This window comes from Lagenorhynchus albirostris, chromosome 20 (assembly GCF_949774975.1).
Source record: "Lagenorhynchus albirostris chromosome 20, mLagAlb1.1, whole genome shotgun sequence".
In the NCBI taxonomy this organism is placed as follows: Eukaryota; Metazoa; Chordata; class Mammalia; order Artiodactyla; family Delphinidae; genus Lagenorhynchus; species Lagenorhynchus albirostris.
This window is the reverse complement of record NC_083114.1, coordinates 20,161,455-20,303,737: the sequence shown is the minus strand read 5'-3', so window position 1 is coordinate 20,303,737 and position 142,283 is coordinate 20,161,455. Positions and strand designations below refer to the sequence as shown.

Genomic DNA, 142,283 nt, shown 5'->3' with positions numbered 1-142,283 from the left:
AATTTGTTTGACAGAGACTATCACAAAGAAACCTCGAGAGAAGGATTCTCTTGTCCTTTTCCTTGTCATTTGGAGCAGAAAAGCTCAAATTGGGAACAAACATAGAAACATCGTCTCCCTTTACCAAGTTGAAGTTGTTGGACTTTGTATTCTTTGTTGAGTTATGAGAAAAAGGTCTGGGAATCATAAGAACATACTTGGTCACTGTATGACTTCAGAAGAGTCCTTCCTCCTCTCTGGGCCTCAGTTTTCCCATCTCTAAAATGATTAATTAAATTTAGAAAATCTCTCTGGTCTCTTCTAGCCCCTGACATTCTTGTTTTGGTTTTTGGTTTTTTCCCGCTTGTGAGTCTTCTCGACCACCTTCCTCTTGGGGGGCAGGATCTGTCCATGGTTCTGAAGACCTTGGGGCCAGTGAGAATTGCCTATCTGGCCCAATTAGTTGTAATTTTTTCCACTCATCAGTCGTCGAGTTTTGTGCACACATATGGAAAGCACAATAATCAGATCTAAGGGTGACATAGTCAAAGTACAAGGTTCAAACCTTGCCTACAAGCAGCTTGTGTAAGCCAGTGTATACTTACAACCAGATCAGGGCTGAAGGAGCTTAGAGGACATTTACTCCAATCCTCTCACTTTATAGTGATGTCCACCACCTGGTTGCATTGGTTCGGAAGGTGTCTGGTTCCTGAAAGGACTGAAAGCGCCACACCCATTTTCCTAAATATTCACATGTGTATGGAGGAAGGGGTCGTGGAGAGGAGCTATGGGGACATGGAGAAGAAAAGGAACAGATTATTTACTTAAATGGCTCTTTCTTCCCCCCATTGGATGAGTGTGGGTGCTCTATTCCATGGTGTGCCAATGATTCTTTTATCAATGACTAGTATCCATGGCCTTACAATTTCCCCCCAAAATCTTAAGAACATGAGAATTGGCCTCAGAAAGCCCACTTTTCTCTCTAGTCCTGGCTTTAGAGCATGGTTAGAATTTGAGCTTCAGAAATCTGAAGTTCAAAGGGCCTTTGCCTTTTTGGGTTTCTGAGGACGTGTTCAAAGTCTCATTGTATATCTGAGAAGAGTGAGGCACAGAAGAGAGGACAGAAGAGAATCCCTCTCCCCATTCATTGAGGCTTCATCATGCTTTGGGTGTTTTACTTCTATTATTTCATTGAGTCCTCATGAGAATCCTCTGAAGAGGGATGTTGTTATCATGCATTTTACAGATGTGGAAGCAGAAGTCGAGAGAGATTAAATACCTGGTGCAAACTCACCAGCTAGCAAGTGGTAGATTATAGTTTCCAGTTTAGAACCCATACTTCTTCCACTCCAAAATGAATGACAAGTCCATGGGTAAGAGCAGAAGGGACCTGAAAGAATCCCTTAGGGAGTTCTTTCAAATCACCCATTTTTTCCCATTGTAGCCCTGTCTAGGTTGTAGCAGGTAAAATACCAGATTTCCTCATACAGTGAGTCCATCCTTCTCCCTTGTCTGGAGAGTGGAGCTGAGGTGGGGCTTCTCCCTCTTTATCCTTGCCCTCCAGATCTCAAATATGCCTCTTGGGAGAGTTCTTTTGGTCACACTAAGTGGCTTTGCAAAATTTGAAATGTTCAAACAACCCACTCTGCTCTACAAGGGCTGTTTGGTGGCTCCCTAGAATACTAAATCTTCAGGTGGAGAGGCGTCCTGCTGGGACCAACTTTACTCACCCAGTAGCTCCTGCTGATGCCATTCTCTCTCCACTTCTCACCTCTGCATCGTGGGTAAGGACTGTGTGAGAGGCAATGCTGTGTTAGGGGGAGGAGTCCTCAATGTGCCCAAGGGAAAACACTTTCTTGGAAATGTGATAGAATTGTCAACATTACTTGAAACAGATTGCGTCAATTGTGATACACAAGTTACAATTCTGTTTACTCTACAGCAGTGTAAAAATTGCTAAAATGTCATCAAGAGAGGAAATAAAAGCAACGGAAGATTGGACAGGAGTCACCAGAATCCTGGGGTTAGGGAGAAACAATCAGGACCAAGTGTTACAAGCATGAGTCAGCACCAGGGATAGAGACAGAGCTTGTTACCTGCCCTCCTCCCATTGCTCTTTGTTCAATGATGCTGTACCTATGGCTAGGGTCAGGTCCTCCAACTGGCAGGCCTTCTTTTCTTGACCTGTTTATCTGACCCCTGCCCTCCCTTTGCCTTAGCCTGGGCATCTCCTGGGGCCGTGAACAGCTGACACTACCCTCGCACACTTAGAGGATGAACTTGCTACTTTCAAAGCTCAGACCTCCAACACAGAGGGCATCTGGGCTGCTCAGGCCTCCTCCCTACAGGGTAGGTGACCTTCTTCTTTGATGGAGGAGCAGGTGGGTTGGTTTGGCTCTAGCAAGAATTTTTCATGTGACAGGTGGCCTAGAGTGATTAGGCAGGAACCCTCTCCCTTCTCCCACATTCAGGAAACTCTGGCTTCAGGGTAAGAGGAGAAAATTAAAACTAAGGTTTAGTATGGAATTAGGGCCATAAAAGCACAGGCTACAGCAATGCAACAGCTACAACCATAAACCTAGAGCCCATTCAATCATAGAATAGGTGTTTTTACACATTAAGTAGGAGCATTTATGTACAGGTAACAGAGAATAACTCCTGATCTTCTGTTTGTAGCAATAATTGGACCTTTCTGGAGTTTCTGTGGTTGTTTAATTATGGTGAATGGACAAAGAGGTTGGGAATGGGGAAGGTCAGGGCAGATAGAACTGTGGCTAAGGTTGAATTTCATGACCAAGGAAGCAAAATGTTGTCAAAGTCAATTTGTCCGTGTTTCTGCCTCCAGGAAGGATGAGCCTAATGTCCAGGTCAGATTGGTGGTGCTCACTTTAGGATTTAGGAAGCAGGATATATATTTTTAACATCTTTATTGGTGTATAATTGCTTTACAATGGTGCGTTAGTTTCTGCTGTATAACAACGTGAATCAGCTATATGTATACATATATCCCCATATCCCCTCCCTCTTGAGCCTTCCTCCCACCCTCCCTATCCCACCCCTCTAGATGGTCACAAAGCACCCAGCTGATCTCCCTGTGCTATGCTGCTGCTTCCCACTAGCTGTCTATTTCACATTTGGTAGTGTATATATGTCAATGAGGAAGCAGGATATTTTGAACTATTCCTTGGGGTTTCCTTCCCCATCCCCTCAAATCTTGATTCAATGAGTCATGGTCACTGTCAGCATCAGGAACTCTGGGTTGGTCTTTGATCTTAGGCTCCTCTCTTCCCATCTGCTTTAGCCTTTAGTCTTTTAAGGTCTCCTATGATCTGTCCAGGTCATAAGGCAGATGTGGATTTGTGCAGTAAGGCTCCTGCTGCTTCCTAAGTTCTAAAAAAGGCAAAGAGGTGCAGTTGACAGCTCTCCAGAAATAATTCTAACAACTAATGACACATTCTAACCTCTAAACAAAAATTCACTCAAAAATTGAGCTACTATGGTATGCTAGGCTCTGAACACAAGCGGTATAAAGTGAATCCCTTCCTTCAAACAGTTCCCAATCTGGAGTTGTAAAGGTAACTTTAAACTTTATGAGGTGTTCCACTTGGGTGTACTCAAAGGCCTATAGTATGGGGCTTCCCTGGTGGTGCAGTGGTTGAGAGTCCACCTGCCGATGCAGGGGACACGGGTTCGTGCCCCGGTTCGGGAAGATCCCACATGGCCTCTGAGCCTGCGCGTCCGGAGCCTGTGCTCCACAATGGGAGAGGCTGCAACAGTGAGAGGCCCTCGTACCGCAAAAAAAAAAAAAAAAAAAAAAAAAAAAAAAAAAAAAGCCCTATAGTATGAACAAGTTGGAAAGGATTGTCAGCTTCATTTTATAGAGAAGGCACTTGGACCTTGGAGAGATTGTCTTAGGTGGTAGAGCTGGGACCACAACTCAGGTCTCCTGACTCCAAGGCAGAGCCCTTTGGCTCTACCACACTTGAAGCTCTAACTCAACCTAACCAGAATTCTTATTGCTGCACGTGACTCTCCTTTCTTCATATTTGAGAGGATCCACAAGGGGAGAGCCCTACATGCTTTGAGGTTACCAGGGCTTAACTTATATTTCCTGAGTAATAGCAATAGCTGGCATTTATTAAACACCACTTGCAAACATTGTTCTAAACGCTTCACATATATTAACTCACAACAGCTCTCTGAGGTAGGTACTATTATTATCTTCACTTTGCAGAAGTTGAGGCACAGGGATGATAACTGACTTACCCTAAGTCCCATAGCTGGCAAATGGCAGACAAGGCAGCCTGCTCCAAAGTCTGTACTCTAACCACTACCCCACACTGTCTCTCCTGTGGAAAGAACACTGGAGATTTAGGCTCAAGCTCTCATCTACATTTACTTACAGTGTGACTTTGGATGAGTCACTTAATCCCCCTGGGACTCAGTTTCCTTCATTGACAAATAATAACAGTAACTCACATTTACATGGTACTTTGCAGTTTACAAAGCACTTTGGCAAGCATCGACTCACTTGATCCTCACGAATATCAGTGAAGATGACAATCTTGATTTTATACATGAGAAAACTCAGGGCTCCAGGGTCTGGCCAAGGTCATATAGCTAGTACATACTGGAGTAAGACTTGGAACCCAGGCCTTTGTGGTTTCCTTAACTTGGAATATGTAGGTCTTGGACCAAATGTGCTCTAAGCATCCTGCCAGCCCAGATCTTCTCTGTGCTGGGAAATTAAGAATCTGGGATTGTCTTAGTCAGTTCGGGCTGCTACAACAGATTACCATAGACTGGGTGGCTTACGAGCAACAGAATTTTTTTTTTTAACATCTTTATTGGAGTATAATTATTTTACAATGGTGTGTTAGTTTCTGCTTTATAACGAAGTGAATCAGTTATACATATACATATATCCCCATATCTCTTCTCTCTTGCGTCTCCCTCCCTCCCACCCTCCCTATCCCACCCCTCTAGGTGGTCACAAAGCACCGAGCTGATCTCCCTGTGCTATGCGATTGCTTCCCACTAGCTATCTATTTTACATTTGGTAGTGTATATATGTCCATGCCTCTCTCTCACTTTGTCCCAGCTTACCCTTCCCCCTCCCCGTATCCTCAAGTGCATTCTCTAGTAGGTCTGCGTCTTTATTGCTGTCCTACCCCTAAGTTCTTCATAACCAATTTTTTCGTTTGTTTTTTAGATTCCATATATATGTGTTAGCATACGGTATTTGTTTTGCTCTTTCTGACTTACTTCACTCTGTATGACAGACTCTAGGTCCATCCACCTCACTACAAATAACTCAATTTCGTTTCCTTTTATGGCTGAGTAATATTCCATTGTATATATGTGCCACATCTTCTTTATCCATTCATCTGTTGATGGACACTTAGGTTGGTTGCTTCCATGTCCTTGCTATTGTAAATAGAGCTGCAGTGAACATTGTGGTACATGACTCTTTTTGAATTATGGTTTTCTCAGGGTATATGCCCAGTAGTGGGATTGCTGGGTTGTATAGTAGCTCAATTTTTAGTTTATTGAGGAACCTCCATACTGTTCTCCATAGTGGCTGTATCATTTTACGTTCCCACCAACAGTGGAAAAGGGTTCCCTTTTCTCCACACCCTCTCCAGCATTTATTGTTTGTAGACTTTTTGATGATGGCCATTCTGACCAGTGTGAGATGATATCTCATTGTAGTTTTGATTTGCATTTCTCTAATGATTAATGATGTCAAGCATTCTTTCATGTGTTTGTTGGTAATCTGTATATCTTATTTGGAAATGTCTATTTAGGTCTTCTGCCCCTTTTTGGATTGGCTTGTTTGTTTTTTTGATATAGAGCTGCATGAGCTACTTGTAAATTTTGGAGATTAATCCTTTGTCAGTTGCTTCATTTGCAAATATTTTCTCCCATTCTGAGGGTTGTCTTTTGGTCTTGTTTATGGTTCCCTTTGCTGTGCAAAAGCTTTTAAGTTTCATTAGATCCCATTTGTTTATTTTTATTTCCATTTCTCTAGGAGGTGGGTCAAAAAGGATCTTGCTTGTGATTTATGTCATAGAGTGTTCTGCCTATGTTTTCTTCTATGAGTTAGAGAGTGTCTGGCCTTACATTTAGGTCTTTAATCCATTTTGAGTTTATTTTTGTGTATGGTGTTAGGGAGTGTTCTAATTTCATACTTTTACATGTACCTGTCCAGTTTTCCCAGCACCACTTATTGAAGAGGCTGTCTTTTCTCCACTGTATATTCTTGCATAGGTGACCATATGTGTGTGGGTTTATCTCTGGGCTTTCTATCCTGTTCCATTGATCTATATTTCTGTTTTTGTGCCAGTACCATACTGTCTTGATTACTGTAGCTTTGTAGTATAGTCTGAAGTCAGGGAGCCTGATTCCTCCAGCTCCATTTTTCGTTCTCAAGATTGCTTTGGCTGTTCAGGGTCTTTTGTGTTTCCATACAAATTGTGAAATTTTTTGTTCTAGTTCTGTGAAAAATGCCAGTGGTAGTTTGATAGGGATTGCATTGAATCTGTAGATTGCTTTGGGTAGTATAGTCATTTTCACAATGTTGATTCTCCCAATCCAAGAACATAGTGTATCTCTCCATCTGTTTGTATCATCTTTAATTTCTTTCATCAGTGTCATAATTTTCTGCATACAGGTCTTTTGTCTCCTTAGGTAGGTTTATTCCTAGATATTTAATTCTTTTTGAGCAACAGAAATTTATTTCTTACAGTTCTGGATGCTGGAATTCCTAGGATGGGGTGCCAGCATGGTTGGATCTTGGCAAGAACCCTCTTCTAGGTTGTACACTGCCTACTTCTCCTTGTATCCTCACATGGTAGAAAGATGGGGAGAGAGATCTCTGGGGTCTCTTTTATAAGGGCACTAATCCCATTCATGAGGGTTCCACCTTCATGATTCAATTACCTTCAGAAGGTCCCACATCCTAATACCATCACATTGGGGGATAGGATTTCAACATATGAATTTGGAAGGAGGAACATATATTCAGTCCATAACAGGGATAATAGTGAGCTCTTAGTCTGGGGCCAGCTGAGGCTGGTGGTAGATAGCATCTAATTTGTACACTGCACTCAACTGGGCATATGAAGCTGTCCTTTGCAATCTCTCAGCAATCTCAAGGCTCAGAGGGGACCTCCCACAGACCATCCTCCTAACAGTAGCTGGCTTTAGGAAGCAGCCATGAAACCACCTCTTGACCAACAGTCTCTTCCCCAGCCTGAGCAGCCCTGTCTTCCTTGCCCTTTCTTCTTTTTCAGGGATCAACCTGAGGATGGCCAAGAAGCATGTCTGAACTGAGGCTCTGTGCCCAGAGAGGCAAAGGGATAAAGGGCAAAAATATAAAATAAAGATTATGCAAAAGAATTACCCTGCATATTTCTCCCATCTCCCTCATCTCTCCGTGTAAATTACCCTATTATTCTGCTGCCTTAGGACTCCTGGTCACCCTTATTTCTTCTTTTGAGCTAAAGTCATTCATGCAGTAAATTAGTTCTTTGCTTTGAAATAGCTCTGATTGTAGCAGTTTCTGCTACCACCAGCAGCAACACCACGTCCCCCGGACAGTTTCCAAAAAAAAATAATAATAATAATAATAACGGGAAAAGAAAGAAAGAAAGAAAAAAACCCTCAACAACTCTCGCTTCCTCCCACTCTATTCACCCACATGCAGGGAGAGACATGGGGTGGCCATTTCCTGGGAACTGCTTTCTTATAAAGGCAAATAAATGCATGCTGGGAGGGACTGCAGATGAAACCTATCCTAGTAACAACTCAGGTTGGGACAGGGAGAATTATAGTCATCAAGGCTAAGGGTCAACAGCCTGAAAACTTCTACTCTGTTCTCCCTCCTCAAAAACCAAGTCTTGGCTCACCATGGGTTACTAGGGAAGCAGTATAACACAGAGGTTAAGAACCCAGGTTTTGGAGTGAGTCCTGGGTCCTGCCACTTTTTAGCTGTGTGACCTTGTGGAAGTGTCTTAGACCTGAATATTTGTTTCCTTACCTCTGACATATCTCACTCCAGACTTATGCATCCAGTTCCCTACTCAGTAACTCTTCTTAGACATCTAACAGGCAAACCAACCTTAACATGACCCAATACAAACTCTTGATCTTCCCCCTTCCAAATCTGCTCCTCCTACAGTCTCCCTCTCTCTGTGAATGTCAACTCCATTGATCCTTTGCTCAGGCTTAAGTCCTCAGTGCCATCCGTGACTCTGCCCCTTCTCTCACACTCTAATTCCACACTGTCTGTACATCCTATTGACATTATTTACAGAAATGTAAATTACTTCTTACCACATCCACTGCTACATCCTGGGTCAAGCCACCATTGTACCTTACCTGGTAATTTCAATAGCCTCCTAACTGGTTTCCACACTTCCCTCATTGTCTCCAAAGTGGTTCTTTAAAAACATAAGTCAGTTCACATCTTGCCCCTTCAAAACCTTCCAATGGCTTTCTGTCTTACTTAGAGTAAAAGCCAAGTACCTACACAATCTGCACCCCGCCCCCAATATGGCTATGATTATAGTTCATCCATGTTGTAGCATGTATCAGAACTTCATCCTTTTTATGGCTGAACAATATTCCATTGTGTGTGTATACCACATTTTGCTTATCCATTTACCCTGTTGTTTGGGTTGTTTCCACCTTTTGGCTACTGCAATGAACATTGGCATACAAGTATCCGAATCCTTGTTTTCAGTTCTTTTGGGTATACACCTAGGAGTGGAATTGCTGGGTCATACAGAAATCTATGTTTAAATTTTGGTTTTTCAACCATAAAACTGTTTTCCAGAGTCTGTACCATTTTACATTTCTACCAGAAATGCATGAGAATTCTAATCTCTCCAAATCCTCACTTGTTAATTTCCATTTATTATTATTAATACCATCTTTGTAGATATGAAGTGATACCTCATTGAGGCTCTTATAAACATTTCCCTAGTGGCTAATGATGTTGAACATTTTTTCATGTGCTTATTGGCCATTTGTATATATTCCTTGGAGAAAGTCTATTCAAGTCCTTTTTCCATTTTTGAGATTGGGTTGTTTGTCTTTTTTTTGAGGGTAGGAATTCTTTATATATTCTGGATATTTAGCCCTTAACAAATGATTTGCAAATAATTTCTGCCATTCTGTAGGTTGTCTTTTCAATTTCTTGATAATGCCTTTGATGCACAAAATTTTTAATTTTGATGAAGTCCAATTTATCTGTATTTTCCTTTAGTTATTTGTGCTTTTGGTGTCAAATCTATGAATCCATTGCCAAATTCAACGTTATAAAGATTTTCCTCTATGTTTTTCTAAGATATTTATGGTTTTAGTTCTTGTATTTAAGTCATAATTCCATTTTGAGTTAATATTTGTATTTGCTGTGAGGTAGGGTCCAACTTCATTCTTTTGCATGTGGAAACCCAGTTGTCCTAGAACCATATGGTGAAAAAAGTGTCCCTTCCCCATTGAATGGACTTGGCACTCTTTTTTTGTTGGGTTTTTTTTTTTTTTTTGCGGTACGCGGGCCTCTCACTGTTGTGGCCTCTCCCGTTGCGGAGCACAGGCTCCGGACGTGCAGGCTCAGTGGTCATGGCTCACAGGCCTAGCCACTCCGCGGCATGTGGGATCTTCCCGGACCGGGGCACAAACCCGCATCCCCTGCATTGGCAGGCGGACTCTCAACCACTGCGCCACCAGGGAAGCCCCCAACTTTTTTTTTTTTTTAACTAAAGTCCTTGCCTCTGACTTTTCTGGAAAGGTCAGGGGTGGACCTCCTAGGCCTGTCAGTTCTCACTCCCTACTTCAAAACGTCTTGTGCTTTCTTTCCTCCTTCCCTCCTACCTTAAAGGAAGAATTGCCCCTGATTTTTCCCAGCCAAACTCTCCTCTTATGTGTCTGACTCCAAACCCATGTTGTAAACTATCTCCTTCCCTTTCAGGGTCCCCACATCCCAGCACAACTCTTTTCTTGATCCTTCCCTCTTTCTGTATTATGGCCCACACTGCTGTCCAGCCCACGGTCCCTTGAGGCATCTCCAGTCTCAGCTCTGGATCTGAGAGTCCTTAGTATCAGAATGACTTATTAGTGTAGAACATGGCATGGCTTTTCACTCGCTGGTATTTCTCTCATGCTTTCCCTTCCTACAGGTATGTTTCCCCCAGTCTTCCTGGAGAACATCTACTCAGTTCGTGAGTAACTTCTTCCTTGAAGCCTGGTGAAATCAATCACTTCCTTGTTCTGCAGCTACTTGGACAGATATTGTGTATAAAAGCATCTGTTATGCTTGTTGCATGCATTTGGGATGTCTTTACTTCCCCCACTGATACTACAAGGTCCTTGGAGGGCAGGAACCATATGTGTTCATATTTTTTTCCTATTTTTTTCTTGATTTATTTTTCTCCTTTTCATTTTGGCATAAACATTCTTTTTTTTTAATCTGCAAAAATACTCAACAAAATACTAGCAATCCGAATCTAACAATACATTAAAAGGATCATACACCATGATCAAGTGGGATTTATCCCAGGGATGCAAGGATTTTTCAATATCCGCAAATCAATCAGTGTGATACTCCACACAACAAATTGAAGAATACAAACCATAGGAGCATCTCAATAGATGCAGAAAAGCTTTTGACAAAATTCAGCACCATTTATGATAAAAACTCTCCAGAAAGTGGGCATAGAGGGAACATACCTCAACATAATAAAGGTCGTATACGACAAACCTACTGTCAACCACACAATGGTGAAAAGCTGAAAACACTTCCTCTAAGATCAGGAACATGTCTATTCATATTTATATTCTTAGTGCCTAATGCACTGTAGGTGCTCAAGATATGTCTGTCAACTGAATATGGAACATTTGCATTGTATGAAGATCGGGGTTTCCACGTGGAACCACTCACCCTTTTCCCCATCAGTCCCTTCTCTTGTTCTGTCAGTCCCCCTCTCTTCCCTACAAGTGTGGAGCCACTGTGAGTCCTTGCTCTTCTTTAGTTACCAACTTTGCTCTGCTGCCTCTTCCTTCAGGCTGCCCCCTTTCCTTTTTCTTCCTTTCGGTCTCTCTTGTCTCCACTAAATTTTGAAGCAGCATTGCCTACTCATGAACCACTATCTCTAAATTGATCCCTTGGCCTTAACAAGTACTAAGCACTGGGGAGACAACCAGAGCAGAGGACGAGGATGAGAGACGATGATGGTGAGGGTGATGGTAGCACACGGCTATTGGGTACTTGCTCTGTGCTAGGTTCTATCCCAAACACTTTATTTCTATTTTATTTATTTATTTATTTATTTGCGGTACGCGGGCCTCTCGCTGTTGTGGCCTCTCCCGTTGCGGAGCACAGGCTCTGGACGCGCAGGCTTAGCGGCCATGGCTCACGGGCCCAGCCGCTCTGCGGCATGTGGGATCCTCCCAGACTGCGGCACGAACCCGTGTCCCCTGCATCGGCAGGCGGACTCTCAACCACTGTGCCACCAGGGAAGCCCCCAAACACTTTAGATGCGACATGGAATTCAATCCTCACAATAACCCTATGAGGTGAGCACTATTATTAGCCTCATTTTACTGATGAGGAAATTAAGACACAGAGAGATTAAGAAATTTGCCCACGATCACACAATAAGCGGAAGATCAGGAGCCGGTCGTCTTGGCTGAGTCCAATCCAAACAGCTGGGAGCTCCCATTCCTTTGTAGGTTTCCTAATTACAGAATACTAATAATAACCACTTATCAGGTATTCACTATGGGCTAGGTACTGTACTAAGCACTTTAGATACATTGCTTTGCTTTAATCCCTTCCAGAAAATCTTATAAATCTGGTATTGTGCCTCACATTTCACAGGTGAGGAAATAGAGGTTCAGAGGAAGTTAACTTGTTTAAGGTCACACAGCAAGTAAGATGCAGAGCTGGGACCTGAGCCCAGGTCTGTCTGACTCCAAAGTACACACTTGTGACCACAATATTCTTCTGCCTCTGCTATCACAGGATATCAGAATTGAAAGAGCCGCCCTCAGAAGCTTCCAGGCTCAGTCTCCTCCTTGATGGGGAAGTCGTCCTGAGAGTCTCTGATGGAGGATCTTCCCAGCCCAGTTTGAATGCTTTCAGGGTTGGGGAGCTCACTCCCTCCTGGGGCAGCCCATCTGTGGTTGGACAGTGCTGATTGCCAGAGAACTGTGTTCTTCTAAGGAGCCCAAGAAGTCAGCTTCCCTCAGTTCCCCCAGCCAGTGCCCTCTAGAATTGCCTATATCCCCTGCCCACCCCCCATCCCTCTCAGGACAGATCCTGTGTTCCTCCAGCTTTGCCTGCGGAAAAATGGAGTCAAATCCTCTGGCCAGAGAGTGGCTGACCTGCCCAAGGTTGTGCAGTAGGGGTGGGGAGCCGGGGAAGTCACAGGTATCCCCGGGATGTACAAATGTTCTGGGTCTTTTATCTTAAGTGGTTTCTGATCTGTCTGGCTGAGTGATTGCCTGGAGCCACCCCGTTTAACATTCATGTAGATTCTGGGCTGGGCTGTTACAGGAGTAAATCACCCGTGCCTGCCTTCACCCCCCACCCAATCCCCAGCCCCCCAAGACAAGTGGCTCCCTGGTCTCCACGGCAACAGGCCCATCTGTTTTCACGGCTTCCCAGGCCAGAAGAAGTTCATTCAGTCCCAACTCTGCTAAGTTCTGGGCAGTGTGGGAAGAAGCAGGAGAAGGAGGGGGACAAGCGGGGCGGGGGGGGGGGGCTAGCGTGAGCCTGTGCAGTCCTTCTGATCCCGTTTAGAACAAGGCAGCCTGTCAGAGCTGGACGAGCCCTCAGTGGCCCACCGGCCCAACACTCAAATGTTATATGTGGGAAACCGGCTTCAGAGAGGAAAATTGGTAGTCCACAGTATATCAGTGACAGAGATGGGTCTAGTGGGCAACCAATAAACATTTCTTCAATGAATGAATCATAGAATCCTAAAGAGTTAGAGGCAGCCAACAGATTATGCCCAAATTCCCATCTAGTGCATGAAAATGTCTGGAAATCATACTCTACAACAGATGGTCATCCAAACTCTACTTGGGTGCTTGAACTGTGCTAAATCACTATCTGAGCTGCTTCCATTGCTGGGCACTTTGAATGTAGAAAACTCTTTTATACACTGAGTGTAAGCCTGATCCCCTGCAAATTTACCCATTGGTTCAGGTTCTGCCCTTTGGAGCCACAGAGATTCCAGTCCTTTACATGTATTGTCTTGTGTGACTAGCGCTGGGGTAGGTCTGAGAAACCATGATTCCCCATCTGACAGGGGTCTGGAGGGGTGAAGTAATTGACAAGAGCCAGGTTAAGAGCCCGGGTGTCCCAGTCCTTGGGTTGGGTGGGGGGCAGTTGTCTCTTATCTCCTCTGGGTGCTTTCCATTCTCCTCCCATTTGGGAGACAGGGGCTGGCCCAGCCCTTTTCTTGTCTGTACCATCTGGGGAGTTAGTTCCTGAGAAGACTCTTTTGCCTGACCTGCCCCTCCCCGCCCAGACCTATTGTCTCTGTAAGGCAAGAAAGCAGTTCCTCTGCTCAACTTCAGGCCCAAGCTTTGTGGGTGGGTGAAGATGGTGCCAGGCCCTGTCTCCCCAACCCAGCCATTGCCCCCCAGCTCCTCCATCACTCCTAGAACAGCCCTCATGATCCTAAATGGTGTGAAGGCTGGAGAAGTGAGGAAGGGTCAGAGTGTCTCTCATCTCCCTGCTGGTAGAGACTCTGCTCTTTCCCCTCCTCAGTGCCCCTTAGTGCCTTGTATTTCCTGCAAGAAGCTCCAGATGGGGGAGGGTCTGTGGGGTGGGCTTTTGGCACAGTGTCAAAAGGGTGGTGGCCTTGGCACAGAGGGCCAGAAGAATAAGGAGTAGTTGGGGCAGGATGCAGAATTAGGGCTGGGAAGGAGGCACTAGATGGTGACCATTTTACTTCTTTCTTCCCACCTGTCTTAAATTCCACCCCTCACTTCTTACAATTAGTCTGAGAAGCCCAGAACAGTAACAGACCATCCTTCCTAGGCCTCAAAATAAACAGACTGCCATTGGATGGATGGACACTTGGATTCCCTCTGCTTTAACTGGGAGCTTACTTTCTACTACAGGGACTGTGGTTTAGCCAGTCAGTGCGGGTACGCAAATGAGAGAATCCTGAGTAGCCTTTTCCCTGGCCATTCATCAGCTGAGCTACAACCTTGCCTCTCTGATTGGTCCATCAGAAGACTGGGCTTGGGTGGTCAAGCTCAGTTAATTTCTTTAATGGTCCAGTGGACAGGGGAGAGAACAAAAGCGTAAATCATTAGAAGAACACACACATGCTTTCAGTTCACTGGAATGCATTGCATCAAAATTTTGCAACATGTTTGACTTCAAAGAATATTAATAATTAGTGACTTCTGGACTTCCCTGGTGGCGCAGTGGTTAAGAATCCCCCTGCCAATGCAGGGGACACGGGTTCAAGCCCTGGTCCGGGAAGATCCCACATGCTGTGGAGCAACTAAGCCCGTGCGCCACAACTACTGAGCCTGCGCTCTAGAGCCCGTGAGCCACAACTATGGAGTCCGCGGCGCCACAACTCCTGAAGCCCATGTGCCTAGAGCCCGTGCTCCGCAACAAGAGAAGCCACCGCAATGAGAAGCCTGCTCACCGCAACGAAGAGTACCCCTGCTCGCCGCAGCGAGAGAGAGCCCGCGCGCAGCAACGAAGACCCAACGCAGCCAAAAATAAATAAATAATATAAATAAATTAAAAAAAAAAATAGTGACTTTTGCTAGTTGGAGGATGTGAGGGTTTGGAGAGGGTTGAGAAGGGCAGACCAGGACGAACATGGGATGGCTAGGGTAGCTACCTCCTTCCCTCTCTCCCCCTACCAGTTACACTTCACATTATATTTTGTCTCATTTTTGATGGTGTCATACCCCTTTCCTTTGCGCCCTCCTCAGATGTGTTAACCCCGAGCTCTTCAACATTTAGCACCAAGGCGTCTGGGCATGCCTGGAGCAGGGTTCTGTGTGCACAGACCAGACATGAAGATGGATTGTTCCCCGCAATAAATATCGACTGATTCATAAATCTGGTTGCCAGATTCGATCAAAGCCGCTGTCGTATAATCCAAGAGTGGGAAGATGCCAGCTAATTCTGTGCTGGGCTGGCTGATTCCCAGTGGAAGATGTTGCATAAATGTCAGTGTGTCTCAGCTCTGTGCAACTTGGGGGCTGTGTGAGGGGTTGGGGAGAACAGATCCTTCCAGCTGAGAAGGCAGTGACAAAGACTAGAGTGAACCAAGGGTCAGAAGGTTCCTCAGGGCAGGACTGTGGCCCCTTCTCCCTGACCGTCTCCACGACCCCCCCCCCAGCTTGAACCTGTCTCTACAGAAACCACAGTCGGGCTGAGCATCTGGACGAAAAGCAAAATCAGCCAGCCCGTCACCCAGATGTTTCTAAATACCTAGAGCTTTGTACAGAGAAAAAACACCCTGACAATGAGGATTTTTCACTTTTCATCCAGATGTTGGATGTCAGGTAAATACAGCCTTGGGGGCTCTTCATTGCTCTTTCCTAGAACTTCCTTACTGACTCAGGTACCACAGCCCCTGTGGGGAATTTACTAGAAGGGAAAAGGCAGTTGTTCTTGCTGGCACATACCCTTTGGGTGCCGTTGGTCTGTGGCTGCCTGTTGACTATGAATATGTTTTTCTAAAAACTTCTCTCTCATCTCTCTCTCTCTCTCTCTCTCTCTCTCTCTCACACACACACACACACACACACACACACACACACACACACACACACACACACACACACACACACACACACACACACACCCCTTAGTGTTGGTCTAGACCCTCCTGGTTGAATAGAAGCAGATGCTGCAGTGGAGAGAAACGTGAGGCTGTAATTACATGATAATTGGGACCACACGGTGGAAATTTCCTCCCTGCCCTGGCTGGCCTCCCACTGCCCTCACTCACACACTCATTCACAGTTGGGTGGTCTTACAGGTGCCTGGATGTGACCAGCGGTTGGTGTTTGCCAATTCCAAACATCCACCCAGACTGTGGCCCAGGTGATGCCCGTTTCTGCCTTTGGAAAGTTTAAGACCTCATTCAAGGATGATGCATGTACGCGCAAGGCGCTGTTGGAAACTCCAGGAAGAGAGCAAAACAGACAAAATCCCTGCCCTCACAAAGCTTATGTGGGACAGACAGACAAATACATGCATCCATCAGGACAAAATATATTATACTAGACAGCCAGAGGTATTAAGTAGAAAAGGTAAGAACGTGGGGTTAGGCAACGGTGAGCTGACTTGCAATTCTAGGGAAGAGATGAGTCAACCATGTGAGGTCTGGAGGAGGTGCAGGCAGAGGGACCTGCAATTGCAAAGGCTCCGGGGCAGGACTGTGCCTGGGGTATTTCAGGAATAGTGAGGTGGCAGATGTGGCTGGGGAAGAGCAAGGACCGAGGACAGAATAGGGCATGAGGTCACTGAGGTCACAGGTCATACAGGGCCCTGACGGTCATCTCAAGACCGTGGGCTTTTACTTGGGTGAGCACCAATCCCACGGAGAGTCCTCCTAAGACCCAAGCTCTAAGGAGAGAGCAGCTTCATTTTTCTACTGCCGGAGCCTTCTCCTTCTCCCCCTCCTCCATCAGTGCAGGACTTTCTGGAATGGGGGCGGGTCCTTCCACGGCCCTGGCACAACTCGCTTCCATCTAAGTCTACTTTGATGCCACCCACCCCCATGGTCCAGGGCCACACCCCTGTTCAGGTACAGGTGTACAGGTATCTTAGCCTTGGAATGGCCTTGGAATGGCTGGCCTGTCCATACAGGCAGGGTCAGCCTCCAGGGGAAGAAAAGAAAGGCCTGATCCCAGGTGAGTGTCTGATCCACTGATGCTGCCGGCTGGGGTCCACCCTGGTTGGCAACAAGGTCAGCCGTCTGCTGATTTGCATGGCCCCAGGCACTCATGACAGACAGCATTTTTTTTTTTTAATTAGTGGATGGAATGGTCCCTCAGTACTACTCTGATCCTCTGCACCTGGCTCCTTCCAGCCTGTAGGACTTCAAAAAATCTAATCTGAGGGGCGTAATGGGAAGAGTGTGGGCTCTGGAGCCAGACAGCTTCTGATCCCAGATCTACCTTCTATCTGCTGTGTGACCTTGAACAAGTTGCTGGGTTCCTCTGAGCCTCAGTTTCCTCATCTGTAGAGTGGGCGTAGTGGAATGGTGGCGGCCTCGTGGGATTGTTGGGAAGGCTGGATGTGACCGTGTGGGTGCAAAGGGCCTGGCACCTAGCAAGCCCGCAGTGAACCTTGAGCTCTATGATGACAGCAGCCAGAACAAAGGGTAGATCCTAGGATCCCAGCCTCACCTGGAGTGTCAGGGAAGCAATACTGGGATCCCAGCCTCACCTGGAGTGTCAGGGAAGCAGAGGCACCAGGGCCACTATTCCTTAGTGCCCGATGCCCTGCTTGGGGGCCAGGGGCCTCTGGAGGCAGCTGTGTTCTAGCGCTGCCCACCAGGCCCAGCCGCCAGCTCTGTGGTCACACAGCGATTGTCCTCATAATTGTTCTGGGCTGTGCTGGAGCTGGTTTGGCTTCTGCCTTCTCTCAGGTGATGCTCGTTGATCTAATTCCCTCCTGTTTTTCTCTTTAAGCACATAGTTGCTGCAAGTTAGAAAAAATGACCATCTGCAGCAGAGTGAAAATAGAGCAGTCCAGAGGAGGGGCATCAGGAGACCTGGGTCCTCAGCCCACCTGTGCCCTGTGACCTTGGGCGGGTTGCCTCTCCTCCTGGGTCTGAGCAATCATTTCTGTAAAAGCAAGAGCTCTGCCCAGAGGATCAGGGGGTCCCTCTGGCTGGGAAAAAAAAATCTATTCTGAGGATCAAAAAATAAATAAATCAAACCCCAGTTCTAGTGTCAAAGTTGAAAGCCTCTCATCTGTGAAAAGAGGATTTAAATTACCCTGTGTTTAAAAAAGGAGAGGGGAAAAATTTAATGGGGCTTAGAATGGAAAGTCCAAGTCAGACCCTGCTCTACAGACAAAGGGGGTGAAGGAGGGTGGGATTATTATCTTCAGCAACTGAGCATTTTGACTGTGAGCTCTACTTTAAAAGGTTTTGCAGGTGTGGGAGGGGGTGGAAGAGTAACCCGCACCTGAGAGTTTCAGATTAGGTGTTCAGAAGGCGGGGGACGTGGGCCCCAGAATGGGAAACTTGGGAAGATGGGGGCCTCAGGGGGAGTCTGGCCGAATAGGTCAGGTCTGAAGGTGTGGGGTTAGCTTGGAGGCTGGGCTGGCAAGGAGACATTTTCTCAGGCTGGAGGGGGAGTCAGCTTGGCTGCGGAAAAGCCAGGCAGATGGTTTTTTTCAGTGAGTTAGCCTCACTGTCCTGATTGGGTCTCCAGAATATGCAATTGCTTTTCCCCTATTCAGTTTGTTTGAACATCAGTGCAGGGTAAGGGGTAAGCACGTGTGCCTGGGCAAACTGCGGCTGGGCAGGACCAAATCCGTGTGCGCTGGGGAAGGGCCCAGATAAACCAGGAATGAATCATTGGAAGAGGCCATAGGGGGAGAGGTGGGGTAGGGGCCCATCCCAAGATGTTGCGGGTAGGGGCTTTACTCAGCTGGAGGACTGGAGAAATCAAATAACTTGCTCTGGACCACAAAGGACAGAGATCTGTGGGCAGGGTGTTCAGGAGGAGGGACAGCAAGAGCAAAGGCTGGCAGGTATAGGTCTGTTTGAGGATCAAGAAGTGGCCCAATGTCAACTGTTGTTCTAAGCTCACTGCCGGCTCTTAGAGACCCTGAGCCCTTAGACAGGACAGTCCTATGTCCAAAGAACTCTATCCCTTGTCGGCACAGCTGATTGGACCAGACGTAGAGCCCTGACCTATGCTGAGTCAATCAGAGCCCTGCTCCTGGGAATTTGAACCCTGAGAACTAGTCAGATGGATGGTGGTGAACAGGTGAGTGGACAGGAAGCTCATCCCGGAAGCGGGAATTTGTGCCAGCCCACATTATGGGGCTATGGGTAGGCGGAGGAAGCCGGCGTGCTTGAGGAGCAGAAGGGAGCAGAGAGAAGCCTGGGGCCCCAGGAGGTGTCCTGTGTGCTTCCCTTAAACTCCCTTGAGTGAGTATGGTTGCTTTATGTTCGTGGCCATCAACAATCCCTGCATGGAGACCCCTGGCTTGCTGTAGGATGAGGTGTGTATGCTGGGAGGTGCCAGGTGTCAGAAAATGAGCCTGAAGAGTTTGGGGCCAGGCTGGGCAGGGTTTAGAATGCTGGGCTGTGAGACCACAGATTACGTGTGTGTGTGTGTGTGTATGTGTGTGTATGAGAGAGAGAGAGAGAGAGAGAGAGCGCAAGAGAGAGAGAGCGAGAGAGAGAGAGCGAGAGAGAGAGAGAGAGAGAGAGAGAGAGAGAGAGACTGAAGTTTCTGAGCAGCCCTGGCAGCCCCAGTGTAGTGGAAGGGAAGTCCCTGAAGTTTAGGCCCTGAGTGTCCCCAGACAGAGAGCCTCAAGGGCCAGGGGGCAGCTCAGACAGCCTTGCTGAGTGCTCCCTGCAGGGCCCGAGCCCAGATCACATGCATGAAGGGGGCACTTTCGGTCTGATTCCCTAGCAAACCACCTGCTTCCAGTATGGTCAGTCTCAGGTAATTGACCGCCCCCCCGCCAAGCACACACCCAGTGGTCACCAGCCATCCACAGGTTCATCCCTGCCCAGCCCACAAAAAATAAGACCCTTCTCCAGTCTCCAGCATGGTGGCCTCAAAGGAGCTCAGGATTTGGATTCTGACAAATCTGAGTTCAAATTGCGGCTCACACTTACAGTGGTGTGACTTTGAGCAAGCCCCTTAACCTCTCTTAGCCTCCCAGGGCCCTCATCTATAAATCATGTTCGATGTACTTCTTCCTAGAGTTGCCATGAGGATTAAACGATATGGTGAATGTAAGAGGTCAGCGTACGCCTGGCACCTTGTACATATTCAGAGAACTTCCTTCCCTCCCTCCCCCTTCCTCCTCCAAGGGGGTAGGTCTGGTCAGGCGGACGCAGCTCTCATTGCTGCGTTGTGAGGTCCAAGAGCGTAGGACCCTAGTCCATCACGTTCACTCTCCCATCCCACGGAAACAGGAGGGCCTGCCTTTTGCATCTGGCAGAGCTGGCTTTCGTCCTGGTCAGTGCTGGCTCTGTGGCCCCAGGCAAGTTCACTAGGAGCCTCTGTTGCCTCAGCCCGGATATTAGGCTTCCACTTTCCAGCTGCTGAGAATGAGTGATGCTGTGTATTCAAGGCCAAGCCCAGTGGCTTGGATCTGTGCTCCACAGAAGGGGTTTAACTGGAATCGCAGTAGCAGCCCCTGGCTGCAAGCACCCAGGTGGCTCTGGTCTGCAGCTTAGAGCTGCGGCAGCCTCTGGCCTCCCTCCTCTGTCCTCCGTAGGGTGACAGGTGGGAGGGGGACCTGATAGCCCAAGTGGGAGAAGAGCCTGCCCCGGAGAAGATCAGATGGCCCTGAGCAGCCTGCCCGGCCCACTCTCCAGCACCTGCCCCTCTTCTGGGAAAGAAAAGATCCAAAACAAACCTTGCTGTCATTAAGCAATTAAGTGGAAATCAAATAAGCCCAAGAAAAGCCAATTAATAAAGGAGCAACAAAAACTAACAGAATCATGGGGGCTGCGGGAAATACTGAGAAAACACAAACAGGGCCAGATGCTGGAGGCTGTTGGGAGAGGGCTGGGCTCTGGGCTGTGGCATCTGAATGCAGAGGAAGCCCTGCAGACCCCTGAAGATGCTCTGACAGGGAGGATGCTCTAGTCTGATGCGGGAGACAGAGGCTAGCCCGCGGGAGCTCCCGGACTTATGGAGGAGACATGGCCTCTGCCCTGGAAGTTGGGGATTTCAGTTTATTAAGCTGCTGTTATATTTCAGCGCTTGTGCTATGTATTCTTACACAATATTAATTCTTGAAAAGTTCTTACTCTCAACTTGACCATCTCATTTGATGTAAAATCCAAAGTGCCCCCTATGGCCCACCAGGCCCTAATTACTGTGACCCCCATTGCCTCTCCAAAGTCCTCACAACTTGCTTCCTTTCACTACCCTGGTGTCCTTGCCACTCCTCACTCTCCAGGCACACTCCTGCCTCAGGACCTTTGCATGTACTGTTCACATCTGCCTGGAATGTCCTTCTCTTGATATGCATTCACAGGCCTTGATCCATCCACTCACTTCATTCAGATCAACTGTCACCTCTTCAGAGAGGCTTTTCTTGACCATTTTTCCTAAAATAAACTCTCACCCCACCCTTCAGTCCTTTTACCCTTCCCCTGCTTATTTTCCTCCATAACAATTATTCCTGCCACCTGACATTTAATATATTGATTTGGTTCTTTTCTATCTCTCTCCCACTAGGAAGTAAGTTCCATGAGAGGAAGTCCTTGCTTTATCCCCTGAACTTAGACTCATTGTATAGTAGGTGGTCCATGCATAGTTGTTGAATGAATGAGATAGCTGAATCACAGAGAGGTTAAGTCACTTACTTAGGGTCATCCCAGCATTGAGGGGCGGAACAATTTGTGAGCTGAGACCTCCTTACTCTCCAGCCCATGCCCTTTCGCCCTCAGTACGCTGCTTCCCTGGCTTCCATGGCTGTTGGCATAATGTGGTAGGCAGACAATGGCCTCTCAGAGACGTCCTAATCCCTGGAACCTGTGAATATGTTAGGTTACATGGCAAAGGAGAATTAAGGTTGCAGGTGGAATTAAGATTGTTAATCAGCTGACCTTAAGGTAAGCAGAGTGTTGTATTGGGTTGGCCAAAAAGATCATTTGGGTTTTCCCATAAGATGTTACAGAAAACCCAAATCAACTTTTTGGCCAACCCAATATTATCCAGGCGGGCCCAAAATAATCACAAGGGTCCTTAAATATGGAAGAAGGCAGAAGAGGCAGAGAGGATGTGATGGCAAAAGCAAGGTTGGAACAATGCAGTGTGAGGGGCCACTAGCCAAGGAATAGTGGGCCACCTCTAGAAGCTGGAAAAGGCGAGGGAACAGAGTCTCCTCTAGAGCCTTCAGAAGGAACACAGCCCTGCTGACACCTTGATCTTAGCCCAGCAAGACTCAATTCACACTTCTGGCCTCCAGAACTGTAGAGTAATAAATATGTTTAAGCCACCAAGCTTGTGGTGCTGTGTTATTGCAGCAGTAGGAAAAAAAAAACATACAATGATCTCAGGGTGGGAGCCCAGCCATAGGACAGAGACAGAAATGTTGGTTGAACCTGGGACAGCACAGTACACAGACCTTCAGTAAACCTGACACCCTTTGGGTTTGGGGAAGGCAGCTGGGAGAAGGGGCTGCCTGTGGACTGGGGTAGAGGGGAGGCCCAGCAGGAGGACATCTCAAGCCTACATTCTTGACGATGTTCCCCCTGCCAGGACTTGGGTGGGGTAGGACCTGGCTGGATGGAGAGGTTTTTTCCAGAGCACCATGAAGACACGCCACTGACCCACAGTCCCTGTGTTAGGGCAGGGCACTTTGTCCTCGTCCCATCCCCTCCATGCCTGCCTTTGGCTCACAAGTAAGCACACACATGCCCCCAGGGGTACCAAGCTGTAATGGACCTTTGACTCTGGCCTGAGTGAGGCCTGGGGGATGGGCACTGTGTAAGGAAAGGGCCTGGGCTGCAGAGAGAGGCCAGCAAGGAAGGCAGGTGAGGGCAGCAAGGACAAACCCTTGGATCACTGCGAAAGTCACTCCCCAGTCTGGGACTCAATGCCTTGTTCACAGACATTAAACCTCCCCAGTTTGCCCCTCGGAGATTACCGGGCTGGAAGGGGGGACCTGACATGAAGGCACTGGGTAGGAAGCAAGAGGCAAAATCACGTACTGATCCCTCCAAAAGGTGAGGTGACCACACAAGGACTCAGGTCCTGGACGCAGCAGACAGACCTCAGCCCTGCTCCCACTGGCTGGGCATCCTGGGGCAATGCAGCCTGAGCCCAGCTTCCTTTGCCTCACCTAAGAAATGGGGATGGTAATTCAGGTCCACCTGCAATTCAGGAAGCCAACAGTGTCGGAAAACTGAGTTTTGTTTCAAAACTCATTTGGTGAAAAATTTGACCTGATGTGAGGCTGTAACCAGAGAGTTACCACGCGATTAGCCGCAGATGCATGTCTCTGATTATGGGGTGCATGCCTGGAGGCATCATGAAATAAACAGAACATGCACTGAAGTACTTTTCAAAAATCTGGTTCCACGGATTCTGGAAAATGGATTTGAACCTGCAGCAACTACTCTGTGGGGCAGAAATGAAGCAGTCCTTTCGTGGCTCCTGGGACTCAGTGGGCCCTCAATAAATGCCCAGATGACCCCTGTAAGGAGGCGGTAGTATTCTCATTTTACACATCAGAAAATAGAGGCTCAGAAAGGTTAAGTAACTTTCTCAGGGTCACCCAGCAGCTAAATGGCAGAGCTGCAGTCCTACAAAATTTACGATCTTAGACACTATGTAAGACACTCAATTATGTTGCCTATTGTCAGGTGACTTGTTTTTCCCAGAGTCAACCCAGAATGAGTTCTAGCCAGTGACTTGTGCACTGCCCACCCCCATTGTCCCTTGCCTCTGCTGGATACAGGACTCAGGGAAAGTCTGGATGGAGTCCTGGGCTCCTCTTCCTTGTCAATTTGATGCAGGTGGAGTTTGGGAAACCACAGCTACCGCATCCCTGGGTGACTGTGGCCTTGTGCCGAGAGCTGTTAAGTACCAGCACTGGGAAAGGAGCTGCCATCCAGTAGCTTCTCCTCCTGTGGCCATGCTTACCAAGGCCTCCAGACATCAGAAGGGCAGGCTCCTGCTTCGTCACAGCTAGTGGGAGGGTGCAGCCTCCCTCTTTGTTATCTGGAACTTGTGTGGGCTCTACGTTTATGGAGTCAGGGAACTGTGGGGTCAGAGAGGGCTGAATGGAGGTGCCTCAGCACCAACAGACCACCTTGGGCCATGTGAGCCCCATCCCGTGACGCCAGGGTCCCGGCTCTCCGGCACAGCTAGGCCACTATGTGTAGCATGAATGGGGAGCTTGATGGCAGTGGGCAGTTCAAAGAGCCAGAGCAGCCCACACATGGATCACCACTGAGGAGCAAGGGGAGAGAAGGGTGTCTTGTACCCAGCAACACCCAGAGTGCCCCCAGAGTGCCCCTGGGTCCAGCCCCGGAGACTGAATTGGGACCAGAAGGGATTGCAAATAAGCTGGGTGATGCAATCAGGATCTAGGAGCATCTCTGTTGATTGGAGCTTCATCTGACAAGATGAAGCTTAACAGGGACAAAGAGGACATCATGTTGTGGGGTCCCAAGAGCCGAGGCTGGGCCAGCGGAAGTGACAAAGACCTGGGGGTTTAGCAAGTAGTCAGCTGATGCCAGGCAGCAGTGATTCTTTTTTTTTTAATTGACGTATAGTTGATTTACACTGTTGTGCTAATTTCTGCTGTACAGCAAAGTGACTCAGTTATACACATATATACATTCTTTTTTAATATTCTTTTCCATCATGGTTTGTCTTAGGAGACTGGATATAGTTCCCTATGCTATACAGTAGAACCTTGTTGTTTATCCATTCTATATGTAATAGTTTGCATCTGCTCATCCCAAACTCCCAGTCCATCCTTCTCCCTCTCCACCTCCCCCTTGGCAACCACAAGTCTGTTCTCTACGTCTGTGAGTCTGTTTCTGTTTTGTAGATAGGTTCATTTGTGCCATATTTTAGATTCCACATATAAGTGATATCATACAGCACTTGTCTTTCTCTTTCTGACTTACTTCACTTAGTATGATAATCTCTAGTTGCATCCATGTTGCTGCAAATGACATTATTTTGTTCTTTTTTTTTTTTTTTTTTGCGGTTTGCGGGCCTCTCACTGTTGTGGCCTCTCCTTTTGCGAAGCACAGGCTCCGGACGCGCAGTCTCAGTGACCATGGCTCACAGGCCCGGCCGCTCCGCGGCATATGGGATCCTCCCGGACCGGGGCATGAACCCGTATCCTCTGCATCGGCAGACGGACTCTAAACCACTGTGCCACCAGGGAAGCCCTATTTTGTTCTTTTTGATGGCAAGTTGTATTCCATTGTGTGTGTGTGTGTGTGTGTGTGTGTGTGTGTGTCTGTATCACATCTTCTTTATCCATTCACCTGTCAATGACATTAGGTTGTTTCCATGTCTTGGCTATTGTGAATAGTGTTACTATTCATAGGGGTGCATGTTATCTTTTTGAATTATAATTTGGCCAGGTATATGCCCAGGATTGGGATTGCTGGATCATATGGCAGTTTTATTTTTATGAGGAACCTCCATACTGTTCTCCATAGTGGCTCAGGCAGCAGTAATCCTTTTTTAGGGGCTGGCAGGGAGAGGTACATATACCCAAGCAGCTAACTTCTCCTGGGCTCTGTTCATACACAACAGCAGCCAAAATAAGGGGCAAGCTTGTTTTTCTCTGGGCAAGTCCAGTTCCGAGTGAAGATTTAGGAAGGATATTGACAAGGTGGGCCAGTCCAGAGGTAGGCACAGGTGGGGCCTTGGAACCTATTTGAAAGGAGGGCCTGGGACTGACACTAGACATTGAGATTTAGAGTCAGGGATAGGAACTCCCTCTCTGAGACGTCACCCAGTCTGTTTTTAGGCAGGGGGGAAACCTCAGGTCTAAAGGCTGGAGGGCATGGAAAACCATGAGGGACTCAGGCTAGAAACAAAGAAGAACTTTCTAAATCCATAGGAATACCAGTGCTAAGGTTTCACCTCCCTCTTGGGCTTCCCTGGTGGCTCAGTGGTTGAGAGTCCGTCTGCCGATGCAGGGGACACGGGTTCGTGCCCCGGTCTGGGAAGATCCCACATGCCATGGAGCGCCTAGGCCTGTGAGCCATGGGTGCTGAGCCTGTGCGTCCGGAGCCTGTGCTCTGCAACGGGAGAGGCCACAACAGTGAGAGGCCCACGTACTGCTAAAAAAAAAAAAAGAATAAGATGCTTTCCATGTGTAGGTGGGCTGACTCAGCGTGGGTCATTGGCCGAGATGTGGCTCTCCCGTGCCCAGGGTGTGGCTATGAGCTGGCACTAAGCCAGGAAGAGAGGAACATAGTGGGGAAGGGGGTGAAGAGCCAGGGACCTGCTCCAGACCGGCAGCCTCAGCTGGCTCCCAGGCCCGGAGGGGAGGAGGCGGGCAGGGGACTAGCAGGCACACACTCCCTATTAATTACCCCTCAGCCTAATTAGTCTTCCAGCCTCCCCTCCCACTGCTAGGAAAAGGCCTTTGTTTGCTGTCTGCATGTTTACCAAGCAAATGGCTTTTAAAAGTTTTCATAGACACAGAGAACCCATTTAGGAGGCTGGGTGGATAAAATTATTTATAGAGTTTAATGGTTATTGTTCTCATGCCTTTAGGAAATCAGGAGCCATGTGGGTGGTGGGTCTGGGGGGGCCAGGATGTCTCTGCCGGCTGCACCTCCTCCTGCTGCCATCCCTCCTCCTCTACCTCTCTTCCGGACAGTCCTCTTGCTTCTGTCCTTTCTCTGCTTCTGTCTCTTCTGCACCTTTTCTGTTTTCCTTTTGAAATTACCCTTTAGCTCACTCTGTGTCTCCCCTCCTCCCTTCCCTTCTTCCTCTCTCTCTCTCTAGCTGTTAGATTCCCTGTTTTCTCACTGCCTGTCTTCCTCAAGGTCTATATTTGGATTTGTAGGTGTATCTCTGTCTTTCTCTCTGTGTGTTCTCTGTCTTGGTGAATCTCTCTGGCTCTCTGTCTTTTTCTCCGTTTCTGTCTGTGTAAGTCTCTATCTCTGTCTCTCACTGTCTCTTCTCCATCTCTCTCTTTCTGTCATTTATCTCCCCCATCTCTTGGTCTCTGTCCCTGGCTTTTTCCCTCTCTCTTCATCTCTCCACCTACATCCTGTGTACTTTGTCCAGACAACCGCATGGGCCCCAGGCATTGGTGGGCAGTTCCTTTCCATAAGAGCCTTTCACACGTGTCTCCGAGTGGCTGGTGGGTTGGGTTCCTGAGTGTCCTGGGCCCACTGCCTCCGCTGGGGCGGGTCCTCTCATGGGTCAATTTGTGTGGGGTCCTGAGGGTGGGACCCTCTTCTTCTCCCACAAGGACAAGGCCCAGAGTGAAAGTGCCTGCCGCCCAAGGTCACGCAGGGGTGGAGGAGAGCAGAGAGGTGAGACTGGGAGCCAGTGCACCCTTCAGGCTGAGACCATGGGACAGAGGGTAGGTCATAAGGGGGGTGTAAGGGACTCCCAAGGGTCAAGGATTCCAGAGGAAGGCCTTGGGAACTGGGTAGAACTTTGAAGTTCCTCTGAGATCAGGTCCACTGAGGCCCACCCCAAGCAGGTCTCTAGCGACATTCCCTCCAGCCTCTGGTACAGACCTTCGGGGATAGGAAACTCCCTACCTGTTAGACAGTTGTGCCCAAGGAAGCATCTTCTCTACGGGGAGTCCCTCCTGGCTGCGTCTGTGTGAGGAAGGTCTGGAAGTGGAGAGGTGACAGGCCCCTAACTCTGGCAGCACCTAGTCTGATGGGGAAAATGTGGACTCCACCTGTGCAGTGTGTGTGGAGTCCTGGAAAGCTGTCTTTGGAGCGTGGAGACAGACATGCTGGCACTGGTCCTGATTAATGTACTACTGTGTGCCCTGGGCTAGTCACTTTGCCCTGAGGGCCCTGGTTTCTTCTTCTGGAAAATGGGATTGGCGATAACACACCTACATCTCAGGGTTGACAGCAATATGACATGGTGATGGAGAGCCCAAGCTTAGGGTACGGGTGGCTAATATGAATTAGCCCTGTGTCCTAATTCACATTCTCCCTAATTCTTAGCTGTGTGGTCTTGTGCAAGTTACTTGACCTCTCTGAGCCAGTTTCTTTCTCTATAAAATGGTGATAAAAAACAGTCCCTTATACCACTGATTTGTTGTGATAACAATTCAATGAGGTGCTGCATGACTAATGCTTTGCTTGCACAAGTGACTGAACCTCTCTGTGCCTCAGTTTTCTCATCTGTAAAATGGGGATGATAATACTACTCACCTCCAATGGTGGTTGTGAGGACTAAATGAAATAGCACATGTTAAGCATTCAGACCAGTGTCTGGTACAGAGCAAGCACCACATGAGAATCACCTATTGTAATTAGCACAGTGCTTAGCCCATAACAGGGTATGATCTCATCCCTATGGACTCCGACAACCTCCTCCTACTCCCCTCCTTGAGCCCCAACATGTCCACCACGGGTGGCGGGGAGAGAGTGGGGCGGGGAAGTGGGACTGTCCTCTCCTGGGAAGATCTGGCTCCACTCTCCTGTTCATCCATCCAACCATCTTGCAGTCGAGCCTCCAAGAGCTCTTTAACGAGCCTCCAAGGGGACTTTCAGATCATCTGCTTCCCAGGAGAGACCCGCTTGCATCTCGCAGCAGGGTGGTGCCCATAGCAGGAGGTGGAGGCCGTGTGGGAAAGCATCCTGAGCAGAGTGGCAGGTGGAGGGGTCTCCGCCTCCACACTCCCTGGCGGGGTTGCCTGGAGCTCTCAGCCTCGGTGCCAGGAGCAGCCTGCTGCCTACATGGCCCCGTTAACTACACCAAGGTAGGCACAGCAAACTGGGCGCAGGACTCCTGGGATTTTGGTGGCTGGGCCTTTGCGACCAGTATGATCCTTCGGCCCCATTGACTCATTAAATGGCCCTGTCCTTTTTCCTTCTGGGGAATTGATGAGGTGAATCCAAATTGCGGTGTGTGGGATCCCCAGTCCTTGCTTTCTGGCTTCGTACTTGAACTTAGATTTAGAGACATTTTGAACCTCCTTAACATCTGGATTTCAATTTGCCAGTTTATAGGATGGAATTAACAATGCTGACCCCACTTAGCCTTTTAAGGGGGTATTAATAATTAATAAAGACAATGATCGCAGCCGGCATTTATTCAGAACTTACTGTGCACTCGGCCCTGTGCTGAGACTTCTCAGCGTGGTCCTAGTTCACGTTCACAGCCTCATGAAGTAGGGGCTCTTATGGTCGTATCCTTGGTGTGGGAAAACTGACAGGGGACACCTCAGCATAAGGCCACTCAGAGAGTAACAGGTGTATGATGCGCTGCCCGCTGCTCTTTTCACTGACCCACACTGGGGCTTTAAAGACCCAGAGGTTTTGGTGAGGAAAAGGTGCCCATTTCCTCCCTGGGGAAGGAGGCCCCAGTGTAAGGAAGTCTCCCTTGGGGGAGGGAGTGGCCGTTGAGGCAGATCAGCTGCCCAGGAGTCTGGGAGCCTTGCATCCCATGGGAGGATTTTTGGGCCAGGCTTGCTGGGCGGCTGGGGGTGGAAACATAGGGCTTCTCTGGTTCCTTAGGGCCCCATCTGAAGGCAGGGTCAGTTGGGAGATGAGTGACAGCAGGGCCGAGGCCTAGGGAAGGTGAGAGAGACCAGAAGGGGGAACCCTCCTGGTTGACTCTATTCTCAGAGCACCTGGCACATAGTAGGTGCTCATTTAATGCTGCTTGAATGAAGGTCTGACCGAGGAGCCCAGCAAAAGATCTTGTACCCCCTCTTTCCAGAGCCCTCCTCTGTGAGCCCCATGGTCTGGGCATGACTGGGAAGAAGGCCCCTTTCTGCTCGGGTGGGAGCACTGAAGCCTTTCCAGGCTTCTGTTAGCAAAAAGTTAGTTAGTGAAAAGAATCACTAGGACCCCTCCCTCCTCCCCCCTCCCCCCCATGCCCGACGACAAGGGAACAAGTAGCTGGGAGCAGCAGTACTGGGGCCAGTCAGACATTTGGGGTCACACTCTCGCCACCAGGGGCACACTGTCCCTAAACCCCCACCATCCTAGTTTCCAGATACCAAGCTGGCCGCAGGAGTATTAAAGGATAATTTATTTTGAAAAAGTACCAACATGACTCTCATACCGAAACAAAATGAACATGTGTCAAAGATTGTATTTAACTCATTAATTAGCTAGGGACCCCATGAGATGTTACAACCTGTTCAAAGGAGAATTCAAATTATCTCATGTATAGAGTCAAAGAAGGCGTCCTGAAATGAATTCACACATAGTTGTGAAAACTGGCAAATCTAGTCTGTATCCACAGAACAACAATCAACGGCATTCCTCTGAACACAATTTGCATTTCTATGGGCAAGAATTATTTGCATTATTATCAGTTGGGATGTGAATGACAGCAAGGCAAGGGTTTAGGGAAAGAGCTGAGAAAAGGGGCCCAGCATTTGCATGTCTGCATGGGCAGCCTCCGGGCTCCGGCTCGGCTGGTCCAGGGTATCACCTGCAGGGACTGTGAACTGCACACCTGTGCCCAACCCAGAAGCGGGCTGAATCGAGCGGGCTATCTGACACCTGCCTTTTTTTTTTTTTACTTTTTATTTTCTAATTTCTTTTTTTTTTACATCTTTATTGGAGTATAATTGCTCTACAATGGTGTGTTACTTTCTGCTTTATAACAAAGTAAATCAGTTATACATATACATATGTCCCCATATCTCTTCCCTCTTGCATCTCTCTCCCTCCCACCCTCCCTATCCCACCCCTCTAGGTGGTCACATAGCACCGAGCTGATCTCCCTGTGCTATGCGATTGCTTCCCACTAGCTATCTATTTTACGTATGGTAGTGTATATATGTCCATGCCACTCTCTCACTTTGTCACAGCTTACCCTTCCCCCTCCCCATATCCTCAAGTCCATGCTCTATCTAGTAGGTCTGTGTCTTTATTCCCATTTTACCCCTAGGTTCTTCATGATCTTTTTTTTTTTTTCTTAGATTCCATATATATGTGTTTACCTGTTGGTGAGCAGTTCGTGACCTGAGCACTCTACGTGGAATAGTAAAATGATTTGTGCAACGGCACCCCTGGCTGAGGAAGGTGCCCTCTGCATCACAGACAAAGCACACTAGAGGTGATGCAGGCAGCGAATGGAAGGCTGGATGTAGGAGAAGATGGAGAGAGGAGGAGCCCTGGGTGACAGGAGGTTGGGAGCCTCCTCATCAGGCGGGTGGGGGTGGGGAAGGAAGGAAGGAAGGGAAGGCTTTCAGGGGCTGAGGGAGAAGAGGAGGGAAAGGGAGAGAAGAGGGGAGAATCAGAGAGGTAGCTTGACATGGGAGCAAAGTCCCAGCCTGGAGACCCGGGGCTGGGGTCCCACCCTCAGCTCTGGCTGCCTGGCCTTGGGGGTGGAGCCCTTCCGGGCCTCAGCTTCTTTCTGGTTAAGGGGGGAGGATGACACAAGAGAACCTGCATGGCACCATTAATTCTGACTTCTCTTGGGTCTGGCCACACTCAAGAGCTTGGTGCAGACCTGTCATGCACCTCTGGGCCTCTGTGCCTTTGAACATGTTGTTCCCTTTGCTTGGAAAGCCTTTCCTTCCTTGCCTGCCTAGCGAAGTCCTATCCATCCACCAAGGCCCGTTGCTGTTGGAACATCACCTCCCTTTAGCATTCAAGACTGTCCCAGGCGCTATGGAATGCTCCTTATCCCTCAGCTGCGGTGTTATAAGTAGCTTATCTTCACAAGCAAGGGACTTAAAGTCAGACAGACTGGGTCTAAACTCTGGCTCTGCCACCTCTTAGATAGCCTCTAAGTGTTCAAATCTCTAAAATGACGTTGGGACCATTTCACTCAAGTAATGGCACCCACCTTCACAGTGCTGTGATGTTCCCAGGGGACATACTTGTAAATCTCTCAGCCCTGTCCCTGGAACCTGGGATGTGCTCAAAAAATGTTGGCTGTTACTATACACCTGTGAGATAGCACATCGTTCTCGGATCACTGGGGTCAGTTCTGTCCAGATGCCTCATCGAGCAGGGCTGTGTCTTACTTCCCTGTGTGTCACCCCTGCCTAGCGCAGCACCTGGACCTTAGCAGGCTGGCAGTGAATCCCCACTGGATGTAATGACTTTGGATGACATAAGTGGAGGGACAGGGAAGGACTGATAGAAGGAGAGAGACTTAACCGGGCCAGGTGTGGAGGTCTGAGCTGCCAGGGATGGCGATAATTAGCTTAGGAGGGAGGGGAAGGGCCCAGCTAAGGCTGGCTGCTGGTAGGAGAGCTGGCATCTGGTTGGGAGCCTATCTCTCAGGACAAGAACCCCCCGGACTTCCTCCAGGACACAGAAACTCTCCCGGGATGTCTCCGAGGATGGCTGGAGATTGGAGTTATGTGAGATTCAAGCCTCGGCTTTCTCTAAGGGCCAAGAAAAGACACTTACCGGTTATCCCAGGCTGCTGCTGCTAGGAGATGCTCTCTCCCTTCTCCTGGAGATGGGGATGTGGGCCAGGAGGGGAAAGAGCACTATATTCATCCTGTCCTAGTGCTGCCTCAGAGAACTGAGGCACAGAGAAGGGCAGCAACTTGGTTAAGGTCACACAGCAAGTGGACCCACAGGTAAAATGCATCCTCTTGCGTGGTCTCATTTCACAATCACAGAGTCGTGGCAGGTAGGGAGGCCAGAGCTTATTCTTTCCATGTTACAGATGAGAAACTGGACCTGGAGAAGGGATACACAAGCCCAGGTTAAAGAATGAATCAGCGTTGGAGCAGTGAACTCAAGATCAAGACCCTCGCCCTGCCTTCTCTGTCTGGGCTGGGGGCTGCCCTCTCACACCCACAGTGGGGTGAGGAGCCCGGGCAGGGGCTTTGTTCCAGGATAGCTTGTAGTCAAGTTTGGGAGCCTGGAGCCTGGTGATGGGATGGACAGGGACCTTACCCTCGGGGCTCAGGAAGGGTCACCTCAGCTTGCGGCGGCTGGCTTGGCAAGGTCCTGGACCCCCAGCCTGCTCTGGAAACGGAGGGACCAGGGGCTGCCAGGCTAGTTGGCAGCATGGCGGCCACTCCGGGAATGGAGAGAAGGTGGGATTTGGGAAGCGGCGTTGGTTGGTGCTCCAGCAGCCTGGACCTGCCCCTGGCAGTGCCCTCCTTGATGCCAGCTGCTCTGGGCCTGTCCTACCACTACACAGGGTCCACCCTGGTGGCTGACTCCAAGCCCGGATGCTGCCAAGAGAAGCCGCCTCTTCGCTACCCTTAGCCACATGCAGATCGGAACCAATCCAACGAATCACTCTGTGGGCCTCATCACAGTGAGGGGCCAGTGTGCCCCTCACTCCCCGTTCTAGCTGCCTATCTGATCTGTCTGGCCTGGATGCAGAGGCTATAAGGCCAGGTGAGGGTGGTCAACTCCAATTTTAAGAGGGTCCTGGACCTCTAAGCAAAGGGGGGAGGCATGGGGGGTGTGCAGGGACTAATATTTACTCAGCATCTATCTGTGCCATAGACTTAATTAATCCTCAGAAAAACTCTGCAAAGTAATTATCATTATTCCCATTGTACAGACCAGGAAACTGAGGCTCAGAGACAATAATTCACCTGGGCAACATTATAGAGCTTCTGGGTGGTGGAACCAGGTCTCAAATGCAGCCATGAAGCACATCACTCTCTCCACTCCCCCACCCCTCAGTGGTGGGAGGTGCAGAGGTAGAGACAAATGACCCCCAAAACATGACACGTGCAATTAGAGAAGTGTGAGGAAGGTGCCCTGGGAACTCAGGGGAAGGGGTTGAAAATTCACATAGGAGAAACCAGGGAAGTTTTTGCAGAGAGGAAGCATTTGGAGCCGGGCTTCGGTGAATGAGCAGGGCCTTCTGTAGGTGGAAGAAAGAGCCAGAAGGGCTTCTCGGGCAGAGGGGGCAGCCGGAACAAAGACTTGAGTGTCTGTCTAGAAAGTTTGGGCTAGATTCTGTAGGTTTTATCCCTCGTGGATGTGACTATTTGATTATCTCCTACCAATTTGTAAGCTCCATGAGGGCAGAGGGGACATCTGTTATTTACATTTTCTCCATTATCACCCTAAATCTTAGCACACTGAGGGCGTACAACAGATGTTCAAGAAGTATTTGTCGGTCGAATGAGCAGTGCCTGTTTTAGCTCGGCACCTCAGGACCCCTTGCTTTGCCCCTCCCTTCATGGGTCTCCAGCACACCCTGAACTTGCCACCTTTGAACTTGCCTCCTCTGTAAGGGATTTCTCCGCTGGCCCTCAGACAGCTGGAGCATCCTTTCCGAGGAAGCCCTGAGGCTGAGTCCCACCTGCCAGGCCAGGCTCCTGAAATATAGGAGGTGGAGGCTCCCCTGCAGCCCTGGCCTCCGTTCTCACTCCCTCCTCGGCCAGCCCATGCCTACCAGCTGCAAGGCCCAGGGCAAGAGTGCAAAGGAAGCCCACATACCACACGTTTAAATACCAAAACATCATTGATTCAGCTATTAGACTGGCAAATAAAATACGTTTTAGCCCCCTCCCCAGGCAAATACACCTTTATAATGACAAAACTGAAAAGAATATATAGAGCTATGGTGGGAAATCCCAGAATGTTTATTTATTACCGTGCATGTATGTCCTGGTGTCCCATTGGTGGGGGCCGATGTCTGGATGAGAAATAAAATAAAGACACATAACAGAAGCCAGATGGAAAAGCGATAATGTGTGATTCTGATGATGTGAAGTTCAAGAACAGGCAAAATGAACCTATGATGATAGAAATCAGAAAATCAGTTGCCCCTGGGATTGAAAGGATTGTGAAGGACCTGAGTGGGCTGATGAAGTTGTTTTATGTCTAGATTAGGGGGCTGGTAGTACAGGTGTTTACACTGATCCAAACTCATCCAACTGTATTCTTAAAATGAGGGCATTTCACTGTATGTAAATTATACCTCAAATACAGCCATAAAAGACTTGATAACATCAGAACCATGAGAAAATTACAACAAATCAGTGTTAAAATCACGTAAAAAAAGATGTGCATCATGCTTAAATTATCACATATTTACTCCCTAAAATTTATCTTTTTTGCCATTATGTCAGCAAAATCACCAGTTTTGTTGTTATAATCAGGATTTTCATATAATTTGCATTCTCTTGACAGTAGTGATCTCAAGCAGCCCTATCTGATAGAAATACATGAGTCACATATAGAATCTAGTCCACGTTTTAAAATGCAAAAATAAGCAGGTGAAATTCATTTAAATAATATATTTATTCAATCCAAGATGTCCAAACTGTTATTTAAACAGGTAAACAATATAAAGTGTTATTAATGACATACTTTATGTTCCTTTTTTTCATATAAAGTCTCCAGAATTTTGTGTGCATTTTACACTTACAGCACATTTCTATTCAAACTGGCCACATTTCAAGTGCTCAATTGTCATATGTAGAGAATGGATACTCTATTGGACAGCTCAGCTAAAGAATTAAAAAATAAAATGCAATTTTATTCAAAGTGTACAAAATTTGAAAATATTTTCATTAAGCATTTAAGTTCAAATGATAGTAAAATATTTAAAAACTAACCCTTTTTCATATATCTTTCATCAAAGTATTAAAAATGATCTATTAAAATTAAAAGGTGCAATTCCTATTGTAATTAAGGAATATAAAAATTAATAAAAATTATTTAACTAACCTGAAATGTTTAAAATATTTTGAAAAGTTATTTAAGTATTATTAAATATTTTTATTAAAAAAATTGTTCACAACTCTAGTGTTAAAAGTACAAGTTTTTGTTGATGTAATGAATCAGTGTCATGCATTTTACATCTAGACCTACATTTATACCATATGATTAATATGAATTGTTGAATGTAGCAAAATGTTCCTTAGCTGCTCTGTCAACTAGAGCCAACACTACAAATAATAACTTGAGAATTGTGAGTACTTCCAGAACCGTTAATTGGAACAGTCAGACAGCTAGAAAAGGACACTTGGCATTGCTTGGAAATGATACTTTGTTTTTTAAGAATCTTTTGCATTCATGCTATCTGAGAGCAAGGATTTGAAAAGCTAATTAACTCATCTTACCCAAGTGCTTCTGCGGCTCTTATGTGCCCCGTGTTCTCCATTCCATCCAGTGGAGCCATTTGTCAGCAGCAGGAGGTCCCAGAAACATTCTCAGCATTCTGACTCTGTTGTCTTTTTATTCAGCAAACCCAGAGCAAAAGATGTGGAGACCCATTTCCCTGGAGCCTGAACAGTGTTAATCGTGAGAGCAGGGGTTTAGGATTAGGGGCTATACGTGCCAGCGCTGAACATAACAATCCTGAGTGACAAGAGGTGCCCACGTGTTCTTTAAGGGTGTGTGTGTGTGTGTGTGTGTGTGTGTGTGATACTTGAGTTCCAGCAGACAGCTGCCTGGTTTTGTAAATAAAGTTGTATTGCTGCACAGCTGTGCCCACTTGTTCAGGTATTGTCTATGGCTGCTCTTGGGCTAAAAGATCAGAGTTGTTTTAACAGAGATCAGATCATACAGCCTGAAAGCCTGAAATATTTGCTACCTGCTGCTTTAAGACATTTGCCAACTGAGGGCAGGATCTTGCCTGGGTCTGAGTGGTGCCCCTCCTTGGGGCCTGTTGAGCTGAGACCTTGGGTGCCATGGGGATTCCATCTAGACTGCAGCAGAGCTGCAGTTGCAAGCTCCTCAAAGGAGGAGATCTAGGGGCGTAGGAAGGTCCCCCAAAGCAGGTCCTCTAAGTTAAATTCTGAGGGCTTCAGTTGTTTCTTGTAGTGTTTGCTGTTCCCATAGTGTTTGAGATAATTTGGGATAATATTCTCTCAACAGTGAGTCCGGAGTAAGCAAGTGGTTGGAGCAGACTGAGAGAATGGTCCTCTTCCCTTCCTCCCTTCTGCCAGCCCCTCCTCATCCTTTGTAAGAATAGCCATGAGGGAATTTCCCACAATCCTCTCAAGGAGCAGAGCTGGCACTAAGCTCTCTTTTCTGGCCCCAGTGTCCTGGACAGAGGTGGTAACTGCCAAGAGATCTTGGTGAGCTGGGGACCTTGTCTGCCTGGGCGAGCCTGAGTGTATGCCAGTGTGGCCGGAGATGGAGGGTAAGTAGATAGAGGGCAGAGTGTGGGCATGGCGGTGCCCACCCTTATTGCCTCACTGGTCACAGTGGCATTTTGTTGGATTCTGCACCTGTCACTTCTACTAGGTGCATCATTCTTGGTCAGCCCCTTTGTGGCTACACAGTGCTGGGCACTTGGTGGACCCACCATCAGGAGATGCGGTCTGCCAGGTTGGCATGTGCTCTTTGCCAGGCACAGGTCGGAGTTGCACACATGAATGCAAACGGTCCATGCCCTCAAGTAGCTCACCCCCACGCCCAGGAGAGGCAGAGAGGCTGGCAGCTGGAGCCCTCACTCTGAGGAACAAGTGTATGATGCCTCAAGCAAGCGCTCACTCTGATGGTTCCAAGCAGGGCACCATAATTCAGCTTGGAGGGATCCGGACGCTTCAGCAAAGAGGTGACAAATTGAGCTACTTGTTGAACAAAAGCGTGAACAGATGAGAACGAGAGCCTAATGCTGGGGCTGTGAACTTTAAAAATGTGAGAAGGGATTGCTTCTGAAGTTTTAAATGGAATTCATTTAAAATGTCCCTTGGCTGAAAGGGGGACAGGAGGAGAGGGCTGGAGGGAGATGGCTGCTGAGAACAGGAGGACCAAGGCCAAGGGGATGGAGCCTCCTGTCCAGGCTCTCACCCAGCATCCCTGCCCTCAACTGCTGGCCCAGGAACTCCTTGCTGCTGATGAGCTGTCGCAGTTCGAGGACAAATCTCTTTTAATTTTGTTCTTCGGAGGAGGGGAGGGCCAGCGTTGGAGCGAGGGACTGGCTCCGTGAGTAATGGTCCTGCCAGCTCCACTAACACCCCAGGTGAGGGATGAGCGAGAAACGCTCCCTCCCCTAACCTTTCCTGGGGCTTGCAGCCAGGGGACAGGGACTGCTCTGCCTGGGCGCACGGAAGCGGTGCACCTCAAAGGGCTGAAGCTGGGGTCCTTAGGAACCATCTTACAAGGGCTTCTGAAGTAGTCTCCTTGGAGTTTTAAGGGGGAGTCCATGGGAGGGTCCTTAGGGGTTCACCACCCCCACTGAGTAGTGTGTGAAATTTTGTATAAGTAGAAAAGTAGTGGGGGGAGGGTGCGTGGTTTTCATCAGCTTCTCTAAATTGTCCGCACCCCCAACCCGGAGCTAAGATCTCCTGGATTCTTCCCTCTTGCTTAACAGATGGGGAGGGGAGGGACTCATCCAATGCCACATGGCAGACCTGTGGATCCTGGGGGCTCGGTTGGGCTGTCACCTCCCTACTGTCTCTATGGTCCAAGGCCCGGCTAAGAGGGGCACTGAATGAGAGAACCCAGGTCTCCCGGCCCTCCCTTGCACGCTTTTTCTCCTGGTGAAAGTCTGGGAGATAAGAGATGGGGGCAAGACCAGGAGGTTTAAGCAAAGTCTGGTGTATGTAGCTGCGTGGATGAGCTGCCCTCCCCGCTTCCCCAGGGGATCCTCGCGGTGGGGAGGGGGCGTGCACATACAAGGAGGCAGGTCAGAAGCATCTGCAAGGACCTCTCACCTGGGGCAGCCTAAGCCTTAACTCTGCAACACCCCCTCCACCTGCAGCAAAGGACACCTACATAGGGCAGGGAGAGGGGAGGAGGGCAGCATCCCTGAGGGGCAGCACGATGATCAGATACAGATTAGAGGTGATTCTGAAGCCAAAGGCTGCAGTGGGGAGAGCTGGGCAGAGAGGCTGGGTAGGAGGGTGTCGTAGTGGTCCTGGTAGAAACAAGGGAGTGGGAAAATAGAAAGAGCACTGGAGTTGGCCCTGTCCCTGCTGGTGACAAAGGAGCCAGCAGGGCCTCCCGATGGGGCTGAGAACTTTAAAAATGTAGAAAGGGATTGCTTCTGAAGGTTCAGAATCAATCTAGCCCCAGTCCCTGCTTTGACTTCGTGTCACCGTGGGCAAGACTTGTGTTTGTGTTGGTCTCAGTTTTCCCATCTATTAAATGGAATAGAACATTTGGAACCCATCTGTTAAATGAAATAATTATAGTTGCAGCCCGTCTTAGCAAGTGAGGCCTAGAGACAGGAGAGTGGGCATGAAAGCACTTTGGTGCCGAGAACAGATGTAGGGATCGTTGACGAGGACTTGAGAAAAGGTGGTACAGGAAGAAATGATGAGTTCTGGGGAGAGGAGGAAGGGGTGGGGCAGGCCAGGAGAAGGAAGGGTCAACCCCACTCGAAGTGTCTAGGTGTTTTCCTGGAAGCACAATATACTTGACAAGAGCATTTGATAGAACCTGCCAAGGGGTGGCCTCTGACCTGGGAGGGAAATGGTGAACTTTGGTTTTACGAGTGTTCTAGCTGAGTCCTTGATTACCCTGGAATGCAGGTAACTCACTACAGGGAAAGCTGGGAGGATTAAGGCTCAGAAATGATATGGCTGTGCGTGGCAGAGGTAGATACAAGTTATTTGGAGACCTAAAGCCTACCTAAGATAACTACTGAGCACTGAGAGATAAAGCTGGGAGGATCTGGGAAGCCTCCCTGGAGTGGGTGACTTGTGAGCTGGTCATGGGTAGGATCCCGAGAGTAACACGGGGAAAGGAGCAGCCCAACACCGGAAGGCAGGGCTTCAGGAACGTGGGGGACCCCAGCCATTTCCCCTTGGGTTATGAAATGGAATCATGGTCCATCTAACTTTTGGTTCTTGAAGGCGTGTGTGACTCCACCAAGGGTCCCACCCCGTAGGGCCACGCTCAGGAGTCCTCCCAGCCTTGGGCACCCAAGGAAATGAATCCCGGCACTTCCTCCCGGCCTTGAGCCCCCGCGGGAGGCCTGCTGAGCTAGGCTCGGCTCCAGGCAGCTCTCCGTGAGGCTCGCCTGTTTACCACTTCGCTGCAGAGCAGATGGATGACACAGAGGCTGCATTTTTCTCCCCTCGCTGCAGGAAAATGAATCTCACCAAGTGTTGCCGACACCATCCTACCAGGTTCCGCATCCATCGTGGACCGGGGCTGCTGACAGAGCACAGGCCCATCCCTCAGCCCGGCTCCGAGCCCAGGAGAGAGCGTGGAGACGAGATGAACATTTCACATCCTTCTTTCCTCGGTGCCTCACCTCCTCTCCCCCAGATCCAACCACTCCGCCGAGCGGCCCCTGCAACACCCCCGGCCTAGGTCTTAACGGCACTTGGAAGCAGATGCTCCCTGACAGAGAGAAGATGGGGTTGTGATCAGGGGAGAGGTGGCGAGAAGGCATTGGATTTAGACCTGACAACCGACACAGTCTGAAAGCATGATGAGGGGCAGTCATTTCACCAAAATACCTGAAGGTCAAGTCTGCCTGAGAGTGAGGCAGCTGGGAAGATGGGACGGTGGTCGGGAGAATTAGATTCGAATCCCAGCTCCTTTATCAATGTACTCTAGGAATCTGGGCAAATCATTCCATTGCTCTGGGTCTTGTTTTCTTCCAAAATTGGAATGGATTCCTTCCAGTGCTGGTAATGGGTCATGTGCTGGGAATTTAAAGACATGCTGGTAATATTCCAACATCTGTTGAGCACTTACTATTGCCTTAAGACTGTGTGGAAAAGATCATCGATCTTCACATGAACCTTGGGAAGAGGCCCACTTCAGCCCCATTTTACAGATTGAGTAACTGAGATACTGATTTGAAATAACTTGCAAGAAGTAAATGGCCGAACCAAGATTCAAGCCCACCCTGTTAATTCCAAAGTCCTTTCTTCTTACTAAATGATATGACTATCCCAGGGCAAAGAGACTTGGGGGTCCGGACCTTAGGGAATCTAGAGGAATAAATAATTGAAAGGAGGGATTTGAGAACCTCAAGAGAGCTGTTTGGGAAAGCATTTCCATTCCTGGCCTCAGTTGACACCTAGCGTAGCTCCATCGCTCATCGGGCCCCAGTCCTTCCTCATCCCTCTGCATCATAGCCGTCTTTCCAAAACCCAGTCTCCCTGGACCACTCTGTAGAAGTCTCCAGTGATGCACGTTGACCTTGGGATACAGTCCAAAGTCTTATTGGGCCATGTCTGCCTTCCCAGTCTGCTCACGAGCTCAGGGGGAGAACACTGGTGTATTTCCAAAATCCCCAGGCCCTTCTCTTGTTTCTGAGTCTTTGCTAGATTCTGAGTTTTCTCCCTTTACCAGCACAAGTTCTCCTTCTGTTGTTTCCAGAAGAAAGTTTTGAGCTTCCTAATACCTTTTCTATCTATTTGGCCAGTTGGACTTTGTTCCTTCCCATTCTTCCATCCTACCCCCCGGGGAAACAATCCAGGTGAGACAGTAGAACCTCTTTTCACAGGAGACTGAGTCACAGGTAGGGGTGAGCCTGAACAGTCGAAGGTAGGGTTCTTCCAATCTGGTCTTTGAAGATTGCTCCTGTCATGCCTGCCTAGTGGCTGTGGGTTTGGGTGGGCCAGGAAATGTGGGAGTTGCCCACTGTGTAGGTTGGGGACCAGCTGGGGCTGCCTTCCAGCCTCCGTGGGTCCCCAGTGGAGAAGAATCAAAGTTGTTGCCCTTTCCTCCCCGTCTAGCAGACGGCCCCAGAGTATAGAGCATCCCAAAGAGAATCACGTGCCAATTCGTTTCCATTTAATCTGGGAATCCTTTGTAGGCCAGTTGGGGCTGGAGATTTGGTCCCATTTTATTTTGGTTGTGACCTCTACTCCCTGTTGAGATGAGTGGCTTCATTGACTGTAGAAATGCCCCCTTTAGGTGTGACCTGGGGAGAGTTTTCTGCTGGGACCCTACAGGGAGAAGGAGGGGTTGCGTAGGGCCTGGAGTGATGACTTACACTCTTCCCCATACCTACCTCAAGTTCATGTACCATTTCAACAGGTCGTGGACTCCCTGAGCCCATCCACAAACCCCCAGCTAACAAGCCTGCTCTCAGGCTTGAATTCAGACCCCAGACCTGGTCCACCTCCCCTGAGCCGGGCCCTCCCTTCTCAGCGCCCCTTCTCCCCTGTGAGTTCCCCACCCTGCTCGCCCCACCCTTGCTGGGATCCTTGCTCCTTGTTGTTGCTGGTGGGCCCTCCGTACCTGGGAGTACCCTCAGCTGCCTCCTACACCCAGGGCCACCCCAGGGTCAAGCTGCCCCTGGATGAAGCTGGGATGCTGGATTGGAGGCTGGGAGGACGCCCGGAGCTTGTTACATTGGGTTACATTTCCACACTGGGAAGGAGACTTTCCTGGTGGCGGACCCTGGTCTGAGACAGAGCCTCATTAGACCACCTTGCTCCCTCTATCTGGGTGTCACGTGCAATAATTTATTTAATCCTCACGAGAACCCTCTGAAGTACGAGCTGTTGAATCCCCATTTCATAGGCAGGGAACTGAATCAGGGTGGAGTCAGTTCCACTGCCTTCCATGCTAGGCCAGCTTGGCTAGGGTGACCCCCAAGTCACCCGGGGTGCCCTTTCCTCCCAGCCAGCCTCAGCAGGGCTCTCTCCATCCACAGGTGTTTTAATAATCTCTCCAGGATCTCTGTCCCTTTCCTCCCAGAAATCTTCTTGGCTTCCATGCAGAGAATGTCAGCCCAGGAACCAGGGCACACCCTCTGAATGAGGGCTTCTGGTTCTACCTCACCAGGCACGGGCCCAGAATAAATCATTTCATTAGAGTTAATAACATAGTCCCTTTAACTGCAAAGTGTTTCCAAATAGAAGGCCCTCCAGTCTGCTTTAATGAACAGATAAGAATCTTTGTAATTAACTCAGCGATGGCTTGCATGTGAATGGGTATTCTTCAGAGTGCTGTGAGACTATTTGGTTATTGTTTTAGGTATGGGATAAATGTGCTCCTGACCCCTCCCTCCTTCCAACAAGCTTCTGTACAAACCACCACCCCTGGGAGTGTGTGTGTGTGTGTGTGTGTTTGTGAGGGGCATGCCCCTGCTTGTGCACATCTGTGAGGTTGGCAGGCGTGTGAACGAGTAGGGATGCTCGGAGAGAGTGCATTTGTGATGCGTGCTCTGTGTGCGTACGGAGTGTGTGCACACGTGCTCTACGTGCCCCGCCCACAAGAGCCCAGTTCCTCATCTTCTAACAAAGGCAGCACTTTAATTGCTGGATGCATCTGGTGCTTTGTTGTGTCTGTTCCTGAAGCAAGGTTTGCTGGGGCGGAGGGTCACCCCGTGGCTCTGGCGTCACTGGAGATTTCCTCGAGATATTGCAGCTGCTGGAGTGTTCTTTCCTTGCCTCTTTTCCTCTCTTCCCTCCCTGAGGGATGTGGTCCTTGCCCGGTGGGCTAGCCACAGTCCAGCTCCCCTCCCCTGGGCCTGCCCCTTCCCTTGATAGAGAGCCATCTCACAGGGGATCTGGAATCTGGAACGGAGCCCAGAGGGGGCAGGGAACAGATTGTGGAAGAAGGACCCCGTGGGCAAGTGTGTGTGAGGGAGGAGGCCCTGGAACAGCATCCCAGCTTCTGTCAATGCTGATGAATTGCATCCCATCAGGGGAGGGGTGGGCTTCACTCTCTGTGCCCCTTGGAGGGGCGGACTGTGTGCATCGAGGTGGCTGTAGGGTGTACACGATAAGAAGGGGCAGAGAAAGGGGAGGCATGAAGGACCCTTCACCTGCTACCTCCCACCAACGGCATCCCTCCACCCTCCCCCCTCCCTGACATGCCTGGGGTGGGGGTCTGCAGGTGGAGTCCATTTCAGGGCCAGGGCTGGGCTGCTGGCTTCGGTACAGAGTAGGAGCACAGGGGTCCACTCCCAGAACACTGCTCATTTTTCCTTTGCTCCCAATCAGCTGTCCTAACTGGCAGGACCCCTCCTGATGGGAGAATCTACAGGAAGCAGCCCCAGAGCCCCTGCCCCAGTACAAGTCATAGGAGACCTGTTGGGAGCTTTTGCAATGGAGGAGGAAGAAAGTCATTCCAGAACTGCAGAAGGTTGGGAGGGAAAGGGCACCCCCAGCCCTTCTGTGAAGCCCAAAGAGGGCTGGGGGGCTGCCTGAGGTCACACAGGAAGATGGCAGCAGAACTGGGGCTCAAGCCCTTCTGACCTTGTTTTTCTTGAGAGCCCCATTGTGGCCTGCCCCATGGGGCTGGGAACTCCGCCAGGGGCCGAGGCCCCGTCTGTGCCCCAGGAAAGTCCTGGCAGGCACTTTGAGTTCTGTGTTTGAATCCACTTGATAGATGGGCTCACAGTTGGCCTCTGGATGGGGGCACAGAGGGTCAGTCCGGGGAGGGTCCTCAGATAGCATCTAGTCCAGACCCTTCTTCTCACAGAGGAGGGCCAGAGACTTGTGCAAGGTCACACTGCAGCTGCGGGGGAGCCAGGGGACTGGAAGCCAAGCAGCTCTCTTCTAAGCAGCCCAGGGCTTCTCCAGGGTCACCTGAGGGAGGGTCCCTTCCCCCGCTTCCCACGCCCACTCCTCTTAGCCAGGCCCCTGTGGGGCTCCATCCCCCAGCCACCGGGGTAAATCCACCCCACCTCCTTACCCTTAACTGTTTGTGTCTGAATTCCTGGCCATCTGATGGACCCTTCTGAATGTCTCCCCTCAACCCACCTACAGCCCTGGTCCAGGCTGCCTTTCTGGATTAACTTCCCAGGTTCCACATTTATTTTACTTCTTTTGCTCTGTGGGCTAAGTGCATACCTAGGCTACTTTGCACTTATTAGCACCTGTTCGTATGTTTCACTGAATGCATGGTGGCATTTCTTTGGGTGTGTCATTCTCCCCCCCTCAGACTGGAAGCTGCTATGGGACAGGGCCCAGTCCTCTTCCATCAGACTGGGAGCTCCCTGTGGGCAGAGGATCCACAAGCTGAACTTTCAAGCTCTGTCTTAGCTGCTGCTTCTCTGGCAGACACAGGGATGGTTACCGTTCCCATCCCCCCATGCTCCTTCCCTATGGACACCCCCCCCGCAATCTGGCAAAGTCCAAACTCACAGGAGCAGCTACCTGTGGCAGCATCAAGTAGAGGACGGCAGAGCTGGCAAAGCTTGGAGAACCGCTGAGGACGTTGAAACTGTTACCCGCCTCCTGCCCACAGCATCTCTAAGAGGGTGGAGGGTGGAGGGTGGAAGGTATAAACTAGCAGGGCTAGGCAGTGCCCTGGGCTTCACACCTGCAGACCTGAAAACCATTAAGACTGAAGGCACTGAGGGGGCCATCTGGCCCTGGATTCTAGTTGAGGGTCCTGGCTTGTTCTAGACATGGGCAGTGCCAGGCTCATGGCCACACAACTAGTCAATGGCAGAGAGAGAACCCCCACCAAGGCCCTGGACTCCCAGCCCAGTGCGCTTGACACTGTCAGAATCATTCTCTGAACTCCCGGTCCCCACAGAGGAGGGCAGTGTGGGGTAGAGGGAAGACAGGAGACTTGAGCCAATGTAACCTGGGTATGAATCCTGGTGCTGCTATTTGTTTGCTGTGTGACATGAGACAAGTTACATAACTTCTGAGCCTCAGTTTTGTCATCTGTAAAATGGATATAATGATAGCACCTACCTTATTTGGTTATTGTGAAGACTCAATGGAATGATGGATATAAAATGGTTAGCGTGGAGTGAGCTCTCAGGAAATGTTAGTGATGGCTATTTAATCCTCCTGATTCCCCTGTGCTTGGCACTCTGACTGATCTATGATAAGGATTTAATAAACACTCACTGTGCTACCGTAGCCGGGGTGGGGGCCTAAGGGATGGCCTCAGCTTCCCAGTTTCTCTTGCTTATACTCCAGAGGCTGAAGGGACAGCCAGTATCCCAAGGGAAACAGCAGGTGCAACTCACACCCACTTCCCTGTGTGTGCTGCCCGCTCTCCTAACAAGCCCAGCTCAACACCTTGCTCAGGAAAGCCCTGCTGGTTCTCTGCTCCAAAGGTGACCAAGAGAGGGTTGGATGGTTGTCTGTTGTGACAGTCAGCTGGGGGTGGAGCTTCTAGTAGGGGAGGGAGAGTGTTCCCTCTAAAAATGGGAGAGAGGCCGTAGCGCTTACTGTGTTCCATCTGCCCCCCAACACTATCCATGGTCTATACCTTAAATGGGGGTCCCACAGCCTTGCCCCCATCACTTGAGCACATCAAATCCTTAGAGGCCCCTCTGTATGCCCCTCGCACCTTCCGGTCTCTCCAACATCATTTCCCTTCCGTTGCCAACATCATCAGTTGCTTCAGGATGTAGCAGAAAGAGGGTAGGTTTGTAGCTGCCCGGAGGTTACTTCTAAGCTGGAGACCCTGGGCAGATTACCATCACTCTCTGTGTGCCTGTCTCCTCATCTATAAAATAGGAGTTAGTAGTTCCTATATCCCTGGACTTTTGTGCAGTATAGGTGCTAAAACAGCACAGCCCCTTCAGAGAGGTCAGTGAATACTGTCTAGTAGCGGTGACTTCCATGTTTATACAAATGAAGAAATGAGAGCCCAGAGCTGGTTTTGTGTTGGCTGAAGGTCACACAGCAAATGCACCATCAGACCCCAGGGGTCCCTGCCAACCTGTCTTAAGAAGTTTTATCCCTTTAAATGAGAGTTTCCTTTCCTGGCCCATATACTGTATTTCCCAGGTTCTCAGCTTGGCTCCAAGTCTCTCCCTTTCTCCCTGAAGCCTTCTCTTAAGGGGGGCACAGTGCCTGGCACATAGTAGGTGCTTGTCAATATTTGTTGAAGACAGGTTTGTAGGCATGTCCTGGGTGGCGTGGGGGTGAAGCGGGGAGCCGAGCCGAGCACTGACCTCGGGCAGGGGACAGGCTCAGGGTGGCTTCTCCACACCCCCCAGCTGTTGGAGAAATCTCATTTTGCCAGCAAGCTGATTCATGGGCCTGGTTCCCTGGCGCTCCCTGCGCAGCTCTCTGTCAGTAACTATTCTTTACAAGGTCCCTTGATTCGGTTTTGGGGTTGAATACAAATTTTTAAAGAGGAGTTCAGCGCCAGGGCCATTCCAGGGGCTGTTAACTTAATGTCCCGCCTCGTTGCCTCCAAGCTTCCTGCCTCTTGAACCGCGTGAGGGTCAGGTCTCGCCATTTCTAGCAATTGCTTCTGAGTTCTTGCCTTCGGACAGGGGGTGAGGAATGAAGAGAAAGGGACACAAATTACAAGCCAGGGTGGCAGGCAGAGCTCTGGCCCTGCTGCTAGGTTTGCTGTGTGACTATCAACGAACCGCTCCCCTTCTCGGGGTCCTCGTTTCCCCATTTGTGAAAGCATGGATGCTGACAACCACCATGAGGCCGGCTTCTGTGGTCTCCCCTGGAGCAGCGTGTTCTCTGAGGTTCATTTGGGAAGGAGATCTCAGTGTCAGCAGCATCTGATGTCCTCCCCTCATTCCCATGTGGGATAATGCACTTGGCAAATCCTGCAGTGAATGCTACTGTGTCCACCAGCTCTCTGTTGCCACTGTCCTTCTGCTGCAGCATCCTCCTAACTGGTCCCCTTGCCCCTCGCACCCTTCTTTCCTTCACCCAGCAAGAGGGAAATGATCTGAACCTCAAGTCAATCCTGATTCCCCATCCATTTTGAACCCACCATATTCCCTCCGGCCTCCTCTCTTCGGCGTATACATTTTATGTGTTTCTCTATCATCAGGGACCCAAAGCCCAGGCACGGGGAAAGCGTGTGCAGAGACAAGGCAGCAAAAGCAAGCCCCATGGTGTCAAGTATGCAGCTTCTGGGCCTCCTCACCCACTATTCTCCCTTCCTGGAATGTCCTTGGCCTTGGCCTCAGCACACTCAGTTTGAGTATGCCTCCCCCTCCCTTCTTTGTGCCCCACCAACCCAGGGCAAAGCTCTATCATCAACCATCCCAGGCGAACATGGCGAGCCGCTATGTCCATCTTCCCCCTCGGGGTTGGGCGACAAGCCCACGGTCTTGCCTCCTCTTTTCCCGGCAGGAGCTGGCACATGGTAGGAGCTTCATGCATTGAATAAATGAATTGCATCCACTTTCCAGCTTTCATACCAGCACCCCTCCTGTGCACACACACCCAAGCTGGGATGTTCATCCTTCCTTGACACACACCTGTGTCCTCCTCATCTCTCTCTGGAACACTGTGCAGGTAAGTGGTGAGGTGGCAGAATATGGAAAATCCCCAAATGAGGGATAACAGGGAAGCCATTGATAGTTTGCGTCTGAACTTGAGTTAGCAAATATTTGTTGAGCATTTGCCAATTCTGGGCACCACGGGTGATGAAAAGTGACTCAGGGCCCCCCTGCCCACCCCCTAGGACCCTCTAGGAAGGCACCGTCAGGGCACATTTGAACAGCAGGTACCTGATATCCTGGACACTCCAGGAGAGGCCTCACGCTCTGCTTCCTTGCCGCTGAGCTACACTTGTTCTCTGTTGCCAACACATCTTGGGCAGAGCTGGCCAATCTCAAGTCTTTCTTTCAGGCCCACATCTTACCTGAACATTAAGACCTGGATGCAACAAACTCCATTTATTAAGCATCTCTGTGTGCCAGGGTCTGTGCCGGGGACTTTGTCCGCTTCTGGGCACCGCACACAGCACTTTACAGACACGATCTCATCTAATTCTCACGACAGCCCCGGGGCTGCCCTGATTGGTTGAGCAGAGGATCGTGACAGGCAGGCTTCCTTCTGTGTGTGGGGGCAACAGCTATTTGGGGCAGGTGCCAACACAGCACTAGTCCTGCCCCTGGCCCCTTCTGGGGCAGATGCTGGTTGCTGTAGCTACCTGTCCAGGGCACTGGAGGCTGGCCAGGCAGCCTTGGCCGAGCTCTTCCTCCCCCACCCCAGGTCTCCTGTGGTCCCTGGGGCTGCTACCTGTGCTGGGGAGAGGTCTCCCAGGGCCATGGGAGGCCATGAGGGGCGAGGGGCCAGCCCATGGCCCACCGAGCAGGGAGGAGCCCCCCAACAGCCATTGCTCTTTCCTGCCTGGCTTTCTGACTTGGAGACCCCCAGACTGTCTCCATCAATCCCTGGAGAAGAGAGGCCTCCCTGGGAGGTGGTGATGGTGACGAGGAGGGATGCCCTCTGAGAGGTGCACTGAGGCAGAGGAGGAAACTGGAGTGAGCTCAGATGTGCATACAACCCTCTCGCCTCTCTCCTTCTTTTTCTGTACCCTCCTACCCTTCTCCTAGAGGAGACATCTCTTTAGAAGGGCACATTTCTGGGTCAGCAAGTCCTCTATCCCCAGAGGTGAGCATCCCCCCAGCACCACAGGGTTTAAAGGGACCTGGATGTTGGAGGAGGAGCAGGACCTCAGGTGGCTCAGCCGTGTTTCCGTCTCATGTCATTTAGCGTGACCTCCATATGTGTGTGTGTGTGTGTGTGTGTGTGTGTGTGTGTGTGTGTGTGTGTGTGCATGCACGCGCCTGCACGCAAGGAAGAGACACAGAGCCAGCCACCATGTACTGCCTGTTCTCCGGGAGCTGCTGCTGCCCCCATTCCCAGTCTGGTTGCCTCCATTTACTTAAGAAAAATCTGACACAGTGGTGGGTAGAACCCGAGAGAGGGGTGGCTGTGGGATGGGGTAGGGGAGCCGTGGGCTCCCTTTTGCCTTGCTTGTCCCAGGGTCCTTCCCAGCACTGCCTGGCGCCCTCTCCCCTTCCCACCGGATTCCGCCTAGCAGCGGGGCGGGTGGCTGCCCCTGCAGAGAGGAAGGAGTGCTCAGCAGAGCAGGAGGGACGGCTAAGGCGTAGTGCTGACCTTGCTGAGGGGTGGGCGTGGGGCACCCAGGGCTCCCGGGCACCTGGACCACAGTGCTCTGGGGTGGACCGAGGACTCCTCCCCCTTGAGGGCCTGCCCACAGCCCTTGGGGGCACAGGATGGAGTCCTGAGATCTCAGAGAGGCGCCTGGCTTGGCCCCAGACCCCTCTGGAGAGTCAGCTCCCAGGTCCTGGGAAGGGAGTGCGGGGCACCCAGAAGCCAGCAGATGCTACAAATATCCCCTGCCCCCCAAATGTTCTGTCCACAGCAAGATCCTTGGCAGGGCAGACAGCCGCCGCCTCCCCACCCTGCAGGCCAGAAATCCCTGAATAGCGGTTTGAGAAAAGTCTTTGTGCAGCTTGTGACACAAGACGCCCCCAGAGCCCCCCACACAGGGGGAAGCAGGGGACGTGGGGGGATGGGGCGGGGCATTGTGTGGACCCTTGGCGCAAGCTCGGCCTCCTTGCCCCTGTCTTGGGGCAGGGGTCTAAGACAGGAGGAGGGTTGGAAAGGGTAGAACGAAGGCTGGGATTGCTCTCCTCTTAGCAAGCTCCAGGGGGAAGGCCCCTCCACCTCTGGGGGCGGAGGATGGTAGGGTGCGAGGCAAGGAGGTGGCCGTCCGGGAGGAGCAAAGCTGCCGGGGCCGGAGCATAAGATCCACTTCAGCCGGCCCGTGTAAATTGTGAGCTGGGTCCCGGCTCTGTCCCACACGGAGCCCAGGCCATGGTGGGCAGGGGACGCACCTCTATGCCATCTCTTTGACTCTGCGCCTGTAATTGTGCAGGTCAGGGGGCGGAGTGGGCCGCGCGGTGCCCGCCGCCTCTGGGCAGCCCCATCCCAGGGCCTCTTCGTCCTCCTCGTCCTCCTCGCCGGCGGGCACTGAGTCGTAGGCCAGCCCCTCCGAGGGCAGCGCCGTGAAGGTGGTGAACTTGACCCGCTTGCGCTTGGAGGTGGGAGAGCTGGCGGGGTCTTCGGCCTGGTCCCGGGCCGAGCCGCCCGAGGAGCCGTCGCCCCGCCCGTGCACCTGGCTCTGGACGCTGCTCTGTGAGCTGCCGCTGCTGTGGTGGTCGCCGTGGCAGCAGGCGGGCACGGCCTCTAGCGGGTTGCTGGCGGGTGGCGACAGCTCCCCCTGCCCCCGCAGCGGCTGCCCGTTGCCCAGGAACACCCAGTGGTGAGAGTGGTCCATGCTGGTCTGGCCCTCGGGCGGGATGCGCTTGTGCCGGTAGCGCAGCACAAAGACGATGCAGTTGATGAGGAAGACCAGGATGGCGAGGCAGAAGACGCCCAGCAGCGCGTACATGCCGATCTCCAGGTCCGTCAGCCCCCTCGGCATCTGCAGGAAGCCGGTGGGCAGTGGCAGGAAATCTTCTGTGGGTGGCACCACCGGGCTGGCCGTGCCCGGGCCCACGGCCTCGGGTGGGGATCCGGCAGTGCCCGGTGGGCCAGCTCCCTGGGCCTCGTCCTCGCCCCCGCCGGGCCCTGGCTGGCTGGGGCCGGGGTAGTCGTAGGTGGGGTCCCCCTCTTCCCGCCCAAAGTGCACCCGCAGGCCTACAGGGGTCGTGGCCAGCACACTCTTGCGCTTGGTTTTCTGGCAGCTCTCAGCGATGGTGAGCTCCGCGCGGAGCAGCTCCCCGGCCCCCTCGGCCTCAGCCACCACCAGTGGGAAGGCCCGGTCCTGGGTCACTGTGGCCACGCGCTTGTCCAGACTGCTCACCAGCAGCCCATAGTCCTGCGGGCTGTAGAGGGAGAGTGGGGCCGTGGTACCGTCGCTGTAGGAGAGCCAGAGGCTCAGGAGGGCTTCCTGGAGGAGGAAGAGGAGAGGACAGGAATCAGAGATCTACTCCTGCTGACTTCCCAGTGCTGGAACAGTGCCTGGCAGGTGGTGGGTGCTCGGGAATGGTTATTTGAGGGGGAATTCTCCCACTCAACTCTGTACAGGGAGTTATGGCTCCATACTGCCCCGAGAACGTCCTTGCCCACTTCGCCCTTCTCCCCTGGGTGAGTTGATGGTAAATTCTGCCTTGGGTCTAACTCAGATCCTTTCTGCTGCAGGAGTCACACCGTATCTCCATGCCTGATCACCCCCAGCAGACACGTGGAGACTGAGAACGCACATATACTCAACCCCAGCCTTGTCCTCTGTTTGTTAAACCTTCTGAGAGTTGACCTCCTTGCAGATGAAGAAGCAGGGCTCAGAGACAAGCAACTGGCCTGAGGTCACGAAGCAAGTTGGGGCAGAGGACTCCTGTGTCCTGACCTCTGGCTCGGTGTTCAGTGCCCACCTTCTCCCCCCCTGTGACCCCCACCTGTAACTTTTCCACCTTTGTCCCATAGCCAGTGCCCTGGCGTATCAGTGGGGGGCTATAGCTGGGGGTCCAGAGATGGGTGAGGGTAATTCTGGGGGGTAGAGGCAGAGGTGACGGGCCCTCTGAGAAATGCAGGAGTGGGAAACTTCAACAGGAGCATCTCACCATGGCAGGTGCAGGAAGTGAGACCTTGGCCAGACTCCCAGGCAGATGGTGGGGCACGGGCCCAGTAGGGCAGGTGCACAGGGCACAAAGGGTAGATAGATCTTCCATTATCAAATCCCTTATCTGGGGGGTTCGTGGCCAGAAACTGCAAGTCCTCCTTCCACACCCCAAGCCCCCAGGCTGGCCAGCTGGGCATCCAGTTACCTGCTTGAGGAAGCTGAGGGTCTGCTGGGCGGCTGTGGTGGCCAGGATGGTGTGGCTGCTACCGGGGCTGGGCCGCAGGGAGAGGGCGAGGCTGGCCACCACCTGGGCCTGCAGCTGTGTGATGCTGACCTTGTCCTCTGTCACTGTCAGCAGTGTCTCCCCAAGCACGGACTCCGTCAGGGGGGAAACCACCTGAGGCAGGGTGGGGCGGGGATGGGTGAGAGCCAGGAGAGAAGGACACCCCACCCCTCTCCAAATTCCCAACCAGGGAGGAATCTGAGTGCTGCTGGAAGAGAAGCCCAGGGGGTGGGGCAGATTGGGAGGCAGGACTCCTGGGCTCTGCCTTAGGTCTGCAACCGGGAACCAGGGTCCAGAGGCCAAGCAAGGGTCAAGGGCCCACAGGAGCCAGGCAGGAACACAGATGAGTGAGGTGAGTTGATTTTAAAGAAAACAACAGCCCTCCCGTAGAGTGATAAGTCACAGTTGATGGTCAGCCTCAGTGTCAGGGAGACAAAAGGGAGTGGTGGGCACTGGGGCAAATGGGAGAACTCATGCTCATGTAAAAAAGGCAGCAGTACTGACTCCAGCTGATGATTGCCAGGCGGGAATGCAGACCCTGTGCTGCCAGATTCATATTTTCTAAAACCAGAAATTTACATTTTTTAAAAATGAGAAACCTCCCAATTTTTAAACGGTTGGGTCAGTTGTTTTACAAACAAAATATGTCTGCAGGCAGATTTCAGCCCATGGGTCACTATGTATAGTCTCTGAGATGGATGATATCTACCCAGGCACCCAGTTATCAAGGAGGAAGGTCAAAGTTGAGTCCCTAGATCTCCAAAATTCCCTCTTCTGGCCTCTACGCTGGCTGGGCCCTCCCACCTCCTCCGCTCCGCAGCCACATCTCTCAGCGACCACACTGAGCCATGAAAGGTTCACAGAGGCTGATGAGGCTCGGAGAGAGAAGCTTCTGCAAGGTTCTTGACCTTCGATGGTAGAATTTCAAGCAGAAGGGCAGGTGGGGAAGTGTGTTTGCAGGGCCCGTCTGGGGTTGCTCCCCAAGGCCGAGGCGCTGGAAATCCTGTCTTAGGAACGTCTGTGTGAAGGCTCCCGGCACCCGGCACGCCCCACTGTGCTTACCTTGAAGGGGGTGGTGCCTGGCTGCAGCCCGGCCAGCGTGCTGCTGTCTACCATGCGTGCCACTCGGGGGTCACCCACCCGCATGAAGTCGCTGACCAGGTCGGTGACCTCCACCAGCCAGTCTGGGCCCAGCATGGTGACCACCTGGTCGGTGCCCTCCGCCGACGTCGTGTGGAACTGGGTGAAAACCTGCAGGGTGGCGTGCTGGTACTGCAGAGTGCAGCCACGGCTCGCGCTCTGCCGTCGTCCCTCGTCCTCGTCCTCGTCCTCGCTCTCCCGGGCTGATCTAGGTGGGGGAGGCCTGGAGTCAGGGCTCCCCACCCCGGCTCTGACCTGCACGAGTCCCTCCCTCCCTCTTGCCCCACCAGCCCCTCCCTGGCTCCCGTGGGTGGAAGGCTTTCCCTGGTCCACCCCTTCTGTCTCTGACAAGCTTGGAGCCCGAAGTCCCAGGCTTTCCTCTCCTAGAAAGGTACCTTCTTGACTCCCCACCCCACCCCGTGTCCCCTGCCTGGCTGCGCCCACACCTGTGAATAGCTGGCATCAAATCTTAGAAAATACTGGCTCTTTCTCAGCACTAAGCACTTGCTGGGCCCTGGGCTCAGCTCTAACTTGGACCAAAGGTGATCCCTGCTCAAGTGCCAGGAGGCTTAGCTGCGTCGTCGTGTCCTACAGCTGTGTGGCAGACAGAACTTGATATTCAGCTGCTGAGATTGCCAAGCAGAGTGTGGGAGGTGTGTCCTGGCTTCCTCTCGCTGCTCAGAGTAAAATGCAAGAGGAGACAGATAAATGGAGGGAGGAACTGGCAGGCAGAATGGAACCAGGACTTGACAATTTGGGGAATTCTCAGCCTGTCCAGATTGCCAAAAATACGAAAATCAGGAGATTCACCCAGGAAAGCAGGCTGTGGAGAGAGAGACGGGTGTGGCCAGTGCTTGGCTAGTGCTTCAGAAGGATTAAACCACCAGAATATTCATTCACACAGAGGGCTCTTTTACCTGTGTTAACTAATTTAATCCTCACAGCAATCCGCTAAGTGTAAACGTGCCCATTTTAGAGATGAGGAAACTGAGGCACAGTAGCCTAAGGTTACCCAGCTAGCAAATAGCAGTCAGGATTTCACCCCCAGCCATCTGGCTTCAGAGTTCACTATGTCCTTCACTACTCAAAGGAGCATCAACCTCACTGGGAGCTGGCCTGAAATGCAGACTCACAGGCCCCATCCCAGTTTCACGGAATCAGACTCTGCATTTCAACAGCATCCTTGGGCAAGTCGCGTGCAAGTTCAAGAGGCCCTGGTCTATGCTGCCTTGCTTTTCCAAATCTCCGCAGAACTGAACTGATCCCAACTCTCACTAGGCCGCCTGCTTCTCTCTCCAGCTCCACCCTTCCCGCTCTTAGCTGCCTGTCACTCTGCCTTTCTTCTCTTCCCTGCTGGCTTCTCTCTCCAGCAGTGATGAGTGGGTGAGTGGAGTGTGCTGAGTACACCTGGACCTGCCCCACAGATGGGCACCCAGGTGTGTGAGCCTGTATCCCAGTGAGGGAGCCCAGTGGCAGTCACCGTGTGCCTGACTGATGTACTCACAAGTGTGCCCCTGGTGTGCCCAGGCTGGGGCACTCGTGTGCAGGTGTGTGAGCACCTGTGTTGGTGTTTCTGCTCCATTTTGTCTGCTGCTTGACTGCTCTTACCCTGTCTCCCTAGCCAAATCCTTTCCACTCATCCTTTAAGACTTAACTCCCGAGTCACCTCTTCCAGGAAGCCTGCTTTGACTTCTTCTGGAGGAAGAGGTGGTTCTTTCCTTTGTGCCACTTGCTTCCCTGTACTCAGGGCTTCCTTCATCCACCACGCTCCATGATATATATAAGACCGCTTCCTGATGGACCCAGAGCTCAACTGGGTCAGGCTCTGGCCACACTTACCTGTTCCCCTCCCTGGCCCCATCCGTGCCTGGCACACAGTAGCTGCTCAATAAGTTTGTTGATTGCAAAACCGACCTGCAGACTGTGTACACCTAGGGCCTTACACACACATGCAGATCAGACGTTGTGCCAGGGCTGTGTCACCCATGAGTATCCCCAGCATCTGCTGTGTTTGGAAGGGCCATACCTCCGGTCAGGAAGGATAGGTACCCTCCAGCCCTTCACTTGGCTGAGGCGGGCATCCGAGAGCTCAATGTGCAGGGGCAGCTTGGGCACCCAGACTGTCATTTCCAGGGGGGCATTGAGGACGTCATAGCGGAAGGTGACCCTGGCGTTCATGGAACCGCGAGACTCCTTTCCGCTAACAAACACGTAGTCACAGCTGCTGGATACCTGGGGAGGGGGAGAGAGGTTGGTTGGCCTGTCTTGCCCTACAGGTCACCCTGTGGGGCAGTGCAGAGGACTTCATTCTGACAAGGAAGGCCAGAAGGCCATTGGACAGAGAAAGTGCTAGTCACAGGAGGCTGAAGGGGAGAGGCTGGGTGGGAGAAGGCCCCTAATTTAATTCCTCTGGGAGGTGTCAGCTTCCACTCCATTGCTCCAGAGATCACCTCTTAGTGGCTACCTTGGGAGGATTTTGCTCCCTGGCAAGAAGCCAGTGTGCCAATATTTTTGTAAGGGGCTGTTTTTGATGTGGCAGGCCACACCTTGGGGGAGTCTTCAGGCTGAGGGTCCCCAGCGCTGGCTCCCCTCCCCAGCATGACCGCCTGGGCTCTGGAGCAGGTGTCTGATGGGTAGAGTCCTCCACGGTACACAGGAGTAGCCCGTCCTGAGCAGGACACTGGGGTGCGACTGGGCGGGGAGGAGGTTGAGGTGGAGGGGGTGGGGAGAAGGGGCAGGCCCACAGCTCCTCCAAGGTGACTCTGGCCCAGTGGTCCCAGGCAGCTGGGCAGCTGGTTAATTTCCAGGAGGGGGCTGCTCCAGCCAGGGGTGGAACTGAGGGAAAGGGAGAGGAAATTTCAGGACCAGAGAACCCCAAGCACAGACAGGTGGACAACTGCCACCCACGGGTGCAGCTTTTGCAAATGCATGCCCACCTGGACACCACCTTGCATTCTTCACGGTTCCCCAGATGAGCATATGCTCACTGAACACATCTTGGTGGATAGCTGTGCCCACTCACAGAGGTGTCCCTGCTAGTACTTCAGGGCAGATGCAACGGGTGTCTGTGTAAGTGCCCACGTACACACCTGGCATACCTGGAGTGAATCCTGTGAGCAATGCATTTAGGTGCTCCTACTGGGACACGCCCCAGGGTGCACATCCTTGAGTTTGGAGGAGGGTCTATCAGGCAGCCTATGGGCTGATGACAACCTGAATGCTCTTGTGGGGGTGGGGAGGGGCTGGGACTGTGGTTCATCCGTGCAGATGAGCCCCTGACGGTCCCAAACTCCTTCGAGCTCTCTTAATCATCTCAGGGGGTGGGTGGAGAGGAGTGGGACAGTGGTTCTGCTAGAAATGCTCATTTCCCACTTCGGAAGGCAGGGAATTCCAGCTGAAGGCTGGCAAATCCCATTTAGAATGTTGGCAAACTCCCGAAAGAACCTGAGTGTATTTCAGTGAGAACAGAAACAAATTCCATTTCGAATCTTTGCTAATTCCCTTTGGTATCTAAGCCACGGTGACTGTTCTGGTCTGCTCTGGGGCGGAGGTGTGGGAGTCTGGGTGGTAGAGGAAGGTGCTGGGTGAGGGCTCTTGGGAGCAGGCCCATTTCTCCCCGTCCCAGCCTGCCAGCAGTGGCAAGCCCCATGGGCCTGACAAGGCTTCCAGCCCTCAGGAGGCCGTGGGTGTGTGGTACCAAGCCGTCTGCTCTGGCTCACTCGGGGGACATTCTTCCTGGATGGGGGGGATGGACGAGGTAAGCCTCGGGGCTCCAGAGACCAGGAGGGATCCAGGGCAGAGCAGAGCAGAGAGAGAGAGAGAGAGAGAGAGAGAAAGCACACACTCCCAGGGAGGGAGGACACCCACATCCCCACTCCCCCTGCTGAAGGATTTACAGGAACAGGAAACAGATTCTGTTGCCCAATCATTTGATTTTGGCACCAGCTTGAGGCTGGCACAGCAAACAGCTCACCAGTCCCACAGGGACCAGGGCTGGATGCCCTCCTGCATCACTGCCCGCCCCACTGCCTCCTCCCCACATCTCACCTCTGACCACTGTCCAAAGCCAGAGGAAATCTGGAGGCCCTCCTGGGGAGGTAGCAAACTGGGCCAGTCAAGTCAGTTAAACGTCCTGTTTGCTGGACTGTGGAGGACCCACTGCCCAGAGGGGGCATCTGGGGAGGAGCTCAGGGCAAGGCCTTTGGGAGGTGGAGGGCTGGGGTGGGTGTTCCTGGAGTGGGTCCTTTTACACCACCTTCACTCATGGCCTAACTCATGAGCTTCTGGAGGCTTCCTCCTTGGGCTGGATCTCCTCCACCTGGTCACCAGCACCCAGGTTCAGGGCATGTCTCTGAGATCCCTCCCAGGACCCCCTCCCCTATTGCTTTACCTGGTGTCTGCCACACAACAAGGGCTCAGTAATGACTTGGGGATTGAATTCAAGTTGTCAGTGCTGCTTTCTCCCTTCAGCCTGCCAAAAGGTCTCTTCCACATTCCTGTAGGAAGCCCTCCAGGACCTCCCCTTGCTCAGGCTGGACATGGGATGCTCTTCCCCTCACCCCCTGCCACTTCCCCTCCTCTTGCCTACCAAGGGGACCTGCCTGGGATGTGAATTCCCTTCTGGTTTGGGGTTCCACTCCCCCGGAAGGCCCGAGGCCTTCTTCCCAGGCTCCCCCACCTCCAGGAAGCTCACCTTGATGATGTCCTCATTGTCAGATTCGCATTCCACCAGGGCAGAGACATCTAGGACAAGGCCAGTCACCTCGATGGCAATGACCTTGACAGGGATGGCCACCGTCCGGCCAGTCAGGATGGCTGTGTTGATGATCTCTGTGTCCTGCAGGGAAGAGAGGAGGGCGGGGCTCTGCTGAGCTGCTTGAGGTCCGCTGCTCTCCCAGGACCACCAGCCAAGCCCCGGCAGCTCCCAGCTGTCCCCACTCCTCAGATGCGTATCCTTCCCTTGGGGACGTGGGCAGACAGATGCATCTACCCGGTCTCATGTGCCTTCTCAGACGCTCTGCTCACTTGGACTCCCATGGTAGCCTTCAGGGTCTACCCCACTCTGCTGCCAGAAAACAATGCTTCCCCAATCCTCCACCATCTCCTCTCAACATCTTCCATTTTCCTCCAGACTCAGAGTAACGTCCAGCACATTTGCCTGGCTATTCCTTGTGCCCCTGGGCACCAGACAGTCATTCCACGGCACTCTTCCTAAACCCATAGCTCCTTTGAACAAACTATTCCCCATTCCCATCACCACACCTTTGCCCAGGAGATCCCCTGCCTAAAGCACCTTCCTCATCTTCTCTGACTACTGTATGATCCCCTCCTCCACGGGACCTTCAAGGCTCCACTGCATGGTCACCTCATCCAGGAAGCCCCCCCACCAAGTGCCCCCTCCACGGGGACTTCTCCCACCTCCGTGCCCCTCAGCAGCCGCTGGCCCACTCCAGTGCCAGGTGCAGAGCTCGCCTGCCTCCCGTGAGTGCACTCACCATGGCTAGGGGTAGGATGGCCTGCACGTCCCGCTGGATGCCCGTCAGCTCGGTGACAGCCCGCTCCAGGTCAGGCAGGGCACCGTGGCCACGGTAGTCGATATGCCACATTATCCTCCGCTTGACTGACTGGCTGGTGAAGTTCTCCATCTCAAAGTCCAGCTGCAGGATCTCCAGGGGCCCCTGGTCCTCCCTGCGCGGTGGGGGAAGGAAGGAGAGCCCAGGAGGAAGGGCTGGGAGCAGCTCAGGAGCTCCAAAACCCTCGCTGAGGACCCTAGCCCTCCTCAGTGGCCTTTCCCCGGGGTCCTCTGAACCTTCCCCAGCCTGGCCTCCAGGGTCCCCAGAAAGTATATCCCGGCCCTTGCGCCAGCCTGGCCTCCTCCGTCAAGAATTCCCCCACCCCTCCCCGGTGCTGTCCTGCAAAGAGGTGGGCAGAGGAGCCACCTTGGCTCACCAGAGGGGCAGCGGTGTGCCCTGGGCCCAGGACACATCCACGGTGGCTGTTGAATGCTTTGCCCCAGTCAGCAGCTCGGAGGTCACGTGCCACTGGCCACTCCGTGACTTGGTTCCTAGAAGGGTCACGCCCTTCTTGGCCTTCACCCTGGGACAAAGCAAGAAGAAGAAGAGGGAGAGGGTCAGCTTGGGGGTCCAAGGGCTGCCCACCTGCCTACCATCCTTAGGCTGGGGCTGGGAGAAGGGCGAGCAGGTGAGTAAGTTACCCTGAGTTCTAGACTCAAAGCCTGAAACTAATTTGGGGGATCTGGTATCATGTAGCTTCAACCTCTGGCCCTAGTGGAAGCTGTAGTCCCTTCTATCATATCTCTGCCAGGTCTTTACCTAACCCCTACTTGCATATCTTAGTGACAGGGGACTCACTACTTCTGCACACATCCCATTACATCTTTAGAAAGTCCCTAAAAGGAGAAACTTCTTCCCTGGATGTAGCTGAAATAGAACAGCCGTGGGTTCTGTTGGGGGAAGGGAGGACAGCTCTCTTCCACCTGAACAGACATCTGGGGAGGTGAGCAGGTGTCCTCTGAGTCTTCTTTTCTCCAGGCCTAAATTCTTCAGTTCCTCCGATTGTTGCTCTTTTGCCATAGCTTCAAGTCGCCCATATCCTAGTCACCTTCCTCTGGACATTCTGAATACATAAGGTGTAGTGTCTTATACTAAATACAACATTTCAGCTCTAATTAACACTAACTAAAGCAGAATGATTATCACCTCCCTAATTCTACATACTTTACTCCTATTAATGCAGCCCAGGATCTCTGATGACTGATTTAACTCATATTCACATTCAGGTATTAATCACTGAATTTGGTATGACTCTCTCCAGGAATACTTGAACTTTAAGGTAGTACATTCAGGACAGAAGGCAATACTTAAAGAAGCCGGAGGTTAATGGTGCTGTTTCAGGTCCCATGTATAGTGCTTGGGTTTGTGGGGAGCATTTTGGTGGGGCCTTTCTTATATCCTCAGAATCACCCAACATGGCTCAAACCATGGATTCCTACTGTGAGACATGATTATATTTTGTGGGGATGTGCTATGACTGAAGGCATTTCTGAATTTCTGAACTGTATCCTTCACAAAGAAAGAGCTAGGACTCCTGAAAATATTTCTCCCCACTCCAGGATTAGACAAATGTCCTGACACACGGACACTCTCCTGTTCATCTTTTGGCTCCCAGGCAAGGGGCTGCTCTCTGATCTCAATTTCTCCTCTTAGGCCTCAGTCTACTCATCTGTAAAATAGAAGAGTTGCACCCGCTAATGTCTAAGGGCCCTTCCAGCCCCGATTCTATCATTCTGGATATCATGCTTGTGGAAATGGATGTTGCCTCTTCATCATGACACCACTTCTGTGAGGTAGGGAGGACAGGGCAGACATTTTTGTGGCCATCAAGCGGATGAGAACACCGAGGCTCAGATAAGTGAGCTGTCTTCCTGAAGTTGCTCAGGTGATAACTGGAAGAACTGGGATTAGGATGCTGGATGGGCAGGTCTGGGCAAGCCCTCTACAAGGGGTCAGGTGTGCATCTGACCTTGGAAGGGAAGCCAGACCCCCGCCCATACCCCCGTACCTGAGAGTGAAGTGCTCCAGGCTGGGGCTGGAGGGAGAGGAGGAGTTGGGGGCCAGGTAGAGGAGGATGCTGAGCAGTTCCCCGGGCTTGAGGGGCCGGTCAGGCAGGCGGATCATCAGGTTGCTGTCCAGCCTGTGCTCCTGCAGGGTCCTTCTCGGGGGCGGGCGGAACAGGCTGATGCTCCCGATGCGCAGCAGGGGGTGCTGGGTCGGGCTCTCGGCCCGGGCCCCGCTCCCGGGTCCGGCACCCCGCCGTGTTCCTCCACAGCCTCCCGATGCATCCGGGGCGTGGAGAGTGTAGTAGAGCTCGGCTTGCTGACTCTCCCCTGTCGCCTCGGGCTCCAGCCCATCTGGAGACTTGCGGCGGGCAGTGGGTGGTGCAGCCGGGGCCGGGGGCCCGAACCAAGCCAGGGGCAGCTCGGCGCGCACGAGACAGGTGGCCAGACCCCCGCTGAGGCGGCAGGAGCTCTTGACCTCCCGGGCATCCCGGAAGGCGTGCAGGCGTACGCAAGGCAGCCGCTCGGTGACGCCGAAGTCATCCCAGTCCCGGCCGGCCACGTAGAACAGCACCTGGGCCACGGGCTGCGAGGCAGGCACGCGGGGGTGGACGATGAAGGCTCGCACCTTCCAGCTGACCGTCAGGCGCTCGGGGATGTCCAGGGTGCTGGACGGCTGCAGGAGCTCCCGGGCCACCACCTGGCTGGTGCTGAAGGGTCCCAGGGAGACATTGAGGACGGGCAGCTCCTTGGTCTGGAACACCACGAAGGGCTCGGAGCGCTGCAGGGAGCCGTTGGTGACCGTGGGAGGCGTGCGCCGCACCTCCCGCAGGAAGAAGGCCAGCCGCGTGTGTGACAGGCGGTAGCTGACCGGCAGCACCGGGCTGGCCTGCGGCCCCGGAGGACTGGGGCTGGCTGGGTGGGAGCGGCCAGAGGCTGGGGACAGACAGAAGAAAGACCCCAGAGTGGTCAGGAGAGGCTGTGCTGGGACTCCAGGGCACCCCAGCCTCCCACCCTTACAGAGGGCCATCCACTCCCAGCCAAGTGGAGCTCAGCCCAGCTCTCCATCCTCAAGGCTCCAAGCCGGGCTCCACCTTTTCTGGTGTGTTAATTGCCCTCTTGTTGATGATTCATTTCTTTATCTGCGATGCAGGGGTAAAGCTAATGCCGGTACAAAGCATTGTGAAGGTTTAAAGAGGTTTTATCCTCTGGCATCTTCGTTTGTAAAATGAGTATAAAAATTGTTTCTGCCTCAAAGAGCTATTGTAGGGATTTAGCGAAGTCATGTGCGTAGAGGGCTAAGAGCAAGTGTGATGCCGAGGTGGTAAGTTTTCACTCTTACCATTATTAATGGTACAGTGCAGTATGTATTTAACGATTTCACATTGTTTATTAAGATTAAACTATTATTCATGCATTATTATGACAGGCAGTGGCTTATTTGATCCTCATCAAGTCTTTGAACCAGGTATTATTATGATCTCCATTGATTCACCCAGTTTTCTATCAGTAACTTCTCTTTTTGGAGAGCCTATTATTACCTCTTACAAATGAAGGTGCCGGATGCTTAAATAACTTACCCAAGTCACATGAGTGAAAGGGGCCAGCAGCTGGAGTTGAACCTGGGGCCACCTGGCTTTCAAACCCAAGCCTCTACTCCTTTACTGCTCCAGCTGCCTCAGATGGTGCAGGGTCCCCAGGGATCCCACATCACCCCCTACCCCCTATATGTACCACCCCACAAATACACACTGGGAAGTTGATCCTCGTCCACCAAACCCAAACGTGGGCCTTGGGGTCTCGGGCTTGACTTCTCCCTTCTCTCGGCCACTCACCCCATCCTCGCAGGATCCCGCCAAGCTGTAGCAATTCTACCTCTTGGCTCTCTGGTCTGTCCCCGGCTGCCCCTGACCTCCATCCCCAGGCCCCTGCTCCAGCTTTGGCTTCATTCCTGTTGCTATGACAACATACCGTTGTCTAAGTGGGTCTCACCTCTCCCCAGCTCTTCCCTTCCCTGGCATACCCTTCCCCCCTATAGCAGCCAGAGGGATTTGTTTCTCCCAGACACAGATGGGACCTTGTTGGCTCCTTACTCCCAGCTCAACACCTGTTGGACACTGTTAAGGAACAGGAAGGACCAAGATGGGGAGGTCTGAGGTTTGAGAACCAGTTCTGGATCTGCTGCTTAGAAAGCAGTTGGGTTGGCTGCTGTGCCCTGGCCCAGGTCATTACCCCTGATCCCACATGTGTGCCTGCAGCCAGCCTCCCTTTAGGGGGCAGGGACATGCTCTCAGAGACTCCAGAGGACCCCGAGCCATGTTTCTCACCTTTGATGTTGTGTTGTCATTTGTTTTCGAGAATCAAGAAATTGCTCTATAATTTATGTAACACAATGCAAAAGTGTATTGTTAAAGACTGTCCCTTCTGCTTACAGAACTCACCTTGTGCCTGAGCGTGGCATTCAGGGCCCTCTACAACGAGCTCCAGGCTCCCCTTTCCCCAGTATTCCTCTTCCCAGGCTCCTGCTGCCAGCATAACTGGACAACTTCTGGCTTTAGCGCTGGCCGATGCTGCCTTACCGTCCCTCCTATGCTCATGCTGTGCCCTCTGCATTGGATTCTCTCCTATCCTATCTGCACACATCCAAATCCGAATCTTCCTCTAAGGCCCTGCTCAAATGCCACCTCCTCCACGAAGCACTCCAAGATATGACCTCTACTCCTGGGAATTTCCTCAGAGCTTTGCCCTTCTCTGAGGGAACCTCTCATCCTGCCTTGCATGAGAGTTATCTACGAGGCCTTGCACTGAACAAGTCTTTAACAAATCACTGTTGATCTACACTGAGTGATTCGCAGAGACTCCGTCCCAAGGAGACTCCTAATCAGTGCTATGGTGGTTACTTGCCACTTATGCATATTATCATGTTACCACCATCAATGAAACCTTGATGGTTCCACAAATGTTCACACCCAATTCCTCATAAATGCGATGAACTAAAAATTCCCTGCCCTTGAGGCTCTGGTGCCTATGTCTGATGTTTTTTAATTTGTGGTTTAATTTTCTCATTTAACAAATGAGGCAATTGGCTTGGGTCACAACAAAGGCCCTGGGTCAAGTGTCCTAAGAGGAATGGCACCTAGTCTGTGTGACTCCTTAGGGCCCTGCTTGAGCAGTCCTTAGGACCAGCTGGTCCCTGGTCCTCTAGGCAGCCCATGCTTTAACCATCAGACTGCTCCCTCTGTTCCCAGGAGAACTCTGTTCTCAGGCCACCCTTCTCCACTAGACGTCCTGCAGCCCTGCAAGGTAAGCCAGCTGCCGATGATGGGGTAGAGATGTGCAGCCTGGTCCCAGATGAGAATAGAAAGGCGTTTGGAGAGACGGGAGCCTTCCCTGCTGCTGCATAGAATCCCTGCCCCACGGTTACCACTGGAGTTTCTGAGAAGGTGTCCCTGATGCCTGGGGCGAAGCTGGCCCAGGCACACATGTGGGATCTGGGGTAATGACCTGGGCCAGGCACAGCAGCTAACCAACTGCTTTCTAAGCAGCAGGAAGCAGGCAAACGGAGGCTTCAGGACTCAAGTTTAAGGCTTCTCCCTGCCACGCTCACGAGGCAACTTGCTTCCCATTTTGAGCCTCGGTTTCCATCTCTAAAATTGAGGAGGTGACATCAGCCCCCTCACAGGGATGTTGAGAGTAGCTGAAAGACCAAGGGGAGGAGGGGGCACTGCTACAGGTGGTGGGATGTCCAGGACCTGCAGGTACTGAGCTGAGATGGGGAGAGGCCACCGTGCTTCTCCTGCTGGGGTTGGAGAAGGGCACCGGTTGTCCCTGAGCTGTAAGTGCTCAGGCCGGGTGGACAGGGTAGGGATGTGGATGTCAGAACCACTGGCCCTGTCTCGTTTACCATCCCCAGGAGACCCCAGAGGCTACTAAGACTAAGGCACTTAGTCCCCTTTGGCCCTCTCACCGTCCCAACCTCAGGCAGGGCCAGCCACCTGGACCCCTTGGAGGCACAGTGGGGCGGGGCCACCAGATAGGCAGCAGACTCAGAGGGGCGTGGAGAAAGGGATTGGAGAAATGTGCTTGCGTGCACCCCTCCGCCCTCAGATTTTTGTTGAATGAATGCAATTCTCTGAATGAGCTGCCCAGCACTGACTGGGATGCCATGGGCTAATGAAAGCACCCTCCATGGGGCATCCCAGAGGAGACTGGATGGCCAGTCAGGGCAGGGCTGCTGGGCTGGGGGTTCTTGATCTCTCTCAGCAACCTTGCAGATAAGGAGACTGAGTTTCTGAAACAGGGAGCAACTTATATTAAGAAGGCAACTAGCATTTAGAAAAGGGAGCCAGAAAAGATGGTATTAGGGTACTACCATTTTGTACTGATGTCATCATGACACACAGCACTGCCCCCCATCACCACCCATGAATCATTCTATCCTCTGGGGCCCTGAGACCCCTCTGTGGGCTGAGTAGGGGCGGGGGTGTTCCTGAGACCCCAGCACTAATCTCAGCTCTATGGCTCAATTACTCTGGAGCCTAAAGGAAGTTGCTTGATGTCTCTGGGCCCCAGTTTTCCCAGGGAGGTAGGGGAGGCCCTGGAAGCTGTCTGGTGTGGTGGGGCTGCCAGGAGGAAGGGGAGACTGGGGGAGTTGCCAGCAGATCAAGTTTTTGGAGACACGATGTGTGAATGTGTGTGCACACATGCGTGTGCTGAGCTGCACGCTGGCCGGCATCTCACAAGGAGCTCTAAGCTCCGGGCATCATGGAGCGTGGAATGGGCTTGGGAAGGAAAAGCTTCTAGAAGTTTCCCTGAAGGAAGACGGATGGGGTAAGGGAGGGTCAACCCGGAGCCGAGCTCAGCCAGTTCCAGAGGTGAAGGAGGAGTGCTCCAGGGGTGCCGCTCGGGTGGACTTGCTGGCCTGGACCTGCCCCGCCTCGGAAACACCCAACACAACTCCCTCCAGTCTGAGAGGGGAGCACGCACGCACACACACTCACACACCCATGCTCATACACAGCCTGGCACACACCTGCTCGTCAGGCCCCCCACCAGGAAGCCCATGACAGGTAGTTCTGAACCCCGGCCGCCCCCGGGCCTCTCACCTGCCCCACTTGGCTCCCCGGACCCCAGGCTCCACCTGCTGACTTCTGTTTCAGCCCAGCTCGCCCTGTGGACCAGACTTAGTACTGCCTTCCTGTCAGCAGCCTCCCCTCTCCTGGGAGCAGCAGTCGGATTCTCCCTCCATCTAGGTGGCCTTGGGCCTAAGGAATCATATGGGTCTGGCTTCCCTGCTTCTGTCTCCCTAGGGAAGGGGCTTTCCCTGTCTCATCATGTCTCATGGTTAGCATTACACGCCCCCCTTCCAAATTCATACGTCGAAGTCCTAACCCCCAGCACCTCCTAATGTGACTGTGTTTCGAGATGGGGGTCTTTAAAGAGGTAATTAAGTTAAAATGAGGTCATACGGGTGGGTCCTAATCCAATATGACTGGTGTCCTTAAATGAGGAGATTGGGACACAGACACACACAAGAGGGAAGACCATGTGAAGACACAGGGAGAAGGCGGCCGTCTACAAGCCAAGGAGAGAAGCCTCAGAAGGAACCCACCCTGCTGTCACCTTGATCTCAGACTCCCAGCCTCCAGAACTGTGAGAAAAGACATTTCTGTTGTTTTTGTAAAAGTCTCTGGGACTTTGTTATGGCAGCCCGAGCAGGTTAATAATAGATGGGGATGAGCTATTTCTGTCCCTCACGGCCTCAGTTTCCCCAGTAAGATGTGGAGATACCGTATAGGGGTGGAGGAGGAAGACAGGCTGGGATCAGGCAGCTTTTGTAGACAGGGATAATGATGGAGGCTGAGGCGTTCCCAGCGCCTCCCCTGACTGTGCCTGGCATGTGACCCTTCCTAGCTGAGCTGAGCCAGCTCCTTCCTCCCTCAGCCCTGGAGGGCACATCCAGCTCTTAACAGCTTGGTAACTAAGGATGAGGTGTCTGTGGATGTAAGAGGTCTGAACTCCCATCTCCCCCCACCTCCAACCATCCCCTCTCCCACCAGCTCCCCTGGGCCCTGAACCTGCCCACCTCAGGGACCCTTGGGAGCACCATCCTGGGGCCACTTCAAGACTATGCTCAGCTGAGAGCCAGAAGCCATCCTTCCCTTCTTGTTCCAGAACGAGACTAAGGCATGAAGAGAGGCTTCACTGGAGCTAAAGAAAGGCGCTGGACCCACCAGCACCCAAGAGAACATTTGCCCAGGAGGTGGGGTGTGGGGGTCCCCTCATCCTTCCATGCCCAGCTTAGGCATCACCTCCTCCCTGAAGCCTTCCCGGATACCTCCACTGCCACCACTGCTTTGTTCTGTCCAGCTCTGGCTCTGGCTGATCAGGAGCTTGGCCCTGGTATAAGTGTGAGATGCAAGTAATCAATGATCTGTCTCAGCCACTTCTGTGAATTTTTCCTGGGGGGCAGGATGCTGGTCCATGGACCCCTTCGTCTCTCAAGCCACCTCCAATCCAACACCAGAAGGCAGGTACTTGTTTATGCTTTTGTTTTTCCAGCTGGATTGGGATCTGGGCAGACACTGGGTCTAGACCAGCTTTGCATAGTGCCTGGCGTGGCACACGGTCGGTGCTTAACAGATGTCAGTTCTACCCTCTTATAAGGCTGGGGGCACCTGCTCAGGGCCATTGGCTGGATAGAGGCCCTCCCTTTTCATCTCAGGCTGGCCCTAGGTGTCTGGGAATGCAGCAGGGGCCTTTGCCCAGCCCCAGATAAGCGTCACACCTTCTCCCCAGGCACAGAGGCCAGTCCCTCTCCCCAACCTATAGAATAGATAAATGAATCTGTGTAGAGGCTAGGGCCAGGCAGTCTGGGGGAGGGGGCACCTCTGGCCATCTCCCTGCTTCTAATCAAGATCAGATGCCTCCTGCTTCTATCTCTAATTGTCCCCAAATTAAAGCTAATCGCTTGTAAATCGGAAAAAAAAAAAAGATTGTCATCAGCTTTGGTGAGTTTGAGGCTGAGGGGCACAGCAGGGCCAGAGGACACGGGGCTGTGCTGGGAGAGGGATTGGCCTGCTTACCTGTGTGTGTGTGTGTGTGTGTGTGTGTGTGTGTGTGTGTGTGTGTGTAAGAGCCACACCTCAGGTCTGGTGCTTGGGGATCCTTCTACTCTTACTCCTGAACTTGCCTGAACCTAAGAATCAGCCAGAGAAAACAAAACAGCAATAGCAAACAGATTCTCGGGCTGGATCCAGGCAGACACAATCACAATGTCCAGGGGAGAGACCTGGTAATCTGTGTTTATTAAGGATCCCAGGCGTTGATATTATCATAGGAGTTTGGACCACACAGCGCTAAGCAGGAAGGGCTGGGAGATGCTGAAGGGGTCATGACCTGCATGGCATAACGTGGTGATGCTGGTGGTGCAAGATGAAGCACCCAGAGCCCAGAACAGTGCTGGGCACGCACTGGTGCCAATTCTACAAAGGGATGAATGAACGGGTGAGAGGAGGTGAGAGCCAGGGTTGATGCAGGTGGTGAGGATCCTAGTGAAATCGAGCAGGACCCTGGAGGGCCCTCCGGGGTACAAAAGCCTTTCCCTGTCCCCCATTTCTTGTCTGTAGGAAAAAGACTTCGGTCTCCTAGGCCTTCCCAGAGTTCCACAAGAGCAGGCACAAGCAGTTAGTGATTTGGACAATAGAGTCACAGCGCTCCTAACTCCTCCTGCAGGGATGTAAACAACAATCTGATGCCTACCTTTGAGTTGTTCTACTGAAACAGGTGGAGGATGGTGACTACATGCTGACCACAAGTGTGTAGACCTCAGAATGGCTGGAACCAGAAGGTTGAGATTCTGGAAACATCACCCTGTTACCTCACCACCAACCAATCAGAAGAAGGTGCACAAGCTGATCAGGCATCCTCTGACCCTCTCCCCTAGCACCATCTTAAAAAACGCTCGCCTGAAAGCCACCGGGGAGTTCAGGTCTTTTGAGTACAAGCCGCCCGTTCTCTTTGCTTGGACCTTGCAGTAAACCTTTTCTGCTCCAAACTCCAATGTTTCAGTCTGTTTGGCCTCACTTGGCATCGGGCACATGGACTTGGATTTGACAGCACTAGGGGCCATGCGGTCCAGGATCAAGAAGCCAGGGATGGGCTATGCACAGTGACCCCTCCCAACCCAGACCTCCAGGCCCACAGGAGGGGTGTGACCTAGGGGGTACACTCCCCTGGCCCAGGACAGTGGCAGTGGAGGAAACTCTGCACTGAGGACCCTGAAGAGCTAGAATAGGGCTCTCACCAGTAGGAGGGATGCTTGCGTTCCAGCACTGCTCTTCCTTGGCTGATGGGTGGATCTGACCCAGGGCAAGCATGTCATTTCTGCACCCCAAGGCCCTATTTCTCCGTCAGCAAAATGGGGAGTTAGCAACCGATATACCAGTTACTCCAGAGCGGGGTGCTGAAGTAGAAAAACACTATGTCTTGAGAAAGGTTTTATTTTTTCAATTAGTGATACCCGGTGTTAGTAAGGGCTTTAAGATATGGGGCGATCACATGACCTGCTGTTGGAGGGTAAACTGGGCAAGCTTTCTAGAAAGCAATTTCAAAATATGTTTTGAAGGCCTTGAAACCGTTCATGCTCCTTGCCCCAGTAACTCTGCCTTTAGGAATCTACTAAGCAGAAATCGGCTCAAAAATTTATGTGGAAAGATATTCACCACAATGTTCTGTTTATTAGTAAAAAATTAGAAACAACCTAAATGTCCAAAGGCAGGGTATGGTTAAATAAAAGCAAATGGCTAAGCATGCAGGTTTCCAAAAATTTTTTACTCAGGTTGGAAAATGCTCCCAAAATAGTTTGAACTAAACAAAGGATGGTGAGAAACTGGCTATATGGCATGATATCAGTTTTTATGTAGACACTGGGAGGAAATACATCAAAATGCTATTGGTGGTTATCTCTGGGGGGCTGAGGATTATGCATGATTGTTATTTTTTACTTTATGCTTTTATGTATTTCTAGTTGTCTGGAAAGAACATGTATTGCTTGTAAAATTAGAAAGAAAACAATAAATGTCATTAAAAATGAAGGAAAGTGTTTGAAGCTATTGCAAGAAGTTTTTTTAAAAAAGGAAATTAAAAAAAAAGAAAGAAAGGAAGAAAGAACCTGTGTGGTTTGGGAGCCACACAAATTCATATAGAAATCTCGGATCTGACACTTCTTAGCTGTGTGACCTTGGGCCAGTTACATAACCCCATCTGAGCCTCTACTTCCACACTTGTAAAATGAGAATAATCGAATCTATTTCATAGAGTTGTCGTGACTAAATGAGCAAATTGCTTGGTGTAGTTCCTGGAACAGAGTCAGTGATGAGGGTTCATTCATTCATTCATTCATTCATCACTTATTGGTTATTTAGTTCTGAGAGGAGGGAAGCGCTGACCTGCTTTTCTCCAGCACTTGGTGCATTGCTTAACTCATGGTAGGTCCCCTGTCAAAGTCTGTTAAGTTAAATAGGACAAGTACAGAGGTGACAGGCACATGAAGCAGAATGTCCCAGGGACCTCGAAAGCAGCGCTGAAGCTGGAAGGAGGGCTAGTTGTTGGGGGCTGTGAAGAACCCAGACCAGGAAACTCTGTGTGACCTTGAGCAGGTCATTTCCTCCTCTCTCTGGGCCTCGGTTTCCTCATCTAGGAGAAGAGGCTGGTCCCTGCTCAGCCTGCCATATATGACTTAGGGCTGGGCAGGGGCCATGTGTGCAGGGAAGCCTGGTGGGTTCTGAAGCAGGCAGGGGCGGCTGGAGGTGACAGCTGGGCCAAGTGGTCCCAAACATGGCCCTCCCCTCGCCCCACTAGGACAGGGCCTCTACGTACTGTTGAGCAGTTTGGATCTTGCACAAAAATGCTAAAACCCAGTCCCAGATCTGCTCACCAAGCCCGGCACCTAGTGTGGGGCTGCTTCTGTCTTTTTCCAAGCTGACAGAGATGCCGTATAGGCTGGTCCATACCGGCGTGTTCCCACGCAAGGCGGGACTGCGGTAATCCACCCCTTGGAGGAGGAGTCCAGCCGAGGAGTGGGTGACTCCCTGACATCCACCCCCTTCCTGAGCGCCACTGCATCGCCCTCCTCCACCTGGCTCTGCCCCTTCCCAAAGCAGCTCCGGGCAGGGCTGCATGTCACCCATCAACCCAGTCCTCTGGCCCCTGTGTCCCCACCACCGAGGGCCACTGTGTGCCTGAAGCCTGGGCTGGGCTGCGGGCAGCAGGAACTGCAGAGGGGAGGACATCCAGCCAGCGAATACGCGAGAACTCCCTGCAGCGTGGGGGCGGGGTCAGGGCTGGCCACTGAAGGCTTCAGCCATCCGCAGCCCCCAGTGGCTCCTGCTGTCTCCTAGTGGGCTGTAAATCCTGGGGAGCCAGCTTCCCCATACCGTCCCCATGCCCCACCCGGCTGGAGCACAACATTGGAATAAGTACGCTGGGGGAGGGGCCAGCGGAGGGGTCCCCTTCCCCCACTTGGCCCTAAATTCCCTCCTGCCTGCTCACTGCCAGCAGCACTGGTGATTGGCCAGGTCATTTCCTCCTATCTGCCTCGGAACTCCCCATGTCTTAGCTAAAGGGATGGCAGGGTCCCTACTCCCACATTTTACCGATAAAGAAACTGAGGGTCTGGAAGGCTCCCGTCAGACTGGCTCTGCCAGTTATTAGCTGTGTGACCTTAGGCAAGTGACTTAGCATCTTTCTACTGGGTTTCCTAAACTGTAAAATGAGGTGATAGTGGCCCCTCTTTGAGCAGGTTGCTTTAAGAATGAAATGCACATGTTATAAGATTACCTGCAGGCACTTCAACCATGCCTGACACCCAGTTAGCCCTCTTTAAAGGTCAGCTGTTGTTTGGGTGTGATTACCACCATCATGAAACAGATCCCCACACAACCTCCTGAGTCAGGGCTCTCCTGGCCGTACCTTTTGCTTCCTCAGCCTAAAATCCTTCCCTCCACCGGACTGGATGCTACTGCTCAGCTATGCCCCCTTGTCTCTTCTTGTCTTGGAGAACAAAGGAGGAAATCAGAGAGATGTAGGTGGAGGAAGAGAGGAGGGAAGGAGCAGATACTGGCGGACGCAGGAAGGAACCGAGCTCAGCTGACTTGGGAGCTAGGGATGCTTCCCGGGGTTCAAAGGAGGACCAGGGCACTGGAAGATCAGGCAGCCACAGGTCCCCGAGAAGTTACTGCTGGGACAGCCCCTATGTGCTGGAAATGACCATCTAGTCTTGCTCCAGAGCACCTGGAGGGCACCTGAGGCCCCCGGGGGGGGGGGGCGGGTTGGGGGAAGGCCTGCTGGGTACCCAGCAAGGTAGATCACAGCCACGGGAACAGGGCTCTCATTTCCCTGGTCATCCCAGGGGCACCTTCTTACTGTTCCGGAGCCTTGCTGCCAGACAAAAGCAATCCCAAGGGGAGCCCGAGGAAAGGTCTCCTGGTCCCGAGAGACTGTTTGGGCCGGGGATCACTCCCTCCTCCTCCAGCTTCTGCTCTCGTGGGATCCTGTAAGCTACATGTGACACTGGGGTGCAGAGCCTCGGGGCCCGTGACAGAGAGAGGGTGAGATAAGGGTAACCCGGGAGGCGGTGATATGGACCTCTTGGGGGCGAGGACCTTGAGATGGACAACTCAGATGGTGTCCCTGGGCTGGAGGAGCCTGAGCTCAGAGGTAGGGCTCCTGGCGGGGGTGGGAGTGGTGGGGGGGCAGGAGAGGAGGGGCATCAGCTCCAGGGACAGAAGCTCTACCCCTTCCAAGTGCACAGCGACCCTGCACTTGTAAGTTGTGAGCATGTGTCTGTCTGTTAGTCCTTCTACATTTGTGATCTCAGGATCAGGACCAGAGGCTCAAACAGGCTCCTGAAGACAAGGAGGCCTTGTATTTCCAGGCAAGCATCCCTCACCCCGGGAACATCTCTTTTATAATTTATTTCTGAAAATCTGGAGGGGCCCCATCCTCACCCCTGCCCCTAGCAACAACCGGCAAGGCCAGGGCACACCCTTGGCCCCAGACCTCAGTCCCCCAGCCTAATGGGCCAGATGTGAGGTCCCTTCTGTTATGCAGAAGGCTCGGTGGGGCTCAGCGGGGGAGGGAGAGGGTCTGATTCATCTGCTGCCAGGTGTGCCGGTGGCTATGGGACGAGGGACAGAAGGCAGCTGTGGGAACAGCTCCTTGTCCCTGGTGGACAGATGGCCCTCTGCTCCCACAGCCCTCTTGGACCCCACCTTCACCCCCCACACTCGCCTCTCATGGGGCCTGGTGCGAAGCCACCTGATGTGGTCTTTTGGAGAAAGGCCTTTTTGAGACAAAGGCCTGCCTCTTCCAGTCCAGTCCTCAGGCAAACAAGGGCCAGGGACCTCGGGCAGGGAAGAGGGGTGGACAGCAGCAGGGGGCGGGCACCCTCCAAGGGAGCGGGTCTGAGGGAGGTCACCCTGTATAGGAGAACTGGCCCCTCCCCCAAGGACCTGGAAACCCGGGCTTGACCTACTCGGCTGACCTACCTAACCAGACCGCTGGTCAGGCTGCCAGGGAGGCCTTGGGGACAGAGAGAGAAAGAGCAGAAATAGGCAAGGATGGGGGTGGGAACTGAGAGGTACAGAGGGAAAGGCAACAGGAGGGAAGAGTCGGGGTGGGGAGAGAGAGAGAGGAGGTAACCCCAGCCTGGTGGGTGGCCAGTGGGAGGCTGCGGGGGGCCAGGCCCCCCAGGAACCCCTGTAAACCTGTACAGCCAGCCTGGGAGCTGAGCGAGCTACAGCGGAGCAGCGGGGGAGGGGAGCGCGGGGGAGGGGGCTGCTCTCTGAGTTACACTAAGTGACTAATGTGCATTATCCTAATTATAGCGGAGCAAGCTGAGCCTTCCCACTGGCACAGCCGCCTGCATCTCCTAATAAACAATTAGCTGCAAACAACAGGAAAAGAAAGTGTGTGTGTGAGAGAGACAGAACGACGGGTGGGGGTGGGTTTGGAGCTGGGCCTTGAGTGGGGGGGAGCTGGGGAACCACATCACTCTTTCAGCTCATTCCACCAGGTCAGGGGTCAGGGTTGCAGCAAACAGCAGGGCCCCAGAGGTATAGGGTGGGCTCATATTTAGAGGCTGCTTATGGAGTGCAGGCACTGGGCTGGATCCCGCCTTCCCACCTTCCTCACAATAACCCCCGGAACTAGCATCCCTGTGTTTTGGTTTTTTTTTTTGCGGTACGCGGGCCTCTCACTGTTGTGGCCTCTCCCATTGCGGAGCACAGGCTCCGGACGCGCAGGCTCAGCGGCCATGGCTCACGGGCCCAGCCGCTCCGCGGCATGTGGGATCTTCCCGGACCGGGGCACGAACCCGTGTCTCCTGCATCGGCAGGCGGACTCTCAACCACTGCGCCACCAGGGAAGCCCTAGCATCCCTGTTTTTGCCAATGAAGGAACCAAAGCTCAGAGAGGCTAAGGGGCTTGCCCAAGGACACACAGCTGTGTGTCAGCCCTCCTGAGTTCCCTGAGCTCATCTATAAGGAGCCTGGAAGCTGGGGACTGACTAGGCAATCAACTAAACTATGCTCCAAGATCAGCACTGGAGGTGGGCATGAAGGTAAGATTTTCTTGCTGGTCCACAGTGAGTTTTATGTGAACCATCTCTGATGTTTTGACAACAGTCCAGAGACAGGAGCCTTCTTCCGATGCCCATTTTAACTGAGGCTTAGAGACAGGCAGATATTTGTTCGAGGTCTTGGAGGTGTAGTGGCAGTTTGAGGTTTGGAAGTGACTCCTGATCCTTGGGGTGGGGTGTGGGGGGTCCCTCAGTCCTGGGCAAACTGGCACAGTTGTTCACCCTAAGAAGGAGGCCAACCATCCCTCTCTCTGCCCACAGGGTACTGACGGGCCCTGAAAGGAAGAACTGAGTGTGTGCAGGGGTAACTCTGAGGCCTGGGCCAGTTTCCCAGGCAGGATGGGAGCCGCTGGAAGATGAGCTCTGCCTGCCCATTGGGGAGAGACTCAGAGGATCAAAATCACAGCCCTGGATTCAAGTTGCTTAATCTTTGAGCCTTGACTTCCTCATCCACAAAATGGGGCTAATGAACACAGGTGTCGTGAAGAGTAAACGTGGGGATCCATGCAGAGTGCTTCACACAGACCCTGGCTCACAGGTGCCCCCATGTCCCCCATGGAGCCCTCCTTGATCAGCCCTGTCCTGCCCTGCCCACCTCTCAAAGCCTAGGCCCTGTTGTACCTGGTTTCTCTTGGCATCACATTGATTGTCTAGCTGCTGCTCCGTTGGTATTTCTAACTCACTGCTGGACAGAGGTCTTTGAGACTCTGGTTCAAACCACCCACTTTACAGATGAGAAGACTGAGATTCAGAGAGGAGAAAAGCCCTGCCCAGGTCTCACATCTCCCTACTGCCCCATTGCAGCCCATTCCTCTTGCCTGTGGGATGCTTCCCTTCCTGCTTCCCAGTCCAGCATTCCCATGAATGTTTCCTTCTTCCCACAGTACTCTGTGTTACCTGTTCTACCTCTTCCCACTCCCCAGACCACACACCTGGGTCTGGGCAACTCCAGCCACGCTCTCCCTGCCTTCCGTGCCTTCACACATGCTGTTCCCTCTGCCTGCTGTGCTGTTCCCCTCACACTCCACCTGGTAGGTGTCACTTGTCCTTTGACTTCTCCCAGGTGTCACCTCCTCCATGAAGACTTCCTTGACCCTCCCCCAATGCTGGGTTAGGACCTGACTTCTGAGCTGCTCACATGCATCATTCTGTACTTTTTTTCTCTGTGCTGCCACCATTGGTTTACAGAGTTTGCTTTCTCTTAGACAGAAGCCTTGGCTGAGGGCAGGGAGCGGGCCTTTCACTATGCAGCCTGACTGCCTAGTACAATAGTAGGGCTTGTAACTAATACTCAATAAAGATATTCAACAAATAAATATTTATTCAGCCCTTTCTCTGCTCAAGACCCTGCTGGGAACTGCCAGGGAGACAGAGATAGAGAAGATGGTTTCTGCCCTTAAGGAATTTGCTGGCTAACAGGGAAACCAGACAAGTACATAAATAACCACATAAATAAAAGGTAGGAAGTGCTGTAAGGCTTTGGAGAAGAGCAGAGCTCCCTGGGTGTTTGAAGAAAAGCCAGATACCTACACAAGAAATGCTTGAAGAAGGTGAGTATAGGGTGTTGAAGAATGGGTGGAAATTCAACGGTTGCCTGGGTGTGATGGGGCCTAGGTGGGGGTCGGGGACCTTTCAGGTAGAGAGAACAGGGTGGCAAAGGGGCCAGGGGTTAAAGGCAGCTTTGGACTGAGTGGCATGTCACAGGGAGAGCTGAGACTGGATGGGCACCAGGGGGCAAAGGGCTTAGAATGCCAGGCGAAGGCATCTGTGGATTTTATCCCAGGGGTTTTCAAACTGTTTTCTGTGGAGCCCTGGGGCTCCATGGAAGTGTCTCAGGCCCAACAGGAGGAGGGTTCACAGCCATTCTGATCAGCTTTTGTAGTCACCTAGGCTTTTACACGAATAATAGCTCCTATGCCTTTAAAAGTCTGCCCATCATGCCATGGGCGATGGGGAGCCACTAGGGTTCTTGAGCAGGGGAGTGATGCCAGGAGGTGGTACCTGGCCTTGTCTCCCTGCCCGCTCCCACCCATACACACACACTACATACACTCAAGACAGTGGGGCAAAAGCAGGGGAGATGGATGAAGCTGCCGCTCTGAGGGGCTGATACATAGCGTGAGAAGCAAGTGCTGTAATTAATTTCCCTGAGCTTAAGTTACCTCAACAACCTGGCAGGTCGGCCTGGGCTCTCTGCCCCGGGCTCAGCTCCTGGCATCCTACGGTGAAGGGGCAGAAACCCCTGTCAGGCACCTCCCCCAGCTAAGCCCCGCTTCCCACCTGACAGCCCTTTCTGCTCCCAGTCGCCTTCCTCTTCCTCCTTCTCCCATCCCCATCCCACTCCGCTTTAATCCACCCCTTCCTCTGGCCTTGCCCAGCACCTGTTGTGAGGGTGCTGAGACAGCAGAGCAGCCGTAAGGCTTCTCCTCCAGCCCATGTGCAAAACTGAACACAGGATTCTCCCCAGACATCCCCCAAACTCCACACCTAGATCACGCTTTCCCCACTTCTCACTGTGATTCACACACCATTTAAAAAGGTCCTGAAATCCCACCTCTTCCAGGAAGTCTATCTGGGCTGTTATAAAAAAATCTGAGCTGAGAATGATTCTGAATCCTCACTCAGGGGAAGAAGAGATCCATAATCGATGAATGATGTCTGCTGTGAGTGCCAGATAGGAACTGTGGCTTCTGTGTCACATCTTTATCGTCTTTACCCTCTTGATTCCCAGCATCAGATGGGGGGGTATACAACGAGACATTTTTGAGGTCGCTACCGCCCTCAGATTCTGGAAGAGGCTGCACAAAAACAGAGGATATCCTCTTCAATGCTGAGGCCACCTCCTCCCCCATCTCTGCTAAAAAGATCTGCATTAACTCTTCTGTGGTCTGATCACCCATAGCTGGGGTCTCGCTGCTGGTCCTCATTTCTGGGAGGAAGCAACGAGAAGACAGAAAACAAGAGTCGCCTTCCCAACAGTTCTTTGCTCACTCCAACTTGGGGGCAGTGTAAAGTTCCACTTTGAAGGTCAAAGTTTTAACCTCACGAGTGCAGACATGCCAAATGCTCATTCCATCTTGGGGTGTGCAATTAACAACAATAACAGTGACAATACCATTCATGGAGCTCTTCCATGTGCCAAGTGCTTTCTGTCCTCTACTTTCCATTCTTCCATGAGAGCATGTATCCATTATCCCAATTTTATGCAGAAGGATGCTACAGCCTAGCCATGTCCAAGGTCACAGATAACAGATGACAAATCTAGAATTCAAACCCACGTCTGACTAGCACCAAGGCATCCTGGGGAAGAGCTGTCTATTGCCTCTGAAAGGTTAGGTGTTCTTCCCAGGACAGCCATGGATCCCCTACCTGTCACCTTGCACCCTTGTCTGCCTCCCCTTGTGGTCTGCGGCCCCTTAAGCATGTGGTCAGTGACTCTCATCTCTGTATCTCTAGTCCCCAGCTGCCACACAGTAAGGTTTCCCTAAATATTGATTGAATTAAGATCAGTGAACAGAATTATGGTGGAGATAGACTTGGAACGAAGAATGAGTTGGTAATTTCTTGGGATCAGAGCTGCCCAGCAATAGAAGGGGCTGCCTTGTGAGGTATCCCCGTCCCTGAGAGGATCCCAGCCACCTGAGACTGATGATCTCCATCGAGGATGCTGCGCAGGGGCTTCTGTACAAGCAGAGGGTTGGCCTGGATGACCTTTCAACTGTGAGATTCTGTGAGGCTGCCGTCCTTAGGAATTGCCGTCTGCTGTGTGGAAGGCATGGGAAGAAAGAAGGAGGCAAGAAAAGGAGGAGAGAGGGAGGGGTGAGTGGGAGATGCTGAGCTGGGGAGAAGAGGGCCCCTGTGCTGTCCTTTGGGCAGGGCAGATGAAGCCAGGGATGGCAGATGGGACTACAGCTAGAGAAAAATAGCCACATCTCTGCTTATTTGGAGAGGTCATGGGATTGGGGTGGCCCAGTCCCCCCCTCTTGCCAGGGGACACAAGCACAAACTAAGGGTATGAGGCTGGGTCCCATGGCTCCCCGGGCACCCCCTCCCAGGGACCAGGCCTCATAGAAGTTCCTGAGGATGGGGAAGCAGGGCCGAGAGGCAGAACCAATCTAGAGCCCTGAGTATCCAGCTCTGCCCGGCCTCTGCTGTGTGACTTGGGCATGTCCTGTCTCTTCCCTGGGCCTCAGCTTCTATGCCTGTGACCGCTCTGGCCCTTTCCACTTCTTACTGTGGACCACTCTCTTCCTGCGTGGTAGACAGAATTAGCATCTCCATTCTTCTGGGCCCTGCAGTAGTATGATGCAGCCACACCCCTGCCCTGGCCTGTGGTGGGTGAGGTCTACTTCCCTACTTCCTGATTCGGGGCTTGGTCATGGGGACTTTCTTGAGCCAATGAAATTTTAGCAAATGAAACACACATAGATGCTTGAAATGTACTTGCAGAATTGGGTCTTTTCGCCAGGAGAAGAATAAGCCTCAAGTAGTGCCCGGTCCAAAGAAGATGCAAGAAACATGGACAGAAGGAATCAACCAGCAGCTTGGAGTCTTGCCAGCCAAGCCCAGTCCTGAACAGCCAAACCCCAGACACCTGCAGACTTACAAGAAATAAATGTGCCGTGTTTTACACCACTGAATTTTGCGGCAGTATGTTATGCGGCATTATCGTGGTAGTAGCTGACTAATAAATCTTTCCTGGATGCATGGAATCCTGTGCTTTGAGGGGTTGTCTCAGCCCTCTTCTGCTTGGAGATAAGGCCATAGCTTATTGGAGGGACAGGGCAGTTCCCTGCAGCCCAAGGGGGACAGCAGGATGGAGTCTGGCTGCTTTGAGGTTGGGAGTGTCTTTCGGGGAGGCTGGCTCAATGGGGCCTGCTCTGGAAAACGAGGGAAGGGCTTCCATCGGCGCTGCTGACCCCACCACCGAGGTCAGGGTGCTGAGTACACCTGGCCTTATTCCAAAAGGAGACACCTTTGCTGGGCTGAGCTTTGAAGAGCCACGTGATTCTGGAGCTCTGCTGAGCCTCACTCATCATATGGTTCACGTTCTGAGGGCCGCAATTGCCCGTGTGAGAGTCAGGGATGAGGGACCAGAGTCGGCTCACTTAAGACTTCATGGCTGATTACATAAGGAAATACAAGCAGCTCTTTAGGCAGCGGGGGATAAGCACGTCCCTCTCAGTGCTGCCTTGGCATCTGCTGGCCCTCCAGGCTTGCCCTGGGATTCTGGGTAGCTGGGCTGTGGGCATTAGAAGTCTGCGGCTTAGCTTCCAGACTCACATAAACCTGGCTTTGAATCCCAGGCCTGCTTCTTTCCAGCTGTGTGACCTTGAGCAAGTTGCTCACCCTCACTGAACCTCTGCCACCTCTCCTCTAAAGGGCCCACAACAGTAGTAGACATTCCACGGGGTTGCCATGAGGATGAATGCAAGTCCTATGCGTGGTGCCTGGCACAGAAGTGCTTGGTGATACAAGTGAGCAGGGCTATTAATAATAACTCATTCTCATTAGACTCAGGACTTTATCTTCCTCGAGATGCATTCATTCCTTTACTCGATCCTTCAAAGGCTTTGCATGTGCCAGGCGGGGCACAGAGAGGTCACAGGTAGTCTCTGAGGGGTACGGATCCACAGGCAGCTGACTCAGATGCTGAGGGTGTGCAGAGACAGCACCACCATCCAGCCCCCTGCAGCTGCTTCGCTGTTTTGCACCAGCACATCCGGAAAGATCTCCTGAGAGCTGGCTCTCATTTCTCTGCAGATAGTTCACTTATTCCCTCCCACTTGGACCTGCTTCCCCATCTTCTGCCCTTGGCGTACATGATTCCAGTCACAAGACAGGATAAGGCAGCCAACTGGTAGGGTCTGAAAGGGAAGCTCAGCTAATTGCATGGTGGGTGCTGGCCCTGCTCGTGCACGGCTCCCAGACTCTCTTCCCCCACGGACCTCTCCAGAAACCACTGCCCGGGCCGTGCCCTCCCTCTGCCCTGAGTGTTAGGCCCAGATTGGCTCCATGGGGATGAAACCTGAGCTTCAGGGGACACTAGGGAGCTCTGGATCTTCCTCTTCCCTGCCAGTCTCCCAATGTGACAAGTGTCACCCACTGGGAACGGAGATAGAGAAGGAGTACTCCGTTTCCCAGCCCCTTCCCCCTCCTCCCCCATCGCCTCCAGGAGGGCTGTCAGAGGCGAGGTGTAGGGTCCTAGCCTAACTTCTTCAGGCCCTGCAATACTAGAGATGGGAAATTGAGGCCCACAGGAGTGAAGGGGCCTGTCCCAGCTCACACAACTCAGGGTGAACAGAGCTGCGTGTCAGTCTGGGGATGGGGCCTCTGATTCAGTTCTCACCTAAAACGCTGCTGCTGCCGCCCCTTTTATGGGTGAGGCCAGGCCGGGGCATAGCCTCACTACCTCTGCTCCAGAGACAGGCAGGCCCTTGACTCACAGGGCCCAGCTTCCAGGCAGCACTCCTACCCCTGCTAGAAGACTGACCTCTCCTTGGCTGGGTGGCCCAGCAGAGGCAGCTGGCTTTTTTCCGGAGACACCAATTTGGTCCTGTCTCCCTTTTCTTGTGGAAAGTGGAGCCTGATGGGGTAAGGGAGTGCTTTCCAAACTGTGTTCCTTGGAACCCCTTGGGGGCCGTGGCAGCAGGGTTCCCCTGGGGCCAGAGCACAGACTGAGCGCCTGGAGGAGATTGTAGAGTCCAAAGGATGCAGCAAGAGGGGCACTGGCCCAAGGCACCCAGTGCTGGGCTCAGATCACTTCCCTTCTGCTAACCTGGTGCTTCCTCCTCTCTGGAGGACCCTCAATTGCTCATCTGTGGAAGGAGGTTTAACCCTGCCAGATCTGCCTTATGGGGCAGCTGCAGGGAGGACAGCTGTGGAGGCCCTCGGGCAGTGCCACAGGTTCAGGAATGTCCCTGAACCCAGGGCTTTGGGACAGGGTGGGAGAAAGGCAGCCGTGTAGCCAGGGCACTGCCCCCTCCTTCCTTCCTTCCTTCCTTCCTTCCTCCGAGGCCCCAGAGGGGCCAGAGCCATTACAGAGAAGGGACTTCAAGTCAACAAAGACAAATTGGCTTAATTGACCCAAATTAGCAGCAGGGAGGGCCCCAATGGCCCAGCTGCTGGTACATTTAATCACTGTCACCCCTGTGTGATCAGGGACAGCCCCCCTCCCCCAAGGCCGTTAGGGTCATCTCCCCTGTGAATGCCGCCTCTCTGGAGTCCTCCATCAGCAGGAAGTAAGGCTGGGACTTTGGGGACAAAGACAGCCTTAGGCCAGAGGTCAGAGCACCCTGCAGAGCTGAGCCTGGCTTCAGGAGAGACAGCCTGATCTGGGAGGGGGGCAGCCCTGGGAGCTGGGGGTTCTTCCCAAGCCCCTCATTCTGAGCTCAATGGCCACCCCTTGGAGAGGGAGGGATCCACTGGGGCCAAATGACCAGCAAGGCTTCTCGGAAATGCTGCCCAATTCCTGCACTTTACAGAGGCCCACGGAAGGGAAGGTGCCCCCAGGCTCTGGACCGGCTTCTCTCCTCTCTTTCTTCTTTCCACCCTGATGACTGGGATGATGCTAGGGTGGTGATCAAATCGGGGTCTCCTACAAACCCTTAGAAGGTTTAGAGCCAGAGCCCTCCTTGGTCTCTGGTGACACCGTTAACCAAGATTACTGTTGGCTGTTACTGCCAAAAAATCCTGTGCCGTGAGAAGGCAGGAAGGACACTCTTTCCCCTGCCACGAATCCCCTCCTGGTGTCTGCCTGCTCCTTGGTGGGGACCATCCCACAATACCCACTGGCATCGGGGCCTGGGCCCAGGAGCTCCAGGTCAGCGGTTCTGTGACCTCAGGGCCTCCTGTGACCTCACCCCCTCTCCAGTTGCATCTCTATTTTTCCTGCTTGGAATCTTTGATCTGCCAGACCTGTCTTTGCATCCCTGACCAAGACCTGAGGCCATTCAAAAAGTACCCTCGCGCTCTGTGTACTTCACTGATCCGTCCTGGCCCTGGCCACACTCTGGCCCCTGCCCCTCCCACCCATGGCTCTGCCTGCCCTTATGCATCAGCCCTTCTCTGGGCTCTTCCCTCCTGCTTCTCTCCTCATCCACCACTCAGGTCCCCCTCCCTCTGACCACGTTCCTCTCTTTGTCTCCATAAATGCTCCACTGGCTTCGATCTGGGTGCTGATATTACACAGTACAGACCCCCAAGGGTGGAGTCCATGCTAGGTTCATTGAGAGCAGAACATTCTCTCTCTCGCTCCAACTTATAAATGGGCCACTTATCAAAAGTTCATTGAAAATTGGCTGTTAGAACTGGGAAACACATTTCCACACCTTTCTCTATAGAGACAATAATATCAATAGCAGTTACATTTCAGCCCAGCCCACCAAAGAGACGTTACCCATAATTAATTCCATAAATATTTATGGAGCACCTACTATGTGTATAATGAGGCTGAATAGTGGTTCTAAGTGTGTTACCTTGAGTTCTGGGTCCTGGGACAGAGGACTAAGTGAGGGTGAGCAAGGGAATGAGAGAGAAAGTGAAAAGACGTCTCTGTGCAAATTATTTAAAAATAGGCTAAGTCCAATCATCAAAACCTTTTCCACACTCCTCCTCCTTCCCAGGGCCCCTCTCCTCTAGGGCTTCCAAGTCTCCCCTCCCCACCGGGACTCCCAGCATTGGGGCGACCCCTCTAGGGTCATCCTAATTCCAGGAAGCTTTATAGAATGCAGGTTCCCAGGCCCTTCCCCAGCCAAACTAATCCAGAAGTTCTGGATGTGTCCTGAGAGGTGAATCTTACTCTATTCCCATACCCTCTACCATTTTTAGGGAGTCTTGCTCTAGCAGTGAGCCTCAGTCATGGTTTCCCTTTAGAATCACCTGGGAGCCCAGACCACACCCCAGGCTAGTGAATCCAGAATCTCTGAGGCTGGGACCCAAGGCATCAGCATTTATTCAAGAAAAGATCCTGAATGTGTAGCCAAGATTGAGAACCACTGCCTGGGTTGTTCTATTTCTCACAAAGTTTTTCCTTCCCTGCCCCTGCACCCACAGATGACCAAACTCATACCTGCCCTCTCTCCCCACTCCCCTCCCCGTCTCTGTTTCTCCTTGGGACCCACGCTCATGCCTCCACGGTGACACTCATTTCCATCTGCAAGGGTCTGTGGGACCTGGGATGGCGAGTCCACATCTTGGGTCAATACAGTTTGGCTGAACATGAATATCGGAGGCTGGGGGCCCGAGGCTGTGCTCCTGCAAAAGGGGCTGGACTGGACCGCCCTGCAGCTCTTCCCACTGTGGGGTTAGGAGCTCTGCAGGTCACCACTTCCCCACCCCAAGGAAACCCTAAACTGCTGGGCCAGGGCCAGGTCTCACCCTGGGTCTCATAGGCTCACCGCTGAGTGCAGGCTCCCATCCCCAAGTTGGTGGAAGGTGATTTCACATTTGTAACAATTATTCACTTAACTGGGTTCCAATTAAATCGGGATGAAGTGGAGGGCGGTGTCTGTGTTTGTTCCCCTCCTTCCTTCTTCTGCACATCAAAGAGAGTGCAGGGAGGATGACAAAGGGCTTTGTGGATCTGCAACAATCCCGCCTCCTGTACTGGGCTGGGCCTCACCTGCTGCCAGCAGCTCCCATGCCTGCCTTTCTACTTGGGGGCTGGACTCATTCAAAGGTCCTAGAGCCAGTTCTTTTCACGGTATTCCCCCGCAACTGGGAAACAGAGTGGGGTCCCAGGGAATCGGTGGCAGAAGTGAAGGGACCACCCCCCATCAACAGCACCACCCAGATTCCCCCAATGGCAGAGTGGCAGGGCCTCAGGGATGGGCTAAGTGAACCCAGAGCTTGCCAGCTAGGCTCACTGGGGGTCTCCAGGGCTGCCATGGGGTGAGAGGGTGGGACAGATAACTCAGTGAGACACCGCTGCTCTCCATTCAATCAGCAGCAGCTCTGCTTTGATCTGCATTATATATCATCTGGATTCTATATAACATTTTGTATGCTGTAATATATTATATATTACATATATATTATGTATTTCTCTGGCCAAAAAAGAAAAAACCCAGAAAATCAGTGATTGAGTCCAATCTTATCACATCTCAGAAAGGGAAACTGAGACCCAGAAGGGGTAAGGGACTTGCTCAAGGCCACACCACCATTTTGGGGACTAAGTTGCTTGGATCAAGGTCTCCTGGCCCTGATCTCAGCCCCCAGTGGCCAGGAGATGGTGGAGCTCCATGGGCAGGAAGTGAGGAGGGGGCTGGATGGAAGGGTGAGCCAGGCTGGGGTCTCGTAGGAAGCACCTCCCTCCCACCTCTGGCCTCTGCTCCCCAAGAAGGACCCCTCTCTGGTCCACACTGAAAAGAGGCCAGGAGGTCATGATGGTGACCAGGGGCTGAGGCTGGGTTCATGTCCACAGCGCCCTTTGGCTGGATGCCCTATCCCATGGAGAACCAGGCCATGTCTGGGGCTCTGGTCATGGGGTGAGTGCCTCAAAGGGGCCAAATCTATAGAAGGACACACATGTCTGGTCAGCATCTGGAACACAGTAGGTATTGAGGAAAGCTGTGTAGAATGAATGAATGAATCAATCAATCAATAAAACAGATCTCAGTTTAGGAATCAGGACCAAGATTTCTAATCCGGGGTGAATGAGATGAGGCCTGTAAGGGAACTGGTTGCAGAACAAGGAAAGTTAGAATCAGAGGGGGCTGCTGAGTGTCCCCCGCAGCCCTGCCCAGAGAGAATCCCCTGACTGATGGGGCAGGCACAGTCTCTCCTGGGGAAGCCCATAGTCTGATGAGAGAGGCACAGTCTTCTCTGGAGGCGCCCCAGAGTGATGAGGGAGGCCCAGCTTCTCCTGGGAGAGTCTGCAGTCTTGGGGCTAGGGAAAGGAAGGGAAGGATGTTGCTACCCGGGGAGCTCCCTGTCTCATGGGGGATGCACTTGACTTGGGCAGCCTCTTGCTTGAGGGAGGAGGCAAGGCTGGGTCTCAGAGACAATGCACCCCTTCCTGGGTGTGGAGCAGAGGGGCACGCGTCTGGGTGCCCAGCAGCAAGGACCTGGGAGCTGCGGCCAGGCAGGAGGAGAGCCATCAACATTCCGGTCAGGCAGCCAGTCGCTGAGTTATTATTATTTCTTTTTTTTTGAGCTACTTAGAGCAATTTACAGAAATCATTTAGGGGCCGTTTAGGGAAGAGAAAAGATGAAGAGTTTTAAAGGCAGGGCCCAGGGATGGTTTTATGCAGATCAGCTTTGCAGGGCTACGGAGAAAGAAGGAGGTTCTGGATTCTGAAGGTTGTGGGTTGGGGGAGGGTTCTGGTCTGACATATCTGCCTGGGAGCCCCCCAGGCAGCAGCCAGGGACCGAGGAAAAGGGATGGCTGGAGTGGGGGGGCGGTGTATCTTGGGCAGAGACGGCTGAGACACATGAGGAAGAGGGAAGGGGCACGGGGGGGGGGTGAGCCAGCCGCCCTGCCTTGGTTTCCCCTTCTGTGATCAGGGCACCTGCATGGGTGAGTTGACCATACCGGCACCAAGCTGATTGAGTGTGTCACTTCTTCTATGATATTGGGGCCTGGAGGAGGGGCTTTGGGACCCAGAGCTCCAGAGTCAGGAGATTAGGGCCCCGGGGGAGTGGAGGACATAGTCTCTCTGCCTCTTCTTCTCCTGTTACCTGAGCCAATCACTTCTCTCTAAGCCTCAGTTTCCTCATCCACATGATGGGCATCATGATTATCAACTTCGCAGTGAGGATTACCCGTAATAAAGTCATAAAGTGTAGCCATTTTTCAACTGCCAATGGCTCCAGTTGCCTTGGTCATGGTGGGGAACAGTAGGACACTTCAAGGTTGAGAACCTGACCTTCAAATACTCACATCTCCTGCCTACCACCCAGACAGAGAAGTCACACTTCTAGGGCTGGACAAGGACAAAAGTGGCCTTCATTGGGCTGGTATCAGAGGCCCGAATGGGATGCATGGGGAATGCAGGGGTGTACGTGTACATGTGTGCATGATGTGGAAGAGGAGGGGGGGTCCTAGGGAGGGGAACGGAGGGAAAATGAGAAAAACAGTCATACATTTAGCAAAGTCTTCCCCACATGTCACATTTCATGCTGTTTGTGATGTGATTATTGGAGATGGAATCTGGTTACTCCATGTAAAGATCATGCCTGCTGGGCTCTTCCCCTGGATACGCCCCTGGGGAAGCTAACTAGGTGTTGGGGGGAGCCCCAATCTGTGACCAACCAGCTTCCTCCAGCAATAGTTGGCCACGCTTCCCCCAACCTCCAACACCCTCACGAGAAACCTCTGCAGACACAACAGCAAGCCCACTGGCCTGGGAGCAGGGACCTGAGTCTCAGGTCCGGCTCTGCCACACCTGACTGCTGTGTGCTGGGCTAAGATTGTTCCCCTGTCTGGACTTTAATCTCCCCATCTTTCAGATAAGGATGGTTCCAGGATGAGAGGGGCCTGAAGTTCCCATCTACCTCCCCTAACTTTAAGTATCTCCCCCCACTGAGCGGCCCCTCTGCACCACAGTCCAGGGAGAATTTCAGAGTGCAAACCAACAGGCGCTGATGGAGGGCTAGCTGCACACAGGGCACCACTCAAGGAGGTTCACACTTTCTCTCTTCCCTTTGGCCAGTTCTTTAGCAGGGAGGGTACTGATAGCATCTCCTGTCTATCCAGCCTCTGGGCAGTGCTGAGTACTTTACACATCAGCTCATTGAATCCCCATGATCTGAGATGCAGGTGCTGTTTGTTATTATCCCACTTTACAGATAAGAAGCCTGAGGCTTAGGGAACAGAAGTGACTCCCTCCAGGTCGGTGACAGAGTAGAGGTTCCCTGGCTGCAGTGCTGTAGTCTTTCCACTGCTGTAGCGGATGGACAAAGGTCACCCCATGTGGAGCTCAACACACCAGGTCACAGAGATTTTGGCAGTGGTTGCCGCTTTCCGAAATCCAGGTGAGCCAGTCTCTGTTTGCCTTCCCCTCTGCCCCCTGCACTGAAATCGTTTGCATCCTTGACCCACACTGGCTGGTAACCGTGTCTTCCTGCCGCATGATCAGTGTTTGTCACAGTGCTTGGTGTGGAGCAGGTGTTCAAAAACACGAGCTGAATCAACCTGTAGCTACTCTTTACTGAGCACTTACTACAAGCCAGGCTCTGCTCCAAGCACACTCCATGCCTTTATTATTTATTCACTACCACAATCCTGTGAGGAGGGTACTCTTATTATCCCATTTTATAGATGTGGAAACTGAGCCACAGGGCAGTGATGTAATTTTTCCAAGACTGCAAAGCAAGGTTATGGCAGCTGATTGTGACTGAAGGCAGGCAGGTGGGAAGGAATAAACATCCCCCTCTCTGGTCTCTGTCACTCATTGAGTGCCCAGATGTTTCTTCTGGGTGGTGCCCCAGGTGGAAAGGGTGAGGGGAGGGGAAGGAGCAACGTTTCTATTCATTCATTTCACATAATAGGTACTGAGCATCTTCTCTGGCGAGGCACCGGTTCAGGTGTTGGGAATACAGCTGTGAACAGAATAGATGTGGCCCTGCTCGTGGGGCTTCCATTCCAAGGGGGGGAGGTGTCAGTCTATGAACAAGAAGAAACATAACTATACAGTATGTCAGGGGGAGAAAAATGGAGCAGGGTCGGGGCAGAGTGAGGGGCAGGCAGGGCTGTTTTAAGTAGGGCGTGGCTGGGAGGGCCACCCGGGTAAGATGCATTTGAGCGCGGACCTGAAGGAGGCAGGGGGGCGATGAGTCATGCTTATTTGGAGGAAAAGACCAGGCAGAGGGGTAGGAAGGACCTGAGGCTCGGCACCTGGCATGGGTGAGGACAGCAAAAGGGACGGTGTGGTCGGAGCTGAGTGGGTGACAGGAAAGATATGGTCAGAGAGGTATTGTCAGGAAAAAGGACACTCGTGTGGCCTGTCAGCCCCTGAAGGACTCTGGCTTTCACTCTCAGTGAGTTCAAGGTGACTTGATCAGGCCTATGGTCTGTAGCATCTCCTGGAAGAAGGGGAAGGAGCGTGGCCTCTGGGAGGCATCTGGGAGCTGCTGCCTGCATGAATGGGAGTCCCCAAGGCCAGCATGAACCATGCCAGGGCTGGGGAGGAGCTGAGCCGGCTCTAGGCTGGGCAGGGAATCTCCGAGAAGGACCCCAGAGAGTCCCCAAGGCTCACTGGTCCCCAGAGCACTAACTCCAGGGCCCCGAAAATACCTCCAAGGGGAGAATGTGGTAGGGCCCTTGGGGAGCTCCTAGCCCTGCACCTTCCAGGATGGCAGCCATTTGCCACGTGTGGCTATTGAGCCGTTGAAATGGGGCCAGTTGTGATGGAGTTGTGACAGAGTTGTGATGTGCTGCTGACAGTGTAAATTGCATGGGGTATTTCGAAGATGTAACACAAAAGGGAAAAAAAAGAATGTAAAAATCTCATTAACTGTTTTTACACTGATTACATGTTGAAATGTTCATCTTTTGAATATATTGGTTGAAATATAGTAGTAAAATTCATTTCACCTGTTTCTTTTTACTTTCCTCACGTGGTAACTAGAAAAATTGGAATTACACATGTGGCTCGTGGTACGTTTCTGTTGGACAGCACTGATCCAGCACGGCAACCCTGCTCTCACGGGCAGGGAAACTAAACTGCAGCAGGAGGAAAAGATTTGTCTGAAGGCAAGCAGTTGGCTGAAAGAACACCCGGGACAGAGGAACCCGGTGGGAGGCTGGGGAGATGAGGGCCCTCTGGGTGGAATGGGACACCTGAGCGACTCCTAAGGGCTCATGATGAATTATAAATGGTTACAGAGACCGCACACTGAGTTCTGCCTGTTCTCCTTACCCAGCCCCCACAACCCTACAGGATGGGCAGCTGGAGGGATCAGCTCTGGGACCAGGGTGTCCACGAGCTTTCAGGTTGCAGGTTGCAGCAGCAGAAGTGCTTCAGAGATGCCTGGGCTCCGTCAGAATCTCCCTGTACCCTTAGACCTGATTTCTGGCAATGGCACAGGCTGCCTGCCCTGATGGTGTACAGGTAGCCTTTATGCCCACCTTGGGGGCTGCCACAGAGGAGATGCAAATATTGGGAAGCCGTGGACTCAAGGGCCAGGTACCCACCCTGGCATTGTGTGCTCTGGGTCCAGCTGCATTGACAGGAAGGCCTCCTCCACCTTGGGGTGGAGAGACCCTGGAAAGTGGGGGAGATGCTTGAAGCTGTTTTCCTGGGAAGGGAAGGAGGGAGGCAGGGAGGGAGGGAGAGGGGCCAGCAGCTGGCCACTGCTGTTTTTAAAACAAGCAGCATGTTGCTAGGAGGCATCAAGGGTAAAAAAAAAATAAGACCCCAAAGAAAACAAAACCAAAAAACCCAACCACCAGAAAACAGCTCTCCGGGAACTCTTTGGCACTGTCTTAAACATGCTTCCTGGCAGTGAGGCCTGGCACCGGGCAAGAAAGGAAGGAAACAAACCTGCTGATTGTTTCCTGAGCCCCTCGGGCCGGCACACAGCTTCTGTTCTGGGCACGTCCATGTACACTGGTTTATTATCCTTGTGGCAGCATAGCAGAGATAGGTGATGCTATTATGCCCATTCTGCAGATGGGGAAGCTGAGGCTCAGGGAGACGAGGCAGGCGAGTGCTCCCGGGTAACCTAGCGACACAGCAGCAGGGCTACGATTCCAACCTATGTTTGGTTTTGGGCGACTCGAAAACCACAGTCTGACGTGACTGGCTTCTTCTGAGGCTTTCCTGGAGCCTCAGTCACTGACAGTGACCCTGGATGGATCGGACCCCTGAGCTTCTGGCTGCCAGGGTGAGGGAAGAGGAGGGAGGCTGGGCCTTGGACCTCTATTAAAAATTGCGAGAGAGATCCTGTCTGTCTCAGTGTTCTCACTGGGCCACCTTCCCCAGTACTCCTGACCAGACAATAAAGACATTCCTGTCCCCACCCAAGGGGGTCAGAACTGGCTGTGAGCTACAGGCAAGTCCCTCTGCTCTCTGGGCTTTAGCTGCTAAATTAATAAAAAAGCTCCAAATACTGAGCCATATGCTACAGGCTCCCCAGTTGCCATCCTATCTTACAGAGGCATAAACCAAGGAGTAGAAATGAGACGTCAGGCTGCTGCTAAGTGGCAGAGCTGGCGTTCAGATTCGTCTTCCTGGTTGTCTGCCATGTGGTGGTACCTCTGACGATTTCTAATGGTCATTCCCCATCCCAAGAGCCCTCACTCCCAGATCAGCTGCTGGAACAGCTTCCTTCAATATTGCTCCAATCTGCAAATTGCCCCCAGCCAAGTCATTGTTGCTAGATCCCTGCTTTGATCAAGCCACTCCCTCGCTCCACAATACGCCACAGCTCCCCAGTGCTCCAGGGAGCACAGGGTCAAAGTTCTGAGAGGTCTTAAGAGATCATCCAGGTAACCCTGCATTTAGCCCCCTTGCCTGCTATTCCCTCACAGGCAGCTGTGGCTCTTCCCATGCTGGACTCAGAGCTGGTAGGCCAGGGACAATTTTTGCCCTATGTTTCTGTCTTCCTCAGGGTCTTGGACACAGAGTGGATGCTGACTGATTAGTCTTAAGAGGCAGAATTCTTGAACCTGGGTTAAGGCCTTCTGCAGTGGTACTTCTTCCATGAAGTCTCGCCTGATTTCTCTAGCAGATACGAGATTTCTCCCTTCACAACTCTGTATCCCTTCCAACATGTCTATGGCATAATTTTATCACAATCTGTGGAGAAACAGCTCATCTCCCCAGGACAATGCCTTAGAAGCTCCTCGTGGGACAGGCCCTGTATCTTCTTCATTTTCACACTTAACACAGTGCCTGGCATGTGCTGATAATATTAATAACAGTAATACTGAGAACTATCATTTTCAGACACTCTGTGCCAGGCACTATTCTCAATATCTGACTTGGAATAACGACTCAACTCATCACAACAGCCCTCTAAGTTGAGTATTTTTATAATCATTTGCAGATGAGGAAACATGCACAGTGGTTAAGTAACTTGCCCAGAAATCACAAGGGGATGGACAAAGCCAGGCAGGTTGGTGTTAGAGCCGAGTGCAGGGAAAAGGTGAGGGTGGAGGAGAACTATGAACGTCAGGAGAGACCGAACAGTCTGCTGGCTCCAAAGGTGCCCAGCACAGGGCATATTAGGTGCTCAGTTAGTAGAAGTGACTATTAAGATAACTAGAGGGCTTCCCTGGTGGCAGAGTGGTTAAGAATCCGCCTGCCAATGCAGGGGACATGGGTTCGAGCGCTGGTCCAGGGGAATCCCACGTGCCGCGGAGCAACTAAGCCCGTGTGCCACAACTACTGAGCCCGCGTGCCGCAACTACTGAAGCCCACGTGCCTGGAGTCCGTGCTCCGCAGCAGGAGAGGCCACAGCAGTGAGAAGCCCATGCACTGCAGCAAGGAGTAGCCCCTGCTCGCCACAACTGGAGAAAGCCCGCTCACAGCAATGAAGACCCAACACAGCCAAAAATAAATAAAATAAATAAATTTAAAAAAAAAAAGATAACTAGATAGTTCAACAGCCGCTCAGACCCAGGTGGGTGGTCGGCGGGTGCTGGGTGGGGAAGGGCTTCCCAGGCAGGAGCGCTGCAGCCAAGTGGGGAGCTCAGCCCTCTGCACCAAGCCAGCCCCACTCCCACCCCGGCTTCTCACCCTGCCACCTCCCCCAGCTGCAGCCCCCTTTCCTCAGCATCTCAGACCTCTCATGCACGGGGGCTGGCGGTTGGCAGTTTTTCTCCTGTCGGGAGCAGCCACAGAAAACTGAGATCATTTCTCTGCTGTGTTGGCAGCTGAGAAAATGGCAATTTTTCGTATTTCCAATCCAAGAGATCCTTCCTATTGGACAAAGGCCCCACATGCCTGTCTCTCCCCAGAAGGGACAGGGCAGGGGAGACTGGGGTGACCCGGGGAGACTCAGGACAGGGCAGTGGGTCAGCTCGGGGCAGGTCATCTTGCTGGCTAAGAGGCATGGGCTGCAGTGGTCTTGCGGTGGCAGGGGGCCAATCGTGGGAGGAAGGGGCCACCGGCTGAGCACTTGCAGACATAAAACAGGGACAGGCAGAGAGGTCAAAGCAACAGGTAATCTGGAGTCGCTGTGGGACTTCTCAGAGATCCAGGCAGACTTGGTTTTTGCTGCAGCCCCATTTTACGTACAGGAAGCTCGAGTCCATGGAAGAGGCCTGGGTGGCCACATAGCTAATTTGGCTGGTCGGGTCTGGAAGCCAGGCTTGCAAATCCTTGGGTGGTCTCTGCAGCAGTCTGCCCCCTGCACACCCTGGTCCTGCCTCCGATGGGGTGGCCACGCGGTGGCAGGAAAGACAGCCACAGGCAAGATTGTGCGGGGCAAGGAGCTAGAGAGCAGACAGAGATCCCCTCTGTGGCACGGGGGCTGGGGTCCCTATCCCCACAGGTCTGGAGCTCTGCAAGCCTGCAGCTGCCAGCAGCTCAGGTCACTCTCACTCTAAACCCTGCTATGTCTGCCCATTTCACTCAGTTTACCAGGTAATCTTCTAGGGCCTCCCTTCCCTACTTAATCTCTCTGCACCCTTCCCAGCCTGCACTGTGCTCCAGCCCCTCTGGCCTCCTTGCTGTCTTGAATGGTCAAGCTCACCCCTGCCCTAGGACTGGTCCCAATGTGATGTTCAGATATTCGCTTAGTATGCTCCCTTGCCTCCTTCAAGTCTGCTTAATGACATTTAATCAAGTGAACATTCATTTTAATACTGCACAACCCCTCCCAACACACACACATACACACACACACACGCTGGAATTCCCAATTCCCATACCCTACCTTTCTTTTATTTTCCTCAGCTCTTGTTGCCTTCTGACATATAATTTACTTATTGTATGTATTTATTATTTACTGTGGCCTCCTCTCTGCACCCCCGCAAGAATAAAGGCTCCATGAGTGCAGGGCTTTTTGCTGTATTCATGGATTAAGACCAAGTGCCTGGAACAGTGCCTGGCCCACAGTAGGCAACAACTGAATACTTACTGAGAGACAGGGAAGCAGTCTATGTGTACATGTATGTGCACAAGTGTACATTCAGCGACTCGTCTGACAAATTGTCAAATGCCTACTTTATTCCAGAGATCCCAATAGACACCGGGGGATACAGCACCGGGAAGAGGGCACAAAACTTCCAGGTCCATTCAAGTTTAATGCCAGTGAAGGGGCCAGGCAGTGCAGTTTACAAAGGGCAAATTGGAAATGAGTGGCAGGGGTTGGTGGGTCTTTGTTTAACTCAGAATCAAGGCAGGCTTCCAGGAGGAAGTGTGGATCCACTTGGGCCTAAAGGCTGAGTAGGAGATGGGGCAGAAGAGTGTTCTGGTCAGAGGGAACAGTATGTACAGAGGCTCTGACATGGAAAAGCACGTGACCCATGTAAAGGACTGGAGAGGTGAGTGCGGCCAGATGGGTGGGCCTTGCTTAGGTATGTGGGCGTGTGGCTGTCAGTCCCCATCTGTGCTAATTCCCTGTGTGCATGAGACAGAGGGGTACGGCAGGAAGACCTCTGTATTTGTGGTCAGAAAACCTGACCTCAAGAGCTGGTGTGGCCAGGTCTCCACTGAGCCTCAGCTTTACCCTCTGTAAAATGGGATCCTAGTTGCTGCCTTTACCTGGCGGTCACTGGTCTCCCAGTGATCAAATGAGATCATGGATCTAAACTCCAAAGAACTGCTGGGACCCTCAAGTGTACGGGTGAGTACCCATGACCGTGTGGGTGTGCATTTGAGTGCGCTGCACTGCCAGCTCCCACCGACACCTTTCTCCCGCTGTGACAAGTCTGCTGCATCATCTGTACCAAGCCACCAAAAATAGACTTGCTCCTGGCCCTGAGCCAGGCTCCCCATCAGTCTTGGGGGCTGGGGGAGGGTGGGTGAGGCCTGCAAGGTGGGGTCCTACAACCTCTGGGCAAAGGCAGTCATCTTGTCTCTCACCATCGGACCCTCAATGTGCAAGAGGACAAAGGCCACCTCGGAGGGCTGGGGCTGCGCCTCCCTCATCAGATTAGGGCCTCTCTGAAGATGGGAATGTCTCCCTTGTCATAATGATCCCCAAGGGCAGGAACCATTTCCCCTCCACCCTTTCTGTCCCACAGAAAAGCAGAGAGATTATCACTCAACGTGACTCTGGCTGATTCTGTTTAAGGGCTGACCACCTCTGGGGCTGTGTTCCTGGGGAGGGGTTTGGGCTTGAGGGTGTCCTGGTTGCCTGTTCTCTCCCAGGGTTAAGGGTTCGCCCTGTAAGGTCTGATGCTATCCAGACCTGGATCCTTGGATGGGGATGCCTCTGAGAACCCGGACCAGTTTGAGTGTCATCCATTTATCCAGGTGATCCTGGGCACATCACTCTCCCAGCTCTAAGGATCCTGAGAGATGGGCTCAGGAAACAGAAGCTGAGAAATTCCTCTAGCACACGACCTGCCCACTGCCCTTCAGTTTGGGTTGAACAGGAAGTCACACAAGAGAAGAGAGTAACCAGGTGCCCATTCTCATAGGCCAAAAAAGGTGTGGGTGAGAATGCAGCAGGAAGGATTCAAGTCTGATAAAAAGCAGAACTTTCCAAAGGCAGATAATTATCTAGATAATTTGGACCAAAAAGGGTTTTATTCAATTACCTTTTCTACCCTTTTTTTCTTCTGCACTGAATTATTCATTCTTGCGTTCATTCATTTGTGCAACAAGCATTGAATAATCCAGGTAATTGCTTCCATTTTCCACTTCATCCTGCTGGGTTGTCTGGCAGCCAGCAGGGCCTGGGGCAGTGGAGTGGAGGGGGGGACCTGGGGGGGAGGCGGTGGGGGAGGAGCAGAGAGGGGCAAACTTGGCAGAGGAAAGGAGATAATGACTTCTGGACGCTCAGCCTATCTCCCAAGAGTGGCTTGTCCCCTCTGTTACCACACCGGCCTCACCTGTCTTAGTGCGTGCCCCGCCCCCTCCCCGGCAGCCCATTGGTCCTCCAGAGACTGATGCAGTAGTTGGCAGAGAGTCGGTGCTCCCGGATACACTGCCCCATCCTTGGGGACTGCTGGATTATGGCACCGCCAGCTGAATTGATGATAAGGAGGCCCACTTTTCATTTAAAAAGACAGAGCAGGAAAATAGAAAAATTAATTTATTTTCAAAAAAACAAAAAAGCCACCCCACAACTGGTTCATTAATCTCTTATTAAAATTCTGTGCTGAGCACTGTCAAGGAAGAAGTAAGGAAGACCCCGGGGAGGGAACGGGGAGGAAGAATCATATCCATTTGCTAGCGTCTGTGGCTGGCCTCTGTGGAAGGAGCATGGGTGTGGGGCGGAGAGACAAGGGAGGCGACAAGAGGCTTCTCTGTGGCAGAACAAGTGAGCTGGAAGGGGGCTCGGCGGGCATCGCCTCCTCTCACTCTGCAGAGGAGGAAAACAAGACTTGGAGAGGGAGGTGACCGTCCTGTGGCTACGCGGCAAGCTGATGACAAAGTCAGGATTTGAACCTCTAAATGATGGATCCCAGGGATCCAGACCGCCTGGAATTTCAGAATGCGGGCCTTTTTCTCATCTCCCCAACTGGACTTCAAGCTCATGAAAAGGAGTCGAAGATCAGGTCTTGAGCCCCTCCATGTGCCCTCTGTAGTGCTTGGCAAGGTTTATTAACACTACTGGTGATTGATTACCTTGACTGCTTGGGACCCGAGGCTAGTTTGAGGCCAGAGATCTTTGTATGAAGCCGAAGCCTCAGACAGAGGGGATGACAGAGGTGGTGGAATCTCTGCCGAGGGGCCTGGGGCAGACTGCCAATCTAGCAAACCCCTTTGGGCTCTGGTGCTGGTCCTGGTTCCAGAATGAACTAGCAGGATGACCTTGGCCGGTCCCTTTCCTTCTCCGAGTGTCCATTTCCACATCCGCACAAAGGTTGGATTTGGAGGTTCTGTGATCTCTTTTAGTTTCGGTGTTGTGAATGGCCATCACTGTGGGTAGGGCAACAAAGAGAGACCACCCCGCCCCCTATCCCCTCTGCCCCAGGTTGGAGTTGGTGCCTCTCTGGTTCTCAGATTCTGCAGCATCACAAGCACTCACTACCGATCTCAGGCCTGGGGTCTATCACTTTCAGACAAGCCCCGAGGGAGGGCCAGGAGATGCCCGGGTCCCGTCCTGGTGTTGCAAAGTGGCCTTCCCTCCTTCAGCCAAGCACTATCCTCAGAATGGATTCCAATACAGCTCATTTTCTGCCACCAAGTTTATAACACATCCCCACCTACTGGTCTTAAACATTAACAAGGCTGTGTTGTGGCATAAGGCTCCATGTGGCCAGGAAAATGGGTGTGTGTAGAGCGGGGAGCGGGAAGCAGCATTCCTCACTCCCAGTAGTGAGGGAGCCTCCCAAGGCCAGCACTGACCCTGTCCTCCTGCTGTGTCCTCCCTCCATCTCCAAAGGAGCCCAGAACTTGGGTAATTGGTGGGGTGGGGACAGCACGGACACAACCCGGAAGAGAAGTCAGGCTGGTGACCACAACGGTGAGGACACGTGCATTTGAGATCACGTATTTGGAGCATCATGGGACACTACATTCACATCTGTGTTACAACACGTCACCCTAGACACGTATATCCTATACGGGCCACTCAAGGGGTATGGCACAACTCTGCCCCATCCCCATGCTCTCTTCCTGGTGTCTCTGTCTGTCTCCTCCCACTCCCCTCTTCTGCCTCACACCCCAGAGCTCCCTTTTCAACTGACACTGCGAGGGCCCCCAACAGAGTTATCTTCACACCCCATTCATTTCTTTTGAGTGCCTACTATGTGCCAAGCACTGGAGAGTGGGGCAAAACCGAAGAAGACATGGCTCTTGCCCTAAATGCAAGTGTGTGGGGATCAGGAGGGGTACATGTATAGATATGCCCATAAATATGCCCACACATACCCTTCACACACACACTGCCGTCCCTGAGGAGTGCTGGGAAGGCAGCATGAAGGGCCAAGGCAGCACAGGAAAAAGACCAATTACTTCTGTTGGGGGTTAGGAGCTGCTGATGAGCAGCCAAAGGGTAATCTAGGCAGACTCCCTGGAGGAGGTGATGTTTCAGTTGGGCTTTGAAGGCAAGGTAAGGATTTCCGGAGGCAAGGTAATCCAGATGAAGGGGTTGGTGGGTGCAAAAGCAGAAAGGCAGGAAGTTGAAAACAGTGATATCTCATAAGATGCACGGAGGATAGAGAGGGGGCAGTACCGCAGAAGTGAAGATGTAGATTGAGACAAGATCACAGAGGGCCTTGTATGTTGAGGGGGCAAAGAGTATATCCTTGATCCTACAGGCAGTGGGGAGCCAGTGAAGGATACTGAGTAGGAAGCTGACACAATCAGTCCTCTAACAGGTTAAACAACCACCATGCCTTGCTAAACTCCTATCCAAACTAAAAATGGAGCAGAACACCTCCCCAGAGACCAGATGCAGGAAAGTGGCCTTCTCAGATGGTTTCTGACAGAAGCCTTGAGACTGACAGCAGTGTAGGGGCTGCCACCCCAGAGGCTGAGCTGGGCCCTGAAAGGTAGTGGGGCTCCGTTCACACATGGTATCTGCCCAGTTGTCCTGGCAGAGAGTGAGAAGGGGAGGGATGGGCCAGGGGCCACACTGTTGGGGAAGATGGGGAACATGAGGGAGGCAGCCCGAGGTCACCCTGCCCGATGGCGCCAGAGTCAGAAACCCAGGCTATTTGGCTCCCCGTCTGGCTACGTGGTCAGAGCCCTGTGGCCTCGGTAGCCTGCCAGGCATGAAAAAGTGCAACTGTACCCCCGCTCCAGCATCTTTGAAGAGCCCAGAAAACCCTACCAAGAGTTAGCTTGAAATGAGACTAAATCCATGTACCCTTTTCCTGATAAAGGCATCGTTTGGGTGGGTGGGTGTTGGTATTCCTGAAGGGGAAACCCAGGCGAGATGTATTTTTGTGGGAGGAACTTCTTTGGCCTTATCCATCTGGGGGGGGTCCCCAAGCTTTGAGCATCTGCTGGTACCCTTCCCTAAGGAAGGGGAGTCTGAGGCATGGGCTGGGGATTCAGGGAAGAAACTTGGAAAGGGAGACAGATAATCAGCGGGGGGAAATGCCTGCCCAGTGGGGGACCCAGGCTCCACCTCCTCAAATTGCTTCCTTCTAATCGCCAGCCAATCCTGGGCCCTGGGTGTCCCGCGCACTGTGCTAAGCACTGGCTGTGTGGGGGACAGAGCAGAATAAGCCCACCACCTGCCTCCACCACTCCAGGACTAAATGGGTACAGAGAAGACACCGATATCTAAGGAGAAGAGGAGGCAGATTTATTCCAAGAGAAGCAATGCAAGGACAGCAAGGCCCTACTGGGGCTGGGTTTTAGGACGTCGACAAGATTCTGGGAGGTGAGGGAGGGGAAAGGATCCTTAATCGGAGGCTGAGGGGTCAGAAAGGTGGGCCGTCGGAATCCAATAAGAGTGTCTGAGCTGCCTGGAGGTGAGGCCATGGCTGGGCTTTTGGAAGGGAACTCTGGGAGCAAGACGCAGGGGATGGGGGCAGAACCACGCCTAGACCCAGGCCTGACCTGGGTTTCCTCCTGCTGCGCCCCCAAACTCCCTGCTCACTGGGTCCAGGTCACAAGCCTAGCCCCTGCAGTTCCAGCGTGCAGACATCCAGAGTCCCCTCTCCCCACCTCCTCCCCACCCTCAGTCTTGCACACGGAGCCCGAGATTTCTGGGTCCCAGCAGCATTCCCCCTGCCCATTCTTCTGATAAAGAACTGAGGTTGGCTGTGCCTGGTGAAATGAACGCAAAACAGCCCCCCAACCCCGAGCCACCCCCTCGCTGAAGCCGGGGAGAACCAATCTACTCGTAGAGGGAGGTCAGCCTGTTCCCCACCCCATCCTAGCCTCAGGACCCTAGCTTCCCAGAGCCCATTCTTCTCCTTATTCTTTCAACCTTGGGAAGGAGCCTTGGTCTGGGTGAGAGAAGCCGCTGGTTAGAGACCTTGGGCGCGCTCACGGCCCGCCTGGGCAGGCTCCTAGGGACCAGGCAGACGTGGGCAAAAGCTGAGCAGGGTACATGGAAGGTCCTCCGCCAACGCGGAGAGCCCACTGCCCCCTCCATCCTAGCCCCTCTCCAGGCTGTCCAGGCTCACCCCTCGGCGTGGGGCAGCCAAGTCCCCCATCCCTTGCTGGCTGGGGAACTATGTGCCCGCTCCGCTCGTTTCCCGTTGGGAGGGGGCAGAGAGCCTCTCTTTCTCCATTCTCCCCTCCCCCCCCCAGCTCTCTCTCTCCCCCGTCGGTCAGCGCCCCTCGCCTCCTGGAAAGCCTCCAGCTTGCGGAAGGCCCGCTGCAGCCTCCTCCCGTCGGATCGGAGTTCCCACTCTGGGGGGCTGTTCCGCGACCCTAGGTCCCCCACCCATACCCCTGCTGTCCCACTGCCAAAGAGCGCCAACCCCGGCTCCCACCCCCTTTACCGCGGAGCCCGGGGCGAGCCTGGGGAGCAGACGCAACAGATTGCAGAACGCAAGAGCGTAGAGCCCGTTCCCTCCGCCCGCCGCCCAGACCCCCGCCCTCTGGCTCGGCTAAGCCGGCCATTTAGATGCAGCTCACAGGACGGCGGGCAGGCGATCCCCGGGCCCCTGTCCACTTCCCTTCTCCAGGACCGCCGCAGGAAGCGAGGCAGCGGGCGGCGCGACCCCGCACCGGCCTGCGCGCCAGGGGTGGGGGTAGACACGATCACCGCGGTCCCAGCAGCCCTCAGCCCCGCCGGCTGCCGGGCTGGGAGTGGCAGGAGGGGCGGCCCGGACGCGATCCAGCGGATCCCTCGGGTCCCTTTAGATTTCCGTGGGCGGACACGCCCCCAGACTCCCGGGTTTGGACTCTGCTCTCTAACCAGGAGGAGGTTGCAGTGATACCCCCTCTCGTCCTTTTCCGGGGCTGGATTCGGTCCACAGGGCGGGCCTCGCAGCCTCCGCTCCCGCCAAAGGGTTTGGGGGCTGGAGGTAACTCGAGCTGCCGCCCGAGATGCTAAGCTGGCAACAGCGGCTGCGAGCCCGGGGGTGGAGGTTCTCCTTCTCCAGGCTCCTCTCTGCCCCCTCCAGCGGCTCCCGCCGCATCTTCACTCCCGAGTCCGCGCCGCGATACTCACCGTGGGCGAGCAGCGCCGAGAGGCAGAGCAGGGCGGCGCCGCCGCGGCCCGGCATCCCTGGGGCCATGGCCGAGGAAGGAGCGGGAAGGGGCCGAGGGGGCAACGGTCGACGACGACTTGGCCCCAGGCTGGGCTTGGTCACATCCAACTTCTGGTGGCCGTGGCGCCCGGCTGTCTCTGCTGAGGCTCTGGGGGCCAGGGAGTGAAATTCGGGGACACTTTGAGGGGAGGGGGCGTCCCGGGCGCCGCCGGCTACACCCTCGGAACTGGTGGGGTCGCAGCACCAGGCGGGAGGAGCCTCCACCTCCCGGCTGGTGCCCCCTGCAGGATCTGTGCGGCTAGGGGGGAGCCGCACTTGCGCTCCTGGGGCCGGGTGGCCACTGGCGTCTCGCGGGTTGCCTAGGGCCAAGTGTCGGTTTCCACAGCCCCGCGGTCCCGCTCGAATCCGAACTCGTTCGAGGGTGCAGATTTCCGATGCAAACCTCAGTTTCTTCGGTTTCGGTAGTAACCCCACATGGATATCGCGGCTTCCTTCCTCTGAACGCCCTGCAGCAGCACCTCCAGCATAAAAATCCCAGGTTAGGTGCAAATGAATGATTTCTTTCGCAGAGAAAGAGAAAATCCAGGCAACTTTAATCCATCTGGAGAAGGAAAAGTTTCCGTGCAGTGATGAGACCGGCGACGCGGGTCGCCACGACCCGAGGCAACGCCCGGACCGAATGCCCGAGATGGGCAGCCCGCGGCTTGTCCCCTCGCCGAGCTCCCTGCTTGGCTCCAGCGCGCTATCTCCAGTCTCGATCAGGGCCCGGGCTCCACACAGGCAGGCTCAGCGCCGCCTGCCTGGGCAGCGGCACCGCGGCTGGCGCGAGGGTGGCGCGGCTGGAACGGGCTGCCCCATGGAGATGGGGTTTGGAGAAGCGAGTGAGCGGGAAACCCGGCTATTGCGCCTGACCCCAGACCTTCCTGCCCCGTGCGCCGACTCCAGCCTCCTGGCCGTGAGCGTCGTAGGATGGAGAGGGGCTCGGCCAGCCCGCGGCAGCCCCGGGTCGCCCCCCTCTCCTCCCTGGTCTCGCTGTCTCAGGAGAGGGCCACGCTGCTCCGCCTTCCCCGGGGGAACCTGCACAAACCTTGAACTTTTCCGGGGTTCAGAGTCTCCGATGTCTCCTCCTCCCCGCCGCCCCCGCCCTGCCCCCGGATGCCCGATGTCTCGGTGCAGCCGGGCATCTGCTCGCTCTCTCTCTCTCTCTCTCTCTCTCTCTCTCTCTCTCTCTCTCTCTCTCTCTCTCGGAGTCACTTTGGGTGAGCGGAGCGCCGCGCCTGCCTGTGCTGCGGGCGGCGAGACCCCGGCGCCACGCCAGGGGCCGGGGCACCGGGCGCCCGCGCAGCCCGTGGCCAGGGAGGCGGCAGCTGGTGCCTACGGGGCCGAGTGGAGAGGAGGTGCCAGCAGGGGGGCCGGCTCCCCATGGACGAGTGTGAGGGGAGAAGAAGAATCAAGGAGCAAAAAGGAAGAGGAGGTGGGGGGAGCCACAGTTGCACGAAGCCGCCGCCGCCGCCGCCGCCGCCGCCGCCGCCGCCTCCTCGGCGATCGCGCCGGCTGCTCCGCCGTAAATGACTCGAGAGAAACACACACACTCGCGCTCGCCCTCCCTCCTTCCTCGTCCGGGATTCAGCGCCCACCCCGGCAGTAGCGGGTGCGGAGCCTGGCGCGCTCGCTCCCTTCCCCTCCCCTCCCCGATTCCCCGTGGTCACGTGGCCCCGGAGCGCGCGGCCCACGACTCGCGCACCACGGAGACGCCCCCCCACCTCTGCCTCGCGCCCCAGCTTCCCCTCCCCTGTCCACGTGTCCATTCCGCATTCCCAGCCTGGGAGCGCGCGCGTCTCCTTAATGAGACTTGGGCAAGGGCCGACCTCACGATTCCGCTAACCCCTGTTTCATGTTTTATTTTTCCTCCCCAGAGCAGGCTAGCGCTGGGGCCCCAGTGGGGCCGGCCGGCTGCGGCGGCCACATTTCCCCCGGGGAAGACGCCACCGCAGCCACTGTTGTCCCTTTTCAAAGGATGCTCTCTCCTCGCTGGTGGCCAGAGGTGTTTTACGGCCTCTCGGACAGAGGCGCGCATAGAGGGTACCCTATCCCCACCCCGAGAGTCTGCGTGTGGCTATTCGGAGCCCTGGGTGGGAATCAGCCGCGCTGTCGCGCCCAGCTCCTCTCGGGCCGCGCCGGAGCTCGCCGGCTCAGCTCCGTTTGGGGATGGGTCCGGGACGCAGCTCCTGCAAAACCTGTCCGCTGCTGGGGGTGGAGGGACACGAAGAGGAGGGGACATGCCTTCCTACAAGTTGTTTTGCCAGCCTTTAAAGGGACATGGGGATGGGGGTGGGGAACTGTCCTCTTGCACACTCACCCAGGCACCTGCTGCCGAGGGGGAGGGGTGGGGGTGGCGTTCTTTCCCACCGTCAGGCCCGTTCCATTCGAGCGCAACCCAGATCAGACCAGACGAGTCAACCGTCCACTGTCAGCCAGGCATTGGATCAATAGAAATGATTTTATAGCATCGTTGGGTATCATGCCCCAACCCCCAAGGACCGGCTCTCAATCCCACTCTACTCTGGAGGAAGAGGGTCTTCAATCCTATGGACATAGCTCGTATGCCGGGGGTGTGTGTGTATCTTCAGGGTCACCCCCCCCGCCCCCCATATCTCTTCACTCAGCCAGACAGAGTGTGGGAAGAGGTAGGTCAGAGCAAGGCCAGCTGGGGCGCTTCGTCTCTGTCCCTCATCTGCCTGTCTCAGTCCTAGAACTCTCGACACTGTGAGTTTCCTTTTCATCTAGAAAAGTGACATTTTCTTTTTGGAAAATGGGCTTGGAGCCTTCCCGGAAGCCTCCCTCCTCCCGGGCTGCTGGCTGTTGCCGCCTCAGCTTGGCACAGGAGCCTGCGGAGAGCGGCTCTCGCCCCTCCCCATATCCCACGTCTGTCTGGAGCTCGGAGGTGCAGTGTGGGGAGGGCTGGCCGGGCTGTTGGCGGCCCTGGGGATGGAAGGTGCTGGAGTCGTCAAGGAAGATGATTCTCATTAGGCCCCTAATGCCTGATGGTAACTAGCGTCACCCAAGGGCTTATTCACCATCCCACTGAGAGGCGAGCCAGCCTCTGTGTGGGAGAAAGGGGGAAAGAAACCACCTCCTGAGACTGGCCTGGGGTGGGGGTGGGGGTCCAGGAGGAGGAGGACGGAAGCAGGGAGGTCTCCTACCTCTGCCCACCTCCCCACAAGGAAGGGGCACGGGGCTTGTAAAGAGTAAGTCCAGAGGACAGACACAAGTTTGCTTTTCTGAGCTGAGGACCCACTGCTCCGGTGATGTGGGTCAGAGATTTCAGTCCACTCTCCCAGCTTCCTCCGCAGACTGGGCACAGTGTTCCGGTTCTTCTCTCTAGCCCTACCCCGTAACCCAGAGCCCTTAGATAATAGGAATCCAATCTCCCTCTGCCCACTCAGTTTCCCCTCCTCCCTCCCTCCCTCTCTTCCCCTTCCCTCCCTTTCACAATATGGTGAATATTTCTGATATCACAGCCACTGCTCACAACCGTGAACAAGACCGACGTAGCCTGTCCTCGTGGAACTTCCATTCTAGAGGGGAAGACAGACACTAAGCTTGTGATTGATTACAAGCTGTGATAAGTATGTGGCATAAAAATGCAAGCATTTTTGCTCATCTTATGGAGAAGACTGAGACCCAGAGTCAGGAAGGGTTGGGGGGTGGGGTCAGCCTACTATCATTAGGGAATATGTAATTTCAGCCTCAGATTCTTCCGGTACCTTCTATGTGGACCCACCTTCATGGACCCTAGAACAACCCCAGCCTTCTGCCAGGCAGCCGGGCAGAAGTTGGGCCCTGTTCCCTGCATGGATGTCCATCAGGGACCCACACAGAAACTGCCTGACCTGCCACGACGGTGGACCTGGTGACATCTGCCCCTGTTTTTCAGGACCCCTGCCCACAGAAGAAGATAGGACAGGTCAATGTGGGCCTTCACTAAGGGGAGCTCACTGTTTGTGTGTGTGTGGGGTGCTCCTGGGATCCTCCTGGAATCCTAGTCTGGCTCAGCTGGGGAGGGGTTCAGAGATTCTTAAGGTTCCTGGCAGAGGAAAAGGGAGGCCTTCCTGGAGGAGGTGAGCTTTGAGCTGCGCTGAAGGAAAGACCAGTTGGTGTGGGCCAGGGGAGAAGAGAGAGGAGAGGAGGCTGTTACAGAAAGAGGGAGCAGCTTTTCTAAGGGCGCGGCATCAGGGGGGATACAGTGTGATCAGGAAACGGAAGGCTGGAGCATGGAGAGCTGGGAAGGGGGGGCACTGGGGAGGGATGCTGGAGAGGCAAGCGGGCACATGGCCTCTGCCCACAAAGGTATATGCCTGTGATGACATGCACTCCCAGGGCTATTATGTTCAGTTACACACAACTTCACAAGTACATGGTCGCAGACTCGGAGATGCTTGTAAAGCATCTTACCGGCTTATGCGTGCGCACAGACACAAAAACTCTTTGCAAGATGAGTTGGCCCCTGAACTGTTTAGGGTTTCTACTCTCATTTCCCTAGAGCACTCCACCTTGAGTTCCTCGGCAGGCAGCACGTTCTCTCCAACCCTCACCCTCTGCCAAACCCTGATCTAGGCGTCCCCCATCCCTCCTCCCTCTGGTACACAGGGACAGTACGCTAGGACCACCCCCGGGCACGCAGCCAAGGGAGGATTTGGACTCAGGCCATGCTGGCTGTGCTGCGCTCTCCCATCCTTTCCTCCCCACCCCCAACAGAGCTTCACTTAATTCCAGGGCAGAGCTTTGATCAAATGTGAAGCAGAGAAGTAGAGAGCCAGAGCCAGAGAGAGAGAAAAATACAAAGTGAACAAGCGTGCGCTTTTTGCCACAGCCCAGCAGCTAAATGGCAGTCAACTCATGACGTTCCTACAACTTACTCAACTCCTCTCTCATTAGCCAACTTGGCTGCCAGGTGCAGGTGGAAGAGGAAGAAGCAGGGGCCCAACTTCTCCCCAGAGCCTCCCCAGCTGTCGCCTGCAAGGCCACAGAGCCTTCGAGCCAGCTCCGCCTGGCTCCTGGGGTTGGCAGTGCCCAGGATTCTTGCTTTGGGTAGAGACTGCCCAAAGCTGCTGGGGAAGATGAGAGGGGAGCCACGAAGGGGGAGGAAGCCCTTACACCACAGATTTGTATGATCTTCAGAGGCCATCCAGGAAATCCATGAGCGTTACAGGGGGGAATGAGACCAGAGCAATGGGTGATTTGCTTGACTTCACAGAGGGAACTCATTTCAGAGCTGGGATCAAAACCCAGGTTCTCCTTCCTGCTCCCTTAACATGGGAATCCTTGCTTTAATTTCCCACCCCACCTCCCAAATCTGATTCTCAGTTTCCTCCTGTCTCACTCTTGCTATAAAACCATCTATGGCTACCCACTGCCTATAGGATTAATCCCCAATTCTTCAGATTTGCATTTATTGCTTGATACATACCTTTTCCCCCCTTGGCCACTCTCCCCCAAACAGGCTGTACATTTTTCTACCTTGGTGCCTTTTGCCTGTGGTTGTCTCTACTTGGAATACCTGTTCCTCCTTCCTCACTTCCTTATGGAGCCTTTTCTGCAAAGCCTTATTCATCACTCCAGAGGGAATTAATCACTGTCTGCCTTGTAGTTGGAATTCACCCGCTCTCTTAGCTTCTCCTTATAAAATCCTTAAGGACGAAGATTATGTCTTATTCATCTTTCAGTCTCCCACAGCATTGAACACAGTCCCATACATACCCTAAGTGTTTAATAAATGTTTACTGAATGAACGAACAAATGAACAAACGAACGAATGAATGAATGAATGAAGGGCAGAAAAGGCAATAGTTTGGACACCAGTGTCCTGCAGTGTCTCCCTATCCATTACCTTTTTGAATCTTCACTATAATCCTGAGCAGTATGTAAATATTATCTCCATTTAGTGATGAGGAAGCTGAGGCTCAGAGAGGCAAAGCAACTTGCTCAAAGTCACACAGCTTGAAAGTGAGACAGCTGGGATTTGATTCTGTCTGCCTGTAAAGCCTCTGTTCGTTTCACCTGCTCAGAGCACGTAGGATTAAAAATGCCCTCTCAAGATGATATCCCGAGGACTCCTTAAGTCCACCTTGGAATCCAACAGCAGGGGACACTCAAAGAAAGTCTGGGCCCACCGCAGTGTTTTCCTCACTTGGAGATTCCACCCCCCACCCCATCCTCAGGCTAAGTGAAAGCATTTTTGTTTCCACCTCCCCGTCTGTCTCTCAGAATCTCACGGACAGGTATCACGGGCTGTCTATAGGTGGTTCGGAGTCTAATTCCTGGAGCCAAACTTCCTGAGTTCAAATCCCAGCTCTGCTGTCTACTATCTATGTGACCTTGGGCAACTTACTTAACGTATCCTGTCCGGTTCCTCAGCTCTAAAATGAGGATAGTGATAGTACCTACCTGGCAGTGTTGCAAAGTACCTGGGAGCAGTAACTGGCGAGTACTCTGTGCGTGTTTTGTATCATTATTATCAGTATCATGTTCCTCCCTGGGAGGCAAACCCCAAAGGGTTTGCCTTCTCCTTTCTCCTTCTGTGAAGAGTGGTCTCTGGTTTTTTCTGTGTGTCCTTGATGGGCCCCCTAAACTTCCTAGGGGTCCTATGTAAGATAAGCAAGCAAAACTGGGCAGGGAGAACAGCTCCAAGGAAAGCCAAATCAAAGTGACTTGTGGTGACAAATGCTTAATAATAACTTTACAAATCCAGTTGAATTACTATGAATAAAAACCCTCTTTTTTTTTTTGTACGAATACCGCTCCCCGTCTCCCAGAGAGCACACAGCTACAACCCTGAAATCCACCCAAAAGAATCATTACTGAGAAAACAAGCTAAAAATAACCCCAAAGGAAGCAGTGCCGGCACAGAAGCAGTTCCTTGGAGATGGGGGCGTCCAAGGAAACTCTTCCGTTGCTTCTGGGGTAATAGATTCTAATTTTAAATCTGGAGTTGCTTTGGGTGGTGGGTCCTGGCCCCCGACCCCACAGTCTAAGCCTCTAGGTCATATTCAGTAAACTTCCTGGGCATCCGGCCTTGCGCCATCTGCTGGTGCCCAAGGAGGGCTGCGGTAGGTTGGGGCCCCCGTCCTGGTCCCACCGCTGGCTCGGTTACTACCTTGTGGGACCAGGGCTCCTTTCCCCTCTCGAGGGCCAGGCTTCCTGAGCTCCCTGGGCTGCTTCTCTGCCCGGTCCTGTGAGTTAGGCTGCCCTGGAGGCCGCTGCCCTCCGCTCTGGGTCCCCGTGTGGCAGACACTCTGCTGGGTGCTTTACATACACAGCCTCCCCACCTTCTCCTCAAGGCAGGTCCTGTTTTCCAGGTAAAGAAAGGAGGCTCAGAGAGGCTGAGTCACTGGTTCAAGGACGCACAGGAAGGAAAGCATAGAGTTAGAATTTGAACTCAGGTCAAGTCTGCCTGATGCCAAAGATCCTTTGGGCAGCCCTGAATTGAGGGGCTCTCCATCCCCAGGGCCCACAAGGTGGAGGTCCCGGGGGGATGTTCATGTGACAGAAACTGCATTTGCCCTTTAGAATGAGTTTCCCAAGGCAGGTGCTGTGTCTGCCCTTTAAGTCTGGGAGCAGGGGTCGGGGGGTGGAGGGCAGGTCCCCTGGGCAGGGACTGTATCTCTCAGACTGGGCTTTCCGCGAGGCAGGGGTATGTCCCCCCGCCCCCATCAGAAAGGAGGTTCCCAAGGGCAGGCCTCCCTGCTTAGTCTGGGACTTGCCCCAGCAAGACTGTCATCAGTCCGGGAGAGGCCCTGGGACAGGACACCTCTTTCCCCTCTCGAATTGGGGGCTGCTTTATAGAAGGGCTGAAGCTGCCCCATGAGGCAAGAGCACCCCACCCAGGGACCCCACCCTCCTCAAATTAAGTCCCATCAGACTCTGTCCTTGGTCTCCCATCCCCCCACTTGCCACTTCCCTGAGATTCCAGAGTTCCCGGCTGGCCGGCTGGCTGGTGACAGCCCAACAAATGGGAAGGGCAGAGGCATAAACATGGGGCTCCCCTTGGCAGGGGCCAAGATGTTTTTCTCCTCCTGGGGAGATGAATGCTTGTCCCTGGGAAGGCTGACAGCTTTTCTTCCTGAAAGGGCCGCAGTTCCTCTTGATTGAAATGTGTCCCTGTCGTGATGAGGCTGTCTCCAGGGGGTGGGGCACTTCTGGTCCCCCCCTGCCTGGCCTGTAGGCTCCGTCCATCTAGGGAAGATAGATGACGTTATTCCAAGCCGAGATGATGCAACCAGGGTCAGAGTGAAGTGTTTAATTGGAACGTCTGGGGCCGTGGCCTGGCTCTGCTGGGATGATTGATTTCCCGGTGGTGCTTGTCAAAGGAGCAGCCATGGCAGGGAAGGAGGTGCGGGGGAGTCTGCCAGTGACCCTGGGGAGGCCAGGGTGGTGGGAAGCTGCCAGCCCCTGTCTGTATCTTCAGGGAGGACACCCAATGGGCTTCTGCCTACTGCAAAGGGGAAACTGAGGCACAAGGAGAGAGGGTGACATGGTGGGAGGCATTATGGAGATGAAGATGCCAGAGCTTCAAACCTCAGCCCTCATTTCTGGCTGACAGCTCTGTTTCTGTCCTGCTCTCCATCCCTTCTGGTCCCTTCCCTGTGCTGAGAGGAGAGCCATGGGAGAGGGCATGGTTGTCCCAGGACACAGGACACAGTCCATCCTACAGCCTCCCATCACCCCACTGGCTCCAGCCTGCTGAGGACTGGCAGGGTGGCAACTGAGTTTAGAAGCCATTGACCCTCACCTGTGCTGGGCAGGGAACTCATCTCATCGCTTCCAGAGACTGAGGTCACTTCCTTGTGGGGAAACTGAGGCAGGGAGCTGGGTTTGGTGCCAAATCATGAACATCCCTTTCTACCCGACATGGTCCTGTCCCAGGGGTTAAGGGAGAGCTGGGGGTGGGCAGCAGGCTGGGCCCTGTCCATCTCACCTCCCGTCTTAGAAAGCTGACTGCAGGCCGGTGGGGAATGGAAGGAGGCCAAGGCAGGAGAAATGGGAGGTGTTCCCGGGTACAAAGAGCTACGGTGAGTGTGCTCCCTCTCCTTGCCTGTGCGTAGGAGTGAGTCGAGGGAAAGAACAGTCTGGGGAGGTGGCTGGGGAAGGGAAGCCAACGCTGCAGAGAGAGAGGTGACACACAGGCTTGGGCTAGAGTGGCAACAGCAGGGGAGGGACTGGAGGAGATGGGAAGGCTGGAGCCTGGATCTACAGTTTGGGGTGACTTAAAGGAGAAGGTGGGATTGGAGGGGGTTGCTCTCTCCAAAGAATACCTGCTATTTTTCATCTCAGCCTCAGAAGGCTGAATCCAAGATATTACGTTTGGTTGCTGTCAACATGATCACCAGAGTCACTCTCATCACCACCGTCGCCATTGTCACCATCATTACCACCATCACCACTTTCATGACCGTTATCATCACCACTCTCACCATCACCATTATCAACACCATCACTACGGTCACCGTCAACACAATATAATCAGAACCATCACCATCACCACTCTCATCAGCATTACTGTCACCACCACCATCACCATCATCGCCACTGTCACCATCCACATCAAGGGCCATCATTATCATCAGTCATCAGTCCTTGTCCTGCCCTCCATTCCTGCCTGATGCTTTACAGTTTATTTCAAAGCACTTCCATATCCTTCCTCTAATAAAAAACTAATCAGAGGCTGGTGAAGCAGACAAGGTTGCTCTGATTATCTCCATTTCACAGCAGAGGAAACTGAGGCTCAGTGATGGTAAGTGACAGCATGCTCATGGACAGACTATTCCTAGAACTGGGTCTGTCCACTGGCCCCAGGGTCTCCCTGCCCCCGCCTTGTTGCTGTAGAATCATCGTGGTCCTCTCTCTCCTGTGCTTCCTCTTGCTGCTTGCCAGCCACGTGAACTGGGGAGGAAGACTCTAGCTTTGTTACAACAAGAGAGGCTTTGGCCCTAATAGTACAAGCCCAGGTGTCTGCCCAGGGGCACCTCCCTTCCCCTTGTCGGGCTCAAGTTTCCTCATTTCCATAAGTACATTTTGGGCCTGATGAAATCTATGGGCTCTTTCTACCCTGCTAGTCTGTGATGGTGCTGCAGAAAAAAGTCATCAAAACAGAGGAAGAGAGAAAAAGACAGTGAAATGGAGACATAGACACATATAGACCAAGACAGAGACCCAGAGAGACCAAGGAAGACCTAGCTGAAAGACTCATTGAGATCCAGGGATATACGGAAATAGAGACAGAGACAGAAAGCAGGAAAGCAACCAAGAACATGTCAGAGGAGATGTAAGAGGCCACAGCTCAGGAGGAAAAGCAGGATGGAACGGCTACTTCTCTGCCTGGTGGTCTCTCCGCCTGCCCCTGCCCTGTTTCAGAGTGAGAACTGCCTAAAGAAGGGACAGCCAGTGCCACCTCGAGGTGCTTCTGAAAGGCTGTGGCTGTGAGGGCAGCTCCTGGGTGTTTCTGTGTCTGTGTGCACGTCCCTGCGTGTGGAGTTTCAGGTCGTGGAATTCTTCTGTTTGGATACCAGGAAGGATGCCGGAACTCCCACCATGGCTTTGTACCTCTTTATAGCCCAGCCCTTGCAGCACCAAGGATGCTGATTTGGCTACCACTGACCTTGTCACATTAAGTCCGGAAAAATGGGATGCAGCGGAAGTGGGGTGGCAGGTTCAGGCTGCGTTCATAAGGGAGCTGGGGTGGGACTTGTAGGGGCTCCTCATGTCCTCTCAGAGGGTTGGGGATGGCTTCTTCCTTCCCGTAAGGCTCCCATGTCAGTTCTCGGCCACAGAGGTTCTGCTACCCTAGACTGGAGGCTGGGCTCAAGCTCAGCTTGTGTACACGCTGCTGAGGGTCCCCCAGCCTCTACACAGCCAAGTACTCACTGGGGCCATGACTCACATCTTCCCATCATCTGTTTCATTCACAAATCCAGCATTGTCACTTCCCTCTTCGGAATCTCTCTACGGCTTCCCATGGCCCGCAGAGTCCAAGTGCTTGGACTTGCTGCAGCAGTAGACTTGGAGGTGTCTGGGCTGCTCATTCCTGCCTCCGCACACGTCAGTCTCATCTCTGCAAAGCCCCACTGAAGGAGCAGCCACAGGACCCCCTAGGTTTCAGCTAGCTGTACCTGGGGTGGACCTAACTCAAGAGCAGGCCACCCAAGGCTGCAGGGGACTGGAGAGCGTGAAAGGGGCCAGAAACATGAGGCAGAAGCAGAGCGTGAAGGGGTCACGGCAAGCACAGGCTAGGAGGAAGCAGCAGTGCAGGTGGGAGGCTTGGGTGGCCCTGGGCTCTGCTAGGGGATCCCCAGAGAACTCCAGCTACCAGGCGAGACCACCTGTCTCATGTGTTTCCTACTAACAACGCCCCCGTTGGTGGAGGGAGGGACCCAGCATGGCAACACGTGAGTGACCCTGCTTGTCTGCACCCCCGTTTCCCCCACTCACTCCTTGCCTCCAGTTTTGCACCTAATGCTTTAGCCACAGACGACTGTGTTCTTTGAATGCATCACGCTGTTTAACGCTGCGCTATCCCCTTTGCCTGGAGCACCCCCTCCCAGATATTCCCAGGACACTCATCCCTCAGCCTGTCTCTGCTGGGAAGTTTTACTGGCCATCCCCTGCCTTGCCCGCAAAGTCGGTCACGCCTTTGCCTGCCCAGCGTGCCCCTACAATTGCCCTGTGGTGCTTGGTCCCCGTCTGTCTTCCCCTTTAGACTGAGAACTTGCCAGGGGCGGAGACCATGTCTTTCATCTCAGCATCCCCAGCTCCTGGCACGGGGCCTGGCATGCAGGCAGCATTAGAGCCGTGTTGACCGAATGAATAGCTTCAAAAGTTCCTGCATGGACAGCGGGAATGTGGGAGGAAGACCAGGTTGGGGTGGGCTGGGGACAGACAGTGAGTGAGGTTGGCAGGTTTCACTGGGGCTGTCTGGGGACTCAGACATGGGGGTGCCCAGGACAAAAAGGGCATATGAGCCTGGAGCTCAGGAGAAAGCATAGAGAGAGAAGATAAGGAAGCTAAGCAGGGATGGTCTTTCAGAGGACAGACTCCCTCCTTCTCTGGCTACCTGAGCTGGGGGTTTCCCAGCTTCTGTGGAGGTCCTTCTGTGGAGGTCAAAATGCTCAAGATCGGATATCTGTGCTGCTTGGAACGTCTTTCTCCCTCTCCAGTCCCCAGGTTTCAGTGATGACTGTTTTCCTCATTAATGAGCAAGCAGACCAGTCACTGAGGTTTCCTTTGGATCACCCTCTGCCGGGTAGCCGGCATCGCCCTTTCTCCTTGCATGGGCTCTGGTACCACTGGCGGGGAATGGGTCAGCCTCACTGCAAAGCATGATGGGGCTGTGGAAACCCATGACAGCAGGGGGAATACGTGGGTGGGGGGATGGTGCAAAGCCAGGCTCAGAGGCTGGAGCCAGGGTGGAGGATGGGTCTTTCCAGAACCTTAGTCCTTGGGAGAATCAGCCACCATTTGTCAAGTGCCCTCTATGTTCCAGGCAGGGTGGCAGGCACGATATAGGTGCTATCTTCATGCCATTCTTTCTGGCAGGGAGTTTACCCTGCTTTTCAGATGAGGAAACTGATACTCACAGAGCATCACTGATATAACAGTCCTGCAGTCACACAGAGCCAGCATTCAAATCCAGGCCTCTGGGACTCCATAGCCCATGGCCTTCTGGAAAGTCACTGGGAGGGAATGAGTCACAGGACTGGGCCTGCTTACCACAGAGGCTGGATCTCCCCCAGGAGCAGTGGGTGCAGGGCGCAGCCCACCCTGTCGTTGTCACAGCTGCTGCCTCCTTCCTCCTGTCATCACCATCAGAACTGCTATCCAGTTATTTCCAGCGTCCCCATCTACATGGTAGGATTGCACTGCCTGGTCCCCTTGCATGGGGCTCTGTGTTTGTTCTGACTCCTGACTTGTGAGCAGAATTGACACCTGTCACTTCCAGGCCAAGCACTTAATTGCCAGAGTGAGACCTAGAGCTCTCTATTCCTTCAAGTAGAGTGACTGGCAACAGGAGAGATGGTAGCTGCTCTATCAGTCTTGTCCAGTGATGACCAAGAGCAGAGCCCCCTGCTGACTGGTGATGGATATTAATGTGAGCAAGAAATAATGTGGTTTCAACCAGTGAGGTTTGAAGGCTATTTGTTACTACGGTGTAACGTGACCCATCCTGCCTGAGACATACCTTTTCCTCGTTGCTGTAAAAAGGCATGTAGGCCAATTTGCTTCCAAGGCACCTGTTGGTCCTGGGATGTCGCTCCCTAAGCACTTCTTAGAAAGACCTCAGGATATGTGGACATTCCCACCAAAGTTAAATTGAGAGTCTGAATCTGAGAGCCAAGATTTCTGGGAGCTTCCTAGCTCCCTGACGCTGCCATCAATGTCTATAGTTGGTTCTATAGTTTGCAAAGACTATTCATGCTCACGAATGTGATCAATCTCTCCGAGGGAGATACAGCATTCCCATTTCACAGATGGCAAACTGGGTGCCAGAGAGGTTAAGGAACTTGGCCAGGCCATGGGTTATTTGAGTCCCAGACCAGGGAGTGGAATCAAGGCCCTTGGCTCCAGTCCCCTTGGGTTTCCCACACCTTGGACCAAGGGTAAGGCTGAGATTCTTAGGAAAGAATGCAAACCGGAGAAGAGGTCTTGACAGTCGGTAAGAAAGGCCCTTGCAGATGGAGAGAGTAGGAGTCACAGAGAGAAACCGCAGTACCACTCAAAGGCGCTGCAGTTCATGGGAGGGTGGCTGGGAAGTAAGTGGGCAAGATGGCAGGGCAGGGCTTACTTAACTCTGCAACGACCTCCTGCTTTACCCTTACTGTGCAACTTGGGGCAAGTTACTCAACAATTTTGTGCCTCAGTTTCTGCAACTGCAAAGTGGAGATAATAACAGGGCCTCTCTCCTATGCTTGTTGTGAGCACTGACTGGGATAATATAGGTTGAAAGTACTTAGAACAGTACCTGGCTCTCATAAGTGCAAAATAAGTATCTGCTGTTATGTCGTCATCATCACCGTCATCCCCACCGCCATATTTGTCATCAGTCTTATGACTTTGGACAAGTCATTTCCACTCTCTGGGCCTCATCTTCCTTATGAAATAGGGACAGTAATTATATATGTAAACTCTGTGATAATTATAGATGGAGTTTGCTGAGTGTTCGCCATGTGTTTCGTACCATTCTAAGTTCATGAATTCATTGAATTATTACATGCCCCCCTCCAAGAGCAGCTCATAAATGGCAGAAGTGGGATTCTAACCCACACCGTCTGATTCCAGAGTAAGTCTTTTAACCACTACCTTATAAACATTATTCTTACCATATAAAGCCTCCCAGAGGATGGTGAGTTGCCTGGGTAAGACAGCATGTGACTTTGCAGGACGTATCTAGGGCCTTTGATAAATAAACTGCGTTTGTGATGTTGTCAAAAGTATGTGAGTCCGTAAGTGTTCAGTGTCTGTGTGTGTGCGCCTGTACTTGTGTGCTCTTTAAAGTCTACTTTGGTCCCTGGGAGGGCTCATGTATACGTTTTGTGTGTGTGGCTGGTCCACCTGTGATATTGTTTCATCTATGGTGACTGGTCTCTGTGTGTTTAAGTCGTAGGTACATTTGTGGGTGTGAAGCCTCGTGAACTGAGTGTGTGCATGTGTTATTGTGTGAGTTGTATGGGCCACTGTGGATGCATTTGTAATGATATGTGAGCTGTGTGGTCTGCTTGTGTATGTGGTACGGTGTGGCTGGCGTGTGTTTGTGTGCGTGTGTGTAATCGTGTACCCGTGCACAGGGTGCTGGTGAGTGCAGGCGTGTGTGCCAGTGGGCTGAGTGCCCTGTGTGTGTCTCTGAGAGCCAGAAGGCTGGTGCAGCGTGGGCTGGGGGAGCTGTGTGTCTGAGGGTTTAAACAGGCTTCCTGGCTGGCCTAGATCCAGCTCTCCCCTCCCAGCCTCTGCAAGCACAGCCTAGCAGACGGGCTGAGTTTTTATACTCATGAAAACAGCCCTCTAAATATTTACCTGCCAGCCTGGTGGAATGGCCTGCTTCCCTTCCCTGCCTTCCCTCCACAAGCGGAGTCCCGAGTGTGAGCTCAGCTCCCCGACACTCAGCCCCTCCCTGGGGCTGAGCCCTACAAGTGGCCCCTGCTGCCTCCCACAAGGCAAGGAGGAGGGAATAGAAAGGCTGAAAGCAGCCCAGTTCCGACCCTGGGCTGACTCTAACCCATCGGCACATCCCTCGTATCTGCCTTCACATCCACTCAAATGGACAGACATGCTCTTTTACACACGCACGGCTGTTCACCGTTCTGCTCACCTCACTCATGCTCAGGAGCCCTGAACTCACAGCCTCACCCCTTTATACTCACTCTGGTACATCCAGCCCTCCACCCTCACTATGATTTTATCCTCACTCTTTTCCTCAACCCAGCCCATTCCTATCAATTCAGGCTCCTCCTCTCCTTCCCTCACCAGTTCCAGAAGCTTCTTCCCATCCTGCCCAGCCTCCTCCCACCCCACTCACCCCGACCCAGGACGCCTTCCTCAGGGCCTGGAAGTCCTTGCGTGGCCAACGCGAAACTCTGCCCATGGTTCTGAACCGTCACCCCACGAAGGTAATCCCCCCTTCAATATTGGGTCATAGGTGGGAACTCTTATCCAAAAATTTTCAGAAATTCTGAACTGGGTGAAAAGAGTCAATAGTAGGAGAAATAAGATTGCATATACATTCATGCGTGCACACAGACAATCTCAGAGATAAAAGAGAGACAAAATAGAGACAAAGAGGAACAGAGAGAGACAGAAAAGGACATTAAGAGACAGAGAAGACACACACACACACACACACACACACACAGAGAGAGAGAGAGAGAGAGAGAGAGAGAGAGCGCCAGCAGATAGGAGAAGCCACTGGAAAGTCAGAAATGCTGAGAGATTTCCAGAGAGGAAAAAAAAATGGCTTCTGTTTTGACATCACTTTCAAATAATCTTACTTACTAAGAAGGCATATTATTTTCCTCTGGGAAGCTGGGGGGTACATGCTCCCTGATTCTATCTGCTGAAACAACAACTAATTAAGGGCAACCCTCAGATGTTGCAACTCCCTGCCGGGGCTGATTCATTTAAAAGGAGAGGCTGGTGGAATCTTGTGCCCAGATTTAAGATCTGTGATGGGACCCCAGAGCCCTCCTTAATCCAGGACTGGTGTCCTGGCAGGTCACTGTCTTCCTGTGCTGTCCAGATCTGCTAATACCCTACCTGCCCTGGCTGAAGACGGTTTTTAAGGTCAGACATCATCTGGAGGAAACAGCTGGAAACAGGCAGACCCTCTGCCGGCTGCCTGACCATGTTTGACAACAAGGTATGTCACTTGGCTCACGTCCCTCCCACCTTCCAACAGTGCTGGCTTCTCCCACACTTGCAGGTGGCTTCCAGGGTCACTTTCCTCCTTCCTCGATTATCAGGCACCTTTCTTGTTCTGGTCACTCTGCTAGGTGCAGGTATCACACTCAAGCCTCACAATCACCTTGGGAGGTGGTGGTTATTCCCATTTTACACAAGAGGCAGCAGAGGCACAGAGAAGTTAAGTAACTTGCCCAAGGTCCTGCAGCTCATAAATGGCTCAGCTAGGAGTCAGGCCTCCTCTTTGAATCACATCTCCTTGAAGCCTGGGTGTGTAACATCTTTCCCTGGCAGCTTCCCGAGAGTGACATTGGTGGTTGTGAGATAGCACGAGTTTCAAAGTTAACAGTCCTGGAGGTGGCCCTCAGGGTTCCCACATGTTCTTCTGGCGGGATCCAGCTGGGGCCTCCTCAGCCTGGCTGCCCCTTCTTGGGCCCTGGGAAAGGGTCCCCAGGGGTACTCAAGTCAGGAGAGGGGGATGGCAGCAGCAGCCCAGTCTGGGCAGGCCGAGTGGGTTCAGCCAACCTCGAAATGCCATGGCCTCTGGCTGCAGGCGCGGGTGCCCCCGTCCACAGCAGCAGAGCCAGCTTGGCAGGGCGGGAACCTGGCTAATGACCATGTTTATAGCTCAAAGCATTATTAGCTTTTAGGAGCTCTCAGCCCTCGCTGTTGTCAACAGCTGAGCTTATTGATTGAGTGACTTGATGTTTTTGCTTATTAAGTGCCCGGAGTGTAGGCAGATTTGGGCCAGCCTTGGCTGGGGGGAGGAATATGTGAGTGGAGGGGAGGCTGTTTGCCTGTACACACAGTCCAGCCCTGCTCATTTGTGCAGACACATGTGTTGGGGTGATGGGCGCATGTGCGTGTGCCTGCAGGCGCGTGTTTCTGAGTTTGGTTTTAGGAGAGGGAACCTTGGTTTCTGCACCTAGCAATCACAGCGCTGCCCTGGGGGTACTCGGATTTGGATTTGGGAGGCCTGACTTTGAATCCTGGCCTTATCTTTCCAATAGCTCTGAGCTTGGGCTTCCTTATCTGGAAAATGGAGATTAAAATAATACCAGCTCTGCCTACCTTTGAGACGGAGAGTTGATGAGATACAGCAGTTTGTAAACTGTAAAGTGCTGCACACATGCCTGAGGGTGTAACTGTTATAACTCTTGGGAGCTGAGCTGTGATGCATAATCAGGTTTATGTGTGGGAGACAGGTTGGTGGAGTGGAAAATGAACAAGAAGGGGAACCCTAGGGGACTGCTGGGAACCCCAGTTCTGAGGAAGCTGGACCAGCCTTTGCAGCTGATATTTTAGGAGACCACAGCAATTGGGCACCAGAAGACCTGGGTTCCAGGTTCGGCCCTGGCATCAAGGTGCTGTGCAGCCTCAGGAAAGTTGCTTTCCTTCTCTGGGCTTTTACCTTTGTCAAAAGAGGGGCTTTAAGCTCAGTCGTCTCTAAGGCAAGGCCCCTTTCAGCTCTGCCTTTTTTTTTTTTTTTTTTTTTTTGCGGTAGGCAGGCCTCTCACCGCTGTGGCCTCTCCCGCTGCGGAGCAGAGGCTCCGGACGCGCAGGCTCAGTGGCCATGGCTCACGGACCCAGCCGCTCCACGGCATGTGGGATCTTCCCGGACCGGGGCACGAACCCGTGTCCCCTGCATCGGCAGGTGGACTCTCAACCACTGCGCCACCAGAGAAGCCCACAGCGCTGCCTTTTTATACACGTAGGAATAGTGTGGACACTGGTGGGATTCACAACTCTCTGTGTTCAACATATCCTGTGTAAATTTCACTGTGCATGTCCATAGGTTTCAAATGCCCCTGAGCTAGTGTGTGTTGTCAAGTTAACAGCCCCCCCACCCCCCCATAGTCTCTGGACACATAGGTGCCACAGCCCATTTGCTTCTTGTTAAGGCAGAGGAGCTAGGAAACCAGCTGCCTTGCTGGACTCCAGCAGCTAATGGGGAAAGCCCATTTTAACAGCTGATAAAAAGATGGATCCATTAAAAGAACAAATTAACTGAAAATCCAAAGATTACTTTTGTTCTGCTGGTGAAGGGCTGTGGAATGCCAGCTCCATTTGTTAAATGAGCACTCCAGCCCCTGGTTTCCCCAGGCGTGGCTGCTGTCAGGACAAGCCAGCCTGGCTGTCCTTAACTCCCTCACCCCCATTCTCCTCCTAGGAAAGTGCTTCCTGTCCCCGTTCAAAGCACCATGCGTAGCTATCTCAATGAATGCCTCCCTCATCCTCTGCGCCTGGCTGGAGGAAGCCCAGAGCCCCTCCCGCTGTGCTCTGAGCACCCCAGAGCTTGGCTGAACGGAGGTGGAGGCCGAGGCTGACCTTCCCTGACACATATTTCAACTCTGCCTAGTTTTCCTTTTTCATTCCGGTCTCTGTTAGGGCAGCACCTTTTTGTGGATCACTTGGTTGTCCATCCGTTCATTCACACAATTTACCAACGTGTTTTGAAGACCTACTGTGTGCCAGATGGCATGCCCAGTCTCTGCCCTAGAAGAAGGGGAAGCAGAGGTGAACCCTGCCATGCTCTGCAGAGGGCCCTACAGAGTAGGAGGGAAGCAGAGGAGGGAGTGATACGTCCTGCTCTGGGAGGCCACAGAAGAAGTGGCATCTGAGCAGCATCTTGAAGCATCAGGGGAGTTTTTCAGGTAGTGAAGACCTCTATGCCGGGGGACAAGAACGAGCATGACATGCGTAGACCTTATTTAGAAGTAGGACCTGGCTGAGAGCCTTGAACACAATAGATGCTCAATTAATATTTATGGGAAAATGAAGTGATTATTAAGTGTCCATTATGGACCAGGCATTTTGCAGGTGCTAAAATGGTAGTCTCAGTTACCTCATCTGTGAAATGGGAATAATAATGTTACCTCTCAAGGAGAGAAGATAACAGATGTGCTTTTGCACGTGCTGTTTCTCTGGTCTGGACTGTCCTTTCTATTGTACAATCTCATTACAGAAAACGCTCACTCATCCCTCAAAGCTCTGCTAAATGTGCTCTGCCTGGGGAAGTTTCCACCAAGTCTCCTTGGGGAGGACGAGTCCCTGCCTCTCTGGGTTCTTCCTCAACTGGAAGATGCCATTGACTGTGAGATGCACCGATTTCATAATAGCTTTGGGGGGAAAAGAAACCCTGCTGTAAGTGTACATACTATCTACATTTCAGAATTGTGCAGATGTTTTCGAGAAATGCCTTTTAGAAACAGGGACATGCAGTAGCTGCTTCTCTCATGGCCTGAGGGCCACAAGGATTGACTTCATTCATTTACTCAATCAATCAATCAATCAACCAATATTTATGGAGATCCGTTCTAGGCACTGAGATGAAGCAGTGAATAAAACCAAGTCTCTAACCTCATGTGGCTTATATTCCACTGGGAGAAACAAATAGTAAATAAATAACCAAATAAAAATCTAATCTAAATCATTTAAGAGGAAGGTCACAGTAAGAGCTTTGAAGAAATGTGAGGCAGGATGAAGGATGGAGAGGGATCAGGGGTGGCTCTTTTAGCTAGGGTGATCAGGGAAGCCCTCTCTGAGGAGGGGGCATTTGTGTAGAGACTTGAATGGAGGGAGGGAGTGAACTGTGTGGGTATTTGGGGAGGAGCATTCTGGGCAGAGGGTACAGTGAGTGCTACGGTCTTGTGGTGGGACCATTCTTGGCATGGTTGAAGAAAGATGGGGGTTACATGTGGCTGGCGTGACATGAGGGAGAGGCAGTGCTGGCACCTGAGGTCAGTGTGGTCGACCACGCCCTGAGACAAGGGAAGGTTTGGGCTTTTTATCCTAAGTGTGATGGGAAATGCGATATGTTTGCAGATGGGACTGCTGTGCACCTCAGGACAATGAAATTGTCAGCTCTCTGAGGGCAGAGAGAACCAGCATACAATAAAGGACTGTTGAATGAGTATTGGAGGGCCTGCAAGCAGTCCCCTCCCTGGGCTGATGGGTCTGGGTGGGATCTCAGTGTCCTGGAGGGAGTGTGGGTGAGGCCAGAGGCAGCAGGAAGGACCCACCTGCTGAAATGCGCCAGGCTCCAGCGTGCAGAGCCAGTGCAGGGGTGGGCAGTTCCACTGGTGACCCCTGTCCCAGTCACTTCTGCACCCCCCATGGTGTATAGAGGCACAGCTGGTACAGACCAGGTACAGGCCAAGTATCTGTTAAAAAAGTAATAATGGAAGCATAAAGCTGTTATTGATTTGCGATGCTTTCCAGCTCAAAAGGCCTCTCATATGTGTCTTCTTATTCAACCCATACCTCCAACCCAGCTGGTTCTCTTTTTACAGCTGAGGAAACTGAGGCACAGAGAGGGCTGGGAAGTTGCATGCAACTGGAACAATCACTGTAAACCATCTCTGCCTGGAGTCAGGACGCCTGGACTCTGTTCCCAGCTCAGCCACCAACTTGCTGGGTGACCTTGGGCAAGTCAACAGGCCTCAGTTTCCAAGACTGTCAAATGAAGAGGTTGACTGAGATGTTTCTTGAAGACTTACTCCAGCTTCGATGCTGTAGGAGTCAAAACTTTGCCTTCCAGAGGGGACACTGGGCAAGTCACAGCAGCAGGCCGGACTGAAGGCAGATGTTTGGAAGAACATCTGTAGAAATTGCAGGCTCTGCAGCAAGTAGCCCCTAAGGTTCTGGATTTTGTCTCTGCTTCAGTCACATCTTCCCCAGGGTGGTGGCCTTGTGTTGTGGGCTCGCTCGGTCTGGCTGACTCAGACGTGTTCCGCCCATCTTCCCTGTAGAGTTTGCAGGCACTGGGACAAGTGGCTATTTTCTCCCCAAGAGATGTTTGCAGCAGATCAAGTTACCTCTGACAGGCGTGTCGCTGCTCCCGTCCTCAGCAGCAGTGTTGTCTGCTCAACCACCCACGATACCTGGGGGTCCCCCCTCTTCCCTCGCACATTTAGTTGGCATGACCCTTTGCCCACCATCCTTGACCCTTCCCCGTGGATGAGTCCCGGTCCCTCCGTCTCCCTGCAGTTGCCTGGTCCAGGCCATCACTTTCTCTTGCCAGGATCGCTGCAGCGGCCTCCTAACCACTCTGCCTGGCCCCAGGCTCCCTCACCTCACATTGTGGCCAGAGTGAGCTTTCCAAACTGCAATTCCGGTCATGTCCTTGCTGAGCTTAAAACCCTTCAGTAACTTCCCTTTGCCCTCAGGATAAAGTCTAAACTCTTTAGCATGCTCACATAGGCCTCACAATCTGGGCCCTGCCAACCGTCTGCTCTCATCCCCCCCTCCCCCCTCCCCTCCCCCACCCCTCCCTCCCTCCCCCACCCTTCCCTCCCCCTCCCTCCCTCCGTTCCCGACCCCCTCCCTTCCTCCCTCCCTCCCTCCTCATCTTCCAGCTCTAATTCTGTTCTCCAGTTTCACGGAACTTTCCTCAGTTCTCTAAACTTGCCACATCCTCACTTGCGTCCCTGCCTTTGCACATGCTGTTTCTTTTGTCTGGAACACTATTCTCAGGTCAGTGTCACCTCCCAACCCTGCCCTCTCTCCCCTAAGCTTAACACTTAATTACTCTCAGGACTTGGCTTCAAGAAATCTCCTCCTGGAAGCCCTTGTGAATCCCTCCCTCCATCCCTTTGGGTGTGCTCTCTCTCAGCGTGCATCAAACAGACCAGAATCATCCATCAGTTTCCTGTCCCCTTGGCAGGGAGCCCCTAGACAGCAGAGATCTCGCTCATCTGCATCCCCAGGTGCTGTAGGTACGGTAGATATTTGAAGAGGGAAAAAAACCCGAGGCAATTAATAAATGGAAGGGGAAGCATTCAGTCGCATTCATCCGTCCATTTGTTTATTCTGCAAATATTTGCTGACTGGGGAAGCAGAACTGAGTATGACAAGCAAGGTCCTGCCATATGGAGCCGAGGTACCTCCAGGCAGGGGGATGAATATTGTCTCTTTTACAGCTCTGAGGTTTGGGAACTTGGATATTTTCTCTGTCTGGACCATTGAAGAAATCCTTTCGGGTTAAGAAACCAACACACGCGCTAGGGTTGAGGTTGATGCTGGGGCCAGACCTGGACCTGCCCATTTCCCTGCAGTCGCCTTTCTGTCCCTCCGGAGGGCATCCTAGCCCTGAAGGGAGATTGCTCCCCTTCTGGCCACACCCTTCCTCTCCCACCCCCTCTTCTCCCTCAGCTGTTCCGTTTCCCACCAGGAAGCTTAACTTAGGCCTCCCGGTGGGGCTTTTAATTTGGATTTATTGCCGGCCATGACTGTATGTTAAACAAACTCCAGGCAATTATTAAAAACATGATTATCACGGTTTATTGTATTGCTAGGTCTGCAGTGGGTGTTCTGGTGCTGAGAGCCAGCCAAGACTCTCAGATACAGAGGAGTGAAGACCCCCAGAGAGGGTCCGCTCTGATTTCTGGCCTTGTCACACCTCTTAGGGGAGGAGGTGGCAGTGGGGGCAGAGGGATACTTCCGAAGGAGGACAGAAACCCTGGGGAGGGGCGGTGATGTGGCAGAAAGAGCACTGACCTGGGACCCGGGAAACCTCGTGCCAGTTTGACCCATGGCTTCTTTGGGCTTCAGTGTCTTCTTGTGAATACTTGAGAATTGAACCAGATCACCCAATGCTCTGAGAGCTGAAATCCAAGTCTCCGTTGGGGTTGGAGGAACTTCACTTTGTTCTGCAGAAAGACCCAAGCCAGGCCGCTGACAAGGCACACATAATTCAGAATATTCCATCATGGGCATTGGCTGAAGATCTGCCCAACCTAGTTATCCTGACCTGGGGAATATTCTCCTGCGTCAGGCAGGCTGCCTACCCGCTGCAAGGTCACCTCTGATTTGGGAGGGACATAGCCACACAAAGGCATCGGCAAGGTGAGGCCAGTGGAGAAGGGGGAGGCTCCTGGCCTGGGAGCCAGGGCCCTGGGCTCTAGTCACAGCTCTGCCATTGACTGGCCAATGGCCTTGGGCAAGTCATTTGTTCACTCAGGGCCTCAGTTTCCTTGTCTGTAAAATGAAGGGGTAGATTGTTCAATGATTTGCAAGCTTTAAAACATTAATGGTGCACTTTTTTTTTTCCAAAAGAGCATCTCCTGTAGAAACTAAAGATTGAAGGCAGATGAGGGAGGGAGCTTGGAAGCCAGGAGCAGAGAGCCTAACCTATGGCCTCTCCCTTGCCCCAGCACCTGCCCCGTCTGGGACATTATGCCAGCAGTTCTCAAATGCCTTCCTTGACAGTCAGCTGGGATGCTACCCACTTGTCTTCCCATGGAGAGTGGGGTCCCACCATTGCCCCATGGATCCTCACCACCTCCTGTAAAACTGGAGGGTAGACAGGGGTACTCCCACTCTGGGAAAGGTGCAGTCCACACTGCTGAAGGGAGGGTGCCCAGAGCCTGGGTCAAGCATCCTTGGGTGCCCAGGGAGCCTCCTTTTTCTCAGCCCCACTCCACTGAGCCAGCGAGCCAGGGCCGGCAGAGCCCCCAGTGCAGCTCTGGAGACCCACATTCCTGCCCAGCCTGCCGGCCCCCTGGCCTCCTCTCTCATTTCACCTCCACTTGGCTCCTTAGGCAAATGCTTGGGCCAGTCCCAAGCCTGATGAATCTTTGATGAATTCTGAGTAAAGGCATTTTTAAAAATTCAGAATGGTAGGGAGGTGTTGGGATGCAGGAAGGTGAGATGATTCTGCTCCCCTCCCATCCTTCTCCCCTTGTCGGTCGGCTAACGAAGCCTGAGCCCTGGAGTGTGGGGCTAGGGACACGGCAGGACACAGCCGAGCCACCCAGACCAAGAGAACCTGCAAAACAAGGCCAGCACCCTGGAGAAGGCTTGTTAGCCTTTCTAATTGAAGCAGAGGTAAATTCTAGAACTGAAGGGTATTAGAGATGGAAAAAGCTTAGAAATAACCGTCTAAGTCAACATGCCTGCACGGAATGGAGGTAGGAAATGGAGTCTCAGAGAGGAGAGATACATGCCCAAGTCAGGCCCAAAGTGGTCAAGGAACTCAGACCCCTGTCTCCTGGTACAGTGCTGAGCCCACAGGTTACCTCTGGACCCAAGTGCCTGAGACAGGCTTCCTGACCCCCATTCAGAGCTTTGCATTTCAGTCCTTCCACAGAGCCATCTTCAGGATGTGCAGGATCCAGGGGACAGCTTGGTCATTCATCAGTGAGAACTGGAAGGGCAGAGACTCAGGGAAGAGGGAACAGACTAGGACAGCTCTACCCCTGCTGCTGATAACCGGTCAACCTCTACTCTTGTCCCCCCCAATCCTCAAGGCTTAGAGGAACTGGGTCTCTTTCCCCTGCTCTGTTTCTCCCCGAACCCTTCAGGTTGCCTTTCTGTGGCTTAATTTCCTCTTTGCATCTCCCCCGAGTGGCTCAGTAGCCCAGCCTTGCCTAGATGAATCCATGTCCAGACTGGTTCAGAGTCTTCCCAGCTGGCAGCTGGATAGAGAGGAGCTGACATGGAGTCACTGTCCTGGTTCCAATTCTGGCCCTACCGCTCCCTAGCTGTGTGACTGTAGACAAGTTACCGAACCTCTCTGAGCGCTTTTCCTGAGGATTAAATGAGACAAAATGGCTGAAAGCCTAGCATGGTGGAGGCACACGGTGGGTTCCATACAGATTGATGGTATTTCTTTCACCTTCTAAAATCTGATCTTCAAGTTCTAAGAAAGCCAGGGCATTTCCCACGTCTTTCTTCACCATCCTCCTTGGATGCCCGCCGTGTTTGATATCCTTAGAAATCTCCTTAACCTGAAGGCAGAGAGGGCTGCCACAATGCATAGCTTTGGGGGCGCCATTTGTATTATTGAACATGCAAATGGCAACCCCTGGAGGTGAGCGCAATCTCTGTGGTTCTGTGTAGTGTTGCCCTTGGCAGGGAGGCAGGGATGGAAAAACCTGCATCCTTGAGTTCTCAGATGGAGAACTCTACTGAGTTTGTTTTGCTTCTGCTGAAGTTCCATTCCCTTCTCTTGGCAGCGATACCTGTTATCTTGTCTGGCTCGCTGTGTATTTTGAACTTTACTCCCAGAACTGAGATTTCAACTTGATTCCCATAATTTAGACTTCAGCTTTCGGAACAACTTCTCCCTTCACCGATGTGTCCTGCTTTGATTTCCAAGAACGTAAGAGTCTAGAGACACACGTTTTGGGTCTATTTCAATTGCGCATTCATAGGACTTGTAAATATAAAGGACGCCCGTAAACTGAGAGATGCTGCGTATTGGCCTCAGAAACAATACATTTTATATCAGAACCTGAAGAATAAGCCCTAAATCAAGCACCTGGGTTTGCACCCTCCAGGTCCTCAAATCCAAAGTGAGATTCTGCATGTGCTTCAAGGGGTATCTGGGGGAATCACAGAGTACGGAACACAGAGACCAGTTTTTTTTTTGTTTTTTTTTTTTTTGTGGTAGGCAGGCCTCTCACTGTTGTGCCCTCTCCCGTTGCGGAGCACAGGTTCCGGACACGCAGGCTCAGCGGCCATGGCTCACGGGCCCAGCCGCTCCGCGGCATGTGGGATCTTCCCGAACCGGGGCACAAACCCGCGTCCCCTGCATCGGCAGGCGGACTCTCAATGACTGCGCCACCAGGGAAGCCCCAGAGCCCAGTTTTATACTCATATTTATATTTGGAACCCTACCACTTCCACCCTAGCTGTGTGACCTTGGACATGTCACACAACCTCTCAGGGTCTCAACTTCCTTTACAGCAAAATGAGGCTAATAATACCCAGCCAGCTCACAGGGCTGTGGGACAGTGACTTGATGTTTATGGAATGACAGCCGCTGTCAATACCCTGAGACGTTAATTCTTGTCCTGGTCCCCCTCCCTGCCCATATCACAGAAGAGAAAGTAGAAGCTCAGAGAGGTCAAGTTGTATTTGCCAAAGATCACTGAGACAGCTGGGATTCACACCCACACTTCCCCGACTCTGAAGTTCAGAATTCATCTCCTAGCCCAGCTTTGTTGTAAGCATGTTTTCTTTTTGTGTGTGTGCTAAAATATACATAACATAAAATTTACCACTTTAACTATTTTAAATGTACAGTTCAGTGGCATCAAGTACACTCACATTGTTGTGCAACCATCACCACCATCTAGCTCCACAACTTTTCCATCCTCCCAAACCGAAACTCCATACCTATTAAACAATAACTCTCTACTCCCATCTCCCTCCGGCCCCCCGCAACCACTATTCTATTTTCTGTCTCTGTGAATTTGACTACTCTCGGAATCTTGAGTAAATGGAAACATACAGTATTTATCCTTTTGGGACTGGCTTATTTCACTTAGTATAATGTCCTCAAGGTTCATCCATGTTGTATCCAATATTAAGGCTGAATTCTATTCCACTATATGTATATACTATGTTTTGTTTATATAAGGATGCATTTTTAATGCATGTAAGGAACCTGGTACATGCTAGGTACCAGTTCTGTGATATTGTCACTGTTGGTACTTATTCTACTTGACTGTTATAAACATTTGCTATAAAATTCAATTCTTCAATGACTTAGTAATAGTAATGACAGTAAGAAACATCCACCAAATAGAGAAGTCCATTCTTTTACCCCATGTCAGGATTTCCCTGGTCCAGTGAGCTCTAACTCTGGTGTGCCTCAGCGCCACAAGGGCAGCTTGGTAACTATCTCAGTGTCTATATTCTTAGTAAGCTCCCCGAGTTCTGATATGCACTAAATCCTGAGCACTACTATCCTGGTCTCTGAATCTTTCACTGGCGGTATCTGGAAAGATGCCACAAAACCAAGGTCAGTAGGATGTGAGGGCAGAGGAGCGGAAGCACTGGTGTTTCTGAGAAGCTTCTCTGAGACCACATGCTCTGGCTTTGTGACTGACCGTTTGCTGACTTTCTTGTGTTGGACAAGCTTTCCAGCCCTTTCTGGGAAAATGCCTGAAATGACCTATTCAGACCTGCATTTGGAACTCAGGCAGACAACTGTGTCCTTCTCACCTCTGCCTTCCTGGTGGGTCAGGATGGAATTTTTGGCTCAAGGCTGGAATAATTAAGAGCTTTGGTGAGCAGGGGCTCTTTGTTTATAAGCTGCTGCTATAGACTGAATGTTTGTGTCCCCCAGACCCCCAGATTCACACATAGAAGCCCTAATCCCCAGTTTGTTGGTATTAGGAGGTGGGGCCTTTGAGAGGTAATCAGGTCATGAGGGTGGAGCCCTTATGATGGAGTTAGTGCCCTTAAAAGAGGGACGGAAGGCAAATGATCTCCTTCTTTCGCTCTCTCTCTCTCTCTCTCTCTCTCTCTCTCTCTCTCTCTCTTTCTCTGTCTTTGTCTCTCTTGGCCATGTAAGGATACCATACGAAATTAAGGCAGGAAATCAATCCTGGCTGACACAGGGAATGCATTGGCATCTTCGGTATCCCTTTGGTCAAACTCAGTACAGCCAGGGGACCCACAGCAGAGCAGAGAGAGAGAGATTTTAAGGGGCAAATGGAAGGCCTCTGGTGCACTGGGTTCTGCCTTTCCATCTGCCTGGAATTCCTTCCACTCACTCTCTCTTTCTGGGCTGACACCATCCTACTGATCCTTGAGGACTCAGTCCAAAGTCACCTCCTCTGGGAAGGCTTCCCTGATCTCTGCAGGCAGAGCTGGATACTCCTGCCTAGGAAGCTTACTGTTGTATCATTGTATCAATTGCATGATTGTGATTGAGACCTTTGCTCATTCATCCCATCACCCAGGGTCTTTTTTGCAGCAGGGAGGAGGCTGGAAACTTCAGGTAGATTTATTCATATTATAAAGATATAGCTAAATAGTACACCACAGCATTTTTATAAAATGATTGCATTTTCAGTCTAGAAATCATGTTCTGATTAAGAATCCTGTCATTTATTGTGAGGCACATCCCAGATTTAGGCTGTAGTTTGTTGAAATGGTCTAGGGATCACCCAGACATTTCAAATGGAATAAGATTTTGAGTGACTAAAATAAGGCAGATGTCACAAAATTCAGAATTCAGCGTAATGCCTTCCATAATTTCCTTCCCACTGTCTTGTTTTCCTTGTAGCCTTAAGGTCAGATGTCCTGGATAATATTCTGGCCATGAGCAGCTATATTCTTATGAAAAAAAATTATTGTGTCACTTTAAAGTTAATAGTTGTGAAAAAGATAAAAGGGGAGCTAAAGTCCACTTGTTTATTCAAAATGATGATTCTCCCAAATCTTGTCATGTTCTGTAAATCTCACTCTAAATTCTATTCTGTGACTTTTTCACTGCCAAGGAACATAACATTGGCAGAAACTAGTAAATGGAGCCAAAAAAGGTCAAAAGATTGATGCCTGTTGATGTAGCTTAAAATGCCCCTAAAGCAGCAGTCTCCAACCTTTTTGGCACCAGGGACCAGTTTGGTGGAAGACAATTTTTCTATGGACCAGTGGTGGGGCACGGGGGTGGGAATGGTTCAGGTGGTGATGCGAGCAATGGGGAGCGGCAGATGAAGCTTCCCTGGCTCGCTGCTCACCTCCTGCTGTGCGGCCCGGTTCCTAACAGGCGGGTACCAGTCCGCGGCCCAGGGGTTGGGGACCCTTGCTCTAAAGAATGTAAATTGCTGCAGCCACTAAGGAAAACAGTATGGAGGTTCCTCAAAAAACTAGAAATAGAGTTGCCATATCATCCAGCAATCCCACTCCTGGGCATACATCCAGACAAAACAATAATTCAAAAAGATACATGCAACCATATGTTCATAGCAGCACTATTCACAATAGCCAAGACATGTAAGCAACCTAAATGTCCATCGACAGATGAGTGGATAAAGAAGATGTGGTAATATATATATAATGGAATATTACTCAGCCATAAAAAAGAATGAAATAATGCCATTTTGCTGCAACATGATGAACCTAGAGATTGTCATACTAAGTGAAGTAATGTGGAAAGAGAAAGACAAATACCATATCACTTATACGTAGAATCTAAAATGTGACACAAATGAACTTATCTATGAAAAAGAAACAAACTCACAGACATAGAGAACAGACTTGTGGTTGCCAAGGGGGAGGGGAGGGGAGGGAGGGATAGACTGGGAGTTTGGGATTAGCAGATGCAAACTGTTGTATATAGAATGGATACACAACAAGGTCCTACTGTATAGCACATGGAACTATATTCAATACCCTGTGATAAACTATAATGGAAGAGAATATGAAAAAAAATGTATATATATGTATAACTGAATCACTTTGCTGTACCGCAGAAATTAACATAACACAGTAAATCAACTATACTTCAATAAAATAAATTAACCCCCCCACCCCCCCCGCCAAAATGTCCCTAAAGCACCTGGGATTATCTGTTGGGTACTCCCTCAATTCAGAGTCCATATCCTTTCTGTATTATATACAATCACTTCTAAATGTCCCCTGAATGTCAATTTTGACCACTCAAGAATTATTTCAGCAGATATTTATAAAAAACCTATTATGTGTCAGGTAGTGTGTAGATGTGAGTGGCGCCCCCGGGAGTTACAAGTAGGAATAGCACAAACTTGAGTCTAGCGGGCAATGTGGAGGGAGAGTTGGGCTTTATCTGTGGACGACTTCTTCTTCCTCTTCTCCTTCTCCCTCTCTCTCTCCCTCCTTCTTCCTCTTCCTCTTCTCTTATTTCTTTTGTAAATAAACGTTTGATTATAAACCTTTGATTTTGGAATACTTTTAGATTCATAGGAAAGTTGCAAATACAGCACAGAGAGTTCCCATATATTCCTCACCTAGTTTTAGGGTCTCCTCTTGAGAACCACTCAGAGAGGAATTTCTCTCAGATCCCAGCATCAGGATTACTTATGCATGTCCAGAGTTATTCCCATGCTTTATTTTAAGGAGCATTGTGATTGTACAACTCTGAGGATTTCTCCTTTTGCGTTGACTACTAGGAAGCCCACAGGCAAATTTGTGGCTCGATTCTAGCAAGAGTATGGACCTTTTGGTAGACATTTTGGGTATTAACTTCACCCTTGCTTTCACCTTCTTCCTCCTACATGATTTTTCTTGCCTTGTTTGCTTCATTTTCACTTCGTTTGTCTGTATTGAGCTTTGTTGGCCTCTTCAAATCATTTTTGGAATAAGGTGGAGGCATATATAACTGGATAAACAGACCATTTCCTCTGTGTTCCCAAAGTGTCTGATGCAGGCTTCTATTCCACATTTGTCATGTTTTATTATAATAGCTTGTTTATGTGTTTGACACCCCCAGTGGGCTGTGACTGCCACCTGGCTTCCCTGCAGCTGGAGTCCTGTGCATGACGGAGCACCCCAGGATGGGCTGTTGCCTGAATCCCTTTTTTCAGACTCTGAGCCTACCACTTCCATCCCACCCCTGCCCTACATGGGCATCCCCACCCCTGCACATGCTCAGAAGCGGCCTTAGAATTTCTTGGAGTCTGTCCTGCCCTGGTGGATATCCTGTATGCACCACTGTTAGGGGTGGGCAGACACAGCTTGTCAGTATCCGGAGCGGAAGTCATACCAGCATGCACTCACAGTCAGAAGACGGTGTGGCCTGAGAAGATGCAAAGGAAATTAGGGGTGCAGGCTGTTTTCTCTTCCTCCTCCTCCTCTGCTCTGGGGTGGCACCTCTCCATTCCCCACAACCATCCTGGAGATGGGTTGGCGAGGCCATGTATGACCAATAGAATCACAGGATCACAGGTTGTTGGCTCAAAATTACTCATGTCTCACCCAGAAACTCAACTTGGGCCGTTCTCTTACCCAACTTTCCTCCATTCTACATAATTCCATTGTGTAGAAGGAGCAACTGAAGCCCAGAAAGGGAGAGTGATTTCTTCAAGGTCACACAGTGAATTCCAGGCAGATCTGTTCTCTACTTGGAGGAGGGGGCAGTGAGCTCTGTTCTTTGTGACCATCAGGCGGAAGCTGAGCTGGTTGGGAGCATTTCAGGGGGCAGAGGAGCTATCCGAGTTCCCTGGAGGCAGCCACCCAAGAAGCTGGCCAATCATTCTGGGTAAATCCCTCCTCTCTGCCCCACCCCCAGTTCCAGGAGGAATCGTGTAGACTCCAAAGGTTTTCTCTGATGGAGGAAAAATAATGGTAAAGGGGAAGTTTGGGATTGGGTGGAGGGAAAAGTGGGTCAGAGAACGGCCCCAGTGACTTCCTGGGAGAAAGAGGTGAGGTGGGAGAAAGAGACTAGAAAATGTAGAATAAGCATGGCAAACTCTAATGCTTGCAGGGATGCTGGGGGCTGCGGGGTGGGAGTGGGCAGGGAACTTGGGTCCTCATCCTGAGTGTGTGCTGGCTGCTCAGTGCTGCTGCTGTAGGGGGATGAGGATGCCAAGTTGCAAATATTTCAATTTTTTCTCAAGAAAATTTGAAAACCTGATGTTTGTGTGAAATCCAGATTTTTCATATGTTGACAACCAATTCCAAAATTTAAAAGCTCTGTGTGACTACAACATATAGATTTTATTTGGATTCAAACAAAACGCCTGTAAAAAAGACATTTTTGAGATAATTAGGGAAATTTAAATATATAAGAGGTACTGGATGCTAATAAGGAATTATTCTTCATTTTTTTAAGGTGATAATGGTTGTGTTTTCAAAAAGGTCTTATCTGCTAGAGAGATGTACTGAAGTATTTATGGATGAAATAATATGATGTCTATATTTGCTTTAAAATACCTCCAAAAAAAGGTGTGTGGGGGGAATAGATGACATGGGACTGGTAAAGCGGTGATAGTTGCTGAAACTGGGTGATGGGTTCATGTGGGTTCATTGTACTAGTCTCTGCTTCAGGGTTTGTTTTAAATGTCCTTGAAATAGAAACACTCTGTTTGGGCTGAACACAATCTGTCGGTGGGCTGGATATGGCTTAGACCCCCCATTTTAAACCTCTCATCTAGGACTTTCTCTTATACATAAGCCACAGAATACTAGGGGGTGAAGAAACCCTAGAGATTGCATAGATCTGGAGTTGGCAAACTACATCCTGGGGGCCAAATCTGGCTTGCCACCCGGGTTTTTTGGTCAATAAAGTTTTATTGGAACACAGCCACGTCCACTTGTTTTCATATTGTCTGTGACCGTGCTGGTGCTGTGATAGCAGAGTTGAGGAAATGCGATTGAAACTGTATATCTCAAAGAGTCTAAGATATTGACTATCTTTTCCTTTTATGGAAGAAGTCTGTTGACCACCGATCCAGGTCAACAGCCATCCATCTTTAGTACTGAGGCCCTCGTAATGCATTTTCCAAGCCCAAGGCTAACTTGGGGTTGGAGGGAAAGTGAGCCTGCTGATGGGGTGGGAAACAAGAGACCCAGGCAAACAGATCTCAGGGATGGAATTAGGGCAGCCGGGTAAAATGAGAACGCTGAGTGAATGTTAGGTGTTCAACAAATCTTAATTCCACCAATCCATCCATCCTTCCATCATCCACTGTTAGTCTGTCTTCTGTTTTCCCCAACCCCAAATGCCCTACATTTGGTCTATATGGTTAGTAGTTTGGTTTGCTGGCTGTATATTCTCTCAGCAAGTTTTTTTTTGTTTTTGTTTTTAGACCGTGTTCTTCAAACTTTAATATGTAGACAGATTCTTATTCAGTAGGCCTGAGGAAGAAGCTGCCAGGGGATCTTTGTCACACTTTTAACATCAAGGGTGTAAAAAATATTGAGCAGAGTCTCAACACTACTGACATTTTGAGCCAGCTCCCTCTTTGTTATGGCCTGTCCTGTGCATTGTAGGATGTTTAACAGCATCCCTGGCCTTTTACTCACCTGTGACAAGCCCTTAGGTTGTGACAACCAAAAGTGTCTCTAGACATTGCCAAATGATCCACCTCCAGTTGAGAACCGTTGAGGTAGAGAATAATTGATCCACAGGCAAGTGCAGGGTTCACATAACTATCTATAAATAGTTCCATCAATTGCCATATGCAATCAGGCATCTAGTGTTAATGTTCTGACATCTAGTATCAATGTTGTGATGATGATGACAATGATGATGATGGTGGTGATGATGACGATGATTATGATGATTATGATGATGATGATGATGATAATGATGACGATGATTATGATGATTATGATGATGATGATGATGACGATGATGATGATGATAGCTCCCACAGATCCCTATGCCCAGAGCCTGGGGTTAGCTTTGCCACCTTCTTAGGGCTCCAAAGCTCCTGCTTACCTTCATCATGCTTCCATTCTCCTGATATTCCTACCAGGGCACCTTTGTGAAGACTAACCATCACTTAGAGTACACATGATGCTGTCACTGCTGTAACCCACATAGAAGGGCAGGCGTTATTAGCTTTGCTCTGCAGTTAAGAAAACGGAAGCTCTTCGAGGCGAAATGAACCGTCCTGTGTCACAGGATATCTTGGACCCAGAGCTGGGGTGCTAGCTGAGATGTCACAGCTGCCCCTGGGAGGGGATAGACCCAGTCATTCTCCCCTAGAGGGGGAGAGGTTGCCATCCCTCCCCTTTCCTCCTATTCACTGGGTCAGGGGTCACTGGAATAGTAGTGGCTGGCATTGACAGAGTACCATTGAAAGCATTTTACAAATATTAATCTACTATTCCCTCTTGACAACACCTTGATGATAATATAGATGGGGAAACTGAGGCACAGAGAGAGTTAAATAGCATCCCCAAGGTCATGGAGCTCATAAATGGGAGAGTAAGTGTTCAAACCAGGCAGCTGGCTCCAGAAGCTATGTGCTGTATCGCCTGTTGTGACCTGGATACAGAACCTGAGGTCCCTGCCTCCCAGGCTGTATTTGTCAGCATGGAGTCCGAGGAGATCATCATCGGTTGCCAGAGACACCCGTGATGAGGCCCCTCTGCCCAGCATGGCTGCAGCCGCCCCCAGACAAGGTGTAGCCCCACTGGCACATCTCCTGCCGCTCCAGCCTGGCGGGAGACAGCTCCTCTATGCCAGTCTTCAAGGCTTACACAGATTCACAAGCTTTTTAGCCTTGTAATGAATGTTCCAGCTTCCTCTGGTGGGAGCCAGCCCACCCAGGGATGATGGGGAACTGAGAGAGTCAGGGGAGCCTCCTTCGAAAGCCTGTAGAGTCGTTGTCAGAAAGCGAAGAGAGCACACCTGTGCTGGCAGAGAGACCGCAGATGCCAGCTGGCTGCGGGGCTTCTGCTAAGGAGAGCGAACAGGCAAGAGAGCACTTGATTTTCATTTAGAGCTTGAATCCCAGCTCAGCCACTGTCCAGCTGTGTGACTTTGGGCAGCTGATGTGACCTCTCTGAGCGTCAGTTTCTTTGTCTGTAAAATGGGGGTGCTAACACCCAACTGAAACGCTGTTGTTAAGATGAGAAAACCCATGGGAGGTGCTGGGCAGGTCCCGGGCATTGAATAACAGGAAGCTGTTATCATAAGGAGATGGAGGCTATAAGCTGGGCACTCGGAGGTTTGTGGTCTTCTTGAGAAGGTTGAAAAGTCATGTCAGGGAGCCCTGCTGGGTTTGTCTATTTGAGATCCCCTTCTTGGGGAAAGAGCGCTCCAGCTTTCCTTTGGGGAATTTCCCTTCTCCCATCCCATGTAGTGTTGGTGGGACTGTCAAACCCAGCACCTGCCTGGCTACAGAGAATGGCCAAGAAGTGGGCATAGGCCCAAGCCAGGCCTATCAGAGTCCACCCCGGGATTTTACATACAGATTTTACATACAGAGGGAGAAGACTCTTTCCCTGTCCTCTGAGATTATTAAACTGGATTTACTGAAGCCTAGAAATATTTGAGACATGGCAACTACTTCCCTGTCCCACCTACCCAGCCCCACAGAGAAGCCAGTCTCCACAAGGAAAAGACCACACAGAGGCACACAGATTTATGTGAGAGAGAAATGCTGACCTGGTGATCTCATTTTCAATGCTTCCCATCCCGTGATCCAGACTTCTCCTTTCAATGAGCCAATAAAGTGTCCTTTTAGGTTCAGCTATCATGAGTTGGTCTTTATAACTTTCAACCATAAGAAGCCTGGCTACTACAAAGAGGTACTCTCAGAGACTTGGGGTGACCAGGAGTGGGCATCCAGCTAAAGCTGTGTGGGTCCAAAGTCAGAAGAGGCTGTTTGGGGATAAATTTCCCATTCTGTGGTTCCTTCGCTTTTATCGATTTCTTACATCTTGCATGTCTTTTTATCTTACAGCCTTTTAGAGCCTTCTATCATGTTTGAGGGAGCCTTAGGTAGTCAAGGCTGGAATGCTATACCTAGATGGGCCTTGTTCAGTGGCCTTAACTAAGATACTGGACATCCAGCAGGACACATGTGGTCTGAGCTCTAACCCTGGTGCCAAGAAATCAGCGGATTCGTGATTTGGATGTGGGTTTCCAAGCACTCCTGGGCAGTGCAGCTGCACGAGATGCTGGGATTGTAAACAAAAAGTAGTTGTGAAGTGCAGCTAAGCCAAGATCTGCCCCTGGTCATGTCCCGAGGACGAGCAAGTGAAGTGCTATGTGGGGCTCCTAGCAAGCCCCCTCAGTGCCTGGGGTGAATTCGGTGGGAGAAATCATCACTATGCAAATGAGGTATAAATTGGAGTGAAGAACTTGGCCTTAGATTCAGGTCGAGATCCATAGGGTGAATTTAGGCAAAGTGTTAGGAAAAGTTGGAGTTGTTCAGGACCCTGACATATTAATAAAGGGAAAAGGGAACTACTCTTTTTTCCACTACTTGCCAGACACCATACTAGATACATTATAAACATCATCTTAGTTCAACTGGTAAGGACAGCTCTGGGCCTCATACACTGCCAGTGGAATTGTAAAGCAGTGCCGCGCTTCGGAGAACAGTCTCTGATGCCTCCAATGGTTAAACAGAGAATTCCTGTATGACCCAGGGATCCCACTCCTAAGTATACACCCAAGGGAAATGAAAACATACGTCCAAGTGAAGACTTGTGTATCAATATTTATACTGCATTATTCATGATAGCCCAGAAGTAGAAACAACCCAAAGGTTCACCAGCTGATGAAGGGATAAAGAGAAGGTAGTATATAAGCACACAACGGAATCTTATTAGGCAAAAAAAGAAACGAAGTACTGATACATGCTACAGAATTGGTGAACCTTGAAAACGTCATGCTACATGAAAGAAGCTGGTCACAAAAGACCATATATTGTATGCTTCCATTTATATGGACTGTCTAGAATAGGCAAATCTATATAGAGACAGAAAGTAGATTAGTGGTTGCCTAAGGCTGGGGGAGGGGAGACAGAGTTGATGGCTAAGGGGTGGGGAGTTTTCTCGGGGGAGGTTAATGAGAACGTTCTAAAATCAATGGTGGGGATGGCAGAGCAAGTCTGTGAATGTGCTAAAAGCTATTGAATTGTACCCTTTAAATGGGTAAATTGTATGGTATGTGGATTACCTCTCAATAGAACTGTTAAAAAATTCAAAGTGTTTTTCTTAGAGAAGTAAGCAACGAGAAGTAGAAATGAGGCAGGGGTTGCTGTTTTTTGTGAAAGTCTTGTATAATGATTTGATCCTTAACCTATGTTACGTGGAATAAAAGAAAAATTAAACTAAAAATCACGCACTAATCTTAAAAAAAGGAACAACCCTGTAGTGTATTGCTGATTCTGTTTTACAGAGGGATAAGCTTAGATTCAGAGAGGGATGGATTTTTTACTCATGATCCAATTGCTAATGAGTGGAGAGGCAGGACTGCAACTCATGTCAGTTTGATTCTTACTGTTTAACCATCACTAGGGGCCAGAGTAAAGAAGATTAGCTCGCTGCTCTTTTTTTTTTTAACATCTTTATTGGAGTATAATTGCTTTACAATGGTGTGTTAGTTTCTGCTTTGTAACAAAGTGAATCAGTTATACATATACATATGTTCCCATATCTCTTCCCTCTTGCATCTCCCTCCCTCCCACCCTCCCTATCCCACCCCTCTAGGTGGTCACAACAGCTCGCTGCTCTTGAAAACCATCCTCTTTGGGGGATTCTGCATGGGCCATGGATGGATGAGGTTGACCTCGTCCCATCTCGCCAACCCATGTGATGTAAGAAATGGCACCTGTCTGGATGAAAGGCTCCATGCTTCACTTCCAAGTTTGGTGTAGGAAAGAGGGGCCAACAAGGAAGAAGACCTGCAGAGACCTCCATTTCACCTTGTTTCAAAGGTTTCCTTTCTGATTTCTGCCATTGACCCCTTGCTGGCTTCAGGGGGATGCTGAGACTTCAATAACACTCTAGCCCCACCCTGGACAAATGGCCCTTCCCTTTATACCCGTAACAGAGCCAAGGAGAGAGCAGATGATCTTTCATAAAGGCTGTGGAAAGCAGGGGTGAAGAGGAGATGGACTCAGCTGCTTGAACTTGAGCAAGTCACTTCACTGTTCTGAGCCTCAGTTTTCTCATCTGTACAAGGCGTTAAGAAGGCTCAGATTGCAGGATCATGAAGACTTAATAAAGAACACAGGCAAAGTGTGATTGTGGGCCCCTGATGTCCTTATGTCCTTTTGCCTGCAGGGCTGGATCCTGGGGAATAAGAGATGGAGGTCAAGACATCTCCATATTTTGGCCCCTAAGCTCATCCTCGTCACATGTCTAACCTTACTTTTGCAGGAGTAGTTCCTGTGTATCATTTCCCAGAAATGGTTTGGGTACCATCTCGCCTGGGTCAAGTGAAGGCCCTCAGGAGCTGGCTCCAGCCCCTAAGTACTTCCCAGCTGTGGCTCTTCAGGGGGCTGCCATGCATGGCTGCATCTTCCCCACCCTGAGACTGGGGTCCACAGGTACAATGCAGGCTTGCTCACTGGTCCTTCCTTACTGGCCAACATTGTGCCTACCTTGCAGTAGAACTTTAAGAAATAGATCAAGGACGGGAAGGAAAACGTCAAAGCTGAAAGAAACCTCAGAGGACGTCCAATCCAGTAATTCTCAGTTTATTTTTAACCTCAAAACCCTTTCTTCAAAGGGAAGGTTTATGCAGAGGTCCGGTCTATCTATAGATGAAAGCTGAGCTGTTCTGACCACAGTGGGGGTAGAGCCAGGCCTATCCCTTGTTCGGTCTTTCCTTTCCAGCCATCTCTGTGGAACCCTTACAACTGCAGGGAGTGGAGTTTGAAACTCACTGATCACATCTCAGCTGTGATGGGAAAACTAAAGCTAAAACTAAAACTAAAGCTCAGAAAGGAGGAGTGGATTGTGACTTGCTCAGAGTCACGGAGGGTGCAGTGCTGGGTTTGCAACTGGGCTTCTAGCTCCTGGGCTGTCTCCCTTGCTATACAAATCTCCCAGCACCCCAACGTTTGTTTGTTTTTTTTTTTTTGCGGTACGCGGGCCTTTCACTGTTGTGGCCTCTCCCGTTGCGGAGCACAGGCTCCGGACGCGCAGGCTCAGCGGCCATGGCTCACGGGCCCAGCCGCTCTGCGGCATGTGGGATCTTCCCGGACCGGGGCACGAACCCGCATCCCCTACATTGGCAGGCGGACTCCCAACCACTGTGCCACCAGGGAAGCCCAGCACCCCAAACTTTGAGTGCAGTTTGAGAGCTGCAGGTGTTTCTAAATGCCTTTTTCTTTGCAGCAGTGCTGACTGCCCTGGACTCTTCAGAGAACAGCTTTGCTATCATGGTCGTGTTAATCACTAACCGGGGGAAGCACTGGGGTGAAGGAGAAAGGCAGAGGTTTGGGAACTTGCCAGAATAAGTCAGGCTTTATTATCATCATACTAAACTGACACGACTCCCACCTCTTCCAAGGAGCAGTTCTTCCCAGGCTGAAGGGGTCTATTCCTCTTCCATTCTCTTTAACCCCTTCCTCCTGGCCTGCCTGCCTTCTTACCTGTCTCCCCTTTAGTCAGCCATTCACAATGCAAGATGCAATGGGCCTTTGGTGATTTAGTTGTTTCTTGATTTAAAAAGGAGCCACTGTATCCAGGCCCCTAAGGCGTGGAGCTTCCACTGATGAAAGACCCAGACTCAGCCTTCCAGGAGCCAAGACCCAGGGAGAGACTTGGAAAGCAGTTGGTAATATGATTCTGGGCTTGTTGCTCCAAACCAAGGCAGCTGGGGAGTTTGCCTGTGCATTATCGTTACGCAAACCACGTTTTTCCAGCCCCAAATCAGGACACCCGGCAAGAACTCACGTACCTAAAGAGACAACAGAATATGGAATATTTGAAATTATGATGGTCACCAAAAATCTGGGTGATTTGGGTGTTTTAACCATAATATCAATCTCAATTTACCTGACATCAAAGTTAAGTATGTGGTGAATATATATATACCCAGGTATCTTTAAAGCCTCTGCCTTTTAACCAGACAACACTCAGAATCTTTCCTTTGCTTTCTTCCATAATAAGAATGGGGGGAAACTTAACCCTTTTTTAAAGCAAATAGAATTGAGTTTCAGTCTTCACAAGACCCACAGCTGATTTCTTGCACTTGTGACAGTTTTTGTGTGTGTGTGTGTGTTTCTGACGGCTACAGCTGTCCCCCTGGGAACAGGGCTCTGTATGGGTGTCTGGCTTCGTCACTGCCAAGACAGGAAGTTCCTTGAGAGCAGGAACAGAGTCTTATTTATATTTATTTTTCTAATCCCTCTGGTGCCCAGTACAGCCCTTGGAATGAAGGAAGGCTTAACCAGGCCTTGCTGAATTGAATTATTGAGTAGACAAGCTTGTGATGGGAAACAAACAAACAAAAGAACCAACCCCCTATGATTCAGTGCTGTTCAACCTGTCACTTGCAGAGTAAATCCCCAGTTCCCTCAGATGGATGGTGAAGGGGACACACAGACAGGCAGAAAGAAGGATGTGCCAGGCACTGCGCTGGGCACACCTGGTCTCCCTCATCCCTCCCCGCATCCCTGGGAGGGAAGTGCTCTTACTATCTTGTCACAGATGAGGAAACGGGCTCAGGGAGGTCCAGGCTCACCTAGTGCAGAGCTGGGTTGGTGCCCACAGCCTGCCTGTCCCCAGTGCATGCTTTTCCTCCCAGACAGCACTGAATCAGTGTTGTCATGACTCCTCTCTTCCCTGGTCCCTCACAGTTCCTGGAAACAGGCTGCAACCCCCTGACCTGCTGATCAGGTGAAAACAGCGGCTATGGAAACAACAGTTGTTATGACCTCGGCAGTGGCTTTTATCTCTTTATTGGTCCCAAGTTTCTGAAAGATGGCAATGTAAAGATCTGACCCAGAGCCTTTCAACCATCAAGGCCTCTTTCAGTGGAAAAATGTTTGGGGTTATAGGAAGGGGTTTTGTTTCTTTGAACTTCTCTCTGTGTACAGCACCTGGCACATGGTGTGTCCTCAGTTCTTATTTGTTGAAAGATGAAGGAAGGAGGCCTGGATTGAATGACTGAATTGTCCTGGCTCAGGTGTTTTCTCACCTCTCCTTTCTTTGGAGAGCAGAAGCCCAGCCTGTGACGGCCTGATCTCAAAGCGACCCTAAAGGCCCAAAAGAAACAGAGAAAGAAAGAAAGAGAGTAGGCAGGAAGGAAGAAAGACAAGGGGAAAAGACCAGCTCTCCCTAATTCTTCTGCCCTCTTCTCCATGTATATTTTCTAGAAATAAACGTTTACCCTGTGGGCTACTCTTTGCTACTTCAAGTGTGGCCCATGGGCCAGCAGCATCAGCATTACCTGGGAGCCTGTTAGAAATGCAGAATCTCAGGCCCCACCCCACTCCTACTGAAAATCAGAGTTTACATTTAGCAAGATCTTCAGGAGACTTGTGTGCACATTGACTGTTGAGAAGCACTGGGCTAGAGGACAAGGCTGTAGGAAGCTTGTCTATCCCTTTAAGAGGGTAGTCAGATGCCTTCCACATCATGGGAAAGGACTGGGAGGGGTTTTAATGCACGAAATTCTGGAATGGAGAGAGAAGACATCTGGGGAGGAGACTAATAGTGGTGATTATCACCATCACCACCATCACCATTTTATTGAGCCTTGACTACATGCAGAACACTTGACATTCATGATCTCATTTTATCCCCACATCGACCCTATCAAGGATCTGTCATCATGATTCTTATTTCAGAGATGAGAAAATTCAGGTTGTGGTGACAATGCAACTGGCCAAGGTGACAGAGGGAGATCT

The 142,283-nt window shown here is 51.9% G+C and overlaps 1 protein-coding gene across 1 annotated transcript; it reads right to left on the bottom strand.

Annotated features, from left to right (window-relative positions):
- Nucleotides 1-50,249: 50,249 nt before the first annotated feature.
- TMEM132E (transmembrane protein 132E) lies at nucleotides 50,250-101,981 on the bottom strand. Its single transcript, XM_060134742.1, has 11 exons — nucleotides 101,885-101,981; nucleotides 100,503-101,303; nucleotides 100,220-100,387; nucleotides 60,979-61,957; nucleotides 59,347-59,493; nucleotides 58,893-59,085; nucleotides 58,091-58,234; nucleotides 55,424-55,629; nucleotides 53,320-53,605; nucleotides 52,180-52,371; nucleotides 50,250-51,305 (listed from the first exon to the last, which is right to left on the bottom strand). The coding sequence occupies exons 1-11, from the start codon at nucleotides 101,979-101,981 to the stop codon at nucleotides 50,250-50,252; spliced, it is 4,269 nt and encodes a 1,422-aa protein (XP_059990725.1).
- Nucleotides 101,982-142,283: the final 40,302 nt, after the last annotated feature.

What these genes read in the sequence shown, in the direction of transcription:
- TMEM132E (XM_060134742.1), bottom strand. Translation starts at nt 101,981, where the DNA reads ATGCCCGGCTGCACCGAGACATCGGGCATCCGGGGGCAGGGCGGGGGC. An exon ending in ACAATGAGGACATCATCAAG is followed by an intron (nt 55,630 to 58,090) that starts GTGAGCTTCCTG and finishes CCCCCTCCCCAG; the next exon opens with GTATCCAGCAGCTGTGACTA. An exon ending in CCTATCCTTCCTGACCGGAG is followed by an intron (nt 53,606 to 55,423) that starts GTATGGCCCTTC and finishes TCCCCCACCTAG; the next exon opens with ATCAGCCCGGGAGAGCGAGG.